This window comes from Notothenia rossii, assembly GCF_949606895.1.
Source record: "Notothenia rossii genome assembly, chromosome: 6".
Taxonomy (NCBI): domain Eukaryota; kingdom Metazoa; phylum Chordata; class Actinopteri; order Perciformes; family Nototheniidae; genus Notothenia; species Notothenia rossii.
Window position 1 is genome coordinate 76,034,124 of NC_136909.1, and position 144,179 is coordinate 76,178,302.

Sequence of the window (144,179 nt, forward strand, 5' to 3'; positions counted from 1 at the left end):
TAGATCTGCAAACGGAACACTCTGGGGGGCCAAACGGCTCAGTGTGTACGCCCTATACGATCATTTCCTTCTAACGATGAAGCCATAGCCCCACCTCTGCTGCTCACTGCCGTAGCATGGTCATCTACTGTCAGTACTGCTAGTACTACTGCTACTGACCATGCTACAGATGTTAGTCTAAATCTACAGCTCCTCTACCACAACCATCAGCAACAAGTGGACATGGAGAATTACATGAACTACATTTTGCTAAATCCACCGTGGGGCATAAACAGAAGGGCAACCATGGCAACCATGCTCGTTGTCTTCTTCGCTGCTTTTGGTGTATTTTGTGGCAGAAGTACAGCGCCACACACGGCGGCGTGCGTTGTCGCTTGCCGTCAGGGGGGGCTGAAACTCGACCAACAACCAATCACATGAATCTCCCGCCCCAGACACACAAGCACGCGGTTTGATTGGCTAGAGCTTGAACTGGCATATGATTCGATTGGCTGACGCCTCCATCGAGGCGTCAAAAGTAGAACATTGCTCTACTTTTGCAGCGAGCGCGGCGAGAGAAGCTACGCTTTGCTCCCACAATGCAGTTCAGCGAATCGTGACGTCACCCCATTCAAAGTGAATGGGCAGAAGCGTTGAAGCGGCAACGCACGCCGCCGTGTAGGGGCCGTTACAGGCCCGGCATATGTACTACAGCGTCTCCAGCACTTACGAGCGGTCTCATGCGGAAGTACAGCGCCACTTACAGGCCCGGCATATGTACTACAGCGTTTCCAGTGGTCTAGTGTGAACGGACACGTTAAATCAGCCGAATTTGTGCGAACGGAAGACTTTTTTTGATAACGAATTTGGTCCGTTTGCGTTTACGCTCCCGAGTAAATGGGGTCTGAGAGACTTGTATTTTCTGCCCCTTATAAAAAGTAGTCTGGCATCATGAAGAGCACAGGATTAGGCATACCCAGCCATGCCTACTGATGGCATGCACTCATACTGGGCTTTGCCAACCATTGATTAAACTGTCTCTTCAGTACTATAAGGTATTTTTCAAAGTATAAGGTTTCTGCGGTCACTTCTATTCAATCAGCTGTGCTAATTGACTGTGACTCCATAAGCCTGCGATCTTTCAGTGTTATATAACTGCAAATAACTTTTATTTTCAACTGAATAGTGACTCAGTCCATGTTAGTTTTCCAGCAACTCTCTCACTTTGCAATATATGTTTTTTTACTTCTTCGAAAACTACGTGAATAATGAGTAAATTATATGTGTGAAGCAGCTTTGCGCAATGTGGTTGTGGCTGAGGGAGACTTAACATAGCAGCCAGGAGCTGAGCCAGCGTTTGCCCTGGCCCTTGTCCTAGCCCTAGGCCGCCAACAGCAAGCTTCTGGACCAACCATAATGAAGAGTATGCATTTTTATCCCCATCTGTAGCTCTGTCCCCTTCCTTGTACATCTGTGCGCTCCCTGCTCTACTGGTAAAGCGGGCCGACATTGCATATTAATTTATTATGTGTACAAACAATGGGCAGATTTGTTGTTTGCACAGAATTGGTTGCAGCTGTGTAAGAACTGGGGTATGTTGCACTGAGGTGAGTAAAGGAATCCGCCTGAAGAACACAGGTGGTGGAGGAGGAACAGAAGTGCCCTGCCACCGCTAGCTTTGCTGAGAAGGCCAGGAGCAAGGGAAAAATAAACAGCCCATTGGGCAACAGAGCATAGCAAAACACTGGGTATTGTGGTCAGGTATTTATTTACTTGGGCTTGCATGCAGTGTTACTGTAACAGGCAGTTTAGGCAACATAACACGACCACTTGTTTCTTTTTTAGCCCAACACACTTACTAACCATGGGATTTACAGCTGAAGTCAGAGTAGCTGAGACCACAGAGGAGGTGTCAGCTGCAGATGGAGGGAACACCAGGATGGATCAAACCAGTCATTCAGGAGCCTCCCCTGGTGACCGAACCCAGTGTCACGGCTCTCTGTCCCTGGGATAGCAGTCAGAGACGGGCTGGGCCTCGTGGTGGCCACATGGGAAGCCACACACAGAGATCTCAGATTAAGTGGAAACGTATCACAAGCATCAGGATGATGTTAAATGAATAGTTCCACATTCTGGAAATATGATTCTCACTCTTTGAATGAAGAATTCTACCTAAATTATACTTATGTTTGCGTTAGATCTTGCTACAAATAGCAGCTGGTTAGCCTATGTTATCATACAGACTGGGAGCCGGAGGATATAGCCAGCTTGGCTCTATCTGAAGGTAAAAAATCAACTTCCATCTGTAAAGTTGCAGGGGGAGTAACGGTAAATGTATCCAACCAAACAGTTTGCATCAGGACAGTTTGGTAACATATTTTTTCTTCACCTCCGATCAAAACGGGTCTTCATGACAACACTTGTACAGGTGGATCAGAAATTATTTAACGTGTGTTAATAACCGTAGCTAGCGCATGCACTCGTCACCAGCTGTTGCATGCTAGTCAGTTTAAGTCTAGTAGCCTGGTTCACACGCCCAAATGAAAACAATTCTTGTTAAACTGTATACATACTATGATTGCATCACATGATTAGAAGAGCAAAACAAAAACAGTCCTTCTCCACACAGCGTCATCATCTCACTCTGGGAAACATAGCTCATGCCTAAAACAGGGCTAAAATCAGGGCAAAGAGAAGTGAAATACAATATGCAAATACTTAGGAGGCGAGTGAGAACAATTGTCACTTTTGGCATTGTGGGTTTCCTGGCATGTAACATGATTCCCAATCAAAGCACAATACGTCATCACCTCGCTCTGTGAAAACCCTTGTTTCCCCTATTCTGTTGACATCACCCAGAAGTTAAATCAGTGGAGAAAACCTGTTATCCACCTGCAGTCACACACTAAGCGCATTGTGCTGAATGAGTTGTCCTTTGTTTAATTATTATTTCCCAAGGAAAGGGTTGCTCAATCAGGAAGATTGTCATCCCACAGAGATGAATAGTAAGCATTGTGCCTCTTTTCTATGTACTGATCACTGCCAGCACCAGAAGTTTGACACCTCCCTGTGAAATGTTGTTTATATAAGAGATTAGTTTTGATCCGACTGCTCATTCCAGAAGGATGCCAACCCTTTCATCTCACAACATAACATGCATTGCCTCTGTGTACTCCGCCTCGTTTCTTTACCCTTTCATCTTTGATGGTTCACTCATGAGTTTGTTAACTCAGGGATGTCTGTCAGGAGTGTTTGGCAGCGCTGTTAGAATAACAATGGCAGATTTTCCAGGTACTCAAGCAGAGTAAAGCCTTTATTGTGCTTCTTAGATCGTGATGGGTGATAGCAGATCTTAGGCAGCGGTATAACCACATAAGTTCTTGGATTTAATGCCAATGTGTGTATGGTGTGTATGATGTAATTATGTGAAACCTGATGAATACCAAGAATACCTGGATCAGACCATGACTGGTTTTAAGTTTTCAAATAAAAAACCCGTTATCATAACACAAGTGTTGAATTTTCCCTTACTCAGAGCATGCAGTGTGTTGTGAAAATAAATGTTTGCTGTAGTTACAACTGTCAAGTTTTTGGAAGCACATCATAAAATGCATGCCGGTGGAAATGAAATAATTCTTGTGGTATGACAACACTCTAAACCTGTCACGCCCCAAGAATCGCCACTATAAAGGCATGTGTGGGTGTGAATGTGTTTGTACATGTGCTGACATGTGTAAATGTGTTTGTATATATGTAATTACTGTGAGGTGGCATGCAGTGACATGACTGTGTGTGTCTGTTGTTGTGGATGCAGTTGTTGTTGCTGTTGTTTCTGTCGAGTCCAGTACTGTGTGCGCGTGTGTGTGTGTGTGTGTGTGTGTGTGTGTGTGTGTGTGTGTGTGTGTGTGTGTGTGTGTGTGTGTGTGTGTGTGTGTGTGTGTGTGTGTGTGTGTGTGTGTGTGTGTGTGACATGTACACACCGTCGTCTTCATGGAGTTAGGGCACATGCCTGTGGCCTGTGTTAGCCTGTGGTTGGTGTAATGATGACAGGCTCACACACACACACACACACACACACACACACACACACACACACACACACACACACACACAGATTCCAGGACCCCCACAAACATGACTTGGCTGAGCCTGCATGATATATAGTACTGCTGACAATGCTCCCATTACTCTTAATTACTCTGAAGAATGGACACTAAATTGTTTAAATGGAGTGTGTCTCTGTATGTCTGCCTGCCTCCTTGTCAATATATATATATCCTTCAATGTGGTAAAAAAGTATGTGGGTGCTTTACTCAAGTAAAAGTAATATCACAATATAAAAATGTTGTATTAATCAAAGAACCTTACTGCAGGCAGAATGGCTCTATATTTAACTTAAGTCTTGTAAAAAATGTTCATTAACAACCCTCTCCCTACCATCCGTCCTCTTTACCTTAAGTGGCATAAACACATATTTCTATAGTACTTGCTATGTACATATGCTAAAGACAAACAATTACACATACAGATAGACAGGTGAACAGTCCTGCAAATGGGATGAAAGATAGTCGTAGACGGATGGGGAAATGAATGTGTATAGAGAATGAATAATTAAAATAACTAAGGAGGTGAGGAAGAGGATTCTTGCATGTAGCGGGGGAAACAATGACATTCTGTATCAGTTTTCTCTCGGTACATATTGATTTAATTAATTTCGGAAATAAAAATATGGGACTGTAAAGAAGCAATGAGGAATATATCCATCACATAATGGTAAATGCAACAGTAACTGAAGAAGAGTAAATAAACTGAATAACAATTAATCTAATGATTGTAGATGAATACAAGGTTCAAGGTGTGAGTGTATACAGTACGACGACACATGTTTTGTGTACATGTGTAGGAGGATTAGTTCACAGGTATGCAGATATGAAAGGGACACAGGTTTTTCGGTTTGGTGCTGGTGTGAATTTATTTCCATTGAAATAATCTGAGAGAAGGTCAAACCATTGTGCGATGCTTATTGTCTTGTTTTCAAGTTCAACAAGTATTGGTTTGTGGTTTTAGGTGGGTGTGTTGACGACTGAGAGATAAAGATACGAAAGAAAGATACTACCTCTCGTTATAGGGAGCCAGGTGCAGTGTAGATCATCATGTTTGTTCATTGGGCAGTGTGAGTATGTATCTGGATTTTGTTGGGAAATTGTTGTGTTCTTTGAATACATTGGTATCGTTTAGGGTTAGTTTTGTTTATTGTGGGAAGAGATCACTACAAATCCTGGTCAAGACATCTGTAGCTGTAAGTCCTTATACCATTCGTATGTGTGGAGGGACATTGTTCAATATAGCTGATAGTAGTTTGTATTGTTTCATGGGTTTCTTTTATAAGAAAATGCTTTTTTTATTATTGAATTCACTTGCAAGACAATTGTACGTTTATAAAATATATATATGGGTAACATTTGTGATTTAATTCATAGTCCAATCTGAGATTTCTGAAACTGATATAAACAGATAAGGGAATAGTGGTCTGCATACGAAAACTAAAGTGTTAAGGAAGGTTAGGGATATAATTACTATGATGTTAACATTTATACAAATTGCAGCAGCAAGTTCCTCAATAAATAGAACAAATATTGATGGACAGTTTAAAACTCTGTGGTCTTTAATCCATTTTTGAAAACCATAGCCATTGGGGGCTTGTTTAGTGTTTAGGATGTTTAGTGTTTTTCTGTCAGTACTATCATGTCGGTTTGACAGTGTTATATTTCATATTATATATCATTGTGTTGTTATTACAGATGTATTTACATGCGTATTTACAGGCTCATTATAGCTTCTTAAAAAACGACCTATTGAGTAACTGGTGCCAGCAGTTAGATGTTGTGGAGTAAAGAGTACAAAGTGTCCCTCTGATGAGTAGAGAAGTAGAATGATAAAGTACCTCAGAATTATACTTAAGTGCAGCCCTTGAGTAAATGACATAAGTTACTTTTGAACCCATTCTCAATCAGAGTCTAAGTTAACCTCACCTTGCTTCCTTTGACAACTTAAATGTAATGTCTGTGGAAGTAAACAGATGAAGAGGTTACTGGCTGGGTCAGATATCAAGAGTGGCGTGTGCTCCTTTTGATCTGACAAGAATCAAGCAGAAAGTACAGTAATTTCCTCCCCATCTTCTAATCTAAACACGTCTAATTACAGGCACCAAGGTGTATCTGGATGGATTCATAGCCTTCACATTAGAGCACATCCATTGCACAACAGCCAGGAAACGGGGTGTACTGTGCAATTGAACAGATTGAAAACCAAGATCTTCTTATTTTGTTGCATCACAAAAATGATGGTGCACCTCATTTCATGAATCCTTTGGTAGATTGAGTAAGATGAAGTAATTAGAGGTTTGTATAGCTGGCTATCTGCTCTGTTGCACATGAAGGCAGGGATGTTATAATTAGAAACTAGCCAGCAACACCAAAGGGTTAGGTGGCAAACACTCGCCAGGACACACACACTTTGTTATTACCCCTTTGCAGTTATCATTTGATATGGCAGCATCCTGTCCTGTTTTCATCATACGTCTGATGACATAGCTCTGATGGACCATCATCTGCTTCCTATAGCAGGATGTGGCCTGTTGAGGCTCCTGACTCAGGAAAGTGTGTTGTTTGTTGTAAGTATGTTTTCTGCGAGTGTGTTTGCATATATCCCAGCAATTGTGTGTAATGGGTTGGAGAAACAAATATGGGCCAAACATTGTAACCATCCACTCAACCTCAACTCGTGCTTTGTGAATACTGGGCTATGAGTTTTAAACCACCAAGTGATTGTTCAAATAACTCTTGCTTTCCAAAAGGGGAAAATTGTTATTCTAGAAGAAATGTTACCCACTGGTAACAACCCTTAAGTGAATATTTGGACTAAATGGTTTGAACCCTAACATCTGCGGTAAAATATATGTTTGAAACAATTTTAGTGAAACCTCTCTGAAACAATTTCCCATAAGACATTTATTTTTGTTACACAGTAGATCAGAGAAACTAAAAACACAAAAAGATTTCCAGAACAAAAGAGTAAGGTTATTGAATGTTGTTTAATAAAACAAATATATTCACATTTTCTATAGAACATTTTCTTATAAAACAATATATATAACAGATTTACAATGCATGCAGCACCATGTCTTTATAATACTGGTGTTGACAGAATTCAATAGCTCAATTAAGTGCCTTGATAATATTTACAATGCAGTAATTTACTGCAATAACTGAGGCTTGAAGTTCCATAAAAAGAGAAACAAAACAGCTCTGCCATTACCGACGACATGAATCGATCTCCCCAAGACTTCTGAAATATCACTTCCTAACTTCCGACTATTAATGGGGAACTGGATCAGTCTGTCTTGCACTGTTGCATCCCTCTGGGTGTATCACTTTACCAGGAATCATGTCCATCCTTCCGGGTGCTGTTTGTGTCAGCAACTTTGGCAGGAAAGAATGTCTTAGGTGTTGGGTGTCTACGTGTTTTTGTGTCAGCATCTCTGGTGGAATGAAAGCTGAAAAGTGTATGTCAGTGTATATGACTGATTTGTTGGTTTGCAGGATGTGTGTGTGTTTCTTTGTCACTGTGTGTTCAGGCTTTAGTGTCAGCGTCTCTGACAGGTGTGTAGGTTCCGGGCTGTCCTGCTGACACTGAGGTCTCGCTCTCCTTTCTCTGGTCGGCAGGATAGACCGTCTCCGCAGTCGCAGCGCTGGAACAGCTCCAAACCATGGGTGCCTTTCCTGCGGTGGCGTGTACACACCTGGCCCTCCGTCAGCACAGGCTTACAGATACGAGACCAGAAGTGTCTGGCACAGCACAGACCCTCAGAGCAGTCTGCAGATCTCAGACAATTATCCCCTTCCTGGCCTGGAAAAAGATGATCAAAAGAGAGAGGTTAAAATATGTTGCATGAAAGACACTTTACTGAAACTGCTTGTGGTATTACTAAATGAAACCTGATCAAGTTTGAATAATCTTAACTCACCTTTTGTAGAAATAGGCTGATTGTTGTGGGCAGTGGAAGGCTTTTTAGTATGATGCTCCATGGTGTTGTTGTGTTTGTGCCAGCCTGTGACGATGGATGCATCTGCACCATCTATGTCATTTGCCTGGCAAACACCTATAATTGTCAAAAGAAGGAAACGCATTTAGGGTTTGTATTTGACACTATACAGATTTGGATACAAGGATATCAGCAAAACATGCAAACACATAATTGCATATGACTACAAGAAAAGTATTCACAGTGATCAGATTATCATTAACAACTGAGTAAATCGTAAATAAAAGCATTTGTTTCAGGTAGGATGCCTCTGCTCACCATTGCTGCAGCGGTTTCCTGCGCAACACATGGAGTCCCGTGCGCAACGCTTCCGGCTCTTACGGCAGGGCAGACAGGCGCCTCGAGCGTCGTTACAGAATTCATCACCTCCACAGTCTTCATCACCCGTGCAAACAGCTGACTGCTATAGTGATAAAAACAAGTAAAGGGTGTCATTTAGGAATGATATATCACATATGAAACGTACATAACAATACTTTTGCCTTAGCGCAGAGAATGCCTTTTACGCACGGGAAATGTAATTACCTGCAAGGTGTCCACGGGTAATTTGTGTCCAAAGCTTCCGGAGGGAGAGGTGCGCGGACTCGGGCTGACAGTGTCGGAGCCTTTACCCCCCGAGGCACCGGGCAGGTTCTTGATAGCATTGGAGTTTACAAGGACTGTTCCCGTGTAGACGTCCCCAAGGTATCCAAACAGCGTGAGATACAGAGCCAATAAGCGGTGTGCCGGTATCTGCATGATTCTCGCTTTTAATCTGCTGTGTTGTAAACACACGGGGAAAAAAAACCCAATTTATTTTTAATAAATTAAAAAAGTGGCAAAGTCCAAAAGCGAACTCAAATCCTGAATCCCAAAGTTTCCAGAGAGTTTCACAGGATGCTGTCGAAGCCTACTGACTCACAGTCCTCGGTTGATCTCTTTATACATGTGGACCTGTTTGTCTTCCCGCCCCTCGCTGTGCACAACAAAGGCGGAGGGGTGGAATTTCAAAGAGAGACCCACTGTACGGAAATGGCCATCCATTCTCCCCCCACACTGAATGCCCATCACCAAGTAACGAGTCCTGGAAATAAAGTATTTCCAGAGAGATGGACTTTCTTAATCTACATTGAAATCACATTTTTAATTAATGAAAAAACAAGAGTGAATAAATGATATATGTTCCTTTTTATTGTTTAGTATACTTTTTTAAGGTGTACCATTTTTTCTCCGTATTCTGCTTTTTCAACATATTTAAAGCATTTGTGGAGAATAAACGTGGTCTCACAGATTATATTACATATTTAAATAGGATAAGTAGGCTATAAATAATCTATTTCACTCGCTTTCAAATGAAACTCATCATAAGACGAAAGTAGTCATGTTTTATATCAGTAGGCTATTCATTTTTTTTTAAATGTTGATTGTAACATTTCCCCATTAAATCATAATCGACTTGTAATGTTTTTCAGGCAGTTATTGGCATAATTAATCCAAAATAATACATGTATCTGCTACAGTGTTCTTCAAAATGTGGGATTTTGTGTTATTTTTCTTCATAAACTCTGTCACCGTTCTTTATAAATGCTGTTTGGTTTTTCCCGTTTCTTTGACATTCAAGTAGCCTAACTGCCCTTTGGCTGTGTGAAGACAGTGATTGAAGTCACTTGCGTCGATTAACTACTTCATTTGATCCTTCTGATTGCAAAGGGGGCAATTATCCTCCAAAGTGTGCTTGATTACACCAGTCGCGGACATCAATGTGTGGGATTTGCAGACCATTAAGGGGTGTGAAAAGTTTACCGAATTAATGGACTTCCGTGGCGAGGCCTTTCAGGGTTGACTGGCACTTTGAGATTAAAGGCAACTCTGATCTGTCCTGTTCGGTGACCCTTTGGGCTCCTCCACTGTAAGAAATAACCCATTTAAGGTTAGAAAAAAACGTGTTTGATTGACTTCTGTCTACAAAACAAGCCCCATATAATATCACCGTTTTACCAGTTAGTTGACTTAGTCTATTTGAAATATTGTTTTGTGAATTAAGTCCCATGTTGTGAAATAGTGTTTTTCTTAAGTATCTTAGGGGGCTCAATTTGTCTGGTTTAGGATGTGCTGAAAAAACACAGGTGCTGAAGTGCGTATTGGAAACGACCCCTTTGGTTTATGAAGCTATCTTGGCACTTGGACGTCATCTGCTGGTCACGTAGCTTATGTTTGAGTGTGAGGATGTGTGTGTGCCGTGTGCGTGCATATGCGTGTGTGTCTGCGAGGAAGAGATGCGCCATACACACCTGACAAACACACTGTAGCACTTTGCGCGTTTGAATTGCTGTATGTCTTTTGAAGTAGTGCTTTTATCTCCACTTTACTAAATGTCAGTGCTGGTAAGGTGAGCTCCTTTGATGCACTTTGATCCCCTTTGATCTCTTCGAAGTGTCACCCTGTTGTTATGACTGAAGCCATTTCCCTGTCCCCCAAACAGATTTGTTGTGCGAATAACACTGAGACCAGAGAAGCTGAATCATCTGCACTTACCAGTAGGCTATGTGGATGACATTGACTGTAGGACCGATTATTAGATCTCAGGCAACCTTAACTATTTCACATCAGACTCAAGCTTACATCTGCCTTACCTATAGCCCCCCCTTGTGGCAATTACATCAAACTCAAATCTCCCCAGCACACGTTTTTAATAACTTATTCAGAGTTGGATACAAAATAACTACGAGACAAACACCGCTCAAAAGTATTGTTTTTACTCTATAATTTTAAAAATCTTACAGGTGGCACTCTGCAAAACTCATTTACAGCAGATAAACAACATAACACAAGGCAAATATCAGGTAACATTGCAGAAGGCGGTCAATATAAGACTCAAAACCAGTGGTTTGTGAAGTGATGGCATACATAAGGCTTTGTGATAAACATGACCCGCCCTTAATACAGCAACAGAAAATACTCATGGTATGCCCACAGATCTAAGATGTCTTCATTCAATGATTTATGAAAGTTAAATGTGTGGGTCTGTTTGGCTTCATGAAATATGAGAGAAACAGTGATCATTTTAACAATGTTGATACATTATGATCAATGCTATCATACCGTCAAAGATTGTCAACAGTGGTAAAGAGTAATACTGTTTACCAAGCTGTGAAATGTTCAAAACTGCAAATCATTCACGCCATTGCTGCATGCTCACATTTCATGACTGAAACAGGTGATGGATGTCTCTCTGATCCAGGATTTATACTTCACTTTATCTCAGGCCAGCTGTGGTTTACTTAAGACCATTTTAGACATGTAGAGAAAAGCATTTCATTGCAGACATATCAGGTATGATAGATTATTATCATCTCACTTTTAATGAATGTTCCTGTGAGGTATACCACAAGGGGTAAGCAGGAAATTAATTTCATGTCAGCCATCAAATGACTAAAAATTCTCTTTTCATGGTGATTAATGTATTTATTAGATATGAAAAAGGATGAGAAGCAGCCATCTAAGAGGAAACAGACGTTTTTGAGGTGTAAATGTTTTCATGCAGCATCGAAAAGGACTTGTGATGTTAAATTTGTATGCCATTGATTTAAGGCACTTACATTTTTTCTGATCTTTGGACATGAGGGATGATGAGCAGGGTGAGAGATCATGGCGCCAATGGTCGAAGTTGTGAGTTTCACAGAATATAATCTCCTTTTAATTTGTTCGCTTTTAAAATATCTATTAGATGATGTTAAGTCAAGATAGTCTTAAGATAATGTGAATGTGGTTAATGCCTCCAAAGACAAGGATGATTAATTTAAGCTTTAACTTAACCTGTTTGTAAAAAAGCACTCGGGAATACCACTTAGCACAATGTAACATGGTGTCAAGTGAGGTCAAATAAAGCCTCAATCGAGTTTACAATTGCACACAAATCTCCAATTTGTCTAAAGAACAAAGTCAAGTATACGTTACAAAGAAAACAGGCACAAAAGAATCACTTTACAAAAACAATAACCAGTACTGTCACCTCACCATCTCTTATTATAATGTATCAATAACAGCACCAAAGACATTGAAACCATGTTCACAGTTGTGTCAGAACTATACAGAGGCGAAAAGATGACGAGGCATTTGGGTGATTTCAGAACAAACTTAAGAAGTATGTAGGCAGAGACGCATTTATACGTGTAAATTAAAAGCGTATTAAAGAAAATAGGTGTGGCACCATCTACCGAAGCTTAAAATGAGCTGTAACTTCTAATTTTCCCAGTTAATGGTCTTAAGTGCATAATGACACATTGCTTCATGGAAATACTAGCTGACATTTCGTGTTTGTCGGTGTGTGATTCATTACATTTTAAGGAGGGCACTTTTAAGATTCACGTCTCTTTCCACTCAAGGCACATTGTTTGTGCTTTTCAAGGTATCTTATATAAAGTGTACTAAGTATTTGATTTTGTTGTGGCGAAGTGTATTTTTTTTATTCAAATACTATGTACCGTGCATGCCTTATGGATTTCAAATAAGAGGGAAATGTGACATTCAGGTTAGTCTTGGGCACTTGATACAGTTTTACTTGCAAACTGTAGTGTGTAGATCTCTGGAAATTATCGGAGTCTGCAGAAAGCAGCTGCATGTCCAGAAGTAACATCCTAAACACATCCAATGTCCTTCAAACATTTCACCAAATATTGCGAAGATACCAACACAAAAAAATCATCATCAGCGTTTTCAGTTTTTTTGCGCAGTCCACATTTTTCACTGTTATTGACCCTAGAACCAAAACTTAGACAAACTATGGAACAATCATCCACCCATTGAACATAATTCCCTGTTACATGAGAAAACCTGGCTCCATTATCAGCCTCTGTTGTGTCGTGTGTGTATGTGTATCCCTGCACTTTCTTTTCCTTTGCCTTCAGAGCAGAGTGTAAGACAACACTGAAGAAGTGCTACAGCAGTCCCAATATAAATGCTTGATCCAGAGCCACAGTGAAATAAAGGCATATTGGTGACCCAGAGGGTTTTCCATCCATCTGTCTATCTTCTTCTCCAAATCCTCTCTTTTTATAGCAGTTTTTTTTACAACACATCCGTATCCTCAAGATGGCCTCCAAGCCAACAAAAGAAGAGTTTCTTTTGGTTTTAAGTTGAGAAGCGGATTTCAAAAATCAACATCCCAGCCAGAGTTGTCATCAGGAGGCGGGTCCTCGTTGTCCTCTGGGAAGTTGTCGAAGTTACTTGTGTCAACTGCTGATGTGAGCTGGTGTAAAGACAGAAAAAAAGGTTAACCGAAAGGCTTAACAAGCCGATGAAAAACGTATTTAGAGTTTGAAAGTGACTACAAAAGAGCAACTAGAAAATATTAACAAGCATCGCAAGTGTGCACTTACGTTGGGGATAATAGGAGGCGTCAATGTCCCCTTCTTCAAGCCCTCCCAGTTAAAGCCTTCAAACCATCTGAAGAAAGAACAGCATGTCTTCTTTATTATTTCATAATTATGTTTAACTATCAAATTAATCTGCTCAGAGAAATGTACAACTAAAAGGATTTGATTTTCTTGTATACACATGCTTACTTGTGCTTCTGGATGTCTTTGACACCATTTTTCAAGTTTCCCAGTCGTTCAGAGGGATTATCCCTGTAGAAAAAAAAAGATGACTCATAATGAAAATAAGCCACTTAAATCAATTACTCAGTCTAAACTATCGCCAGAAGCACAAACACTCACCTGCATAGCTTTTTAATTAAGTTGCCAGCGTTTTTGGTAATTTTTTTTGGAAATTCGATCATGTCGATGCCTCTCAGGATGATGTTGTACGTTTTCATAGGGTCAGGGCCAGAGAATGGAGGGCTAGATAAACACAGGTCAAGATATTAGTCTCGAGTGAGAAATGCAATACAAAATAGTATTTATTGTTTTTTTTGTGAATGATACCATATGCCATCTCAAAGCACACCTAAGGTTTATAGACTTGAGTGTACCTGCCAGTTAGGAGCTCAAACATGAGGATGCCTAGCGACCAGTAGTCGGCTGAGATGTCGTGGCCTTTGTTGAGAATGATCTCTGGTGCTACATACTCTGGTGTCCCACAGAAGGTCCAGGTCTTCTTCCCAAACCCGATCTTCTTGGCAAAGCCAAAGTCGACCTGTGACAAAGAAAACGTTTTTTTTGTCAGTAAGATGAAGTTGAAAAGGTATTTCATTTCAAAACAAAACAATTTGATCCTTATTTGAATGAGATCATGTGCATATTAATGTATTGGCATGGTGGATAAAGGTCATGGAGAAGCTGGTTGCTGCTCTGCCAAAGCAACAAGCTGGTTTCTCCAGCCGGGGAAAGGTAATGGCAGTGCCCCAAACAAATGCCAGCTTAAACTCAATTATACTTTAATTATACTATTATTTACTCGGAACAAAAGTCAACTGTTGAAGTGTAATGGAAGACTCGAGTTCGAGATTAATTTGATACTCCTGTGTAGTGTCATAAAGGTTAGATTTCTCCCTTCAACAAAAGACAGAAAAAATTATTCGCAGTTCTTCGGTAATCCCTTATTGATCTCTTACCAGTTTGGCATATCCCCTGTGGTCCAAAATAAGGTTCTCTGGTTTGAGGTCTCTGTAGATTATTCCTTTGGAATGTAGGTAAGCGAAGGCCTCCACCACACACCCTGTGTAAAACCTGGTGGTTGAGTCCTCAAATGAACCCCTGGAAACACAGCACAGCAACAGATACTTTAGGTTTTAGGACTATTACTGCACCTTTCGTTATCCTAGCAGTAACAGAAATATAACTTGGCTAAAACAAATGAGCTTACCGGTCTCTAAGTATTGTCCACAGCTCTCCCCCTAAACAAGCCTCCATCAACATGTAGAGGTACTTGCTGTCCTTGAACGTCCTATAGAGTCTGAAAATTAGAAAATAAAAAGGTAGAGTCTCACTATAACAGCTTTTAAATGCAATGTGGTAAATATCTAGTTGTGTAATTAATTAATATTTCACAGTTGAAGAAGAGCTGATACATACTCTTACAAAATGTTTGTCAACGATATCAATATATCCAAAGCACATTTCAATAAAAACATTTATCTGTATGCACGCTGTTAATATTGAAATAACGCATATACCACCACTAGTTGTGTAAGAAGCAATGTTACATCAAAATGCCTCTATTCACCATCTTTTAAACAGAGTATGTGGTCAGAAAGAGCAACTGTATTTCCACCAATAGTCCATGATTATGTTATGCTTATTAGGCTACGGACTACTTAGTTAAAATATAGACGGAGCATGGACACCCTACTAAATGTGCTTAACATTTAGTTGCATATGAAACTGGGCCTACCATAATGTATAAAGCTACATAGAATCTTGTGAAAAAGCATACCTTGTTATGGTGCATTTGGTACTAAGCTATTAATATAATAGTACCTAATATAGCTAACTAGTCCACCGTTATGGAGAGTAGCCCCACAGGGATTGAGCATAGGTTAGCTAACTAGCTGACCTGTTAGCCTGTGAAACAATCTGATGTATCTTTGATAATAATATGTTATATTTGTGTTAGTGCAATGTCTATTTACAGACCCTTAACCTTATGAAAACTAAAACTGAATCTATAAAATTGTGCAACAGTTATTCAGCACCCCTGAGGTAACTGGGGCCCCCTGGAGTTCAAGGACTCCCTGTGAATACCGTTATTTAAAGATATACTTTATAGTGTAGCATAAACATAGCACTGATGTGCCTTCTTTTTTTCTTTCAGGGTCACAAGAGATGGCGCGTCTTCCAGCATACACAGACAAAACAGCAGGAAGAACTCCTTTTATAGATCAACAGAGTTTCAGGAACATCACAGGTAGACACACAAACACACACACATACATACATTCATTCTGCATTTATGTTGAAATGCACAATGTGTGACGAAACCTTTATAAGCTTGACAAAGAATCCACAGTCCTTTTGGTTCTAAATGAATAAAGTAACAATCCTTGAGAAATGTATGGAACATTGTAGATTATTTATACCGCCTTTTGAATGAAGCAGTTCACAGGTGTACCTAACAATGAAGTCAGAGTGCGCCTCCTGCATGATGAGTTTCTCTGAGCGAATGTGCTCCTGCTGTCTTGTGTCGACAATGTGTCGCTTCTTCAGGATCTTCATGGCAAAGGTTTTGTTCTCATCACTCTTGAGCTGAACCTGCAGTGAGAAAAAGAAAGAAAGAAATTCAAATACAAAAAGTCAGCTTCCACATGAGCCCACATAGAGTATTGTAAAGTTGGAACTGTCACAGTGCAGGGCCCCCATACCAGCTCAACACGACCAAAGCCACCAACTCCCAGAGTGTCGATGATGTTAAAGTCAGCTAAGTTGAGGTTGAAGAAGAACGCATTCTCTGCTTCATACCTGTGGTGCCAGGAAAAAAGGGTGGAAAAAAGACAGAATCGGAACAGGATTAGTGATGAGGTGCAGGATGAAAGGAGAGATTATCCACTTCCAACAACCTGAGACAAAATATCCGTCACTACTTTAGATCATTTGTTTGCAAATCTTAGAGGATTAAATGCTTATTAATCTTTCGAGGATGTTATTGAGGATGTGGAGTGTATAAATGTGAACAGGATGTGTTGGAGTTCAGTCCTCTAGTAAAGTACTAACAAGGTTTCGGAATCTACAAAAGACTGTTCTTCAAAATAAAGATGTTAAGCATGGTTTTCCCACCCTGATATATTCTAAATGAATGTTAATGTTTTGTGAATAAGGCATGATGTAGTGGAGTATACAATCTGTCAGCTGGTCAAGCCAAAAAAGACCTAGTAAAGAAATAATCATAGTGTCGAAATGTGTTAAGGGTCCAGTAAACGTTAGGGAAAAAGGCACCATAAATGTTAGGACTAAAGATCTGTCACCCAAGCTCTCTACTGCTGCCTGACTCTGCCACCAAACATCCCCAGCATGCCACTGCAGACTTGCACATGCTGGCAGTAAAGATAGCTTCCCCGTGTCTATTTCTTTGCCCCAGATGTACGGTATGTTCTCCTGTTTATTGTTTGATCCAGACAGAGTTTCATCAACTCGGTGTCTGGAACAGTGGGTTTAGGACAGATCGGAGCCTGGACAGCCTTTTTCTGGGTCACTCAGAACAACAGACCATTGCCTTCAACGTCACAGAAGTATGCCAGTGAAAGACATTTATCAAAACATTCCCCTAGAAGGAAGACTTGTTTAGATAACTCAGCAGTCTTCCTTCATGGCGCAGCAGGGATTACATTTATTTATCTAAGAGTTAAACAATGACTCATTTTATGAATACAGTTCTGGGTTCCAATTTGATAAATAAAAGTGGCAAATGAGACATCCATCTCAGCCTTTGAGGCATTTGAGATGTGGAAAGAGGATTGTACTCCTGCAAATCCACCAGATACATCAGCCAGAACAATAAAACCTTTCTCCCTAAGCTACATACCAGTGGGCACAGTAGGGGCATGTGTTGGCAGGTTACTAAGGCACCATGTTTCACAGAAACACATTAGGTTACTAGGGCAGTGCCCGTTTATTTGTGTACAAACAGGCACTACCATTTGAATGTAAGATTTACAGGTGATCCTTTTATCTTTTCTCCCATCCTCTCGTCTGGATGCCATCCCAGAATACACTCCAAATCCCAAAATGCACTCTGCTTAACTAAAGGATGGAGAGAGGTAAGCGAGAGTACATTGAGTTCTGTGTGTGGGACAGGATTATTAATGAGTGCCAACACATATGCATGCATGGTTTTATGGGTACACATAAGAAGGGAAGTCTCGTAAATTCAGATATAAATGGATATTAAGGTCTTTAAAAAGGTTTAAAGGTAATAGTGTCATTCAGCCAGCAGATGGCATCCTTTATCCATTTCAAGTATAAAGGTAAGGAGCAAATACTTGAAGCTGGTGAACAATAACTCCTTTGAAGCATAAAAGAGCTAGATTTTAAAGTAGACAATGGGGGAACAATACAGTCTATTCTGTGCAAGATTCCTTTTTTGAAGTTAATACAATAAGGTAATCTTGAAACCAGCTGGTGAAGATAGCAGTGCAATTAATTGAAATGAAAAGTCTTTACAGGATAAACACGTTCTGCTGCTCTATTTCCAAGGACACTTCTCGGAGAGTCAATGAATAGGGAAGATATTTACAAAAGCAGCAACAGAAATACTCATACATTTCTTTTAAATAGGCAGAGAGCAACATGTTTGTATGCCCGTGGCTGAAATGTTTGATGGAATATGACATTCAGGCACAGACCAAACATCCACTTTAAATGTATTTCTTAATGTTGAACTTGAATAAAAAAAACACACTGCTCAACTGCATCAAACACTGTGAAGTTGGTTAGGTACATAGGTTTAGTGAAGTTAAAATGACATGTCACTAGACAATGTTACATGAGTGATACTAGCACTGCAATACAAAATGTTCCTATGCCGGTCAAGTAGCACCCCAGTGGGTGATAATCTGTATCAGTGAACCGATGAGATCATACAAAATGATGCAATCTGTGTGTGTGTGTGTGTGTGTGTGTGTGTGTGTGTGTGTGTGTGTGTGTGTGTGTGTGTGTGTGTGTGTGTGTGTGTGTGTGTGTGTGTGTGTGTGTGTGTGTGTGTGTGTGTGTGTGTGTGTGTGTGTGTGTGTGTGTGTGTGTGTGTGTGTGTTTTCAGTTGTGTGTATATGAGGGTGTGTGCTCATTTCCTCTGGTCTAGCCTGACTCAAGGGAGAGGAGATGGAAGAAACATCTCTGACCTTAAAGCTGACTCATTAAATGTCACTTTTATTTACCAGTGATTCTCACATATTGAACTCCTACACCTGCTCAACAGACATGGGACATGCTGAGTCATACTTGGCTCATATTGTCCCATTAATCTCCATCATGCTGGATGGGTTGTAATAAGCAGTACGTTGAGAGAATGTTATACTCAAAACAGGACATCTGCTGGTTTCATGAGACTTTTATGCACAATTTGAAAGGAAAACAGTTCATCACGAAAATGAAAGCCTAGAGGGTAGTTCTGCTTGTATTGTTTGTTTTATTTGAGCACCAAAAAACAGAAGTTTTTATGTGATGTTATGCCTTTTTAGGACAGATAACAGGGCATTAAGGGAGAGGGAAAACATTAACGATGTGCAACAAGGTCCCTGATTGGTTTAATAATAGCTTTAAAAAAAACAACCTCTGCAAGATATGGGTTGAAAACATAATATTCTTGTTTTAATCTCTCACATCGCTTTCCTCTAAACAAAAAACTCAAATCTATATGTTATGCATACAGAAATAAAAGGATCATTACCACAAAAGGGATTAATTGGCTCTACTTTGTGTAGCGTGAAGCTTCTCATGCAGAGAGAAGCAGCAGCTTGATCAGAAACAATGTGGGGAGCTAGTGTTTGAAGAAAGGACCTGTGAACCTCACAGAGAGCAGCTGTAGTTTGCTGTGTAGTTATAGTACTACTGCCTGGTGCTTATCCGCTGTGACCAATTAGAGATAGTTTCCGTCACCGTGAGATCCTGACTCAGGCTTTCCTCGCCAAGAAACAAATGTGCTCAGCTGGGGAGCGTCAGCGAGAGACGACACACACTCAGCACGCGGCAGGGAGAGCTACCTTAATCACGGTGGAAAACACTTTGATGTGACAGATCTCCGGGACCAGAGGGAGGCAGTGGCTTAATCTTTAGAGAAAAGGGTTGATTATTGGGTTACAAATGAGGGCTAGGATTGGTTGCTCATTTGCAATAAAATCAATCTTTAAACTATCTTCCCTACGGAGACACAGGGATAGGAACAATGGGATAGAGAATACACACCAAGTTTTATTTCTATCAAACACATTTGCTGGCAATAATCAGTGATCGTGAGCCATGAGGGGGAGCTATCCAGAGCCGAACGCCAGAGGCAAGCCATGCATCCCCCTCCTCTCATTGTCATCTCTGTTTCCTCAGTGCCTCTGTCCAACAGTAACTGGTGTTGTATTCTGCACTTTGCTGACTAAATTCTTCGGACTTGCAAAAGACGACCAACACTCAGCAGTCAGCTAGAAATCAAAGCGTTGGTCAGAAGCCTCGTCTGCTTTGTCCCCCGATAAGCTCTTTCTGCTCTCTCTCTCTCTCTGCCATCTTTATTACTGCGTTCTTGTTTCAACTCACCTTGAATCGAAACATAGCACCAAGCGAGCGAGGTATCCGATTATGCCGATGTGTAGCTACAAAGATAACCACCTCATTGCCAAGGTGCCTTCTATAGAACTATCCTCTTGTTTCCATAGCGACGATACATAGAGTACATATTAATTTCTCCACAAATAGAGGCGGAGGTCATAGCCTCTGCTTTCTGGCCTGCCTCAGGGGTATTGTCTTGTTATATAACAAACCTAAAGGCATACTGCATTAACACTTGGCCGAGAGCAAACTCCTTTTTAAAATGTTGCAGCTGGGGGTTCATCACAATATGGTCTATTTAAAACAAAACAAGCTCAAAGTAAAATGATATATTTGCATAATGGTTATTGTGATTATGTATGCATACCACTGAATTATAATCGTCTTACTTTGCTTTGGCATCGGCATCCTCGTGGCCTTGTTTGGACACGTCCTCAAAACCTCCAATCAGGTGCTTGAACGAACTGCAAAACAGAAAGCAAATGTTAAAATATCCAACATATCCTCATAAGAAGATGGTGCAATTTATGGTCAGACAGCCATAAAAACACTGCCAGTAACTATTAAATATTCATTAGTCTGCTTTTAGAGACGAGCCTCTGAAAATCACTGTAGAGATTCTCCAAAGAGGTGTAAAACAGTGTGATAGCAGGCTGGGGATGAGGGCGAATGTTAGAGCCTAAAGGAGAGGCTGTGCATGTTTTATTGAATGAATTATAGAACAGTTTGCTAAGTGTTTTAAAAAAAGTCACTGGCTATTATAATAGTTCAAATGAATACAAATAATTCAAGTTATTAAACTGAAAGAAACAACAGTGTTCTTTTCAGGCCATAAACATGAAATGATATTAAAATGTTCTCACTCCAACTACGCTACGGCTCATCTCTCGCTCAAGTATAGCTTCCCATGCAGAAGTCTCTAAACATCCTGGAAGACAATAAGACAGTTTTCATGCAAGGCTCATTGAGCTGTCAGCCAGACGATGTAATACATCTGCTGCTTTGTCCTGTTGAGACTATAATGCCTGCAAGCTGCGGCTGTTTTGGGGCTGAGCTTTTCTTTAAATGTTTGGCTGATCACAGGGCTATTGCATGTTGTGAGATGGCGACTTCCTGTCGATTGTTTTTATCCCCATCTTTCTCCAACTGTTTCCATCTCCTTCTTAGTGTCTTGCATTTATCCTCATCTTACCTCCTAAGATGCTCTGTTTAGGTTTGGTGCATTGCACAAACGCAGACATAAAGAATCATTGACATGCACACAGATGGTTTAGATACTAACAACCTGGAATCTGCACAAATACTGGCTTTGCTGGGACACACACACACAATGAGCAGGTTTTGTGGGCTGTGACAGCATTAGCTGTTGTATGCTAGGCAGAGTGAAAGGCAGTGATAATCACCTGGGCTTGGTGACTCACTCACTATCCCCTCTGCTAGTTGAGAGGATGCCTGCCGTGTTCCCTGAGGCTGAGGCTGAGGGAGGCCCTTGGTAAGCTGATACTATCTCCTCCCTATGCCCAATCCATCTGTCTCTCCACTCTCTCCACACGGCTAAATGCTTGAGACAGAGATGCTCATAGACTGTTTCCTTACACACACATATACATACACATGAACGCGGTAATAAAGTGCCAGACCATCAAAGCAATGTGAAGCTGAACATTTGGTAGTGGAAAAAAATAGACCTTGTTAGTCATCCCGCCACAAATCTGGCATAAATCAACATTTCTTCACTAAAGTTGATGAGGGACTTAAGACACATGCCATCTTGGCGTCACTTGCGGTTGTTTGTTGTTTGTGTTGGAAGTCTGTGTCTGGCAAACATTTTCATGAATATTAGGTGAGTCCTAAACATAGAAGCTGAATCCATCAGCAGACTTTAGGTAGTCACTCCCAAACTTTGTGAGTAGACATTCAAACAATGTACTGTATGGAAGAGGAGAGGGAAGCCTGATCCTGCAGATGCATCATATCCAAACTATTAAGAGAAATATGAATTACTGGTGTAGAAATGTAATATGTAATTGAATATAAATGTGACATATTCATGACGACTTTGATGTTTTTTTGTTTGAAAATGAATGTAATCTAACTAAATGTGTGCCATGTGAACCAATGCTTAAGAAACAATAGGATTACAATGTAGAACATTGTGTTCTATGCTTAATAACTTTATTAATACAGTTTTAATAAAGTTATTAACCATAGAACACAATATATAATACTCACTCTCTATCGATGACTAGACAGGTGACTGCCTCTGCTGCGATGACGTTGGCCGTCCTGACATCCTCCCTGGACACAAAGAGAATAAACACAATCAAGGCAAGTCATTTATATAGCACCTTTCAACACAAGGCAATTCAAAGTGCTTTACAAAAATAAAAGACATTAAGAAAATGGCATTTAAAAACAGTCATTAAAAAGCAAAGATGTCAGAAACAATCAGACACAATACCAAAATGTAAACATTTGTTCCACACTGTGTTGCTGTTCTTGAATCACATAATTACAATTTTAAAAGCTTCATCAGCGTTGTAAAAATGGAAACAGTCGAACTTTGTTTATGTCTTTCTCAACTCCATTCACTTCATGGCTCAGGCACACAATGAACACATCACTATTGAAACGCAACACACATCGCTGCCTACTCTTTATTATATTTGACATCAAGTTCATCTTCCTCCGATGATGCTTCTTCAGAGGAGCCGCCCCAACCACACGAGTCCTCTGAGTCTGTATCCCAAGAATCCATCTTTTAGTGTACAGATTTCCTTCACACACTCCCTCAGGGCAGGGAAGTCTTTCGTTGTTATATATAAATCTCAAAACCAAGTGTAGACTAAAATATTTTAAAAAGACAGTAAATCCTCAGGGAATGTCCCATAGGCAGATGATTTGCTCCTTCATCTTATTGAAAAAAAAAAAAAGTTCATAGGATAGGAGGATGGATTCATTTAGTATTCCGGTGGGGAGTTAATAGAAGGTTGAAACAAACCCTGCTCTAAATACCAATAGTTGATTCGATTTAATTTAAGTGCTAACACTAGCTGACCAACACTCTAAATGTGTCAGATCGGACATACAGCAACTCTATCACAATGAGTATAACTCCTCATGCTATGTCTACTCCCTCTGCCTTCCCTCTAGCAGGCAGACCCCTCCTCATGCACAGACTCACACACATGCACTCTTTATCTTTTTGCTGACCCCTTTAAATAAAGGGCACAGCTGGTGGGGGGAACAACACATTTTCAAAGGTGAGGACTATATTGGAGAGGAGAGGAGAGGCAGGGCTTGTCAGGGGCAAAGGATACTTTAACAGATTACTATTCGGGCCCTCACATACAGTATTTCATTCACCTCTGATAATCTCCTGTGGCCTGCTTCCATGCTCTTAAAACTTAACTCTGGCAAACCCTGCTCCACCTGTTCCTTTGTTTACCCACAACAGCACACTCAATACCATTTTTATAAGCACACTTAAAGTATTTATATCCAGGTTAATGGGGGGGGGAAGAACAACCAATGTTATTTTGATGTATAGCCACTGGGTTACACCGTGGTTGTAGTCTTGAAAAGCCAGAACTATCTCAACAGCACTGTGTTTACGAGAAGAAGGTCTGGCTCCACATAATATCATCCTTGTATAGTGTTAAAAGAACCATTTTCTGGCTTTTTTTTCTTTCTTTAAACCCATCAAAATGGTCATGGGGAGCACTAGGCACCGGATGCAAGAACGCCGTCTTTGCAAAATCGATGCAGAGGAGAATGCCGACTGAAATGGGCGAATATTGACAGGCTTAAACCCGCAGTCTACACTCGATTAGTCAGACTACTGTGGTTGTTGCCACTGATTATGTGATAATTCATTTGAGGAACAAGAGTCACGATGAGTGACAGTCAGTGGGAATGAGTTGTCAATAGCTAACATCGCGCGAGAATGAGGTAGGAAGAGAAAATAAGCTTTTGGATATGTGTAGTTCATAAAGGGAAGCATGAGACACCCTCATAACATAGGTTTACTTCTTGGATTATTTAAATATTCAGAAGCTGTATAGGGAGCCAACTTGCTCTGTAGAGGGCTGTTGAGGCGCACGCTTGTAGTGTCCCAGCTGTGAATTTGCCAGTGACAATCTGCCAGCTGTAGAGTCACTTTTCAAAAGCTTACTGTCCTACTTTCTACAAAGGTAGTACCTGCCAGTCGAGTAACTTCAACATTTTATTTTTAAATATGTCATTTATTGTATGTATCCATAGACAAAAATGTTTCTTCTCAGTCCAATCCAAATGCTGAGTAGTGCATTTCAGGATCTCCACCATAGTAGTCACAAGTCAATACTTCGAGGTCCAAGAATGTTAGCATCTTTAAACATCTTTTATTCTAACCTTAGTACATTTATGAAGATTATTCATCACATTTATAAATTATTACCCATCAGTTTTCTGAACTGTGATATAGCGACACCTACAATCTGTTAGAGAGTTAATTTGTCTCATAAAAGGAAGAGTAGAGTGGTTGTTTCATTTGCTAACCATGGTGATACAACACAACACAACACTCGAGCTATATTCGAATAGTGGTTACGTTATTATAAATTATCCTTCGGAGACCTCAAGGGTTTCATATTAGAGAGCAGCATGTTACACCTGTCGCCAGCTGCTCCTCTGTGGCTGAGGGAAATAACTTGGTGTGCCACTGCGTTGATAATAGCGATGTTCATGAAACACAATCGCTAGACAATATCTGTCAGAATCATTCATTTACACACTGCTCAGCCTTGCTTATCCTCTGCACTTGTTAATTGCAGCGCAACAAGAAACACATTGGAAAACAGACACACACATTGACAAGCAGAGACTCAGCAAAAGCAGCTGCAAGCTGTTCCTGGAACGTCCTTTGGACTTACACAGGAGGGAGCCTGGGGTGTTGATTTCCAGTTGATAGTTGAAATAAACCTTGTAATTGGACAGTGATCTGGTATCCCGTCAAGGGGGTTAAGAAAATAAGGTCTCGAGGCTGAGAGTGCTACAGTAGCTATGGGGTAAAATAAGGTAAGTGAGGTGGAGACGTCATGCACATACTGTACTGGAAGGTCTGTGTTTGGATCCCCAGCAGTCAATCCATTAAAGTGGACTTCTGCAAGGTACCTTGCCCAGAATTGCTCCCTATGGCATGGCCAACGGTGTCTGAGTGTGTTTCAGTCGGCAGCCTCTGCCTCTGTATGAATGGGGTGAATTCTCACACTTATATGTAAAAGCGCTTTGAGGGTTTCGCAAAGACTGGAAAAGTGCTATATAAATGCAGAAAATGTACCATAGAAATGCAGTCCATTTACAGCCAATGATTGTAGCTTCAACTGAGAGGTATTCAGGTAGGCCTGGGTAGCTGTGTCACAAGTTGGTATTAGAGCACTTAAGTGCATGATTGTGCCTGTGTTTTTTGCAGCTCTTTCCCATTAACTAAAACATTGTGCATTTAACACATAACTGACTACTTTCCAAAGCATACCAGACATGTATGAATATATTTGTCCTACTCTTACCGGCAGCCACTTGCTTTAATAACATTTCCTGATTGGTGCATTTGTGTTTTGTTTTTCCAAGCTCCAACATCCTCATATAAGCTGCTCAACATACCTCAGTCCCTAGCTGAGCTGTTAGAGTAACCAAACACAGTGTCAAACAGATAATGCTGAAAGGTTACCCTTGAGTCTCAGATGTCTGAGCTTTGCCTCAAGAACACTCACTTCGAACAAGAGTTTCTCATATTGATTCTATTTTAGTGGCATTTTGTGGCAGTGTTCTTATTATTGCAGTTGACAAATGAGCCCATTAATGATGCATAGTCTTTGTGAAATTGTTTCTTATTTTGTAAATTCAGGGGTTTGGCTGCTTCTGACTCTGGTTGCTCTGAGTGCTGTTTTCCGCTCTCCCATCCACCCATCCCTATGCCCCCTTGGGTTTCAACACCTAAAATACATTTTTTTCTCCTGTGGGAAAGTCTCATAACTGCACCACAAAACAAAAATCGTGCATGTTTCCAAACTAAAAATGGGCAACATGGGATTCACTTTGTACTAAGTACTTCTCAAGCAGTCTCAAAAAAGCTTCACATCTCTGCTAGTTGTTTTTCTTGCTTTGATGGTAGAGCAGTAGCTGTAAACAATAAATGTATTGAGTCTAAAAATGTATTGTAAGCTTTAAGGTAAAGTAAAAAATACAGAGGATACAGACAGGAACAAACTGTACTATAGATATGTAGCTAAAATATACAGATGGCAGAAGTTTAGGACTTTACTTGTTGAGGATGAGAGATGTGTTTCTACAAAGCCTCATTCAGACTGCTAAAAGGTATAATTCATTTCATTGAGACGATTGTGGTGAACTGTCCAAAATAATGTGTTCAAGCTTACATGTAAGAAGACTCTAGAGTCATGCTATCATCTCTGTTAAACTGAAACAAAAGTTAGGATAAGCATGCTTAAATTAGAATATGACTAGTCTGATGTTTAAAAGATAAAATATTTGCCATGTTCATCATCTTAAGTGTGTCTATTGTTGCTCATTAGCTCAAAACACAAAGTACAGATGAATCTGATGGGCGATGTCATTTTAGGTGTATAGTAACACCCAAAGTTTTTGAAAAATGTAAAAGATGATGTGCCAGATGAAAAGTTACAGGATCCCCAAAGTGAATGTGAAGTGAATTGAGGAGTTACATGAATTGTTGCAACAGATTTCATGGCTATCCATCCAATAATTCCAAAGCCAGGGTATCACTCAAGTCCTTAGGACACATTATCTTAGAACCATGAATGTCTGTGCAAAATGTTTGGGGAATTCATTGTTAGGTTATTTGAGTCTGGACAAAATTGGTGGACTGAAATGAGGCCATGTTGCTGGTAATCTTGGAGGCAGCCTGTAAATTAAACTGTTTAAATAACAAGCCCTAGAAACTGGACATAAGCTGACTAAACTTAAGGTGCTGTGATCACTTTTTCGGATTTGTGAAACACAACCACAAATCAGTGAAAGATGCTGTGCAGTGTTGATATCTTCTAAACCTTCTCGGTTGGCTAGTTTGTTCATCTTCTCACTCGTACCTGTGGCAACATGCCCACAGCAACATTGTCTCTAAGGGTGACATTTCAGAGGGCTATTGTTGGTCTGAAAGTGATCTAACACGGACACAAATGACATTGCATTCAGTGACGTCACAGTTGTATTTAATACCGATCTATCATGACTTCCTGGAACATGCCCCCGGGAGAGGAGGTCACACATTGTCTGTGCTATAGATGGATCTAGTGTACACCTCGACTGGAAGTTCACACTTCACCATGACAAGTAGAATGTGTCATGAGAGATGTTGTAGGTTTATATTTTCCTGGAACACCCACCAACTGCACTGAAGCATGCATTAAGCGCTAACCCTTTAGTAAAAACCATGTAATCTGATATTTCATCAGCTGCTTTTATGTACACACATCACACAACAGCACTCACACAAGCTCGAACAAAACCATTATGGCTGGAAGGAGAACAGACTTTGATTTGTAAAAATGTTGTTCTAACAGATCAAAGGCAACGCCTGGAGATGCACAGAGCAGTGTATGAGTTGTCTTTTGAGCATCACAGTTAACTTCTGATTACAAATATAGCCCTGCAGAAGAGCCCTATGATCAAAAGCCCGGGTCCAAGATGGCCAGCCTTTCAAATCATGTAAATGTATGAGACATGCTTGACCATCAAAGGTGTAGTTGAATAGGCTTCACTTGCTCAAGACACTCCAAGACAAAAGGCGAGCAGACAAAAAACATGTTAATAATACTAAGCAGATGCTGAGGTTGGGAGAGCACTTTGTTTTAGTGATGTAGAAAAGATGTGGTTCTCTTGATTAAAAAAAGCATGAGATGCTCCTCAAGGTGCTTTGAAGAGCTATTCAAAACTGCACACTATTATTAAGGGAGACACTTCAAATGTATTAATGTAACTATATTGATACATTTAAGGATTTAATGATTTATCATGCGTGTATGTGCATATCAAAAAATTATCCTTCTTCCTTTTAAGTTGCACTAAAGTAGCACTCGTTTTAAGAAATCATTTCCGGGAACATTCTTATAGCGCGACACATAAGTAGCACAGCTGTTCCATCCATTATAAATTAGGGTGCTGTCATTCATCAAACAGCACGTTTTCTACGTCTCATTAGTGTAAAAGGATCAGATTTCTATTTGGAACCACCTGCTCCTCCCACTGCCAAGAGATCAAGCTTCCTGTGCCTCACATGTTCTGCATGCGTATTAATGCTCAGTCATCTTTTATATTCTATTGGTCATTAGCTTCAACATATGGGGAGACCCAACCATCTGTGAAAGTCCAGCTGTCGCCTGAACATCACATCTAGCATCCTGAGTCCTCCTTTTGAAAGTAAAAACAAGGATTTATGGTGTGTTTTGACAACAAAAAGGTGTCATTTATTTCCGCAGGACACTGCTTTGAATTAATTAACGTATCTTGGCATTCTAAAGTGTACACCATTTGTTTGTGTATGTGCTTTTGTCAAGGGCTTTACCCAGTTTTTACATTCAGTGACCACAAGATGGCGACATCTCCATTTCTGATGTTGACACTGTTGGCTATATGCTTGCAAGCATTCAAACGATCTCTCGTGAGAGCCTATGTTCTCTGTTTCTACCTGAGCCCTTACAGACATAACACACTTTTGTATCTCTTCCCTGCCTCTATTCAAATGACACATTGTTCAGGGAGGTGTACAGTCATGACAGCTAAGTGAGAATCCCTTTAGGACACTGGGCTTTGATGCCGTAAGCCATACAAAATATCTTTGAACACTGAAGTGTTCTTTCAGTGAAAGTATTTGAGCACTGTGAACTGAAGCCAAAGCCGTGTCATCTGATCCCTACAGTATGCCCTACAGTGTGGTTACTCCAAACAAACTCCCCTCAGTACATTGTTGAATACCCAAATGTAAAATGGTTGGATACACAGATCTTTAGGACAAAGCAGACTAATCTCGATGCATTCAAGCCAAACAAACATTCCAACACTTGAGCCTTGTGGCCTTCATCGTACATCTTCACATATTTTCCTGGCACAGCCTTTAATATTATATAATATGTTTGTAATACTGAGGACTATTCATGCTTGGCTTATATCTGCATATCACATCTTTATCTGTATTGTCATCAGCCAAATATTCATAAAAGAGTGTGCAACTCCATTAGTCAAGGACAGCATGAAGATGTCCTTGATATCACAAAGCTTGGCAACCAAGACAGGAAGTAGGAGGAAAAGAAAAAAGATTCTTAAGAGGCATATAGATACAATTGTATAAATCAAATTAATCTCCAATTGTGAGGCCACTGTACGACTGTCAAGCTCCAAATCCACTCAAATTAATAACTGATTCCCTGTAGTTTCTGTGTGATATGGCTGTGTGCAAAGACAGGCTGTGAATTGGTGGGATAAGAGGGATCTCCATTGTCAGTTGAAAATAAACATTTTACAATGAAATGAAATTATTTTGATTCGGACTTAAATATAGCTTAATATAGAGGAGTATGCCTAAGTTGTCCGTGCCCTCATTTGTGTTTTCTGCAAAGGTGGTTTGAGGTCAAATAACTGCATTTTTAGATATTCTCAATGTCTACATGTGACATAGAAATATGATTCCATAACCAATCAGTTAAAAATGTGTGTTGCTTAAAATTGATCTCAACATATTTCCGTTCCTGAAAAAATCGAATCTGATAAAAAAAACATCTGGATGCATATGACTTTCTGATGACATCAGATTTTCTATGATTCAGTAAAAGATTGAGTCAAATCTCAAAAATGTGTCTGCAACAGCTACAATTAATCAGGCCAGAAGTTGTGTTATGTGTGTCTGGCATTAAGCATTTCCAAACACTTAACATGTCATCTCGCCTTTCATAGTGAGTTGCTGAAAAGAAAAAGGGACAGACAAGATCTGGAGGCTGATTGATAGAAAATTACAAAGGAAAGATGCACGTTTAGTACAAGGGAGAGGATATTAGAGAAAGGTTTGCGAAAGAAAATTAGAAGGGAAGCAGGTGACAGCGAATGAGACGGAAACAGTGGAAGAACAGAGGATTTAAATTGGAAGAGACAGTGTTATTAGGAACAATCTTACCCTTGCAATGCTTTCTCTCCAAACCAGTCTCCTTTTCCCAGGCTGCGCAGGTAGACAGGCTCTCCATTGGGCACGTCTTCCCTGGTCACATTAACCTGGTGAAAGGAGGGAAATGCAAGTGGAGGAGAGTTAAACAGAAGAATAGAGTGACAAGGTGGAAGATGGGAAAATAGAAAAGAAAGACGTTGTTATGTGTAACAGTGTAGAGACGTATGGGAGAGGACATTTAATTTACACATCATTCCAAAAGAAAGTGACATGAATGCAATCTATCAAGATGGTCGGGTATTTACACAATTAAAGTCAGTGAAGAGTAGCTGGTGTGACAGAAGTCTTTGTGCCTCAGTAGTGTGTTACAAGTAGGTGACGGCCATCTCTGCAAGGAACTGGGACGAGTGCTGACCACTTCATTAGCCAGACGACATGTGAGTGATGGCACTGTGCTATGGCGGTAGACTTTACAAATCAAAGGGATGACATTTGCGTCGATTTTTGGAGGAAGTGAATGGAGACGGTCATCCATTTGTCAGTTCTGCACAGGTGAAGCAGCGTGACCACTTTGTCCATAATGTAATGCTGCCAACACTTAAGTGACAGCATAATTATTCATCTAATCTAATGTGATCATGTATTATCCAGGGGGAAACGCAGAAGAAAGAGAAGCAGGGGGACTTATAGGATAAAGGGCAGAGTGTGTGTTGTTAGATGCCAACATTTGTTGGAATGTCCTCTAGTAGAGCATTCCATCCGTTGTCTAGATGGAGACAAAGTGAGAGATGTTGACAAATCTAAGTTTAAAGCATTGATAAGGTCAGAAGAGTGTGTGTGTGTCTGTCTGTCTGTCTGTCTGTCTGTCTGTCTGTCTGTCTGTCTGTCTGTCTGTCTGTCTGTCTGTCTGTCTGTCTGTGTGTTTCTGATGTAGTTTGAGCCGACCTTGTGGGTGGGTTGGATCTATCAATGGATGATAAAAAAGACTGGAAACATGTTGTATCTTCATCCTTTCTAAAATGATATCCTGGGTAATTTGTTAGAAAATACTGTGAAATTTCAATTTGTCTCATTCACTGGGAACTAGGGGGGAATTTGATGTATGTATCTATTCAATCAATCTTCAAGCAACACTGTGTCCTACAACATTATTTTCTAACTAAACTTCATTACCGAGTATGTTTCCAAGGATACATGGTATTGAAGTGGCAATACAATTACTAAATCTTCTTAACGACCAGTCTTCTGGGTGAAAGTCTTCTGTTTTCTTTGACCCATCCAGGCACACCATCATCTTTCATACGCAGACTTTGATTATAAATGTATTTGAGATGACCTCTAACACTGATAATTATGTTGTCTACACATAAACATAACGATGTAGAGGAAGAAGGGGTAGTGGAGGGTGTGCGAGAAAAACACTAAGAATGGAAGGAGAAACAGAAAAAGGCTTTAGAAAACGCTGAGGGAGACATATGAAAAGGAAGAGAAGCAGCACCAAAAAACATGATAAGCACATGAAAGCACATCACATTTTTTAATGCTGTACTGGACTTCTTGTCATCTGTTCTCGGCGTGAAAGCCAGTGTGGAGACGGAGGTGAAATTAAAGCGGCTCCATTGTCCTTTCTAGATACTCCCAGAGCATCTGCAAGAGATGCTGACAGAGACAGCTTCTCCTCTATCTCAAGATGATTGATGGCAGCCAACTTCTACCCAAAATACTACCACTTTGAAATATAGGTAGATTTTGTCAGTTTTGCCCTCCATTGTGTAGTGTGAGGATTTTGCACTGCTCACCTTTCCCTTACTGATGATGAAGAAGGTGTCTCCTCTGGCCCCCTGTCTGATGATGTACTCTCCATCTCCATAATGCGTCTGTCAAAAGAGGAGACCAGATAAAAGAAAAGTTATTCAGGCAGAATATGACATTTTGTCTTCTTTCTCACATTGGGAGTAGGCCTCTCTCATCAGACCCTAAAAGTACTTTTCAAAGGAAGCAAGACTGAATTGGGTGCTGTTAGATGAAATACATTAGGAGACTTTTGATTAGTTATACTGTAGCACACTGTTTGCAAGCTGTGCAGGTTGTTTTTCTGCCTTCTACGCTTGGATTGGCTCTGTGACCTTCAACATGAATCAGCAAGCGAATAAAATAGGTGAAATATGAAAGCTACCACATTCAATCTGAAGGAAAATAAAACCTCCTTTCCAAGATTTAAGTTATAATATCCAACCATCCATCTTTAATACAAAGTAAGGCAGTTCAGGGTCGGTGCTGCCAATCCATAGGCATACGCCTAACCTCTGTACTGGTCTGCAGTCGAACACAAGGCCAGCAAATATAGATAAAACAACCTTTTTTTCAATGCAAAATACACAATATGATGTGTTTCCTGTTTGATCCTAAGTAGCCTCTTACGTTGCCAGTTTTCTATTCTCACAATATTTCACATGTGTGTGATTCATGTGTGTCAACTCAAAAGCTTGTTGTTAATAGTAGGTTGCAGTTGTGAACAGGTTTACTATTTAAATAATGAAGCCCTTTTCTTAGACATGTCCTCAAAGAGAGGAACAAATGTGCCGTTCTAATCAAAAATCAATCGAAGACCAAAATGATCTATTATGGTAGAGGACAAGACAAAGGACAGCATGATGGATTAAGTCATCATGACCCAGCACCAAGCACCTTTAGGACCTCTATGAGTACATGGAACCAATATTTTTTTTTTTTTAAATAGAAGAAACTTTGGATGGACCATCTTCAGTACATCCCATTGATTGGTTGATTGTGGAATAATGGCAATCATCAGTCAATGAATTTAATAAATACAAATACAATCCACTAATATGTCCCTCGGCTAACAGTGCAAACACATTAATCAAGAGAGCATGTATTGGCAAGCTTGAATGCCAAGCAAAACATTTAATTTTCACAGGATGGACATTCTCTCAGCTCACTGAAAGGCCATCCCTGTACCAAGCTTAAAAGATAATTGCATTAATTTGTTTAATTGCTGGAAAATAGATTGCACTCTGATTAAAGACCATTTCATCGCAGTGATGTGAGCTTTTTATGATAACACTCACTAGAAGTGTACCATATATCGCCCCACAGAATTATTTTGACATGCTGTCAAATATATTTTCAGATTAGTTATTATACAAGACAGATATTCCAAAATCTATGAGAACGCTTTTTAGCGCTTACATTACTCACAATTTCCTTTAGCCATGTTTCCCCCTGTGTTACACTTTCCCGCTCACACTGTTTGGCTGTGGGTGGCTTAAAGCCTCCCTCCAATGTACTTTCCCACAACCTCTTTCTTTTTCTTGATGGCGTTATCCTTCTCTGTAGAGGTTGTTATTTCTCAGCTCATTTTCCTTTTCTTGAATGTCCTGCCCTGCAACACCACATCAGCCTCGTCCTGCTGAGTTGAACTGCTTATCTTGAGTGATGGGTCAACCTGCTGAGCTTTTTAGCGGTGTAGTTATTTGCCTTATCCTCAGTTTTATCTTAACCAACTTATAGGAAAACCTCCATGCTGCGACAGCAATTGTAACACAGCACGCTTAGTAGCTACTACAATTAATTTAATTGACCATGGTATAAATACAACATTATGGTTCAAGTCACAAACACTGTGCTATGGTATTGACAATTATAAACCGTCATGGAGAATGACACGGCAGTATAACGGTCAAACCATATAACTATGTTCATGCAGTATATTGTGCTATAGTGCAATATTGTGTATACATATCAGTGTACAAATGAATCAAAGGGTTTATTTTTATGTAGGATAACCTTGGTTCTGTATTTCTTTGGATTAAGCATGACATAAGCCTAAATAAAACCTCAGTTGCTCCTGTAAATTATCATTATTATACACTTCAGTGTCATTGGCTGGATATAACAGTTTTATAATGGTGTTTTAATTGTGCTGCACTCAAGAGACAATTATGAGTGGATAGCTGCAATGTCAGGTCAAGTGCCCTGGCTCATGGCCCAAATCACAAATGTAATGCCAAGTGAGGCTGATTACCTGAGACCTACTACCTGCGATCTGATTGGCTATTTGCCAAGAGTGGATTTCGTAATTGGCTGGCGTTTGTCAGTTGATTACATTTTTTTTTTTAAAAGGCAGTTACTACAGTCACCATGAATGAACGATGTGGATTATCTTTTACAGAAGTCAAAGCACACATTTAAAAGTTTGAAGAAAGATTTAAGATTAAATACCTCAGTGTGTGTCCACTATTCGCCAGCTATAGTTATAAACCAACCCGTGGTAAAATACTTTGATTTAACGAGGAGTTCTCAAACGGAAAAAACGGCTCACAGCTAGCTTGTCAGAGTGCACGGTTTTAGCTTCCGGTTTTGTAATTGTTCAGAGGTGATTGAACCTGGTGAAGAATAGTTTTCGGGATCCCAAGCATCTTTGTAAGAGGATAACTTGAAAGCCACATGACAGCGTGGTGATGTTGGTTTTGTTCGGCAGAGTAAACATGGTTACCCAAACTGAAAAGCAACGCAGGAAAGTGGGCGATAGAGCTGCAGAACCTAACATGAGACAGGTAACATCATGAGCTCAGTCTGATTAACATTAGTTTTATATTAAACACAGGTTGAATTATGTGGGGAATGGCGCATTATAACAAGTTGTATATACTTTTTGGTTTTGCGTCTCAGCAAAGTGTATTATCCACTTAAAACACGTCAGTCGCGTTGAAGTTAGTTGTATGTTGGATATTAGACAGACATCCACTCTAAAACCGAGTAGCATGTAGCTGCAGCCCAGGAGACTGCAGTTTGAGGACCGCAGTCCTGGGACCGCACTCCTAGGAACCTAGATATATGTTGGATATTAGGCACGCACGCACCCTATCTTTACTAATTTCACAGTCAGAGGACATAGCGCATATCCAAGCCCTCGCACTTAACCACAGGGTTTCACTCGGGAATCATCAAATAGATACCGTTTGAATGACTCTTAAATGTTTTTAATACCCCGTGCTAACTTGCCAAGTGACAATGATGCTTAAAAAAAAGACAGTACATGTGACATATCAACATCTAGTGACCCAGTGTCATGTTGCTTCACTGGACAAGTAAGAGAGATATTTCTATTGAAGTTTACTGCTGTTTCTATTTCAAATGCGTATGAAATTATTTTGTGGAAAAGCCTCTTACCTCTTCTCTTAGCTTTCATGGTATGTGACATAATGATTCAATGCAACATTGTATTACAACAGTGGATGTGTAGGATGCTTCTCTTTGTATTGGACCTTCGTGTTTCAATAAATAAAATGCTGTTTTTAATAAGATACATGTATATTAAGGCGGACTAAAATACAATAAAAAGAGGCGTCTGCTACATGTAGTTAAACTATTCTGCATTGATGTGGAATCCAAGAGTCGCTGGCTTGCCCAATGCAATTCACCGCAGCGCAGTTAGAAAATTGGACTTTGTGGTCATTTTTCATGCTTTCCTGTCAGTCAAGGACTTATTCCTTACATCAGGTATGACAACTCAACTAATGAGACTCTGAATTTACTGCCTTCTCTTTTTTCTGTTTCATTGTTTCTGAAGTAACTAATTACAGCTTTGAAAATTGTCTTTGTGCTGGTTCTTAAAGTAATTATAGTCAGTAAATTGAGGGGGTGGCTACAATTGTTTTTGTTCTCATTAAAGAACTAAGGGATGTTTTAAACTAAAACAAATCATTTGCTTTTTTTACAGGATACACTACTTGAAAATATAGTTAAAAACCATGGTAAAAATGTAATGGTCCTCATTTGATAATAACATTTGTTTAATTAAATGTACTTTATCTTTTCATAAAATCTAAAAGATCTGGAACTAATTCATCTTAGCTACATAAATGAATGCAAATGTACGCTCGGTGTCATTGAATAACAAAAGCAGCCAGAAGCCTTATTTGAAGTCTGGATGTTAGCAGCACACAAGTGAAAACGTGTTTGCATAACTAAATTATGCTGGAAAAAACATCAAACAGAGTGGTGTGCAGATGGGTAGAGATGTGTTATTGAGACACAAAATGTCCACTGGCATCTACACTTAATACCTTCCTGTTTACACTGAGATCATTCATTGCAATTAATGGAAGTAATGATCCATGTTATATTTTAATACATTATTTAAACTTGCACTCATTTAACATTAATACCTTCCTGTTTACACTGAGATCATTTATTGCAATTAATGGAAGTAATGATCCATGTTATATTTTAATACATTATTTAAACTTGTACTCATTTAAGTTTAAACTCTTATTTTGTTTTTACTTGCATTTAATTTTCCTTTTTTATATGTATGTATAGTTAGTTTGTTCAATGTTTTTTATTCCCAACAACTTCCTCTCTGTAAATGTTATGAAGTTGATAAATAAGGAATGGAACGGGAACAGTGTCACCAGCGTGAAAAAAACAGTTAGAGAGACGTACAAATGATTTTGCATGCCTCCATTTCGTCCATTTATGTCAAATGCATATCAAAGCAACACAAGCTGTAGTGTAGAGTTTCAGGAGTATATTATCTGCCTTGCAGTCAGCCATTTGTTTACATTAAAATAATGGTACTGTGAAATTAGTTTGTTCACTTTGAAACAATTAACTGCTGAAAGTAGGTTGCCGTGCTGACATTTAACAGATGTCACCCTGCATCATTAACTGAAATCAATTACGCTGTGCCTCACTTTGCTTACATTGTTTGGCGCCCTTCGAAAGCTGAAATGGTTACATCAATTCAGACTCTCCTGAACTGTTCATGAAATTAACTGTCAGTTACTAGTTGGTGCATTAATTCAACATCACCACACTGAGCTAAAACCAAAATAAAAACGAAGTAACAACAACTCTTAAATCCCACAACGCACACTTTCACGTTCCATCCTCTCTTCATTCTCCCTTCTGGCTCCCCTCCTGACTACATCAAAAGGACGTTAATGTATAGAAACCTCTTAAGATGTGTGGAGTAGGCCTGTGACATCTGATTTTTCAGGTTTAACAACAAGGCACTTACCTCCTCTAGGATATCAGCAAGCTTGCTCAGAATGTCTTCCTGCAGGTCGTGGAATGTAGGAACGCTGTAGAAAAAAGAAAGAAAAAGCAGTGTTGATATCAGCGAAGTATCTGACGAGGCTTTAAAAGAGTTTACCAGAAAGAAGCAGACCTTTATGTCACGATCCCAATATCATGTCACGTTTTTAGTTTAGTCTGTCTTGTTTTGGGTGTTATTTTGTAATTCTGTTCTCCCTGTCTCTTGTCTTCCTTCCTGTGTTTTTCCTCCTGTGTCTGATTGTCTAATTGTGTTCACCTGTTGCCCTTGTGTTTCTACCTCCCCTGCCCAGCTGTTTCTTGTCCCGCGATTACCCCTCTCTGTATTTAGTCTTGTCTTTTCCTGTGTTCCCCTGTCGGTTCATTGTTTGTCTCTCCTGTCTCCCTCCTTGTTGGTCATGGTCAGTTTTGTGTGTCTATGCTACCTTGTGCTATCTATGTTTTCGATTCATGCCATGTTTTTGTTTATCAGCTTTTAAATAAAGCTCGCTTTTGTTTCTAGACCTTTTACCTTTTTTGTAGTCTGCATTTGGGTCCTACCTTTTCCGCGATCTTAACAGTGATCTTAACACTTTAATGTGCGGTGAACATATGCACATAAATACAGGCAACAGGAACACATAAAAATCAATATTATGCTATGGGAGCTGGGCTGTATATTGCATTACAGTATATACATATTAATATTTCAGCATGGAGTGTGCTACGTGTCTAGTTACACGGCAGGAAAGCTGGTCCTTTGGTTGAATATGCCAGTATGAGGCCCTAATGTTTGTTTTCCGTTGGCTTCCCGGCATCCTCAATGAATGCTATCTGCCTGTTATCAAGCTTACTAAAATAAAACTGGCCCAATGTTTATGAAGGACGAGAGAAAATAACCCTTGTTGGCGAACAAAGGACTTATCTCACCATATCATCTTTCTCTCTCAGTGTTTCTCCATCTCCCTCTTTCCCCTCATTTCCCATGCTTTATTACAGTAATCTGAACCATTTCGTCTTGCCCCCCAACCCGGGCCCTAGCTGCTGTGTTGATCCTCGTGTTGTTGCTTCTAGTTAATCAGCTAGGCAGTGAACAGATGACCCCACTCTACATGAAACATATGGAGTTACAATCCCTTGAGCTGTGAAGCTGTTGACACAAACAATAAGCGTCTGTTGCAGTTAATTTACATTTAACATATTAACTGTGTTACAGGAAATTAATTCATTATAATAGGCCAATGGGAAAGTGTGGTTTCACTAATGCAGGGTTGTTGATCATTTGAAACGTTCTAACATCAAATAAACCTCCTTACTGTTTGAACGTGAGTAAAGCACGAGACAACCTTTAATAAATTCTGTCGCGATTTTCCAATCACCTGAAAAAAGCCGTGAGAAATTGGCACTTCTTTGGTGAAGTGTTTTGTCTTGATTAATGCATTTCTATGATCGTTCTTCTGAGCTCTTCACAAATCATCGGGCAGATGGCTTTGTTATTTCATGCTGTATAGCGAGACTTTTATCTAAAGTGGAAGGAGGCAGATGGTTGAGTAAAAAGCCCACCAACCCTTAAACAAATAAATTGCAGCAATATGTGTTTTGCAAACCTAGGCGATGTTTGTCAGTTCATTACACACCATCGTGTAGTATCTCCTCCTGGAGCAATGTGAGTAATATGAAATACATGCTTGGAAGAGGCAATAAAACAAGCTATTCACAAGCACACTTACTTCCTGTATGTTATTCCATGTGGGATTTGTCTGTCAGTATTTCATTTGTGTTCCTACACAACTTGTGAGAGCAAATATGTTCATTCACAGCAGTTTGGGAGGAAGACTCTGAAGGACCTGAATGTGTTTGCTCTTAAACTCAAATTAATCACATCTTTCTCTGTATTAGATATGCTTCTTGGCAACAAAACATTATTATGTGCTTATTGTGGATTAAAAGATTATGCTTTAAATATATAATCTCCCCCCCCCCCCCCAGATACTCCTCCAAACAGAGCCCAAGCCAAGCAATTTGTATGTAGATCTATAACATATTTACATATCGGTTGGATAGTTTTAAAATAACCACTGAGAGGCAAGAGCTGCCAAACATGCTTTTATAGAGTTGGGTCCTTTTTTTAGTCAAAGCCATCACCTAAATAGCTTCAGTCTTAGGGTTTGAGAGTAAGTGTTATTTGTATCTGGTTGGAAGTGTTTTTTCATGTTATGTATTAAAAGTTTCCTTCCTAGTGAAAAGGCATTGTAGATACAACAAAGGTTGACCTGCTAATGTCAAAGGAGGAATATTTGTATTTATATTTGTATGTCTGTATTCCTATGGCTGCGTGCTATGTGAAAAATGTGCGTTTAAGTTATTTCGAAACATCAAAAGGACTTATTTCAGGAACAGTCAATGAGTTTGCAAGGAGTTATTATACGACCTATTTAGTAGTTTGGGTATGAAGATTTCTTGGAAGTTCTAGAGAAGAGCTGGTTTCCCGCCTGTCAAAAAGTGTCAGTCTGATCCTGATCCCCGTGATTCATGAGGTTCCCCTCAGTAGAAACGATCCAAGGCAGAGCGTGTGCTTTTATTATGTGAGAACTTACATCACGGAAATAGTGGAGTGCATAAGTGAAACGAAGTGAGAAGACAAAATGACAATCAGCCCTGAAACCAAGTCATGAGAAAATGAGAGTGGCATATGAAATAGAGGGAAGTTGTGATGTAATGTTCACGATTGGCTCGATGAAGAACAAAGTGGCGGGAAAACAGAAGCGTCGTACAGAGATGAGGGTGAGAAGAGATGTATTCTGTAATTGCATCTCATGCATCTTGATAACTGAACACATGCTCTCCCTCTGTCGTTTGATCAATCTTTCTTTTATCCTATACTCCATGCAAGCCTTTTAAGTCATAATGGGTACCTGGTGGTTTGGGGGTGAGGCTCTCTGATAGAATATGAAAGAAACTTGATATCCGCATAAAGCATTCTTCCAGTATGTCACCATATGTGATGCATCGGCAGTGCACTTTGAGCTATATAACTTAATGGGAAATATGAGGAGTATAATCTTCGGAGCAACATGCACATTCCCACTGGATTAATTATTAATTTAGTTAACTACATTTTTTAGAATTTTAGATCAAAGCCCTATTCACTGGCAATGTCATTGTGGGACAAATGTATGCAAGCTTCCTCACCTTTTCAGAAACTGCATGTACTCTGTGTGCTTGATGAGACCCGTCCTCATCATGATCGTCTGAAAACATTGTCGGTCGATGGCCCACAGCTTCACGTTTGTTAGTGCTGGAAAGAAGAATACACATTAGCAATGTCAAGTGAAAGACACTTTTTACCCTTGGACAAAATTGGATTAATAATGCAGCCGATCTTCTTAAGCGTCATACATGACCTGCAACAGCTTGATGCTTTGGGCATGCACAATATGGATATGGTGAATATCACATGCCTTTTTAAAGCATTGAATATGGAACTGGAGATGTGTCAAGAATGATAGTTATTATAGTATATTTAAACCAAAGTCATACTGGTATCTTTAAAGAGGAGAAATCAGTGGACCTTTTTTAATGTTATGGTATTGTATTGTTGGCTAGAACTGGCATCCAAAACTTTTCTCTAGCTGATGGTTAGGCTTGGAAAGCAAACGGGAGGCATTCTTGACAATTAGTCTTGTTCAGAAGTTGGAGCTAATTGGTGTTTTTCTAATACCTTGCATGGATGGCTTGCTTCAAGTTACGCCACAGTGTTTTAATTGGTTTAAGGTCAGGAGTCTGGAATGAGTATGCTTAAGTCTTTTTATATATATATAGTTTTTTTAGTTGAACGTCTTGATTTTCTGATTGCTCTGGACAATTATCAAACTTTGTGACAAATATACGTTTTAAATTACAACCAGCTACCCTTGCTATTCTTCTGTACAATATCCCCAAAGAATATGGAAATGATTGTCCCGCTAATGATCGCAATCTGTGCTGGCCCAGGGGCTCCAACTCCAAATCATAATGCTCTCTTTACTCGGATCAAAAAGAGGTGAAATCGTTTTCTCCCCGTTTTTTAAATCTAGCATTTTCTCTCTTTGGCCACAGAGCATTGCTCCATTGAACGTCAATGTAAAATGTCCGAGTTTAGTGATTTTCTAGCTGTGGTTCGAACATAGCCAGTGCGAGAGATGCCCAGAATGCATTGCTTCTTTTTTGACCCCACCTTGATTAATGTAAAGTTCTTTTGAAGCAATCCTTACAGAATAACCAGTCTTTCAAAGATCAGAAACAATGCTAAATCTCATCCATTTTCTTCCAGTTGTACACCGGACTGGTGATTGATTCGAGGCCTGGGTCTTTCGAAATTCCTTTCTCTTGTCTTTTTCATATATTTCACCTTGACATATATCTCTGATGTGAAGAGCTGACTTTTTTCCAGGCTTTGCTGGTTTTCATCAGAGCAGTGAACCTATAACCTGCACCTAGACGTTATTGCATTTCTACATTCAGCCCAATGTTTTAGAAGAAACTGGGTCGTAGGGGCAACTATAAAACAAATATTCAGTGCTTCTTTTATGTCAAGCGCAGTTTATTGCAATACTTTTTAGAATAGCTTTGGGGTTTTCCCAGTTCATTATCTTTTGCAAGAAATGCTTTCATTTCGACTTCATACAATACACTGTATGTCAGAGTAATGAAAAGAAAGACTCCAGTCTGACCCCAAAACAAATCTGGAGATCTCCCTGGAGCTTTGTGGCAACAGGGACAAGTAGTAATATTAGAAGAACATTTGTCAGAGAAGACTCAGTCTACTTGGTATTTTGTCTGTTAGATTTTTTGTCTTTCCCATCATCCCAGTGTGACACTTTTTCAGAGTTAAAAGCTAACAATGTGGTATTTATTTATCATCATACAATTATTGCTTTCTTCGATCTGGGCCTGCAGTGTATATCCGATTCTATACACTTAATAAATCCGATGCCCATTGACTTACACACAAACCAACTAAACCAACTAGCAATTGAGACCAAAGGCATGTCTGCACAATTGTAATGAAATAAAAAGTCAAATAAGAAGTAAGGTCGTTTTCTAGACTTCTATAAAAAAATTGACCGATTTTTGCAACCAGTTGAGTCGCCCTCTGCTGGATGTTAAAGAGAATTAAAGTTTAAGGCATATCCGCGTTGACCTTTCAGATCGGGGGGTCAATTCCTGTTTTCCTGCATGCCTTTTGGCTCTATGAACACACATACACAAAATGTATACCAGTGTTAACACAACAACTCATAAACTCCAGGATTTCCTGTACATATAAACACACATTATGACTGTTCAGTCGCACACACAACACAATTGTTCCTCTACAGTACAGTCCAAGAGTTTTGCAGCACTTTAAAATAGGGCCAAACCACAGAGGAAATGCCCTCATTTCAAAGCCTGACACTTATTTTAGTTAGAGACACTTTCTTGGAGCAGGAACCCCAAAACACACAGCATGTCATAAAAATGTATACACAAACTGATGTATGTATAACCATTTATGCAGGCATCCGGTACAAGCGCGCACAGATATCAGATACACACAGATATACACATAAACAGATGGTAAATGAAAAGACTTACTTGTTTGATATAAATATAGATATAGCCTGTAGATATAGTTTCTAACAACACCTTGAAAATATCTTCTCCAGGTAGTGCACTGACTTATTTTCATAGGCACATTGTTACAGTTGAAATCATGTCTAATCATCTCTTAAATTGTCACCGTCACTGTTGACAATCTCTTTCTCTACAGCCGCTACTGGATGTGTGGTACAGATCTGTGCACTCACACATTACATACACACAAATATAACAGTAAGCAATCGTAACACACTAACAAAAACTGTAAAAATAGTCGGCCCGGTAGATTGAAACAATAATACCAGAGTCCATACAGCTTCCATAATATTTTAGGGCGTTAAGGCATTATTGTTTGTTTGTTTTTACGTTGGACTATATCTGGATCTTGTTATATCTTATCCAATGAACAATTCATATATTTAGGTGTGATTACCCCCGATGTAAACTGAAGGCACAAATAAATGGAGATAGGTCTTGAGAGAAATTATTAGAGTAAGCTTCTAATTTGACCCCAAAGCAACAAGAGTGGGAGGCTAGACGTATTCTACCGCTATGCATAGTGCAATGGAGTGTTTTGGCGTGTGGGAGTGTGGTGCACTGGGAAATAAGATATGGAGGGAGCCTGCAGCTCACCGCAGTAGGTAAACGTATTATTTGGAGGCTTGACTAAATTGCGTTGAGACTCAGGGAGCTAGTTATCCTGTAGTGAGGGCGCAGATGAATGTCTTAATGCTCGTGGGTTGCCAACCATTAGCTCCACAACCTTTTGGACGCAAATAATACCCAAGGCAGTACTAGAAAGATTGAAGGATGTCTGTGAACGTTTTCAAATGATTGGGCAGTGTTGATGGTTTTTTTCCAGTGAGGCGATCAACAGCCATGCAGACTCTACATTTATGCAACAAGTGTTTACTGCTTATACTGAACAAACGGTAAACACAGGATAAACATCACATTGATGCAAACCAACAGAGACCTGATAATAAGTAGGAATATGGCCTCCACTTTTTAAGCAGAGTGGAGGCCAATTTGTCTAGATTCCATTGTATTGTTGTTGCATCGAATTGTAACTTATCTAATGTTATCCTGTGATAACTGTGTTCGTTATTCTCGCGTTCAGGAGAGAAGCTTTAAAAAAGGAGACTAATGGAGTCTCTGAGAAGGTTCAAATGGGTACTTTAATTAAAAAAGGCGCTGGTAATGTTACAAGCAGAAGATGTTCAGTGAGAAAAACAGCTGTGTTCTCGGGGGTCAAAGGTGAAAAAGAGAGCCAGAGAAACACACTTCCAGCTGTTAAATATCCCCTGGTGGCTCTCGATCATCTGCCGGTTGGCGTTGTGGGGGGTATTCCCTCCTCCGATCTTCCATGTTGCTCATAACCATAGACTATATATAAATATATAATGTATCTCTCATAGCTCATAACGGAGGATTCAGACATCGTACATTCAATATATACTTAAACACGCCTCTTCTCCTCATATTCTCTCTCATCACTTTTCATTTATTGCAATTTTACGGCTGTAATTCATACTTTAAAAATACTGGAAATACTTCACGGCATTTTGGTTTCCGGGAGTTGTCACATGCTACCCACGTCTGTAAACAATAACGTATTCAAATAAACTGTACCTTCATTTAATATTCAGCAATAATAATATCTCGACGTCTATAGTTGTAGTGTTAAATCAGTAGGTTTCGGTGTGCATCACTCCATGTCATTTCGCTACTAAATTCACCTCTATAGGAATTGAAATGGTATATTAGCCACATGCTAAATGCTAACCGGAGATGAAGGATTTTCAGAATAAAAGCTTAACAACTGGTTGTGCACGAGAATTTCTGTTTTTTTCAGTATAAAACAACATTTAAACTGACGGTATGTTTAAGCTACATTATACCATCAAAACATTGATTTTAAATGTTAAACACCTGTCATCTTCTTGTAATGCAACATGATCATAAGTATTTTCCGATTTCAGCCGCTTTGGTTTCAATTTCGCATTAGATGTAATGTGGTGAAACGATTAAGACATATGCATCTTATCTATTTGCAAAAATCGTTTCAGTGCAACACACATAGGCAGTGACGACATATTTGATGTGCGTCAAACTTGTAGCACACATGTCTTTATGCAGACAGAGGATGCATTTTTTTATCCAGGATGATTCAGTGAGCAAATGTGATACAAAATTGCTCCTTTAGTAGAAAATATACTCCCATTGATGCTGCCAAGTGGCCTCTTGACTTGCATCATCTCGTGGTGCACCGGTGTGTGGGCGTACAGAGAGAGAGTAATCAAGGTGTTTTGATGGTGTATTATGAAGCAGGTGTGTCCACTTTATTGACATTACATCTTAAATATGACATTTTGATAGTCCTTTCAAACAATGACTGGTGTCTGTATGTGCATATAGAGTGTAATTGGTATACATGTATAAAACGAATGTTGCTACTTAAATTAAAATCGCTTTTATCTCAATGCACACCCTGCTGACTATTGTTTAACACCTGTTTTCTCTCAGCCCCTGAAAGCTCCTCTCAATTGAATGTAATCCCACCTCAGAGTAAAGGATGGCTATGAATAGCGTCGCTGCCCACAGCCAAGCAAGTTATCATTATCATGTATCCGTGCTCTCCTTTCCTCCCCTCTCCTTGTAGTGAATGTAATCCCTCACCCTTCAAATGTTCCCAATTATTTGCAACAAAAGATCAATGTTGTTCCCTGTATATACTTCCATGGCTGGGCAACTAGCACATGTAGCACGCCAAAAGAGTGTTTAAGCATGAGGAAACAATACTTTAATGTTGTCACGATCATACCAATAAAGCTATTTGAATTTGGAAGATAATATAAATATGGATGTCACCCCAGGATAAAATAGTACAAGCCATCACTCATTTGTATGGCTCAGTCATCATTTATTGTTACTGAATTTCCGCCTATGAGAATTATGCAAATGCTGTGTGTTTGTGTGTTCTTATAATCATATTTTGGCTCATTACATGATATAAATATAGGATGATCTAGACATTTCCTCTCTGTATTCTTGTCATGACAGTGTACATGTGGAGAGCGTGTTTTTTTTTTGAAACATCCAAACGTTGTGCTTTTCTGTGACAGTAATCTTGATTTTTGTTGTGAGTGCCATACATTTTAATGGGGTTTGAAATGACTCAAAACAGTCTACGTCTGGCCCACGATGATTCAGCCGAAGTATGAAGCTTCTGCCATTTGCTCAGCAGATCCACCATTCCTTCCAAAAGCACCGGGGGGCTACATGAAAGTGGTACTTAAATAAAGATTAGACTTAGGTTTCCAGCAATGAAGTGTGCAGGGAAAGTAGTACACTGTCATGATAAGAAATACATTTAGCTAGTGACCTATAATACTATTAACACGGTTTAATGCTCAACGTACATCACTTTGTACTGATCATTTGACAGAAAATATGTTTTAAAATAAGCTCCCCTTCTCACCATGTTCATCCATCTAAAGAAGCATTTATTTATAGCATGTATTTACTTCCTACTGACATGCCTTTAGTTACATTATAATACATTATCTCAGAACAATATTTTTGACACAATACTGTATATCACTCACAGCAAAGTTGGGATTCCTGTTCATCCTCCTCTCCCACTTTCACAACACAAACCTAGGAAATATTAATCAACATATGTCATTGGTGCCATGCTGGTTATTAGAATGTGCTCAACTGTGAATTATCATTCAATTTAACACTTGTAGATGATTAACCTCGGGTTACACAGCGCCGAGAAAAGGTGTGGTGTCTCTGAACAAATTAGTGGCAGCACCAAGCATAAGAATTCTCAGCCTGGAATAATATTTTATGTTAAGTTGAGGGCATTTGAATTGGTTTCCTCGTCACTTTAAACATTTCTCTTAGTCAAATCTTTTGAGTTGCCTCGACCTAAAATGTCTTAATTTCTGTCATTAACACTTTTTTTCCTAAACTCCCCATTCTTTTGAACCATATTATTATCTCTGACCCACACACACACACACACACACACACACACACACACACACACACACACACACACACACACACACACACACACACACACACACACACACACACACACACACACACACACACACACACACACAAAAACACATATTCACGTGTATTCTACTCCTTTGAGGCCTCCCGCAAGGCTCGTTTTGGAAAGCGCTAAAAGAGCGATGTTGTCAGTGCTGCAGGAGTGGAAGAGTGTAATCTTCTTCCCCCCCCTAAGTCATCATTAAAATCAGCCAAGTCTGATTACATCTGGATTAGCTCTTTAGAGCGTGAGAAATCAGGACAGGTCATTTACGCCAGTGTCACAGACCCTAGAGGCAAAAGGAAAAGGAACTATCTTCATAATTATGGATCTAATTATTACTAATATATTTGAGGCTTAAAGCTACACTTGGTTACTTTTATTGAAGAATAATGTTGTGTCATATTTCCAGAGACTCGCACTATATCCTGGGAGTAGTGCATGAGACAGATAATCTGTGCTCCTAATGTTAATTGCAATTTTCCGGCACCCCCGAAGGAAAACAACCACTCAAAGCGAAGAAGTGTTTTAAGCATTGCTCGTGAACTCTGATCAAGCTATCAACTTAGGCGATGCCAATCAAATATGCATGAAGATTCTGTTACTGCATCAGCCCAAACACATTATACATGTAGTGAATTGCTTAGCTGTAAAAAAAACAAAATTGGTGTACAGTGCTTTGATTTGGCTTGACTGTTTTCAACATGGCGCAAAGTTCACAGTCTGTCTTATTTTAAGCTAAACAGAACTCTATTCATATTCAAACAAAGCTGCCTTGTGTTGACAGTTTGGAGTTCAAGAGCAGTAATTGCGCTAGCTAGAGGCTCCCGTTTGTGATTTGTTTTCATTCAGCGTGGGGTTGTCTTGCAAATGCCATAAGATGCACTTGGGAATTTATTCAAAGATAGCTGAAGCTTTAAAGAACATAAGACTGTGTAGTAAATACAGATACACTGATCCAAGTATTTCAAATTCCCACGCCTAAGAACTTTTGATTATGATGATTTGTTGTTATCCCAATCAATGCATTTATTTTGTCATGATGGGAGCTTTTGCTCTCTATGACAGGCTCCACATCTCAGTGACTCCTAACATAGAAAACCGTCTGGCTTAATCAGATGTATTCTTTTGCTGCCAGTTCTACCAATGTTCACCCCATCGTGTGGGAGTCAGTGGAGTCTGCGGACTTGCAGCAGCAGCTGCTTGAGAAATATTGAGCTGACCGTCATGCCACGACCAGCCCTCCACCCACGTTACAGAGCTCAGAGGGAAGCCCATCTTTTTTTGAGAATAAAAGGTCTCTGCTGGTATATTGGGTTTTATTCTATTTCGTCTGTGGTAATTGTTGGGAAAATACTGAATGTTCCTTCTATATCAGAGTAGCACATGATAATAGAGGCCCTACGTAGCTGTGTACGTAGCCGGATGTATGACTACATGGATGACGCTCATGAGACACTGTGTTGAAGTTATGATAGTTATGTTCCTAAAATTGGCCAGATGACACAGCCCCTAGAGCAGGGGTGTCAAACTCAAATACACAGTGGGCCAAAATAAAAAAAATCGGTACTCGTCGAGGGCCGGACTAGTTCAATGTTTATTGCAAAACTTATTGAAATTAATTTATTGCACATATTAAACCTGGAACTAACAAAGCTTAAATTATTGCAAAATCACATTAAACATTAAATAATCAGTTGCATTCATTTCTTATGGCTCTATCTGAAGCTTTTCCGGAGTCATTTCTTATGATTATATTTTTCCACTGGCCGACAACAGCTTCAAAAAAACTATTTCCCGCAACAGCGGTAATTAAAGTTTCAAAGTCTCAAAGATGCTACAACTACTGTCACAAACTGGATGAATGTGAAGTATTTTGTTAAAGGAGGATGAAAGCGTAATTAAGGAGCACTATAGAGTGACTGATGGTTATTGGACTCAGGATTCCTTCATTTGGATTCCCGCTGTATGAAGAAATTAAAGGACGACGCAAGCGGAAACAATTCACAAAGGGATTAAACTGTTTAAAACACATGCTCAAAGTAAACCGGATTTTGCCGATGTGTTTATGTGGATTCAAAAGTCGTAAATAATCTACAAAATGGAGGAGACCGATCTGATCGGAGCAACTGTGACATCCAACTGAAACCGGCATGGACAATGACTATGTTTTAAAAATGCGCTTATCCAGACAAGCCTGGTTTGGATACTTTACGGGCAGAAGAAACATTTCTATTAAAGAAAGAATTATACATTGCTGTCTTTTTATGCCTTTAATACTAACTTGAATTTGTATTCAAATTAATTAATCAATTATTTGTTATATGTTATTGTAATGTAGAGACAAGGCTTTTAGTGACAATCATGTATTGCGTTACAATTACATAAAAAAAAAATAAAAAAAGTCTAAATATGATATTTGGCCTCAAATCATCTGAGGCCTGGCGCCCCCCCCTGCGATCTTTGGCGTCACTGTCATGTTATATTGCTTACACAGGCCTTAGCTAATCTTAACTAATGTCAGAATACTGCTTTGAACCAATATTCAAACAGTAACCAACTCCCTCTCTTGTATAAGCATCTGAAGGGCACTGTTCTGGGAACTATTTGTCCCATGCAGCCCTGTGTGTGATGACTACTTCCATTCTTGCAAGGATATAAATAAATGTATCCTGATATTGAAGACCAAGCCGGTGACGAGTTATATTTTTCTAACAGTAATATAAAAACAGTTTAATTTAAAATCCATCCATGTCCAACAATGTCATCGTTGAAATGGAAAAGACACTGGGGGTGTGGAAGTCATAATATTTAAATGCATGAATCTGACACTGAGCACTGACGGGATCCTCTCCATTTTGTGTCGGAAGCCACCTGTCAGAGGCTGATTGAATAGAAGTGTTCCTAAAAGCGTGCTTTTAGCTCTTATCTGTCCTAGAGAGGACAAAAGAATGTTCCACTCATCTCTGTAACATTAACAAACCTCCCTTCCAACACTTATTCATCAATTATTGCCAATATTGTTTGGAGGTTTCTCATAAACATGCACACGTTAAGTAGATTGTAGTTTTAGTGTCCGTTTAAATAAGCTTCTAATTTATCTCTTAAGTTAGCACTGTGATAGCAGATATGCTAATGTTCTTTATCTAAAAACCAATCATGTAAAATTGTCCAGTAATCTTATGGATACCAAAACAATATTATTAAAAAAACGAATTCAGTTGACCCCCTTTTACTTTGGAATAGCATCTACTTAAGTCATAATGAGTGGCGAGATGGGTTGAGCTGTCTATATTGATAATCAGTCACGATGGGTACCATTGTCACTACAAAAGGATAATTTGCCATTAAGCTATTTAAAATAAAAACTGTTGTTACTTGAAAATCACCGTGACACTGGTGTCACATGCACTTTAAATGTTCTGGAAAGTTCCTCATACAGCTTTAGCCTTTATTTTGATCTCAAAGTCCCTAAGTGACACACACTGAACGTCATGGTCCAGGTCATTTGATTTTGTGTTCCCATAACGACATGTCCAAGATGTCCATGTGCCAGACTAACACATTTGACAGAACTAGCTACATTTTGTTGCTAAATGTATAATTCAAGCCATTTAAGAATTAAAATGCTTACATAATATGTCCTTTATTACATTTAACCTGTTGTGGAAACATTTCTTGATCAAATGTATATGAAACAAATGAGACAACATCGCTGTGATACTGATGTCACATCGGGACCAGATCGGGACTTTAACCCTAAACTTTCACAGTAAACCCAAAGTGACATATATGCACAATTAGAAATATGATTATGATCTGTTCAGTTAATTTAGCTGATTCAATTATATTTAGTTAATATATTCTATATTCTTCAATTAAAAGAATGTTCAAAAAAAAATGTTCCAAATTTGTTATAGTTAAGTTATAAAGAAGAGTTATTTTACCATTAAAGCCCAATGTGACATATATGTCACATTTCAGATATTTGACACTAAGGGGGGTTTTTTGTCAGAAATGTGTTCTAGGTGGTCTATTTAGTTAAATTATGTTCCCCTTAATTTTCCCAAAAGTAAAAATTGGTCGGGTTCTTATGGGTTAAGTTGTAGACAGAGTAGAGGAAATATGTAAACAGGAAATATTTGCTCAATACCACAGCCAACACATACTTTTTAATAATGATGTAGTTGGGACATTTTTCAGTGGATATATATTTTACAAGGATAAGTGCGATCCAATTTCATGAGTCATGATTAATGGACTTGAGTAGTACTGACACGCATCACTGACAGAGGGTCTTACGGTGCAGAGTAAAAAGATCTTAAACCTCTAATGGATGGGAGAAGCTGGCGAACACTTTACCTTTGCAGGCAAGTGTTATAATTATGGGGGTAAAGGAGTGAGATGGCAGAACAATACAATGCCAAGGGTTAGGGTAACGGTGATATCTCAATGGTGTAATACCATGTTCTTTCACATTTTCATTTCTCTCACAAGTCTAGCAACAGAAAAAGTGAAAGGAGGAGGGGGTCAAGGGAAAAAGTAAAATGTCTCACTGTGGAGCGACAAGAAAAGAGAAATGAAATGAGCAAAAAAACAGTGTGTTATATCAAAGAAAAACAGAACCTCTGTTAACATGTTGTTCTTTTTAAAAGTCACTAATGATCCTAGTTTAAAACAGCTTCTGGACCGAACAGTTATCTCTTCTTTTTAACAGCAATTCAATTGTAGTGTCATGGTTGACGTACTGCTACTTGAGCTAATGATGTCGATGATAAGGGAAACTGCTCCTATTTAAGGGAACATGACCACTGCAGCATGTAAATTGAATATTATAAATAGCTAGAGATACATCCTAATAGTGTGTTGTCCTCATCAATGTATACAATCAACCAGAAAGTATTTGCCTCAGAGGAAATCAGTTAAAATAACCTGATAACTTTCGGTCTGCCCGGCTGTAGAAAATCAAATGGAGGAAATGAAGAGTGTTTGCTTTTCATCAGAAAGTAGGTTATTTTTAGTCCCTGGCCCAGGTTGTATGAGATGACACATTTCCCTATATAGCCGTTTCTGTGGACGACTCAAACTGCATACTGAAATCTGTCAAATTATTGATACCTGATTTGCTGAGAACACCAAATATCAGCCAGATTTAGTCATGTTATATCTTTACTCAATGCCTTAATGTATAAAAGGAGTATGTACACTAAAATGAGATAAAACCTAGTATTTTCTAGAAGAAGAAATCATTTGTTGCATCATTTTTGCTTTCTGTCAGTCGAAGTGTGTGTGTGTGTGTGTGTGTGTGTGTGTGTGTGTGTGTGTGTGTGTGTGTGTGTGTGTGTGTGTGTGTGTGTGTGTGTGTGTGTGTGTGTGTGTGTGTGTGTGTGTGTGTGTGTGTGTGTGTGTGTGTGTGTGTGTGTGTGTGTGTGTGTGTGTGTGTGTGTGTGTGTGTGTGTGTGTGTGTGTGTGTGTGGGGGTGTGTGTGGGGGTGTGTGTGTGTGGGGGTGTGTGTGTGTGTCTGCATGCCAGCGTGAGTTTGCATATTATTTGTATATGTGCCACTCTTGTTCATTTGTGTTTTTTGAGACGGTAATTATTCCGTCAAGAGGCCTCTTTACTCCGCAGGTGTCCTACAGTCAGCTCCGTTTTTATGGAATATGAATCATTCTAGAGGAAAAATATGTATAATCATGCGAACATTAATCAAACCCATGAGTGACTGAGAGATAACAAATGTCTTTCTCTGTTCAGGCAACTTGAGTGGAAGAAACAATTCTGAAATGTTTTGAATATTATAACATCTTTATATGTGTATTAACAACTTGAAGAGCACCCAAGAGCCTTTTAACATTTGTCCTAATGATGTGCACACCGGCTCCAACGTATTGGTCAACAAAGTGTGAGTACTTTTCCTCCAGCAGTTACTTTCAGTTTAACAGTCTGTTGCTAGTAGCAACCAAACCAAGAGCAAGAAAATATGGACAAGTTTCTTTTTACCCTCTGAATGCACTTTTTTGACCAGTATTTGTACTTTCTTAATACCATTTGGTGGTTTTTTACTTTGTAACAGTATCACATTTTTATATTGTGATTTTTCATGTGCAACTTTGTTTCGAAAGACATGTTATGCCACCAGAATTAGGTTTTCATTAGGGCTGTGCAATTAATCGTATTTTAATCACAATTACAATTTTGGCTTGCCACAATTACGAAAACAACATAATCGAAAAAAACGATTATTTTGCTTTGCTAGGTTGTGACACTGCAACATATTTGATCTAATTTATTTTAGTCTAATTTGTTTGTATTTATCATATTTATATATGTTTAGTAGCTTGTTGAAGTGAGCACCAACATATTTGTTGATCTTGTTTATTGGAATTCATTATCTTTGATATTATTTATTTAAATGTAAATAGAAATGTATCATTTATTTTATTTATTTTTGTATTAGTTTTTCAGTTTAATTATACGTTCAGGGTAATCAACAGTTAAAAAGATATTGTTCAAATTATTATTTGTTTTAAAGTTCAATAAATGGATGTTTTCAAAGTCAATGAATAGTCGTATTTAATAATTGTGATATCAATTATTGGCCAAAATAGAGTTTTCATCATCAAAAATAGCGAACATTTTTGTTGAACGTCTCTGTAAAAGGTGTAATCTTAAGAGCCAATCTGAGTGACAACATATTTAAATATTTTCCCTGTAAAATCTGCTCTTATAATACATCATCCTCTAGCAACTAGAGCATATCAAATGTATTTTATAATTATTATGTCACGTGTGACTTCTGCATTACGCTAGCTTTCTGTGTGTTTGTGCCTCTTACTGGGGGCCGGACAGTCCTTGTACATTTTGACAGTTTGTCTAATGGCTTATGTCCTGTCTAGAAGGGGTGAAGAAACCACTCGCGTTTTCAATTCGTCCTCCCGCCGACAGGAGACTCTGCAAAACATAAAGTCAAAACTGAAAAAAAGTCAAATGGCCCCTTCGTTCAAATTAAATTGAACAAATGATGGTAATATAAATTAAAACCAATATCACAAAGCTTATTCACTATCATCCACTTCCCTTGGGGCATGAAATTAAGCTTGGTTCTGGGAGGATGGAGGTCAGCAAATATGAATTTCATTGCCTCTCAGAAAGCAACTCTAATTGTATTTGCAGGTTATCAAACATCAGGTCCTCTTCACTGCCTCTGACCGATACTGCAGACAACACTTGCTAGATGAAACTGACTAAATCAAGTGGGACAGAAAATATAATAATGTATTGCAAGAAGAAGTGTCTAGAACTATTCGAATAATATTAGCATTCAACAAATTCAAAATAATATATACAACCAGCACTGTACTTACCTCCTTTAACCCTGCCTTTGCACTCACTGCCAGACACACAACCTGTTCTGCTGATTTTGTTTAGTATTTTCCTCCCCATCCAAGTAAGAAACAACATTCATCTTGCAAGAAAGGTCAATCGCACCTTCTCTCTCAGATTTGCTCAATATTAGTGAGTATTGCATTTTAGGGAACAACAACATGGCAACACCTATCTGATCCCTGCACTGGGAAAAGTCTTACTAAATTCCACTTTGGCAACAAGCATTCTGTTTCACACTAATTTACTTTGGCTCTCAGGGCTTCTGTTACGGATCCTGCCTTCTACCTGATCATTAATCTGTCTGAGTGTTTGCAGCTGTGTGTGTTCTATGTAAATGAGCTGTGCGGTTGCCCTCATGTCATTGGCTACCATCTCCTGGTCCGCCCCTGAGGATTGTGATTGGAGCACGCCGTGCCCGACGCACTCCAATCGCAGCGCCCAGCCGGCTCACACCTGCTGGAGAGTACTACAAAGCTTGGGGACAATGATCACTCTGGAGGCTCTGTTGTGGGAACAGACGCCGCTCGCTTCGTTTGGGTACTAAATCTGTAAACGGTGCTTAACTTGTACGAGATTAGCTTTGCTTTGGTTAGAGTAGCATCAATTGGATTGTTCTTTGGTAACGCTGTGTTTGTTCAGTTCCGTTATTAGTTTGTACCACTTTTAAAGTGAGGTTTTGTTTCATTTCTTATTTGGTGTAATAGTGTATGCAACTAGACTCCTTTTTAGAGCCCTCCTTTTGTTGGGTATTTATCTACCTGTGCCATTTCGGCCTTCTTTGTTTGTTACAGGCGGCTTGCCTGCCATTTTGTTTACTTTGCAGTAAAAAATAAACCACTTATAATTATACCAATATGGTTGTGTTGCTTCCCTCTGAATCCCCTAGCTCAGAAGGGAACGTAATACATGGGGGCTCGTCCGGGATATTAACATAATTCCTGGGGTTATAGGGTTTTTTTTTTCATAGCTAGAAACAATTTGGTGGACTTTGTAAGCAGTTCACCTGAGTAAGGCAACTTTTGATTTGGAGTCGTTTTTGGTCTGTCCTTCTCATGAGCAGTTAGTTCAGTGCCGTAGAGACGACTTGTATGAGATAGCGCAACATTTCGGTCTCCCAGTGGCAAAACAATTATTAAAAAAAGAGTTAAAGGCTGGTGGTGGATGAGTTGGTGGAAAGGGGTTTTCTGGTGCTGCCTGCACAAGCTGAGCTCACTGTGCTAAATGTCCGTGCTAAAGGAGAGGGTAGTGACAGCGAGGGGAGCGAGCAGTGTAAAGCGCCGCCTCGCTATAGTCCACCGTCTCCTGGTAGTCCTGATTCCCGGGAAGGGAGTAAACTGAAGGTCCGTCTCGCCCGTCTCCAGCTGGAGGCGGCGGATAAAGAGCGGAGCAGGCAGACACAGTTACAGCTAGAGGTGCGGAAACTAGAAATTGAGGCAGATGAGGAAGTCCGGATCCGGATGCGTCAGCTGGAGCTAGACTCCCAACTGCGCGCATCCGGTGCTTTTGACTCTGCCGGAAGAAACTTGCTATTTCCACCTCCTCCACCTGCCTTTGACGTGAGTAGAAACAATTAGTTAGTGCCAACCTTCTGTGAGACTGAGGTGGATGTTTATTTTGGTGCCTTCGAGCGCATTGCTACAGCGTTGCGTTGGCCGGCTGAAGTTTGGGCTCTGATGGTAACGTGCAAATTACATGGAAAAGCTCAGGAAGAAGTTGCGGCTCTCACGTTAGAGGACAGCCTGCAGTATGACTCAGTGAAGCTTGCCATCCTCAGAGTGTATGAGTTAGTCCCTGAAGCTTACCGGCAAAAGTTTAGACACCATAGGAAGGGTCCTAATCAAACTCACGCCGCGTTTGCCAGAGAAAAGGGAATGTTTTTTGCTAAATGGGTTATGTCATTATTCTGCTCTAAGGGAATTGATCATGTTGGAGAAGTTTAAAAAATGTTTGCCTGAGCACATTGTTGTTTACTTAAATGAGCAAAAAGTAAATACCCTCTCTGCTGCTGCTGTGTTAGCCGATGAGTATGTGTTAACGCATAAATCTGTGTTTTCCCCTGTCTTTACTGACAGATCCCGCCGTGTGTTAGTCGCACCACCTACTGAACCGTTGAGTGTGTATAATGTAACCAGAGAGGAGAGAGAGTGCTTTTACTGTCACAAACCTGGACATGTCATTGCCAACTGCGCAGCTCTGAAGCGTAAAGAACAGCGGCAGAATATGTCCCCGCCAAACGGTATTGGCCTGATCACCCATACACATGCACAGGTGAGTAAAAGTGTTTCTGATGTCCCATTGTCTGATCCTGTGATTGTATCGGTGCTTCCAGATAAAGCTGTGTCTGAGGAGAAGCCACAAATGGTGGCTCCCCCTCGTGAGGATGTCATGTGACGTCGTGGGACGTCTGTGTTACGGTTGCTGTTTCTGCCTGCTCGTTAACCTGTCTGGGATTGTTTGCAGCTGTGTGTGTGATTATGTAAATGAGCTGTGTGGTTGCCCCAACGTCATTGGCTGCCCATCCTCTGGTCCGCCTCTGAAGATGGTGTTTGGATTGACGTCATCCAATCGCCGCGCACACCTGCTGGGGAGGAGTACAAAGGCCGCGGACTATCACCACTCTGGAGGCTCTGTTGAGTGAACAGACGCCTCTCGCTATTTGCTCTTCGTTCTGGGGGTTAACTTGTGTGGACCGTGTTATTGTGATTAGCAGTATTGTTGTGATTAGATGTGCTTAGATTAGTTTGATTAGATATGCTTAGATTAGTTTAGTATTGTTTACTGTTGTCCTAGCTGTGTTTTCTTACAGCCTTCCTTTGCTAGTTGTACCACTTTTACAGTGAGGTTGTTTCCTTCTTTATTTAGTGTGAGTATTTAGTTACCCTGTATGCGTTTAGACTCACTTTTTAGAGTCCTCCCTTAGTTTGGTTGCCCATTTAAACTTGCACCCTTGTGGCCTCTATTGTTTGTTATTTAAACCGGTGTTTGTGGCAATTTGTTTGTTTCAGGCTGCTTGCCTGCCATTTTGTTCACCTGTTGTGCATTAAAACAACTTATAACTTTTACCAATCCCATTCTGGTTGTTTTGATTCCCCTAGCTCAGAAGGGAACGTCATTTACAGATTTCCTTTTCCATAGATGCATCATTATGTTCATATGATCGATAAAACCATATAACAGGTGTGAGTCATATGCTTACTTGTTATATTTGTGGAGGATTAGTTTGGCAGGCATCATCTTCCAGTGATCAATGTCAGTTTCTGAGACCCCATATGCACTTGTCATCTCAAGTGTCTTAAAGCCAGATCAAATCCATGTAAGATTTTTGCCCATTCCATTTGCACTTATCTGTTAGACCGTTAGAAGATCAATTGAAATACATTCTTCCCACTAATTTTAACTCCATTTTTAAAGGATGGTGGTAATACACCTGCAACTGTTTGGTAACCGCCACAAACACCAGCATACAAATAACTTCTGCACAGTTAGCGATAAGAGCTAGCTGACTAATAACTAAGCCAATTTATTCTGACAAGCATAGAAGAATAACGAGTGGGAGAAAAGTTCCACCGTCCCCTCAGGCTCACTACTCTTATACTGGGGTTACACTTAGACAGATACATTTACACCTTCTAAAAATCTGGGCTAGAATGCGTCTCTAGGTGGTTTGAGCAACCCCCCCCTATTTACGTTCTATTTAATCTGCCTCAAACACATTTGGTGTAAATGGAGTATAACACCAGAAAATAACAGTGTAAAACAGGTAAGAACTAAATAATCCTCCAGCACAGTGCGCTGTCCTCAGTTACCCCGAAATTCCCCCAGAGCAAGAAGCATGTTCATATTATGAGACGTCTTGCCACTTGAGACTAACAGCCTAAACAGGAAAAGCAGTTTAAAGCCACACCTGCAGGGCTGTTTTATGACTGACGCACTGACTGTATCGCTTCTGTTTGAGTCTCCGGCTGTCTTAACCTTTCATGCTGTGTAGAGCCCCAGCAGAGCGTCTAGCTCCGGGCTTACACCTGCGCCTCAGCTGAGAATAAGGAAAACGGCAGCAGCAGGGCCCATAGTCCAGACACACACATACCAAACACACACACACACAGGGAAAACCTTTAACACACAGACTCATGAACTCATACCTTTTTTTGAATTAAGTAAGCCACATGCAAAGCTCAAAATACAGGCAGTAACAACCCTAACTTCAAAAAGCTGGGAGGGGGCTTCCCTGCCACCATCACCATTTTACAATCTCTTTCTGCACTCTGGCAACAGTGTTACCATGGCAGCCTTGGAAACAGAAGATGTTTCCCCGCTCCGTCCCACTGGAATTCTATCTTCCAACGCCATTCTTTCTGTCTCTTTCCCTCTATCCTCGTTTCTGCATTTTTCTTCACTTATCCAATGAAAGCCTTCGTCCTACGGCACTACGGCAGTATAGTTCTCCCGGATATGCACACACCAGCACGAGGTGATGGGAAGAGAACGAGTGTGCCTCAACTTTTGCCTCAAAATATCTGGACATCATTACTGCCATGTCAGTCACAGCAAATGAGATGCCAATGTATGAGCTTTGTTTTTCTAGCAGCCATCAGTAATTGCTTTTGCTTTCTGCAGTGCAGTTTCAGATATATTTGTCATCTCTGTTGTTCTGTGTTTAATTGCTCGTTTGAATTCTGATGTGTTACGCCACTTTGCTGCTTCCCTCAGTTTTTACATTTGCATGTTTATCTTTTGATGCATTTGCATTTACATACTTTTTCCCTGTTCTCGTTGCGCCTCCAATGGTGCTACGGTTGGAACACACACAATAGCAGTAGATGGTGGCTCCATGTTTCTTAAGGGTGCACTCACTAGCTGTCCTGATTCTAAGGGCCCTTATCTCCAACCCTTCACGGGCCTGGCCACGCCTAATGATGGTGCTCGGGTGCACACGCCACCACCCTTTGTTTACACCTAGAGTAGAACATGTTGGTTCTCTTAAAAGCTGCAGTTCTTTTATACCTCCTCAGTATATATTACATACTGCTTATAATATAAATGCACATGTTTTCTATGAGGCCGCCTGTCTATTTACTCAACAGTTCAATGTGAACCCTCTTCAGCAAATGGGTCGTTTCTCTCAAGTCGAATTGGACTAGATAAAACAGTTTTAAGTTTTTTGTTTTGTTAAAGAAAGCTTAAATCTCAGGTGCCATTCAACAATGCTTATAAATATGTAAAAGTAAAAAAAGGGATAAAATATACCGCATATTTAAAAGAATATGGCCAACAGAAAGTGATAGATGAATAAACTGTAAGGGAAGGTATAAAAGTGGCACAAATGTTATATTAAGATGATCCGAGTACCATATTTCTAATTGTTCATATATTAAAAGATATCTTGATGAATGACAGCCTTGTTGTTATAGATAAGTCCTTTATGATGAGGTATTAGATTGAATAGTGTTATTGTTTTGATACTCAGCTGAATTTATAGGTCACTGACACATTTGAAGAACAAAGGTAAAGTGCTCACACCGTTCAAAAAACACATCATGCTTTTTATTTGGACTGTGCTTTTACATTCTCCTCTCATTTTATTTTGAACACACTGAAAATAAATAATTGTAAAAAACGTTGTTTAGTTATTCTCCCCTGGTTGGTTGGTATTCTGTACCCGTGCCAACATGAGAGTTGTGTCAAAGAGGGAGAGGAAGCCAAGACCATTACAGATGTTGTGGAAGAAATGCAGGATTTCATGTTACAGATATGAAATGTATTATCAAGTGCAAAAATAATCCTTTTGTCTGCTTTTCCTTGTGATGAAAGTTCAAGAGTAAGAGACTCAGAGGACACACTGACAGTCTTAAAATCTACATATTGTAGTATTCAAACACAACAGCCTCTAGCCAAAGCTGCTATTCTCCTGCAGTCATAATGTTGAACTTGGTGCCTGGTTCTCAGAGGAGTCCAACCTGTAACTCCTCTCGCTCTGCCAAAACAAGATTCATTCCTCGTGGACAGGGTGAATCCTGAGACTTACCAGACTTTGTCTAATACACACACACACACTCACACATTTACACACGCTTACATGCACATATCCCTGCCTCAGATTGATTAGAAAGACGACTGGTTGTGCACTCCCGAGCGGAAGGAAGGGGTTTTTAAACAGCTGAGCTATCACTGTCACACGGGCCTTTCTTAGAAATCTCCAGAACAATGCTTCTGCTCTGGCTTCATTTTCTCTCTGTGATACCACGGTATACAGCGCTTTTCTTTTTGTAACGTATGTGTGATTACTGATGCCCACGCATTGGCCCTGTGCTAGCTGTCAGCTGTCATGCTTTATCTATGAAGCATGCTGAGGTGAAAGTCAGTTTCACCTCTGAGACTGCACCTGAAATATAAGCTACCGCACGTTAATCATGAAGTATTTAATTATACATGTCTGTGCTGTCTGCAAGGGTTTGAGGTGCTTCCAGAAGCATTCAGTAGCTCAGCCTCAGAGGAGTGAATTCACCCTGATGTGTAGGAAAGACATAGACAATAGGAAAAACACATTGGCCTTGTACTCTTTGCAGAAAGTCTTTTAGAGCTCTACTGTATATATAGTCAATGGCACATGTTGTTAAGTCTTAACATACACGCTCATGAAGATGAAGAGCCGTAAATCTTCCGAACAGACTCGGGGCTTGGACGGCCGCCAACTATGTTCATTTTCCTTTTTATCTTAAATCCACATTAGCAGGGGGAAAGAGAGTATAAATGTCAAATAAAGGGATTTATTGAGAAATTAAATGTCGACTTGCGATAATTATGATAGCCTGTCTTTTCATGGATATGGATTGGTTGGCATTAGAAATGTAAAGATACATTGCAAGATGGTTAAACCGCAATGCAAATTAGATTTTCTTTAAACAGCAGAACTTCTTCTTCTTCGTTACTTCCTATATCAATATGTTTTCACTTGGTCAAGTTGGAATTTGTACTAATGCCCCTCAGAATGGTAAAAGCTGGAGGATTCAGTCATTTACATTTTTGTATTGACTCCTTTGTAGACTTGGTGACTAGTTTTCATATTTTCCCGAAACACTATGGTCTTACTGCAAGGTGTCCCAACTGAGGCGTTCTATCGTATTCTTTAGGAATAACTGCGGTACATATATCGTAATGTATAGGAAACACTTATTGCTGGTATAATGAAGTGAACATTCACATTTTTATTGTCTTTCAATGTTCCATTATAGGATGTTTAAATCTGGATAGCAGGACTTTGCGAGCAAGACTACTTTGACATTTAAATGGGCCCAGTTTGCCCCCAAGAGCGAACTCTTAAACTCATGCTTTGCAAACGTTTTTTCTAATCCTTCCTCTGAACACCAAGTTTATTTTTTATCTAGACCCCCTTTTAGTATTTCCCGCCATACTCTTGGTTTCTTCTTGTTCCCCATGTTCTCTCACATATGGTAATCTCACTGCCATAATGGGAGACAAAAGTTAAACACTCCATCTTCAGTTAGAAAAAAACACAACTTAAACAATTAGTAGTTCCCTCCAGGATGACGACCATAATACTATAATTCACTAATGACTCTGATCGTTCAGAATATATAGAAAACAAACTCATTTTGACTTCTTTGGTGGGCAAACCAACAAGTTTGTTCATAATGATAAATGAAATGGCTCTCAGTTTGTGATTTATACTTTCCAATTGTCAATTTAATACAACCATTTTCATTACAATGCTTGTTTCTCCACTACCTGCAGACCGTGAGAACTGCTCTGTATGTGTGTTTGTTTGAGGGATTGAGTGGCAATACTGACAGAAAGTGAGACAAATGTGCTTCTAATGGCAAATACCCATCCATACACTAGAGTGGTAAATAGGATTTCCTTTCAAATGCATGCTGCCCTCCACCTCTGGAGATCTTGACATCCCTTTATATGCTTCTTAACATGAATCCTTTCATTGTTTTTATTTGAAAACCTTATCACATGTAAAAACATTCAGGTGTGCATATGATTCCAACTAAGGCCCCGTCCACACGGAGACGAAACGGATTTCGAACCGAAATCGATTTCCAAAAAGTCTTCCGTCCACACGGAATCGGCTCAAGAAACGTGTCCGTCCACACGAAACCGCTCGAAACCACTGGAGACGCTGTAGTACATATGCCGGGCCTTTAAGTGGCGCTGTACTTCCGCCACAAAATACAAAAAAAGCAGCGAATAAGACCCCCCGGACATGTGCATAAGGCATAAACAAACGAACAAGGTAATAAAAGGTCAAATCTGTATCATGGTCAGTAGCGTCTGGAGCACGAACGCAACCCTGTGATCCGCTATTGTTGTTAGCGAAACGCATCAGCAATGACGCGGGGGGGAGCAGGAGAGGTGGGGAGAGGCGGGGCTATGAACGTATATAGGGCATATACAGAGCTGCAAGCGTTTAGTTTCCAGACTTACCCACTTTGAGAGCCATTTTCAAAGTGTATCGGTTTCGGGCTCCGAAGCCGCGGCTCCGATTCGGCTTCGTGTGGACGAACTTTCTATACGATAAAGAACTTTAGCGGACACAACTGAAATCGTGGCCTAAGAGCACAGCTGAGTTTCTGTCCTGACATTCGAGACTGATTTTTCGTATTCTGAATTAAATCTCATTAAAAAAAAATAGAAATACTTTGGATTTGGTTACAAGCTGTTGGAAAGAACTAGATCTTTCTGTGAAAGGTCTATCTATAGGGCTTAATATTTAATAAGGAACAGAAACAGAATCGGCTTGACATTCAGTAAGTTCAGAACAAGTGAGGGCTTGTTGACAAGTTTAAATGAAACCATGTAGCTGACACGGTCAAGTTGACTCCTGTTGGATGTTGATTAGGTGTTAAAATGAATTATTGAATCGATTGACATTTGCTTCGGTTATTTACTTTTTCAAACAAAAATGCAAAACAACGTTTACAGGTAGTTATGACATTGTGAGGATTTGCTGCTTTTCCTTCTTTTATATCATTTTAAATTGAAAATCTTTGTGTTTTTGACAATTGCTTTTACAAAAGAAAGCAATTAAAGAAATCACACTGAGCTGAAGAAAATTGCTGCGAAGGTTCCTGTTTCTTGATGTATCAAACAATTACTTAATTAACAATGGATGGATAATAATTCAAACAAATAATTGCAAGTTGTCTAAAAAACCTTTTTTCCCAGTGACTATTACGTTTGTAACTACATGCTAGGGTCCACAACTTGAAGTGGTCATTTTCAAGAAATAGATGGAGCCAAAGCAACAATATTGTTTTGTTGATGGTTTCCTATATTGTCATGTGGCGCAGTGATGCTTACTGCTGTCACCTGCTGTGCAGCTTTATGCCAGGCTGAATTGCTTTCTGTTATGCTGTCCAAGCCTTCTTGAAGCAGTGAGATTTGATGCAATAAAATAACTTATTTTAGCAGCCACCGTATTTCTCTCTTCTTTCTCAAATAAATACCCATTTTGTCCTTTTTCCCTCAATTTGCTGTCACTGCTGTCCTGTATGTATCACCTCTCTCTTTTATCTCTCACTCTTTCTTCCTCTCTTCTCTTTATCCAGCATCTTCTGGGTCGTTGTGATGTGAAAGGAATGTGATATGGATTTGATTGCAAGGGGAACATCTAAATCGAAGGCAACATTTTTCTCTCAGGCTGCACAGGAGTTTGTTCGTTATTTGCTGGCAGAGCCATCCCCCAAATGTGTCCATAGCTCTACACTTAAGTGTCTGTATCCTGGAACTTAACACAACATATTGACTGAGGGAGCTTGTTGGGGACACTCCGCAGGCTGGGTGTAAGTGCTGCTCGAAACTCTCCAGCCAGGGCAAACTTACTCTAAAGCATCTATTCCTCCTGGGAAAGTCCAAGCAAGTGCTCACACATGAAACCACCTGAAGGCTGAAAAGGACTGGGTTGATGGTAAACGAAATCCCTGTCAGTCTATCCAGGTATTTACATGGAAATGCAAGAATTAATACAAACTCAACCAATCCTCCAGTTATTATAGCATTACATTTTGCTCTTGTCCCTGCAATACATATGCCTCAGATTAATTTATTGGAATAATACTTACACAAGTTCCTTCAAAAGAAGGGGTTCAATACACATGTTTTAAACAGTCCAGAAATGAAACCTTTAAAATAGACTAAGTGTATTATTTATTTGTTTTGCCAAGCGTTTTTATTATGGCTTTTTTGCTCGTTAGACGTTGTACCATAAATTATAGATTCTGCTCATGCCATTAGCACCAACCTTATCCAAAAACATGTTTTTCATCCTTTTCAGGCGATCACTGTTCCATATCCCTGTGGTTTGATAAACAATTCGCAGAGAATAGAATTTAAGTCTGGAATGCTTAATCTATCACATTCTAACTGATGTTGTTGTTGTCAAAGTTATTTTATCCCTTTGTTGTAAGTGCAGATTGATTTGGAAAACCAGCAGACAGACACAGTGCTCGCAGTGATGAATTTTCAAAATCAAGCTAGTTTCTAGTCAGTGATTTTCATAATGGGCTCAAAAAAGCAGAAAGCACATCATGCCTGCAAGATGGAAAAGACAATCAAAACTCTGTGGGATGCTTTGGAAATGTTTTTCAATGGCCTCGCTCAAATATGCTGTATCACTGTTAGGGTGCTTAAGGACTAAAAGCGTCTGAAACAGAACTGTTCAAGCTAATGTTACTGTCAATGGAACAAAAGATGCACACTGCAGCACAATTGAAACAAACAAACACTGCTAATGTTATCATTATGTCAGCTGCCTAAACCCTCTGCGGTGGAAAGGCCTTCAGTGTTTCCTGCTTGGTTTGACTGTATTCAAATCATAACAGCAAACCATTTCTCTAAATGAATTATTGCTCGTAATTGTTTCAAGGAGTTTTCTTATTAGACAAATGACTAATAATCTTTCACGGATAGCAATAATGTCATTATATTTTGAGTCACATTTGTAGTTAAAGGATGGAGATGGCATTCTGTCCACATTAGCAGGTTAATCATCTTAATTCTACTGTAATTGTTCATGCTAAGACTTAGGAGACCATGAGATGGAAATTGAAATTACACACTGGTTATGGCTATCATGCTACAGGGTTCCACAGATCAATTTCAATGTGTTGATTGGAAGCTGAACCCCCATGCGTTTCAATGGGAGGCCGTCACTTCTGATATCCTGTGGCTTATCCTTAACTATTTAGAGACATGCATTAAACCATCCACCCTCTGAGACTCTGCCTGTGACCCCGTTAGACTGTAAACACACTTCAGCCAATGTAGACAGTTACATCATTTGTTCCATGCTGAGTTTTTTTTATTAGCCAGCCACCTCTCCCGCAAAGCGCTGCCGCACATTCGCCAATGGGCTGGTGGCAGGCGAAAGAATATACAAAATAAAAAAGACAAGACACTCTGTCGTCTGTAAGGAAGGGGGATATTTTATCCCAGAAGAGTTGGCTCAATTCCCTGTGTGGGAACCTGTTGCCATAGCAACGGGAGCTGGGGGTTTACGTCAGGTAGGGTCAGTGGTAGAAGATCATGGGACTAGAAAGGGGTCAGAAGGAGAGTGCAACCTCGCTGACACCGTCATCAACCTCAGCTTCCTCCACACTCCAACTCACGCCTCCTTGCCCTCAAATAAAGGCCAGAGGGACCACTCCCCCCCCCCCCCCCCCTGCCCTTCAAGCCTGCATTCATACCGGGGTCACACGCAAAAAATCAACTAGTGTGGGATTGTATACAGGTCAAGTGGCTTTATGCTCTTCGCTTGGACACATGCCGATTTTCATTTATTTCAATTTGCACGCCTTCAACCACCAGACCTTATCTTATTTCCCTTTTTTATTTATTTATTATCCCGTCTTAAGACACATTTCCAGCTTTTTCCCATTTCCTGCCTTACATAAACACACATTTTTTCTTCCTGACACACTTGCTTCCAACACACTAGGTCTCAAATGTGCGTAGTCCTCCATCTGTCCAGTACTTTCTCAGTCTCCTCTTCTAATTCTATTAGACTGACTATTCAAATTGCCAGTCTAACAAACCACACACTCTTCCAGTGTGCATCCTTTATAGCAGGAGCTTTGGCTCATGAAAGAGTAAGACCTTGAAATTCAGATCTCAGGGGGAGTTTCCAAAACACTTGGGATGCACAAAGAATATCGGCAAATATTGAGAAATGTAAATGATGAGATATTATTCCTGGAAACCAATGATACAAACGTGCTTTTCATTGACGCAACATCGACACTCTCTATTAGAGCAGGTGGTGGTATGCACCTTTTTAAGTTTACTAGCTTTCCGCCAATTAAAACGGAGTAGAAGAAGAACAAGATTGAAACAAGTTGTCGCTTGGGCGTGGACGTTAATCAAAATTCTTAGAGTTGGACCACAGAATATAGATTTGTGTAGTTAAATAAAATAAACAAATTCACATTTTAAGAGTAGGAACTGTTTTTTAGTGTTGCTGTCAAGAGCTATGGATTATTATTTCACCCATCTTTGATCACAAGGTCTCACTACTCTTTCTTTATCTCAGGTGTAAACAAACCACAGGGTATACACTTCTTTTTTTAAATATGAATCCATTATCTTAATGGTATTTGTCATGAGAAGCAGGTCATTTTGGGTTATCAATATCGGCTGAAAGAAATCCATATGGTGCATGCCTAGAAAACACAGAGAGGCTAGTGTTGGTGTTTCATCACGAGGAACAATGCTATCTGTGCTAAAGTGCGACTGTGTCATCCGTCTCTCTGAGTCAACGTACGACTGATCTTACTGGCAGAAAGACCCCTTATCGTCCATACCAGGGGAACAGTTTTCACTTGTGTGTGTGTGAGAACAGGTGGCATTATCTGTCACCTGGGCAACATGTGAACATTTAACACTGATGGGATCACTGTGGATTTTTTTCCAGACTCACTTTTGACCGTGGCCGTCCTGGTGCAGTTGTAGAGAATAGCCAGCTCTCCAAACACCTTCCCGGGTCCCATGGTGCACAGCTTCATGCTCTCCTTCGTCACCTCCACCTTCCCGTCTGAAACATGCAAAGAAATAAAGGTACACCATTAAGCATAATTGTATTCAAATGTTACCATTCATTTGCCCGCCTGATTACCCAAGTGTGTGTGTCCTCTGCTACATTCATTAAGTGTGGCAAACAAAGTTTCAGTGTTAAAATGGATTGGATGATAGGTGTCTGAGGGCTTATGCCCCTTGACTCACTGGGCTGGGAAAAAATAAGATTGTTTTGCAATGTGGAGTTTCCAAGGGTTACTAGCCTCCTTCCAACCATGTGCGGGGCCCTGTTAAAGAAAAGCAGCAATGTGACATATAAAGCTTTAAACTCCCTAACTCACAGACACCATATGGTATGCCTTAAGATAAGGGCTGGTAGCTTCAAACATTCTTAAAAAAAAAAGTGTTTTCAAATATTATTCCATTGGTAAGGATTAAAATAGTCACCATTGAGATATGTTTTCAAAGTAGACATACAGTACATGTGCCTTAAAAAACATCACCTAGCATTTCTGGCTCATAAAGACCAAACATCTTTCAATAATAATTCACTTCTTTTGATCCTATTATTCTAACATATTCCAATAACAACAGTAGGTATTAGCACAAGTGAGTACTGTGGCGAAAGCATAGCAGAGAAAAGGAAATTAAATCCTCTTCAAACCACTTATCGTTGCTCTGCTTGTCAATGTTGGATACATGCAAATTATTGTATGTGTGTTTCACGGATGAAGAAGCTTGTTAGCACTATAACCAGGATCAAATTGATTTCCATCTCCTAATATCTTCCAGATTTTTCACATTGTGGTTTGCTTAACAAGCTTCTTATTCTTTTGTTACATCACATTATGCTCCTGATCCATACGAGCATTAACGAAACACACACATAGGTGTCTGTACAACGCCTTTGTACATTACTTATGTACATCCCATAGAAGCAAAATTCCAGTTGAAACATATGAAGCTCTTGAGATTGGCTGTTTCGTTTAAGAAAGCTTTATCAAGAATGTGTACTTTCTTCAAAAATCAGCATTCCAGCACGACCATACCTATGATTCACAGAGAGCCAAAAGCCAAAGGAAACAGATGACGTCAGATCCAGGATACTGATGAAATACGGCCAGATGATAACAGCATGCAAGCGATGCTCAGAGGAAACTGTTTGACAAGTTATCTTATTAGAGAGGGGTCGTGAACTCTTTGACAAAATAGCCTCCAAAACACGTAAGAACTAATTATTTTCTACACTTGGAACTCCTGCACCTTTTCCGCCTTGTTTGACAATACATCATCCGTTAACACCGAGCTTGAAGCTTCCACGTAGAGAATATATTCAGCTCTTACAGCGTTTCCTCATCTAACTTCTACCTCAGTGCAGTTTTCCCTGCATATGTTTGACAGCCTTTTTACCCGTCTGGGCTTCCTGCAGAGCTCCCTATCTATTCCGTGGAATGGAAAAACGTTCAGGAGTTAAACAATGCATTGCTTGTGCATCTTTATTTTCAGCTTTTTTCCCCTCACACAAGCTCTCTTGATTGGTTTAAAGCAAACACAATAAATGTCTTCCATATCTCTCACCCAAATAATCAGCAGACGACTCATTTCAGGAACTTGTTGAGTCTGAATCTGCATCAGTAACTATGCTAAACTCAGTTCTCTATTGCAGTTTCACATATTTCTCATTCTATTATGACTTTCACCCTAACAAGCTTCTATTTCTCGCTCTCTTGAGCATAACATACAACTTCCTCTACATCTCAGGACTTGTCAGGAAAGAGCAAACCCCTGTTGCTTTTTAATAAGAACACCTGTAAAATGTTCTGTGAACTGAGTAAAGCTGAATTATCTGTCAATCTAGCCTTACAATTCTACGTCTACAAAGACTTTAATTATTGAACTCATTATGCTGCGAGCAGCGGTTGTGATGATGGTGTGGCTCATCATCTCTCAAAGCCAAATAGCCCTTATCAGAAACCATTAAACCTAGGTGTAATAGCTTGAAAACAACCCAGTGTGTATAGAGTTCATGTTGATCTCTGAGTAGTAAAGACTGCCTAGCACTAATTGAAAACAATATTTGAAGTGCATATTGAACAAAATGAGCATAGCAAACCTCTTTGGGAAAGAGTAGCAACATGAACTTTAAAGAAAAAGAAACAAAAAAAGTGGCCGCAGTGACAAACAGATACAAATAGATATATAATAAATATATTTCTGTATCAATATAGATAATATCTGCCCTATTCAAAAGGACACAAGGCAACCATCTTCATTTACTGCAATGAAAGGCCTTCTGAGATTTAATAACAGCGCTGTGTGGTGATGGTGAATGGGTTCATGTAAGGACAAAGAAAACCACACATCAGCTAGCAAAAACTTTACCCCCAACTATGGACGAAGCTAATTTCCTGTGGTTGTCCAGGTGATTAATCCCTGACAGAGGTGAGCAGTTGGAGCCCAGCTGCTGTTTGGGATGACTTGGGCTATGAGGGAATTGCTAGGAAATTAACTAAGCACATTTCTATTTATTGGATTCCAACCAATGGTCTTTTTTATAAAACTTTCATCCAGAAGTTCTTATGAACTGACGCCATCACATTGTCCAGCTCATTTCCTGTTTTTGTTCCCAATATGTCTTGGCTTTAATACTTATTACAGTAGCTCCACGTTCTCTGGTAATTCATCTCTGCTTACATATGCACGCAAAATTCAAATGTTATTCAAAATACTAAAGGTAAATTAGCAAACACATTAATGAGGAACTGCTAATACATTCCAAATAGATGCAATATGGCATGTATAATGTTAACTGCCATTAAGGCTTTTCCCTGTCAGTGTCTCGCAGCAGGTTTGTGCCCCTGAGGCAGTGTAGATGTGTTAATGGCTTATCATCTGAATGCACACAGCCATTCGCTCTTCATTACAGGGCACTGGGACAGACCTCGAAGCAGACTTCCCTCTGGCTCAAGATCAGATATGATTCTGGCTGCATTTCAAATCAATAGGCCGCGTACTTTTGGGTTGCCGTTATCTCACACTCGGGCTGAAGACATATAAAACAGATTAAAAAACGACGCGAATGTGCCCCTACTAACCCTTAAACAGGGGTTATTTTATATAATCCTCTGTGATGTGGAAGATATCTAACTAAATAAAAAGTTATTTATATCTCTCTCTCTAAACCTTATGGCTACAATTACCCGGTTAGATTAGCGATAGAGGAATTCTTTAATGAGTCTACTCAACTTTGGCTTTGTAAGCTGCATGTGACACAAGCTTCTCCCAAAAAAATGTGGATAAAAGGACATTTGTTGATTTCCACATGGAGTCTTGGCCATTACTGAGGCCATTATGCTGTGTCTATAAATAAAGTGGAGTTTTAGGGGTCAGGCACAGGATACTGCTTAATTCTCCCTCCTCTTCTTTCATCGATAGTTTATGTTTGTCAAGCAGCACAAAATGCATATAAAGAAACAGGATGTGTGGGAAGCTCAAGATCCCTAAAGGATAACACGTAACCACCATCCCATCTTTATAGGCCTTGTGCTTCCGGTGCTGCTCATTGGTCTGATTTCCCGATTAAGTGCCTATCTGTGAGAGCATCACACTGATAGTAAATCAAGCTGAGCATGGTTGCATCATGCTCCCACTGACAAAAGAAAAGGGTATCATTAGCACTGGAGGTTTCTGGTGGAACACAGCTAGAGTTGGCACTTTGCTAAAGTGACTTCAGGTTGGCAATGATATGTCTGTCACCTCCTGTCTGATTCTTGGAGGAAAAGGCCACGGGAGAAACGAGACTGAAGCTGAAAGCTCTTTTTGTCGAGCGTGGGATCTATGCATAGGGGACGGAAATGGATTCAGAAATGTCCAGGGTTTAAAAACGACCATCTGCCCTTTTATTGCTTTAATACAAAATATGTGGTTTGAAAGATATTATATATTGCAGCTCATTCAAGTTTGACAGCCTTCGACTTTGCATGTGCACTGAGCAGTTATTTGCGTTTTCACCTTGCTTTTCATAGAACACAATGTGACCTCTCAAAAACACTTCCAGCTAAACAAATATTCATAGCTGCCCAATCATGAAGAATGAGAGTCATGAATCAACCCTACAGGACATCAGAAAATGAAAATAAACTGAATAGATTACAGAATGAATGCAGCTTCTCTGCTTCACATACTCAGTTGAAAGCTCTTACAACAGCTGGACGTTAACATTTGAGGTTAATTAATGATTTATTTGTTTTAAATGACTTATTGGTCATTCATACTGATCACAGAACTGTGACCATGGTTCAATAATGAAGACAAGCTGTTCTGCAGCATTATTTTCCTTCCTGGTAAATACAAATAAAACCTAGAGTGTGAGAAAACAAGATGTAAGCCGAAGCCAGAAAGAAGAACAAAAACAAAGGGAGAGATTTAGACCTTTGCTATGTTATTAATCAATGAGGCTGGCTCAGAATGGGACAGGCTTGTATTAAGCCTAGAGTCTCTTGGTACTGAAATTGACAAACACTCAAGCTTGTTGCCTCAGAGAATCCCTAGGCGTATACAGTACGTACAGGAAAACAAGCATCAGAGTGATGCATGGAAAGCAGTGTGTGGTAGAGTTGGGAAATGCAAATTGTCCGTTATTGTCAGACAGTGAGTGCCTGTCTCCCAGCGATGTTCCGTATATTGCATTTCTGAATGATAGCAACCTCAGAGTGCAATGTAGCTTTGTAACGGCTAAATCTAATGCTGTTTACAACCTGTACCACACGCTGTAGGTGGCTGCTAGGAGCTGAACCGTATGTCTTAGTTTGGTTACATGTTAAGATTGTTCTTTATTGAATAAAGCTTAGAATATCTGTCGTCATATTTGTTGTTGTTGTTGGAAGGTTAAAAGCCAGCTCATATGGATTGGAGCAAGAATATTTCGTAAAATAAAAAATAATTCCTTGTAATGTTTAAATCTATAATTAATCAAAAACATTTTTACCTTCAGACAACTAATTCTACAAATATTCATATACTTACAATACAACTGTAGCTTAATCTTTATCTGGAACTGGAAATGCCAGCTTTTAAACAGAATGCATAGACTGGAAGAAAAAAGAATTCACAACTGAATGTCATAGAAATCACAAACAGCCTCCACACACTAACAAGTTTTATTATCCAGTCAAGGCCAACATACTATGATATTTGTATCTATATATATTGTGTTATACTGCGGATCATTAAGCCACAACTGGCTCTGTTTGGCTACGTGAAGATGTTGTTAGAGTGGGTGAATAGTAGCAGCCTGTAAACATAAACACAGTTTGATTTTTGCCCTGAGTCCTCCATCTCTGTTCCGCAGAGCGGCACGTCTGCATCATCTCCAAAAAAAACAACATTGTTGACTCTCAACAGCTCTCTATCAATAAACTTGCGGCGTAGTTGTGTTGCCTTCTGCGGCTTCAGGAATCTGAAGATGGAGGGGGGGGGGGCGATTGCAGTTTCTTTACTGCACGGCTATATAGCACTTATACTGAAAGAAATGATAACAAAATGTTTTAACTTCTGCACGCACACAAGCCTTCGAATAATCAGCCTTCAACTTTGGGAACCTCATTGGTCAGTTCTTTACTCACAAAGCTTTCTGAGCCAAATAGGAAATGCCGGCTTGATTCAAAATGAAAAATAAAGTACTGTCAAAACCTTTTTCACAGCCTTCTTTGATCTGTAAGGCTGCATTGGACTCCGTTCACCAACCTGACAAGTAAAGACAGTTTTGTATATTCACCGCTTTGTGGCTTCACTTTTAGAGCAAACTAGCTGACGTCACACACTAAATGTATGCTGTTTTCATTACAGGAGCAAAAAAAGCAAAAGCAAGTGAAGTGAGAGATGCAAGAATGCAGCAATGAGGGGAAACGCAGGGACAGCAGGGGAGGAAGATGAGGACCGACACCTGATGCTAAAGGTGAGCTGAGATGAGAGCACTTCAAATGTTTTCAGTTAAACTGAGGCACCCTTACGCAGGGCTCCCTGCCATCGGCACAGTGGGAAATGGCAGCTTCTTTACAAGTGGTTTGTGAGAACCTAAAGACTAAAAAACGTGCCGCCGACAGAATACTTGGGACAGTGCGTTTCATCCTTTTTATATCATTTTACCTTGGAGACGGGGATTCAGCAGAAGCACTTTAAAGTGCCACATGTCTGCTTATATCTCAGCATCACAAACATCATTTACTGAGGATAGAAGGGCGTTCGAGGTGAGACAGATAGTTACATTTCCTGTGTCTAGAACCCCTATTTTATATCTTTGTTTTCATTAAAATATTATAATGGTCCAGGTTCCCTCCCTGCTTCTCCCCATCAAACTCGGATTATGGCTTTTGTGTTGACAAGCTGATTGATAGCTTGAGCAGGGGGCGGTGAACATGATCATTTTGTATTCAAGGAGCAAATCACAGCGTCGTAATTAGCAGTTAACGTCCATGCCATGTGCACATACTGTATATTTTACGCAGACAAGTCTTAATTAGACAGCGTCAACATCAGAATACAGATTAATACGGCATCTTAAGTTCTACAATAATGGGCCTTTCATTTCTGCAGGCTGCTTTCATTTCAGTCGCCACTGTCACCACAGACATGAAGTGTTGATTCCGTGTCAAAGTTGTCAGACACAAATAGTTACACTAACATCCACATTGTGTGTTTCCTAAGCATAGAAGGAAACATACTAAACCGGAAAACCAGTCTTGTCACGCTGAGGTTGTTGGGAATGGCATCAGCGCTCTAGTTATTTTTGGCATAAACTAAAGTATTGGACACATTTAACGATTTGACCTGACTATGGTACTGGATGAAAGTTGGACGATTTCCGAATATAATACCCGTCAAACAGCTGATGATTTCAATCTGAAGCAAAGTGGTGGACAACAGGCTGAAATTGCCGTCGATAGAGCCATGTTAAGGGCTAGAAAGTATTTCTAACTTTACATTTGACCATGTTTCTTTAAGATGAAATGCCGCCGGCGTGCGTTGTCACTTGCCGGTGGGCATGTCTGAAGCTAGACCAACAACCAATCACCTGAATCTCCCGCCCCGGAGAGACAAGCAGCGGTTTAATTGGCTAGAGCTTGTACTGGCATATGATTAGATTGGCTGACGCTTCCGTCGAAGCTTCAAAAGTTGCTACGCTTCGCTCCCACAATGCAATTCGGCAAAGCGTGACGTCACCCCATTCAAAGTGAATGGGCTGAAGCGTTGAAGCTTTAACGCACGCCGCTGTGTGGACGGGCCGTAATGGTTGAAAACAGAAGCTTCAGCACCTAACTGAACATTCTCAGCGCGCGTTTTCATTTTAAAAATCATAACATTTAAGAAAAATGCTTAATTATCAAGCTTAAAACAAGTCTGGTTTTGTAGTCATAAAACAGGGATGTTCTCATATATTTGGGTATGTGTACCCCAACACTGCGTAACTCATGAATACAAACACATGGTCAGCTAACAACAGTAACATGTACTTGGCACAAAAGAAAACGTAGGGATTCCCATGCTGGGGTATTTGACGGTAGCAATCAAAGTTCAAAGAGATGAATTTGAACACAAATAAGTGTGCAGGGAGAGAAGAGAAAGAAACCCTTATCTCAAAGTCTCCTGTAAGCCTTGACTCCAGTGACATTGATTGATGAAACTGGCCTTTGCCAAGCTCTCTCTGTTCACAATAAAGTCTCAAAAACTGACATAGCTTCTAGGCATGACATCTTCACACGGTGTGTGTGTGTGTGTGTGTGTGTGTGTGTGTGTGTGTGTGTGTGTGTGTGTGTGTGTGTGCGTGTGCGTGTGCGTGTGCGTGTGCGTGTGCGTGTGCGTGTGCGCGTGCGCGTGCGCGTGCGCGCATGTGAGAGTCTGGGGGGGGGGGGGATTTATCCATCACCTTAGCAGAGCAGATTACTTGGGCCCTATCTTGTATCCTCAGCGTGAACCTCGGAAAACACACAGCTTATCCAGTCACAGCAGACATTCAGCATCACTCCAAGTCTATGGCCAATCACATCCCCATGGACACACACACACACACACACACACACACACACACACACACACACACACAGACACACAGACACACACACACACACACAAGGGTGTAACTTTGGTTTGAGAAGTGGGGGGGGGGACAAAACAGGGGGTCCTCTGCAATGAAACATTGTTCTCGATTTAATTCCATTTCCTGCCTTTCTTCAAATATATATTAGGGACTATGGTGTTAACTAATCCAAGTAAAATGTGTAGTGTATATAATGAGTGTGCAAACTTATCTATCCATGAAATTATTTGTGATGACCTCACATCCTATAGGGGGGTAAGATGTTTTTCTTCACAAATTAAGAGATTTATGGATACAGCTCTCAACACTCATATGAAACAGAACTGTATATATTTCAATACTCCAAAAGCCATTAGAATATGCTCACAACCAATAAGAAATCATTGATATACTCCTCTCTATATCTTTATCTTACCTAGTCTGCCTTCTTTCTTTTCATTTTGCGTATTTTACTAATCACTCCCCTTCCAAACTGTGTTTTTAATTTTTTACTGACATTGGAATTATTTTTTAACTTATTTTGAACAACTATATTAAATAGATGGAAATATTTGTTTAGACCAAACTGTTTGAGACCCACTGAGATAACTTAGACTAAAGTTTACAGTATAATCACTCAGCGAGTCCTTTACCTCCCTGAGTTGATGTTATCTCAGTCCGACAGGAGAGGACTCTCCCTCTCCTTATTGTTGAAACAGCTTCTAATCTCCGTTAGCTCCGAGCTAGCACCAGATGCTAACAACAAGCCCTGTAACTCTCTCTGTCTCTCTCTCTGTCTCTCTCTCTGTCTCTCTCTGTCTCTCTCTCACACACAAAATGCGCTCCTGCCACACACACACACACAGACGCTCCTCCGTGAAGATGACCACTAAAACACATTTGAAAAGTGGGGGGGACACAAACGGGATTTTGAAAAGTGGGGGGGACATGTCCCCCCTGTACCCAGTGGAAATTACGCCCATGCACACACACACACACACACACACACACACACACACACACACACACACACACACACACACACACACACACACACACACACACATGAACATAGTCTATACAGCTTAGTTCATACCTATCTAAATCAAAGCAAAGAACATCACATTTGCATAATATTCGCCTCGTATGATGCTCGTGAGCTCATTCTGTCTCTTTCTGCTTTTCCTTCCTCTTCCTGTGCTCGTCTAATTTTTCACACACACACACACATATACAGTTTCTTTCATCGTCTTTCCAGATGAGGAACTTTCAAAAGCATCATTAACCACAAAGGAGGGATGAAGGCTCAGGGATCATTCACAAATTGCTCATTAATTCCAGCTCTGGGGTTTATTCATCGGCCTCTGTGGAGTGAAAATGGGGATCAATTCTTATTCAGGGTTAAAAATAAAGGGCTATCTCACTATAATCGGAGGGAATAAGAGAAGACAAAAGAAAGGGGTGAATGGAGAAAGAAAAGGTTGGGAATACAAAGAGAAAAGCAGAATGGAAATGAGGTAAGATAGACAGGTGGGGGAGAGATACAAAGACAGTTTTGAAAAATAAGTGATGAGTGGAAAGATGAGGACAGATTGGGGTCAAAGTCAAATGGTGAGGACAAGTGACTGACAGATAACTGAAGTGCATATATCTGGTTCAGTTTTTTAACATTTTGCATTTCTAACTTGAACATGTGTGTGGGTGAAGTGGAGTGGGAGAATGACAGAGAAAGAAAGTGACAAAGGGAACAACTTGAAGGCAAAGGGGGCAGATGAGAAAAGACACTTGCCAGACAGAGAGTATTTTTTCATTTGGCGTTCAGGGCAGATGCTGCACTGCTTAGTCTGCAACACACGCATGCAGACTATTTGCACATAAATGGCACATTAGCAGACAATGTATTCTTCTTGATGGAGGTATTTCAGATCATTAGGCTTTTTTTATGTCAGCAAATGCAGGTGGATGTTTACCCACCTTCTTTAAAACCAACACGCCAACTGAATTTATTGTGTAGAAAACTGTCCACATGTTTTCCTGTCTTTTCTCTGCTTTTCATGAATACAAATCAAAATGCACTTGAGAGAGGCATTCCATCTAGTTAAAGTTCCACTTCAAATCAGGAATCAAATCGCAAAGATGCCAGAAAGTAGAAATATTTTCTGCAGGTTGTATCACGGTGATCGATTGTTCATGCCTGAACAGCTGCTGTCAATGAAGTGAATGAAAAGAGCTACTCACATGCTGTAGGTATATACAGTACATGTCTCAAGGTGTGAACGTTTTTATATATCTCTGTGACATTGGAGGTAGCCCTTTTTTTTCATTTTCATTTTACAGGAAGGGACCACATTTAAGTGGAGGGACACAGGGTAATCACCTGATCTTCACATTTGCTTTTACATGTGTGGAAGATAACAGGGGGGAGTGTTTTTAATGTCATTGCAATTATAGACCGCTCACCCTTTCCGCCCTTAATAAATCTGCAGCAACAACCTTGTTAGAGTCATTACGAGAGAAAACCGCCAGCTATATGTGACTCCATCTCGAGACCATAATAGTGTTGCATGCCATGTTAGGAAGACACACACTCACACAAAGTCGATCTTGCATTGGATTTTAGTCCCAAGTACATGAAGTCGAAATTGAGTCCCCCTAAGAATCCTTTTAAACAGACGGGGTGAGTCTGAGCCCCAGCAGCAGGTTACGGTTCATCGTTAAACTGCTATTGGCTGCTGTCGAGATACAAAAAGGAGCAGTTGTTGTATTGACTGTTGGCTACATGCTGTATTCTCCGGGGCCGATCAAACTAAGATCTGTGAGCCTCAACATTTTATTTTCCCGAGCTGCATTTGTTAAGTTGCCAGGCAACAATGCGGTGCAGTGGGTGAGTGCACTCACGTTTTCTGTAACCCAATCTTTATTCATTTCAGCTTATAAATATGTGAATGTCTAATTGTTTCACAGCAGTGTCTTGCAGTGGTTGTAGTAATAATTCCTGTATGACACTGAGTCACACTCAGGTGGTCCTGTTGATTACATCTCTATACTCTGCTCGAGAGGAGAGGAGCCCATCTCCTTTCACTCTGCCTCATTGGTCAGTGAGCACAGAGGGCATCTCTCTGAAAACTCCTATAGCGCAGCGAGAGGACGTGTCCCGCTGTCAGAGCCTCACAGACACATTCTTTAAGAAAATGGCCAGCTTGATACCAGCTGGCAGACTGGTGGGTCTTTTGGCTGGTAGCCATGAGTTAAGACGATGCTGTGGTTAAAGAACTAATACATTTCATACCAAGGCTGAACATTCCCTTGTAATTTCTAACTAAATAAATAAATTAGAGAATGTTTAGGAGCGTTAGTGATCTGTTTTCACATCAGGTTCAATAACTCTGCCTGTAAGGTACAATGTGACAGAGAGGTGATAGTGGAAGCTAAAAGGGATTATCACAGAATAAAATATGCCCTGAATTGAAATGTAAACAGATATCTCTGCCTCTCGTCCCCTAATGTTGCTCATAAATGTAATTAGAGACACTTGCAAACAGATGCATGCTTACACAATCAAACATGTCTTGAGTGTCATATCATATGGTCAAAAATGTCAAATAGTCCTCTTATAGAGAGAAGCTAGTGTCTGAGTTGGTAGACATTGCTATTCGTTGTTATTCAGAGGTATATTTCAGGAAGAGCAGCGTGAAGATGAAAATGACTGCCAGGAGCGGTTCAGCGTAAGCCTCAAAACAGCATATTGTTCATTTTTGTCACATTCAGACATGAAAGGATGCCTTTTAATTCTCACATCACTTTGAGGTTTTTCATGAATCAATCTGTCAAAGATATTATATTTGTCTTACCCAACAGCAGGTCAAATAAAAATAATTGGTACACTTTCCAATTTGTGTTGAGAAAGTGTCAAATCCTAGTCGTATTCTCAAATCCCCCTCCACGAGAATAAAATGTTCGACAGAGCATCAATGGCTGCATTGAATATGTTAACCTGTCATAGAACCTGTCAGTGTGCAGTGAGCACCTGGGGTTTGGAGACAACTCTTTCTGTAAGATAACCACTCTTGCTCCTCTCTTCTCACTCTACCCTCCCTGTACACCTAGTAAAACTCAGAAAATATACACATGAGGGCCAATCTCGTTCTCCCTAACAGATAATAAATACCTAATTTAAAGTCGATAGCACGTACGACAGCATCCTCCTGGCTTTCCCTGTTTTTTTTATTCACTTATTTCTCACACAGTGTGAAGAATAAAATGAAAACATCTTCGGCTTAAATGAAAATTCTGAATATTTACATGTAAAGTTAGCAAACAGAACACCTGCTCAGGAGAGACCCCATACTCTATTTGTTATCATGATCAATGTGTCAAACAGGAGAACATACCATTTAATTGAACCATCTAAGGACTTTTATATTTAAATATATCTATCTAGTTTTTTTGTAAATATGCCCAAAACAATCTCGTTTCAGCTTCTTATATGGAGATTTGTATTGGTTCATTTGTTTTCCTTGACTGTACATTGCATGTTTTAGGTCTTGGACCAGTGTCGGGGGGGAAACATGCAATATAAATATGCCATTATTCATTAATAAGGAACATATACATTTCAGCCATAAACATTATCATATTGAAAATGACACTTAAAACTTCACCTTTATATTTGTCAGGTTTTTTCACTTCCCATTACTCAAGCTCATTAAATGAAGTTGACTCAAAGCTGAGTGTTAGCATACACAGTTTCAGTAGATTAAGTTGAATGTTGACTATGAAGGAAATCAATGTGTTTTACTGTCAAGAAAAATAGTTGAGAGTAATCGGATGTGATTATACTTGTTATATCATCATTAGCCACCTGTACGGGTCTTCCAACGACACATCCAATCAGAAGCCTCTTTCATCTCCATGGAAACTTGAGCTTTTGTTGCAATCAGTATTTTAAAGAGGACCGTCAGTCACAGCCCAGCGGATGCGACCAAAATAAAACAAACGTTCAGTTGCCACAGCCTCATTATGGCTGCGAGCCGTTGCCAGGATCCTTTCAGTTTCTGCAGCTCCGCTTTGTCTGATCTTTAATTATCAGGTGCACGTGCAACAAATGCTAACTTCAATGAGGTTTAAACAGGGAGGCTGTGATATTCTCTGACACATCAGTCTAGTCTCTCTATTTGGGGAAAGTAAGTTATGCAAATGCTCTTGTATTTGAATTTTTGGGGTTATAGTGTAATGCACAATTATTCTGTTTTTTGTGGTGGTGAAGTTAACTTGGGCCTCATATGGTTACACGATGAAGGCTGTCAGCCCATGGCAATACGGTTAATGATTAGCCTGCCAAGTCTCAAAAAGAAATGACACTACTGCCTGAGTAGTGAGCACTTCACTTGATAGGAAAATGAAGAACAATGTGGAGCAGATGCAGCTGCGTGTTTGACATGGCATGGCACACTCAGACATCCTTTTAGCGCTTATTAAAAAGTCCCTGACTGTGATGGGCTTCCACAGACCTTGGCGCACAATCGTCGACCCTTAGCTAATGCTTTTAACATTCGTTGTTTATGCAAAACTGCAGGCAAGGGACACAATTAAGCAGAGATGCGGACAGACCCAAAATGGGAAATAATTACCCAAACATTTAATATTAGTTTAGTAGATATGACCACTTTTGAATGGAAGCCCTTTTCAATTACACACCAGGTCTTTCCTTCATCTCTGTCAGAGAGGAAATCACAAAGCCCCTGAACAATTACTTCTCTTACAGATCTGTATCTTTTGTTTCTCCATTGCACTCCAAAGGCCATTCATCATGTCAGTGAGATATTTACTAATTTGTGGCCCAGCATGATGAGCCAATACAAATACAATGGGCTTTATCAGAGACCTTATCGCAAGGAAAGATTCAAATCTACTCAGCACCTACAATCCGGGTAACAGCTTTTCACAACAGCGGTTCAGCACCTGGGGACTTGTTTCATCACTTTCTCTGGAAAAAAGTTGTTTTCATTCACAACTCTCCAAACGAAAGACATTGAGGATGTGGTTTCTGATTTCATTTCATCTGTTATTGTCAGGGAATTGAAGACAAAATCCTGTATTTTGTTACAGTGCCCAGTACTTCTCCAGTACATTTCTTCTCTGGTGACTTTTGTACAGGCCACCGTTTGGTTTTGCATCTGCTTTGCATAACGCCAGTTGAATGCGAGTCTCTTTACATATCTGACTTCTCTCTGCACTCTGGAGATAAGAGCAACAATTGACGACTTTGTTGCAACAGGGATGTGAACGGAAGTACTCACAGGCTTTTCCTGAACTAATTGTACCAATTCCCTAAAGCACAGCGGTATTAAAAGCCAAAAGTACTTGCATCTGCAGAAAAATGGCCCCTCTGACGTTTATATGATATGAGATTCTACAGCCACTCTAGCATCGTTGTGCAGCGAAAGACCCGCATCCTGCATTAGGCACTCAATAACAACGCTAACATGTTTAGTATAAGGACAACTGTACTGAATGAGAACACCACTTATACTTTTATTGCACTTTATATAATTTCCTTTATCTTTTTTTCTAAGGTGGCAGTATGCATTTCAGTCATAGCGACCAACACATTAAAAGATCTCTGTTGGTCCACTGATCATTATGAAAGTGTATTCTCCCTAATACAGTCACAGTTCTTAGAAACGCCACAAAAAGGTCTTTTGAATTCAGACTCGGTGACTCACTAAAGAGAGAAAGCAACCATAACACTTCTGCTGGCATCCCAACACAGACGCTCTCTCTGGAGCCCCTTCAACTGTGATAAACCCTACCTGTCTCTGCTTGTCGAGAGCCAGGTGAGAGGATGTTTTTATAGATGTATAGATTTGTGGTAGAATGTGTATATTGGTATAGAAAATACATTATAATTGTTGTACTTTTCCACAGATTGTTTCTTAACATTGCATGGCCTAATAGAGCATCCAGGAATGAACCTATTAAACAAAGTAGACGGCCAGCAGGAACAAAATGAGCAACAACAATCAATATCTGCATGTTTCCTAGTCAATTATTAACCCTTTAACCCTTGTATGGTGTTCGGGTCTGTGGGACCCGGGGCTAACAAAAGTGTGGAGATTGTAGGTCCTGTGTGTGTGTGTGTGTGTGTGTGTGTGTGTGTGTGTGTGTGTGTGTGTGTGTGTGTGTGTGTGTGTGTGTGTGTGTGTGTGTGTGTGTGTGTGTGTGTGTGTGTGTGTGTGTGTGTGTGTGTGTGTGTGTGTGTGTGTGTGTGTGTGTGTGTGTGTGTGTGTGTGTGTGACTTTTGTGTTTTGTGTGTGACTTTTGTGTTTCTGCCCCTGCCATTCCTGCACAAGGTTGCAACATTGTTGATCAATTCAAGCAAGGACACCTGTCTGTTGTCATATTCCTGCATTATGTCTTGCGGGAACCAATCTTAATTTTTTTCACATTCTATCCCATCTGCAAGATTGGGGCGAGACACAATAAATAAAGCTTTGCCAGTTTGGGTCCTTATCACAACTGATCAAGATGGCCAAAAGAATCTCTGCTCAGAGGGCCTTGCAAATGATTTTGGAAGAGAGACAACCATTTGATGATGATGTAGAGGAAGAGGAAGGTGTTTCAGAATGTGAGGATCACATTTCTGAGAATTCTGAGTCTGACAGTGACTTTGAATAAGAGGATGGGATTGAGCATCAGCTAGTTACAAAAAAATAAGACGAGCCACAGGACAGGCCGGTCAGCGGGCAAAAAAACAAGTAGCAATTTAATTAATTAATGTCATCTAACAAATGTAAAAGGGCAAATATTAAACATATATGCTGTTTATATTGCTTGTAATTGAGATAAAGTAAACATCTGTTGAGTAACATAAAATAGTTTGATTTTGTTTAATTGAAACCCAAAATGGCAGCGGGTCCACCAGACCCACGAACACTGGCTGAATAACAAAAATATGAACACCACACAAGGGTTAAATGCTGTGTATACCAACCAACAAGATTCAGCTTATTGCCTTCTCCCTCTCTTTAGCTGTTCTGTCTCTTAGGCTATTCAAAATAATACTTCCACAGAACATTCCCAACACACATGGGATGAACTTGAGTGTGAGAGCTAAATGCAAGTTATTAAGGTTTTACGGAGGTAGCGATCAGAATATTATATGTTTTTTATTTTAATCTGTCAGTAAATCTCCAGGCTCAGCACTTTGGTGATTAGTTTTATTGTGCAGCCAATGACAGAGGCCATATTCCTTGAGGTCAAATCTTTTGTAAGCGATGATGGCTCTCTGAACATTTTAAAGCAGCATTGGTTTTGACAAATAAAGTAGCAAAAATGCCCTTTCACAAATCCCATCAGCGCCAGCATGAACCTTTTGTTGTTCCTGCCATCAGAGCGCTCACACTGTGTATCATCGACACTCATTTTATAAAAAAGATAAAAAGAAAAACCTCATGCTGAAACAATACTGCTAAAAACGAATGAAAGGGAACGGACTCAGCAGGCACACAGCATCTCACAAAATAGAGAATCAATGGATCATGAGTGAATCATGCAGGCCCACAAAGAGTAGTTTGGATTTTTGAGTTCCTCACTCTACAAAAACCCATCAATAATGCCCTTTCATCTCTTTGCTGTCATTGTCAAGCCGGAGCTTTTAAAGCTCTCCAGAACCCTACAGATCCACCTGAAGGGGAAATATTATGCTATTTTTAGTTTAATTTTTGTATTTTGAGTTTCTACTCACACATTTTTATCTATTTTAAAATGTTTTTTTCTCAGTAGTCATACTGTGCATATTCTCTGTATTCACTCTGTCTTTTTTTTGTGCCTGTCTCTAAGGCCACCTCCCGAAAAAACCTAGTCTACTTGGATTGTCTTGCGATAAATATTGCAAAGGTTTTCTCAAGCAATTGCAGAGAAATACTCAGATTTGTTTGCAACACAAACTGGGTTGTCTTTTTTCACAGTTTAAGGGTTAGGTAGACAATTCAAATATCCAATTATCTCTGCACAAGCCCCTACAAAGGGAGTTTTTCATGATGTCCCCGCTTTGGAACTGTTTTTAAAGGTGTAGGCATCTTGTTTAAGTAGTTCTACTCTTGAATTGTGGCTTTCATTTCATTGCAGGTTGGACATTGTACTTCTGTACATGGGGGCTTTTTACCTTCCATGACGTAGACCAGCGAGCCCACATCGCCCTCCTTGATGATACAGCTGTCCTTCCCATAGTCCACAGGGTACATGCAGTCCACAATCTCTTGGATCTGCGACAGCTCCAGGTTCTTCATGAAATCATTGTCCAAGATGGCCTCCTTGATCAGATCCTTAGACCTGGTGAAAACAAATTATGAAAAAACTAATTCAGACGGCATTTCTGTTTCCATATAGTAGAAGGACTTAATGAGATTAGAGTGAGAGATTAGTGTAAATGTATAACCTTGAGATATAATTGTTCTCTCAAATCCAGTGAAGCATTTTGACCAGTTCAACAGGCAAGCATTTGTATTATTTAATCTCACTGACACTGCACAGCGGCTTTTCAAAAAAAACATACACTCATTTCAAAGACGTCAAGGTCAAACAGTTTTTTATTCCCTCCAGAGGCTTGAACAAGTCAATAAAAGCTAAATCCATGCTTGATGGAAACAGATTGTTCCCATTCAGGGAGCACTTCTGAAAGGCCTTCAGACTGTGGGGCCATTAAGGCATTCCACAGGTAAGTATGTTTTTCACAGGAACGAGAGAAAATGTGAATAACAGTAGAGCTAATGTGCAGTCTTCAATTTTCAGCACTGTACACCGAGCACTGTAAGCAGGAGACATTGTGTAAAATTATCATTTCGATTGAGGAAAACACATTAGATGCTATGTAACATCTATGGAGGAGAGACATTTGTTCATCAGCGTGTGTTGACTGCAGGTGCCTGGCGCAGCAGAGGTAGAAAACGGCGAAGAGACGGCAGAGAAATCGGAGGCGGACTTGACTCTAAAAAGTGAGTATCAGAATCAGAATCAGAATCAGAATCAGAATACCTTTATTAGTCCCACAGAGGGGACATTTGCATCATTACAGCAAGAAAGAGCCACAGACAGCTTAATGTTACCTACATTAAGAAAAAAGTATTAAGTTATGATATAATATAAAAAATATAATATAAAAAAAAAAAAAGAAAAAATACTTTCCAAAATGCAGTTCTTAGAATTTAACAGCCAGGTATATATTACACAGTTATTAATGGCTTATGTATATAATGTAATGTATGTATTGCACATATAGCACACAGCATAAAGATAATTGGTTCACTGAAGCACTTCCTCAGTGCAGTCAGAGTTGCTCAGTCCAGTTTGTGTGGCCAGTTTTGAGAACAAAAAGGTAAAAAATATGATCCAGGGTTAATCCAACAACTAGTCGCTTCCTCAGAAGCTAAACTTGTATTCCTTAAAGCACTCTCCATCCCCAGTGCTTTTGCAGTAGGATTCTAGGTCTGTTTTTTTTCGCTCTGTGCCCTTTTCAGTGACTTATTTATGGGTGCATTGTTGGCGCTGATCACCTGAGGAGCTTAAAGTTAAAAGGGCAAATAAACTGGAAGGCATTTATAAAGCTGTTCCACCACAACACACAGGCTCCTCTGCCCTCCTGCCAGCCTACACAAATGACACAGCTACACAAACACGCTCTAAACTTTATTATCTGCCATGATAAACTATCGGCAGAGCCCAGGGTTTCTTCTTTTTTAACTATGCGCTTGTTTATGTTTTTAAAACAATCCCCTCTCCCTGTTCATCTGAATCTATTTATATTCAGTATCTTCGAATTCTTCAAGGAGCTTATTTTGAACTTTTAAAGTCACACCAATGCTTCTCCATCAAATCTGGAGACCCATTTATCACTTTTGTGATTGATGTGATCTGTGATACTCTTTCTCCTTCAAAGAAAAACTGCCAAAGCTGTGAAGGATGCACAAAGGATGCTCATCTTAGCTCACATATACATTCTTAACCTTGGCAAGCATATACAGATCATCATTTTCATCAGCTGAGTGATTTGTTTCTCAAATAGCACGCAAACAAATTCCAAAAACAAGGTTCTCATAAGATGTGTTTTGCATTCAACAATTTGAATAATTTTCAATTACAGTTTCAAGGTTGGTGGATTCCCAAAAGGCATTGCTTTTACTTTGACAGCAGAGATAATTGTGAATAAGAGTGATGAGCTAAATTACTGGAGACCAACATTAGCGTGTTGTGTCAATCTATTGAGAAAACACAGCTTACAGTATGTACTCTGGATTTGTATCCGGTCAGAAATCCTAGTATATTGAGTTGTTGCCATTTACTGTATATGCCTCTAGACAAGCATTTGTGAACATGCCTTTTCTGCCTTTATTGTAGGAAACTCCTTTGTCAGGCATTTATAGATATGAAAGAGATGAAAGCGACAGCGAATCCTCCAACGTCTCAGGACTTTTTAAAATTTGAACCAGGTTGATCCAGAGGATTTTTGTTAGATATGTTTTATACCGCCTTTGAGTGTCAGAACAAGTCTCCTGGGAATTGAGTGAGGAATGAGGTGTTGCACCTATTTTAAAATTCCCATCCTGCAATCCATGTTCTTTCCAAACTGCTCTCTTTGTCAGCAGAGACATTAGGAAAGCAACGTGTTGATCCTTATGATGCTAACTGGGTTAATGATGCTTTATAAAGGGCTTTAATTCCCTAAACGAACTTGAACAAATAGGAAATCCATTATTTTCCGAAGCTGACCTCCAGTCCTCAGGAAATGTGCCTCATTGACCCTCTCTCTGTGGCTTTACTCCCGGGAGATCTCTGGACTTCTCAACCCTAAACTGGACCCCCCGACTACAGCCTCTGATAGCAACATCTTCTAACCAGACCCTTGTAAAAACATCTGCCTTCCTCTCCTTTGTGAGGATGATATATTTGCCGTCATCCGCTAGTGAAGTTTAGAGCTGAGCAAGTTCAGCCTTCCTTAAAAGGAGAAAATATGCTCTTTTTAGGAGGAAAAAAAGGAGAGGGGTGGCAAAAAAAGTGGGAGAGGCTAACAGGAATAAGAGGCATATGGAGGGAGAGGGATGGATATCGTACGTGTAAGGAATGCTCTATGGGTTTTGTAATAAAGATAAAGTGGTTGAGAATGAAAGAAAAATCTAAACATTTAGCCAAATCCAACAGGAATTATCGCTACTCTTCCTTAACCAAAACAAAATAAAAAGTTAATGGGGTTGTTTTTATCCCATGAGGAAAGTTGGGAATTTATTAAATAAGAAATAAGATAACTTTTTTCTTTTCTTAATTGAGCAATAACAAACGTTAGAACAAAATAACTTTGACTAAATGGATTGTAATAGAAGTCCAGACTAAATAAATAATAATGATAGCTAATAAGAGAACACTGCTCAAATACGCTCAAGTAATTTGCATTCAACAGCCTGCAGCTTTCCAATCATTTTTGTTATTATATGGTTATTTTCAAAAAGGAAATATGAGCTAAATGTCATTCTGTGTGAAAGGGGTGGCGGATTTACAGCAGGAAATTGAAGCTGTAGTTTAAAGTCTTTGATAGAGTTCAAACAAGCTCTTGGTAAAAAGCTGTTCATTTTTCATTTCCATAATGAAATGTTCCATTCAGCTACAATCATGCAATCGTTCAAACCCCCCATTACTCAAAACTTTCTTTTCTGTTTGATAATACTGTTGAATCTAAAACTAACCATTGTTACTGACAATGAATTGTGTTAAAACTGAGACATCAAACTCTTCATGGAGAGAAATGTCAGCATGCGGGACAAAGTCGATCATTTTGGTCGTTTTTCTTGCATACAGTAAGACTGATGTTAAGCAACTCAAGAAAGCCTCGGAAATACTTTTTAATGGAAGAAGTCCCATATAGTGAAAGTGTACTATAATACAAGTGACCAATGTCGTTTACCTAATCTGCCGTTCCAAAACCAGTGTCCAGCCAAAGTCTAATGCTTATTTACGACAGAGAGACAAACAAAACAAACACCACACATAGTGTTGCTTTCTTTGTTATTTCGCCCAGAGCTGACAGGTGTAACATAGACTAATGGTCTTTTGTCCTCGGACAAATAAACCCTGTTCCTTTTGAATCTTCTTTGATGAAATCCTTGGAGCTTTGTTTGTTTGTATGACGAGAGAATAATGAAATTCATGTCTGACACATCTGATCTCTCTGCAAACTCTTAAAACACCAACATGAGCATAGGAATACTCTCCAATCCTGATTTAATCCTGATGTTTTTAATATGTCTATTCCAATGTGCTTGGAGAATCAAGAGAAGACATTCTTCCTGTCAACCGAGTGTATTGATTAATACTAAGTCAACCTTCAGGCTTAAACCGAACAGATAGCCAGATTATTTCACAGCAGGAGATCATTTAAGTGCCAATTTCAGTTTGAGACGTCAGGTTGCAAACGGAGCTCAGTAGCAAAGAGACGCTTGGTGTAGAGTTTGAAAAGAAGAGAGCTCTAGACAAATCAAAAGATAAACATGCCCAGAGAGCCTGTTAAGACTGCCTGTCACACAACCACAGCTTGTATAAAATAGCCACTGGTACATTACACAGAGCTGCCAACACCTGCTCTCTGAAACTATAATTCCCATCACTGGATGACATTTAATTTTCCTGTTAGGCTGTGATCAGGCTTATCGACGTCCAGCCTTTTATCGCTGCCCTGCAGAGAAAATCCTATTGATAACTGTCACTAATTAAAGTTTCCTGACATGATTTTTTTTTTGTGTGTGTGTGTGTGTGTGTGTGTGTGTGTGTGTGTGTGTGTGTGTGTGTGTGTGTGTGTGTGTGTGTGTGTGTGTGTGTGTGTGTGTGTGTGTGTGTGTGTGTGTGTGTGTGTGTGTGTGTGTGTGTGTGTGTGTGTGTGTGTGTGTGTGTGTGTGTGTGTGTGTGTGTGAGCATCCCTTCATAAAGTGCTACAGGTGCCATACCTGCTGCGCCACACTTAACATTACGCACCGGCATCAGGTGTCAAAGGGTGAATAATATCAATCTGTTTAGCAACTGCCAATCCAACACTAATAATATTATCGTTATCTAAAGGAAATATTGTGCGTTTGTAGTTCGGACACCTACTGTGGGCTTTTGGGGTTGAAAGGTAGGGTGACTTGGCTAAGATCCTGGATGTCGAAGGCGGTGGGTTCGGCCGAGATTGCCTGCCTCTTGGTGCGCTGCTGCTCGTGCAGCTCGGTCTGCTTGACGACCTGCTGGGTTGCCGGTTTAATAACGGAGCGGTATTTGTCCAGCTCGGTCTGTAGTCTCTGTATAAGCTCGTCTTTCTGGTCGAGCTCCAGCTCCAGCTCGTCGATGAGCGCGTCCCTTTGGCGCAGCTCCTCGATCTTCTCCTGGAGCGCGTACTGGAGGTCGCGCAAGGTGCCCATTTCGGGTGGCGACAGAGCGACTTCCCAGTAAGTTTATCGAAAGGTATGCAGTCTAGTCTGTGTCTCCTCTCCTCTACCACGGTGCTCATAAACTTTATCCGGCATGAACAGCTTCAGATGATGCAGCCCCGGTCTCTCCTGAGGGGGGAATCCTCTCCTCAGTTCTGTCCAAAGCGGATGTTGGGAATTTACGCGAAGGTATGTTCACTGGTTGACACGGTAGCCAAGGTGAGCCCGTAACGCGTCTGAGCCACTATCACGCAAAGTTTGCCCTCTCTCTCCCCCTTTCTCTCTCGTTCTCTCGTTCTCTCGCTCGCTCTCTCCCTCCCTCCCTCGGCGGAGTGACAGCGGAGGACAGTCCTCCCCGAGTGCGTCAGGCTGCGACCCAGAGAGAGTGCATGGTGAGGATGGCGCCTACAGGAATCTGTGGCACAGTGCAGTCTGCCAAACTCGTCTCACATGAATAATGGACTCCGTGAGAGAGCCACTGCTCGGAAAAGCATGTCATCGTACCAGTTAGATCACCCCGAGGCTGCTCAATTACAAATAGATGAGCACTGGACCCCTAAAGGAAGTTGAATGTGGTGGAAACTTAATGACCCTCAGTGTTCAAATAAACAATGCGTTTTTGTATCTATTGGGGAAGAAGGCAGATTGCATTGTGTATTTTGTCCTATATGGACTAAAGTGCTGTGAAATGTTCAAGAGAAAATAATAATTTTCTCAAATACCTGCTGGCAACTATTAATTTCGTGACAGATTGAATAGAGGAGCAGCAAGTGAAGGTGCTAAAGGCGAAGAATCTTACAGATTGTCAAAGAGCAGCTGCAGACGTGAATCTGCCAAAATCACTGAGGATCAAGGCAGCAGCTCCTCAGTGACAATCCTCATTTGATCTTGTTTTGTGTGTTGACTCTGAGCAAGGCTGGTGTCACTCACTTCACATTATCCCAATGAGTCATCGGAAGCTCAGCGAACAGCTTTTGGCCTCACGTGCTCTGGACACATTCAGAGGAGGATAAACTGCCAAGGACAATCTGATTGGATGAGGAGCTACAATAGCAATTACTGTGCTGAATGAGTGGGGACTCTCGAGCTCACAGCGAGGACAAATAATATGTTGGTTTTCTTTGGCTGTAAGGATAGGTATTTTGGTGTGGCAGTAAATAGCGTATTTGTCCTGACAGAAAACATGTAAACAACGCTGTAGACAGGAAGTTGGTCTAATTGTGGATCACAGATGCCCTCTTGTGGTGGGAAAAAGCATCAACGCAGGCATGTTTGTGCTTGGCAAACATGTCCAACAGTTAATGATCCCACAATGATGAGTTACTGTTTTAAATGACTGAAAGCTATAGCTTTTAATCTGCAATTAATTATATCATTGCAAATACTGACATGCAAGTGACAACAAATGAACAACAGCATCCTGCTAATAGACCAAATAAATATTGGAAATGTCAGCTTTCTGCAAGACTTTCAATGTGATAAAGCTACTGTGAGGAACGCATAATACATCTGTGTATATTTCCTCCCTAAACAGAGTAGTTTTTCTTGGGCTCCACTCTGAAAATGTTAATGATGCCTAGGCAGCCAACTAAACACCATATTTTGTTCTCCTTTCATCCCTGTCAGGGGAAGGGCACAGGGCACCCAGCCTGAGCAGCTGCACATTTTTCCTTCATGTCAGGAAACTGCAGGTGCCCGGAGACTTCAGGTTCTGTCCTGTCCAGTGATATATCCCCACATCCTCCCATCATCAAAAGGCCCTCCCACTGCCCTTCAAAGCACCTCTGCGCTTTAAATTTCACCTCTCTAACCATCCAGCTCAGCCCTTTTCCTATGCAGATCAATAGAAACAGGATCCGATGCTTCATGCTGCGGTAATCCGATGAGCAGGGCGGGCCGCCGGCTGGTGCCACGTCCTGACTCTAATGGGGGTCACAACGTCTCTGAACCCACAGCGGCCCAACGGGCAGGTGGACCCCTCGTCCATACTCACAAAAAGCAATCACGTCATCTCACCGGTACTTTTTTTTTTACAAATACAAACAGGTTTACTTATATTTCTCTGCACATTGTATGGCCATGTGCAATTAGCCTGCCTGTCCACTGAAAGCCCATTCAAGCACTAATAGTGACTCATCAAAAGACCCTGCTGCCACGTCCTGACTCTAATGGGGGTCACACCGTCTCTGAACCCGCAGCGGCCCAACGGGCAGGTGGACCCCTCGTCCATACTCACAAAAAGCAATCACGTCATCTCACCGGTACTTTTTTTTTACAAATACAAACAGGTTTATTTCTATTTCACTGCACATTGTATGGCTATGTGCAATTAGCCTGCCTGTCCACTGAAAGCCCATTCAAGCACTAATAGTGACTCATCAAAAGACCCTACGTATGTCAGTTTTCAGAATGAACCCTCATGAGAAAGGCTGAGAATGGATTATATACTTTGTCTTGGGTTAGCTTGTTAGTCGTTTTTTCTCAATGAACCTGGGTCATGGCGTTCATGCTTCATTCACATTTTATTGCATTTTCCTTGCCCGAGGACTACTTTTGTGAACTTGTATTCTTGTTTGAAGGCTCACTGATCATTAGTTAATGAGGACCTGCCCTGTCTGCAGTTTATTAATGCAAATGAGGAGTGGAAATTGTCTAGCCATCTTAATAAAGTTAACCTCATTGTCTATTGAATTAATTGAGTCAGCAGTGTAGTTTCTGCCTCTGTGTGTGTATGATCATAGCAACTAATTTGTTCTGATGGGGTTGTTATAATGTAAATGGAGATTAAAAGAAATGTAAATCTGAGGACAAAGAGTGTCAAACTTTTTTGCTGTAAGTAATTAACGCAAATTTAAATTGAATAGACTCAGACAAAGGGAAAAGTCTGACAAACTAAGAGATTATTATTGAATGTTCAGAACTTGTGAAAAAAACTCAAAATCAGGATAACCATACAGTGAAGCTAAAACGAGCACCTACAGGTGATGAAGGAAGCATATGGTCAAACAAAGCGTTTTCTAATGGAGTATTAAATATCCTCAGACATGCACTTCGGGTCCTCAGCGTCCAGCTACTAAAAGCCAATAATGCATCGCACTTCCTCCTGTCTGAGTCCCCTGGGACTGCCATGATGGATCTGATCAATTAGGAGCTCTTTCTGAAGCTCGCCTTGGAGCTGCGTCATCGGACACAAGAATGAAAGTGCTCGTCCATTCATGGCAAACGACTCACTCTCATTTAGAAAAAAAAAGGACAAGAAAAGGGAGAAAGCATACAGAAATAAATGCTTTTTGGACATAGGACACTGAAGTGCCACAACAACAGATATGTGAAGTTACTGTCATCACATTCAGAGAGAGTTGTGTTTTAGATGTAGCCTACACCATGCATGGCAAACTATTATTGATTCTGGTAGTGACGAGAAAACACTTTTAGGGTTTGAAGATGGTACACAACGCTGGCACATGTGTGTGATAGAGCATTAAAGTGCAAAAGCTGGCTAAGTCTTACCAGTCGGACTTGGCATATTTCCGAAACGCCTGCCTTGACAGGTCCTGGTGCGTTTGAGGCTCCGCGGAGATGCCCTGCGCCCTGCGGGTCCTCGGTCCAATAAGTTCAGCACTGGGCAAAACAGACTGATATTTGTGTAATTTCCTCTTCAGTTCTTGTATATCGTCTTCCCTGTCTGCCAGACGCCTTTCCAAGTCCCGTATCCTCTCCTCCTTTAGCAGCAGGATCTTGGCAAAGTCGTCCTCCAGGTCGCTCATGTTGAACGTTAAACTTTGACGCGATTCCTCGAACACAAAAAAAAACCCGATTAAACTCCCAGTACTCGCACGGGTTGTGAAGACGGACACAAATCCCCTCTAAATACGCGCAGAGTGATGATGCTCCTAGGATCCCCTTCACTGCCCACTTGTTTATTTCAGAAGAAAGGAGCAAAGCAGTGTTTAAAGCCGGGGAGCGGACGGCAGAGAGAGCAGCGCTACGCTACTGTCCAGCAAACCTCCGGGGAGCTGCTGATGATCCTTCATTGAGAAACCAATTACAGCAGCTCTTCCTCTCCGAGGACGCAGGCAGGCCGTCAAACTGGGCACTAAAGAGCCGAGACAACTCCTGTAGTTCACCGCCTCTCACGCTGCAAACACACTAGAGAAGCCCAGCGCCGCTGCTGCCACTGCTGCTGCTGTCAGATATTTGTTTACCATCATCGGCACAATCCTGAGCACCCTAAACACCCACATCACCTCCCCCGACCTATTGGAAAAATCAATTGTCCCGCACTCCATTCACAGGACACTGCACTGGACTATATTGTTTGCATCGGTCACATGGTGCAAGCTCACATCAGTAAGTGGAACGTAATAATGGAAATAGCCAAATATAGACTGGAGATTGCACTTCTGTATTGATGTGGAGGTTAATTTATCTCTGGATCATTGCACATTGTTTTAATCAAGGTGATTGTGGGATTGATCCAACCTATTTCAATCAAATCTTATCTGAATAATCTATAGTGTGAAGAGGAGAGTTAATTATTTACCTAAAGGTTGTGAAGTTACTACACATTAGATTTGAAAACTAGAATTCAACAACAAATTGGATGATTCAAAGTTGCAGATTTAAAAAAAAAAGAGTAGCTGTTATATCCGTCCAACATTAGGAGAAGTTAATTACTCAACGGATTCAGAGTCTGTCGACTTCCTGATTAGAATAATCAGAAATAATAACTTCGGCAACACGCTCATCACTTTCATCCTCAGTGCTGTGCGGACTGAAGAGAGTTCAGTAATAGATCATCACTTCTCCCGCTCTAATATTAATCTCCAAACCCAGGCATTCATTTATATTCATCATTTTTCATTCTGCTGCCTAAATCTGTTTCAACTCAATGAATTCATTGAGGGAGGTGGGGGGGGGGGGGGGGGGGGGGCTCATGGGCGCTAGGGGTGTGTTTCATTAAGATTCAGAGTTAAAAATAGTGTGAACAGATCTTCCCTTTGCTGGTGAACCTAAACATATCTCATCCTTGTCAATTGCTTGCTTTGTTATTATTCAAGCTTTTTGGGATATGTACGGATGCTTGCTGGATAGCTGTGTCCTCTTGCCGAGTTTTACTATTTGACATTTTATTTTCCCATGTTACCTTGCAGCTCTTCCAAATGCATCTTGGATGAGAATATTACCATCATTCATTGTAAACCCTCATCGTCTCCCATATGAGACTCGCGACAACCAGTGTTAGTGTCGAGAGTTATCATGTGTAGATTGCAGTGGTTCTCATAATGAAACACATATGATCCACTTATTTCCTGCTGCTTCTCTCTTCCAGTGTGTTACATGTCTCACAGTTATGGAGAGCAGTAAGGTGAACGCAATCAGCATTCAAAGACAAGGTGAGGACTCGGGTTGTGCTGTTATCAATGTAGCAAACAGGGATCGATTAATTATGTATGCAGCAGACACTGTGCCCATGATGACAGTGATAAATTAAGTGTCACCTCCTGTGACCTTATCCATATCCACAGATAATATTGCTGCACTGAAAAAGCTCTACTCATTCAAGAAAAGGGCATTTGTTGCATTTGGACAAAAAGGTTGCAGGATATCATCATCCTCAATTGTGTTTGATCTAATGTTATTACCACAATCAATACCCCGATACCAGCGTCTGGGCCTCTGCACACTTATTACCACCTCACCGTGGCTATATCAGCATCATTGGTCTAAAAGGTGTGTCTGTGTGGCCTTCACACTCGACTATTCCCATGTTTAGGATTAGCAATGCTGCACTACCAGTTTCAGCGTGTGTTGTCTGAGCACTACACGGGTCATCTCACTTGGATGTTGTAGGTTAAGTGATGGACGACAAGTTAACCTCACGACAGCGTGAGAATGTGATCAGGATCGGCCGTTTACTGGGTGCCATTGAGTTCATGATTGCGAAGTCTGGCCGCGCCATAATAAAGGCTTGAGGCACTTGTCTCTGCAGCGTTTTCTGAAGCGTCTCTGGGCCGAGATAAAGCCGGTGCCTTCTCGTTCACCTCAGGGACAGATCAGCTTACGGAAGAGAAGAGGGCAGACATTAGTCACTGTTTTCCTGTAATACACACACACAATTGAGATACAGAGAGGTATCTTGGGTATACCCAGACATATGCTTGCACATCATTATCACCCACGCACACACTTGCATGCAAAGATTTATGTAACCATTCACAAAGCTAAAATCCCCGCACACACACACACACACACACACGATCATGGCATAATGGAAACCTTAGAGGGGATTACTGTAAGTGCAACGGTAGGAGAGGAATGCTTCTGCGTCCAGGGGGGAATCATCCCCCTGGAGCCCCTGATGTCTTTGATACTACATCTGACTGGTCTCTGAGTGTCTCTGCTGCCGTCCCAGTGAGACGCCACCAGCTGCCCTGCTGTCCCAGGAGGGTTGGTGGTACGAGCGCTGAGTGGAGAGAGACGTCCCGGGACGAGGACAGGGAAGTTGCAGATAGCCGAGGGGCAATCTATTTCAGAGCATCTTAGTGCCGTCAAACAGCAACAGCAAATCCTGCACCATCACACGCGGACTTCACATCACATCGATGCTGTCTCACAATGTAACATGATATAATATCCAGAGCTGCAGATTGATCACTCGGCTCACGCTGGAGATGGATAGAAACAGAGCTCAGGAAATTGACTTAGCAAATACAATGATGATACTTCCTTCCTGCCTTCCTGTATTAGCACTATCACAATTAGATAGGTGAGAATGAGGTGAGGTTCACAGATTTTTGTGAAGCAAATTTCAATAATTTGTTATCATAAATTAAACTATCACAGTCAAGATTCTTGGTCAAATACAATGCTATTGGCCTAGATAAAGGAGACTAAATCACTTAAAAGCTGCTATAATGTTTTAGTTTTAGTGACAAACCCACATGGGAGCATTTTAGCTTTTCTCCTGAAGTTTTTCCTTGTACGATGTGAGGGTCTAAGGACAGAGGGTGTCGTATTGTCATATTGATATTCTGTACAAACTGTGAAGTCCACTGAGACATACGTAACATTTGTGATATTGGGCTATATAAATAAACATTGATTGATTGATTTAGCCTCTTTTGACTTTTTTGTTTTGTTTTACAGACGGCAACTTAATTGTTTTGGTTCACTCTCACTGGTAGTACTCTTTCCAAAGTTATCGAATAAGAGAATAATGGTTATTGAGCAAATGTTCCCCATACACTTTATATGAGATAGTATTTCAGTACTAGGTTTGTAGCTTATTAACACGACCTAACAAAAGCAAAACATTTGCTCTTTTAAGAAGTCCAGTTGGCTTTGATGTAGCGAATCAAGTCATAATTAAAACCTCCAGTTAAGGCTTATCATAAAAAGCTATGCGATAAATACATAAAAATGGCCATCACAATTCTCCTGTCCTCAAGTTGAAATCATTAAATTGCTTATTTTTTTTCCAATCAACAGTCTAATACCCAAAATATTTTCCATACATTTTTTTTATAAAAACCTTCACTCTCAAATCCTGAACCAGCTGATGTTGGACAATTTTTGTTCAGTAAATTACTTCAACAAATAATCGATTATCAAAAGTGTCAGTTCACTTTCTGTTCGTCTACAAATCATGTAATCCTTTATTTGGTTCAGCCCTAGACAATGCTTGAACAGGAAAGTCGGAAAACACTGCTTTGATCCAAAAACAACATGACAGTGAGTGTGAGGAAGAACACAGCTTCTGGTGATACAGAGAGGAGAAATGTGTCTGTGAGGCGAGCAGGAGGTCAGGGGTCGCTGGTAGGAATGTTGAATTCCCATCATCCTCCAGGTGTGCTGGTGACTAACAGGGTTAATGTTCTGAGTCAAGTGTACGGTGGCCCTGAGAGCACAAACCAATACATTAGACACAAAAAGAGATTATACAATGGCAAATAGAGAAACAAATCACCTATTTGACAACTTGTCCGTAATAAAGAGAGGCGCTGCACATACAGGAAACTAACCAATACAAAAACAAATTCCTATTAGAAGTAGTGACAGAGTGGATTTAGTATTTTTACATGTTCTTTTCTGATTGCATCTTCTTTCAGGTAGGCAGTGTTTCTCTATTTGCATGATAATGTGGGATCTTTTTTTTCTGTCTTTCTATCTGGAGCGCATTTCTTTATGCTGTACAGTATATGTGTGTTGCCATATTGAAGAAAACATGGTCATGATTTAGTTTTTGTCATGTCTATTTGCATAATGTTTGCGCTTGCTTAGGGCCAACATACAGTACGCTGATGGGGTGATCAACCTTGTAACAGAGGGACTTTGTCTCAGAGATGCTTCTTTTGATCAACTGAAAATAACAATTTAGAGGAATGAAATATTAGTATACAGCACACAATATTTCTTTTCTTTCCTATGCCCTTAGCGTTAGTGTTATTCAATGAAGTAGCATTAGCAAGCGAAAAAAATACGTTTTGGTTTGGCTTTGTTGTCACGCTCTTAGTCCGCTGATGTGTTCTAGTCCTGATAATTGAATGGCTCTGAAAGTGTTTGCTTTGTGAACAAACAGATAGGACACATGGTAACAGGAATATCATCATCACCTCTTATCCCTCTGCCTGATTCCACAAGATCCACAGCTGATCATTCCCAAATCGGCTCATCTTTCCTGACGTCGTGCTGCTCTCTGCTTCCTTGCTCGAACAGGATTATTTTTAGCTCCTTCAGCAATTCTGAGGTGTAGAAGAGGTGTCTCTTTTCACGCATTTCCCACTCTGTCTGACACTGTGCCATCAGAGGGCAGTGACAAAACAATTGTGATGTTGTCAGCTCACATTTCACTTTCCTGCATGTGTTTATTTGAAACGCACACGTAGGTTATCAGGCTTTATTCACCAATTTAACAGGCGAAATTGCGTCAGATCTTTGGTGCAAAGGGCATCTTGATCACGAGACGTTGTTTATCTAGTTATCACTGCACTCATCACATTATGGATAAGCATCTAGAGTTAAAGACAAAGGCCTGAATGTATTGAATGAAGAGAGACAGATTACGTAAAGTGTGGAGAATCCCTCTCATCCCTCAGGCGGCGAGACAACAAATAACTGCCTCTCTCTCCAGCTTGCCTTGAAGACACTGCAATAAAGCAACAAACTAGCAGTAGAGGTGGTTATAACTGATGGTTTTGTGTGTAATAAAATGACCCAGTTGACCTCAAACATGTCAGCCTCACACACTTAAACGCTGTTTCACTCTCTCTATCTTTGCCTCTCTTCCTTGGTGTTTGTGTTGGGGAAAGGACATGTTTGAAAAGGTCATCACCTGCTACACATTTGCGATGAATAAATGCCTGAGAGGATGAGCTGCTTTGACTGCTTCTTGGCGTTCAAGAAACGAGTTGCTTCTGTCTCCAGAAAAAAATTATCTTTCTTGCGTACTAAGCAGGAAACACACCTGAGTGATGTGTCACCTCACTGGAGAGCTGCGATCTATAGCATGCCATTATCGGCTGTTAACAAGGAATGCGTTTAATGGAAGCTATTTTCAAAGAACACACGTTCCTCCCCGGTGTAAACCATACCATATGGAGGCTATACGCCTCTCTTCTGCGAGGGCCAGGAAATAAATCTGTTTGCACAAAGCTTTCACATACACAAAGTTGTTTCTACTGGAAAAAGACCGGATGTTTTCTTAGCCGTTAACAGTTTTTCACAACCATTTGGTCACAGAGTGCATTTTGAGCTGTGATATTGTGCAACCACTTGCAGCTACAATGACCCTGGTGTTGTTTTCACCCTGTGAGTCCTTATGTGTGGCATCAGAAACGCATTATTCATTCACGCCAATTTATAGATATGTAGGTGAACGTAGAATGAAGGCTGAAGATGGGTGTGGTTCGAGCATGGGCAACAGATGTCGGAATGGGCGTTGGAAGATTGGAAGGCATCCCTGGCCTGATTTGTCTTTGGGACTGGTATGAGCCCGTTGCAATATAGTTTCTTGTTGAAAATTGAGTTGTGCACAACCAGAAGTTAATTTCCAGCGCGAATTCGAAGTATATAGAGCCAAAATGGAACTGCAGTGTTGAAATACTTTTTCTCTCAAATTTAATTGGGAAGTCAGTTTGTTTATTGTTTCCAAAGAAAATGACAAATAAAATAACATTTTAAACCACGTTTGGAGTTCCTTAAAAATATATTTTTGTGAAGCTTTTACAAGTCACCTTAGCACTTTATTTAGCTTCAGGTGAATGCGTGTTATAAAAATGGAAAGGGGTTTTACGCAGGATGAAGTTGGATGTTACTTTATCAAAAGAAGCAGAAACCAAACCAATATTCTACATAAGCAAAGGTTTATGGATGATCTCACCAATTTTCCCACACAAAATAAACATTACACACGGAAAATGTTATTAATATAAAAGCATAAAATTAGAAGTAAAATAAAAACAAACTGTCAGCAGTGAAATGGAAGAAACATGCACACGCAATAAATAATACAACAGTTTGAAAAGGAACAGTTCCTAAAACAACAAATAGCGAATACTGTGGGAATACATACTTTATTTAAGTCTTTGAGTTTCAGGTTTCTTCCAGATTTTAGGCAGGGTTTAGATGAGAGCTCATTCCAGCATGTTCAACGACCCAATTAATAAAGGGTAGCTAAAATAGCTCAACAATGAGACCAAATGGTCAAAGATTTTCTACACATTTTTACACTCAATTTAAAAAATAACACAGGATCAATGTGAACAAGAATATTAAAAATGAAGCTTTGAAAAGAGCTTTTAAAAAAGGTATCATTTTCAAATGCTATAGAGAAATCACACTCCAACACGTAGGTTAAACTCCAACATCAGACTGTTTGCATTATGAATGAATGAGGAAGAGGCGTGCTGAGATTCTGACCAATGGCAGCGCCTGGAAGCGGGCATCACACCTCTTCAGTGAGAAAAAAGGTTTCCTCTATAGCTCCATGGAGCTCACTTCGAAGCTCTCTGAGCAGTACACTCTAAAAACGAATTCAGGCGACCTTTCACACCGGCTTAATTAAATGCATGGTTGCAAGATAAAAATGTGAGTTAATTGATTTAGATAAACATTTTAAGTTGCAAACATTAATTTATAAGTTGTGTTGACGTAATAATGTTACATCAACTTAATATTGTGTGTAATTTGAACTCTGATTTCTGCGTTAATTTACTTAAAACAAAATTCAAGTTGTAGTAAGTAATGCAATTGGCTTGATAACTTTATTGTTCTACACCTTGAGTTAAGGATTTCAGGTCCCGTCCCACTTAACATACCTGGACAAGTTCCGACAGTTAAGACAAATAGAAATATACAAAGGACATTTTAAGGTGAGTGTCATCTTTTGTCATTCAAATACAGTAGCCTTGTAGTTGCATTGTATCGGCAAATTGCTGTTTGACCAAAATGAGCAGCCTTTGAACTGTGAATAGTTCTGTGAGAGGATACAAAGTAGTAGAGGCTACTGTGAGAGTAAAAATACTTTGGTTACTATTGTGATATCGCTTTTTATTAAAAATGAATCTTGGTGAAGCAGATCAAGGACATGCTTCTTGAGGTAGGATCGTTATTTAGAGTTGTCATTGAAATGTAAGTTATTGTCAGTCACCCATTCAGAATATATTAATTTAGGTCATTTCTCTTTTTTTCCTTTTTCAAAAATAGCACAATACAATTGAAGTACGCAGAGGACTATAGCCATCCGCCGCCTTGTCGTGTACCTTGGAGAAAAGGAAGAGGACCTTTTCAAAGAGTTTAGCGACGTATTTCAAAATCTTGAAATAAAATAAAATCCATACACAGGACAAAAGCACTGCTCTCTGTCAGTCATATTTTGAAGCATATTGCACTTTTGGCCACAACCCAATCAACAATATCTTAGCAACGTTCAGCATGGATAGGTGCTGACAGCAATGGCATGGGAAAAGGATTGTGTAACATTTGAAAAGTGGCTTCTGCTCTTCACTTAACCAGTTCAAATATTGTATGGAACCTGCTAAAAAGATGAGAAGGTACACTAAAACTTGCACGGTTGTGATTGACAAAATCTGTCCACATGCATTTAAACACTAGGCAAAGTACTCAAACCCACCTCTGTGTGTCTTCAGGACCACATTGCCATGGTGACACACACATTCAGACTCAATAGGTGAAAACAATACCAGCGTTGCGTTAGCAGCTGGTAATAATGGCTCTGAATTTGCTAAGAGTGACAGTTTAAAAAGTATGCAATTACCTAATTCATTATCTCTTGTGCGCTAAACTATTATTAAATGTGCTTCAAAAGAACATGAATATCGCCTTCATCAGTGACCGGTCCACTCCAGGGTCTGACCATACGATGGCAACCATCGTGGTCGAGGGAAACAAATGAATGAGCAAGCATTCTGCGTTAAATGTGTTCATACTGTTTGAAATAATGACTGTCGGCAGTTTAAACATCTTTTTTACATCTTTTGTCAAATTGATGTGTGTGATCTGCAGATTGGTGGCCATTGAGAGTTTGTTTCTGTAGTTTTACAAAAGCTTTACAGATTTTACATATTTGGCACTGGTTTTAAATATGCAAAGGCCTCTAACCTCGATGTGATGGCAGCATTTATTTGCTGTGTCCCCATTTCCCATGGTAATATGGCTAATGTGTCTATTTATTATTTGTGGGGCAATTTAAATTTGTGTTATTTTTTTTTTTCAAGATTTAAATTAAGCTCAGCGCAAGTTCTTTCAGGAAGACTGGGTGTATATACATTCACTCCGCAGCTGCATATAATCAGCTCATCACAGGCGTTCTCTTTAACCTATTACATTTCACCTCATTCTCCAGCAGCCAATCAACGTGCTGCAGCCAAACTATAAAATGGTTCTCCTCTCTCCTGCAGTCAGCTGTGATTTCAGGTGTTCATGAACCTTGCTTATCATATGGTGTCAATAAATGTTCAATCTAAGGGCATTCTCTCCTGATTGAAACATCATGTGTTGAAATAAACAACTGCAGTTCAAAATAAAAAAGTGAATTGCCTAATATCTTTTTGTGGAATCAATTAATTTCTTTCTTTAAAGGCAAAAACATGAAAAAGCTAAGAAAAAAAACTATTGAATACAATATATTTGGAGCAACTTCATTTATAAATGGTTGTCAACTTAAAAACGTGTGTTCACAATGATGGTAATTAAGTACATACAGCTTAACATTCCTTTTAAATCATACGGTAAAACAAGTTGGAACAACTTAATTTTTGGAGTAATCAACTTCAAAACTTGTGTTTATGCTACCAATTATTAAGTAAGTGGTAATTAAAAACTCCTCTGATTGTAGAGGAAAAAGCCTTCTCCCCTAACTCCAATAACTTTGTTGCTTTAAGACAATTTCAATAGAAGTTGTCTTAACTCAATAAACATTGATGCAAACTGTTGCGTGGATTTTCTTTGTTGAGCCAAGGCATTTGTTTTTAGAGTGCAGTGATGGGGGATACAGATTTTTAAGTAAATGTACATTGTACAATGTGAAAACAAGTTAAGGTCCGGTTTTGAAATGTTACTTTAATAAAATTATGCATTATAAGAAAAAATAAATTGAGATGCACATGACAATGTCCCATTTATTGTAATTTAAACAAGCAGCAAATCTCTCATTGGAGATGATAACATGTTTGGCATTTTGAATGACAAATGAATCAAAGTATACAAATAATTGCTGTTTCATTTTCTGTTATTTCAACTTATCCTTTCAGCTCTAATTTGACATACAATGAGGTAGTTTAATGTATAACAATGCATTGTTTGTAAAAATCTATAAAGTTACATTGATTTGATAACTATAGCCATCAAATCAATGCAGTCAAACGTGCAATGAAATGAAAACGGTCCAGTTAACTAAAGTACTTGTGTGCATTTAAGTACAAGATGTCCTGAGTAACACGTCACCACTAGGTAGCTCGAAAGCAGTAGCCGTTGTGAAGTCAATCACAGCTATTGGACCCCTGAATTCCTGGACACATGCCTATCTCTGCAGGGTTCCCATCAAACTAAGCAAGCTTTGCATAACTTGTGCAAAGACGTAACGAAAAGTCACGACAGAGGCTGCCCCAAGCGTCTGCAGCGAGCTCCGACTGCAGCGTCACAGCACGCCTTCAATCCAACAAGCTCATAAAAGTCTGTGCAGCTAAACATAGACACATGCAATAAATCAGTAGAAGACCCCCAGGGCCGGGCGACAAAAGGGTCCTCAGATGGTGAAGCTTAGCTTGCTGCCATTCTGCTGATCCTCTGCCTTTCACTGCTCTAAGCCCCCTTTCACCATGTGGCGTAAACACATGGCTTATAGTATTCTCTGGAGCCTGTCACGGTGCTTTGTTACAAACGATAACTTTTAGATTCTGCCGTACCTTTTAATAGACTAACTGTACTAATGTAAGCTCTGTAGCTTCTCCTGCCTTCACGCTCGAGCCCAACACCTAAAGGGCCTCCACATTCCTGACTCAGCTGGACACTCAACAGGCCCCCACCTGCAGCCTGTCAACAAACTGCACAGGGTTAACAATTCCCCCCCTCCCCTCGCTGTGAAACCGTTTACCATCACCCTGACTGTAAAAATAGTGTCTGGAAGAATCTGAGAATGAATGCTGTCCAGTAATTTAAAGACAGAAACATCAAAGCAGTGATTGAAAATGAAAGATAAGATCAATAGAAACACGGATAACATAGATTATACAGAAATAAAGCAACCACTAAAGAGATGTTGAGGAATCAGCTGATGTAACAACAAATGGCTTTGATTGACATTTGCCCACCATGGCTGGCAGTGTTAGCAGTGGGGGAAGGAGAGACAGCAGACTTGTCTCAGCTGTCACTTCAGAGCCTGTGGTGGGGAAATGTAAGATGCCGACACTCTCAATCACACCACAAGCTGAGAACCGCTGCACCACCCTGGAACATCTTTTGTTCTTCTCCATCGCTTTGTATCGTTTCTTATTGTTTTCTTCTTCAGATCGTTGTGAGTCAGTGTGTGGTCGTTAAGTTTTTTGAGTGTTTCCTGAAGTCATCCTGTTGATAAGAATTGCGTTAAAAGAAGCATCATTTATTTTCTGTGGCAGCCGATCTGCTTTGATTTGTGATTTAAGAAACCATCGTTGGGCAAGAAGGAGCTGGCTCAGGGTGCATTACGTTCAAATGCAATTTCCATATTTGCATAACAAAGACAAGACTGATTGATATTAGGAGAGATTGAGATCTTATCTGAGGCTCTTCCTGGTGTTCAGTTGCCTAGTAGCCAGTGATGCCCTCTTCATTTCCAATCGACATCACATGGCGCCAGAGTAGCTCACCCAGAATAACTGGACGGGCCTCCCGAGGCAACTGCTCTCTAATGTAATATGCACGAGCTGAGTGGCCATCTCTTTCTTGGATATCACGGCAGAGAGTCAGTGTGAGAGATATTAACAGCAACATTCTCCATAGGTGCTTGGATGAATCTGTGCCTGTGTTGCATAACAGCGTACAGTATACTGACGTTTAGATAAGAGAGGCCCCCAGTACAAATCTGACCGTGTTTTCTGCATGAGCACATTTTAATGTTCATGAAAAAAAGAAGTGGTGGATGACTCAGCCCCAAGGAGCGCTCGGAGATATCTGGTTAAATGTCAAGCATGGCTGCCGGGAAAACACTCCTCGTCTTCATGTTCCAGGCGTGTTCACTCTTCATTTGCGTGTGCTGCAGTAAATCAGCCATGCAGGTCTCCATTATGGAAACCTTTGAACCTTTACATGCTCATCAAAACAAACAGTGCACACGCTCATCCTCCATTTAGGTTTCCGCTACAGTGATCCTTCCACCGTCATTGCCACTTGACGGTCGTATATACATTAAATGTATTTCTCTCTATCTGATCTCTGCTATTTGTCACACAAACAATTTTTTATTTTCAAAGCAGAGCCAACGGCAATGTTCCCACGGCCAAAAAAAAAAGCATGATTACTTTAGGAAATGGACTTGAGAGGATCAGGTACATACATCAGCTTTTAAAAAATACAATAAAGATGAGACAGTGACCGAACCGGCTTTTACTGGCTCTTCCCTGTAGGTAGTTTATAACATCCCTGAATCAAGCAGCTACAGAACACCGACTTCTTTGAGAAGGAAATATTACAGAGATAGAGTTAGACGTTCAAAGTAAAAGGGGTCGTGAGGTTTGTTTGATGTTTTAAGATCTCTTTATCTATGTGCTCTGGCACTCTACTGAATTACAGAAGAGCACCTCCAGTATTTTGCTCAAGGATGCTTGTGCTGTACAGATTTAACAACCTCATCACTCTCTATATATGGTCGTAATTTTTGATATGTTGTAACCTACTGAACTAACTTGACAGTTGCATAGAGGGTTACCCAAGTCTTCTATACAGTCTGAATTTATTATGACCGGAGCTTCTTTCCAAATGCCCTCCAAAAGGTAAAAAATCACTTCCTGGATCCCAGGGGGCTCTTGGCTTTTTGAGGCTTTTGGTATTTGACCTACTATTACATGTGGATATTTTTCAGACAGTGGGGCATGATACAAAACACCAGTCATCATCAGCGCTGCTCACTATCCCACTGAGAATAATCAGAGGAGGAGAGAGGCTCGCTTTCTGTTGCATTGCAGTTGGCTGCCATATTTCAGAATCCTTCTGTATTGATTGGTTCCCTACTGACGGGCCTTTTAGTGTCAGGGTTGAGTGAGGCAAGCAGGACCCAAATGCAGATAAACAGAAAATACCTTTATTTCAAGGCTTAAAGACAGAACTCTTCCCAGTGAACACAGTCCAACATCAACAACAAGGAACTCACAAAGACTAACAGAAAACACAGAACCTAAATGCACACAGGACTAATCAAACAAACAAGAGACAGGTGAGGAGGGAGGAGAAAACACAGGGGCACCAGGTGAACACAATCGGGTAATCAGGTAGGAGGGAAGACGGACAGAAAGCAACAGGCAAGACAGGGGGTGAACACTTTTCAAAATAAAACAGGAAACCAAAGACAGAAAAAGACAAGACAAAACACAACACAGACAGATTGTGACATTTAGGGCTCGTTCATGTCTGGATTCTGACTCTGATGGAAAAAGGATAATTTTCTGACATTAGACACATTCATTTTTCATTGTGGGCTTGTACAGGAAGTTGTGAATTTGTCTAATGACCAATCTTAGATTCCCATTATAACTTGGGAGACATGCGCTATAAAGGTGATGCTTTAGTGGGAGAGGGATCACTCATAGTGAACAATATTTTTAGTTCCCCTCAGCTGTTGTTTTGGATTTTGGTGCCCTTTCACTTGTTGAGCCATTTCCAGGCTGCTTTCTTGACAAGGTAATAATTACCAAAATACTAAGTTAATGACTAACTGGGTAATGTGATAGAGCCATAAGCACTTTAAATATTTTTGCTCTGCGGTTTAAAAAGACAATAAATAGAGCTAGAAGAGAGAGAATATTGAATACTTTTGCTGGGCGACCAGAACAGACAAATCCTGCTCATTGTGCCTTTCAGGTTACTCTTTTGTAAATGTTGGCATGTTTTAATACAATGATTGAAACAGGAGGAGTATCTTAATCCACATTCCTTCGAGCAAAAGATTCAGCAGCAGTCTCTGTCTAAGTGACACTTTGACTTCAGGATATGACAGTGATCTCTTAGTTGTCCGCTGACCCGAACGTGTCGGCCTGTTTCCAAAGTCCATCAACAAAAATAAATTCCTGAGCAGCCAGAGAGCATGATGCATACAAAATTGGCCTGGAAGGTAGATTGGTATTTGTTCTGATGTGACAGCACTGGTGGCAAGGACTTTGGACAGATGGTCGCAGAAACTGTTTCCATTAGTCACGAGAGTCCCCTCAGTCGGCGTGAGTTGACTTTTGACTTGTTACATCACACAGTATGTCGCTCTCTGAAACCACTCTAGCACCGACAGGGGACTCACTTCCATACTTGTAAAAATTATAGAATTTAGAGGAAGCAATCACAAACCGAACTCATTGGCTCATTGGTGTCTTGGGGTGACCCCCACCGCTGAAAATCCCCACCGTGCCATATTGGCTGTTACTGTGTGACTGCCAGTTACTGAGGCACCTCGCCAATGGTAGACAGGCGGAAACTGCAATGCAATTTCAAATGGGGAGAGGCTCGAGGGAGTGTTGGCCAAAGTTACAGAGCGTGGCGAGATGAGCAAGCTCTGAGGCGAGGATAAACTTCAGTGGTTAGCAGGAAAGGGGGAGGGGGGCTAGCACTTGCCGGTTCTGGTCATGTATGACCCTTGAGATGTGTGAAGGGGCATTGCCTCTCACCCACACAGAAAATGGTGTGTGCGATGAAAATAACTTTCATCATCACAACTGTCAGCGTCTTCCTCCTCCGCAGCCACATTTGTTCTGGGTCTGGAGTGCTCTGATAATATCGAGTCTCTTGAGAGGAAAGTGTATTATTTTCCGAAGATAGTGTTGTTTTACTGCTGACTTGGCTGACTTTCAAAAGTTGTTGGCAATAAAAGTTGTCAAATGTACCTGGATGTTTTTGGAAGCTGATATGTTGGACCTTTTTAAAGTCTTTCACAACCGTGCTTGCAACAAAGTAGACCAAAACTACACAAAGAATATTAAGGTGTTTTAGAGCTAAAGAAGCTCAAATCAATATTTTCTATCTATCAATGAATTATATGGCAATGTAAAATGGGTTACACATGAATTTGCATCTCCTCTTGGCTTTACGGACCTCTAAGCTCCTTATTTAACTGGTAACACTTTCCGGTAAGGGTACATGAATCATCATGAATTCATGCATGACTTAATGCATGAAAAAGCATGAATTCATTCATGTAGTTCATGAACTATCAGTAATGTACAGGTATTAATAGTATCTCATGCATGACTTAATGCAGGAACAATACCTTAATTAAGGCATCAACTAAGGTATCTCAATCATCATGACTTCTGAGTTATTAATGATGTTCATGTCTTCTTCATATAGATCTGCAATTAAAGGGTCAGGCCAAAAAACTGACCAGTCACAGCAATTCCAAGTGTTGTAATCCTGATGAACTAAGCATGACTTTTTCATTACTTCATCATGTTTGTGCCCCTTCAAATAAAGTGGCGACCTGTTCCATCGTTTACACTGATAACTAACATATGATTAATGGTCAACACACTGAACAGGGTAGGGGTCAACACTTTGAATTCAACAGAATACATGCCCGATGTGTAAATGTGTATGACCGACCGATTATATTAATATTATATTAAGAATATTAAGGTGTTTTAGAGCTAAAGAAGCTAAAATCAATATTTTTTTATCTATCAATGAATTATATGGCAATGTAAAATGGGTTACTAGTTGTGAAGAACCTACAAGGAGTTATCACGTGAATTTGCATCTCCTCTTGGCTTTACGGAACTCTAAGCTCCTTATTTAACTCAACCACAACCACTAACCAGATATTTCACTTTTAGTAGAGAGAGACCGAAAAATAGCTTAAAGGAGAGTTAATATATAATATACAATCATCAAGTAGACATGACTCCATAAAAGAAAAGGTGATTCAGACCATTTTCAAATATTTCCTTGTACCTGTAGTGTTATTTATTAATCTAGATTGTGATAGAGTTATTCAAACTCAAGTATTTGAGTAATCTGGTTGTGAGCAGTTCCATTCAAGAACTGTTTTCTTTTTGAATGAAAAGGAACCATGCATCTACTCACGGACGAAGAATCAGCATCACGCTTCTTTAGTGACGGTTGGCATTTGTAGTTTATCAGAAAGAAAATAGGACCTTTGAGCACTACAAACCATCAGAAGAGGCAGACATCTCTATCGCCAATATGTCCAACACATAGCAATACAGGTAACAAAGAGTTACGTTTTTTAACTGAACTGTTCCTTTCAGTACTTTCTGACTTTTTCATGCAATCCATTATAGATATAAATCACAGCTCTACAAAAACACTCCACAGCACTAGAGAAATGATTTAAAACGTAGAGAGATGTGTGGGGGGATTATTCAACTGATCACTTTTTAACCTTTGAAAGACACAAAACAATAAATGGAGTGTGTGTGTGCGTGTGTGCGTGTGTGCGTGTGTGCGTGTGTGTGTGTGTGTGTGTGTGTGTGTGTGTGTGTGTGTGTGTGTGTGTGTGTGTGTGTGTGTGTGTGTGTGTGTGTGTGTGTGTGTGTGTGTGTGTGTGTGTGTGTGTGTGTGTGTGTGTGTGTGTGTGTGTGTGTGTGTGTGTGTGTGTGTGCGTGTCTGTGTGTGTGTGTGTGTGTGTGTGTGTGTGTGTGTGTGTGTGTGTGTGTGTGTGTGTGACCTAGCATTATTAACCTTGTGGGGACCTAAATCTGTTTACACAGTCACGTGTGAGGACTGGCTTCCCTTATGGGGACAAAATGGAGGTCCCCTTAATGGGAATCATTAATTTTAGGGTGAAGACTTGGTTAGGGTTAGGTTAAGGGTAAGGGTTAGGTTTAGGTTTAGGTTTAGGGTTAGGGTTAGGCATATGTTGGTTATGGTTAAGGTTAGGGTAAGTCTCCAGGAAATGCATGAAAGTCAATGTAATGTCCCCTGAAGTAATGTGTGTGTGTGTGTGTGTGTGTGTGTGTGTGTGTGTGTGTGTGTGTGTGTGTGTGTGTGTGTGTGTGTGTGTGTGTGTGTGTGTGTGTGTGTGTGTGTGTGTGTGTGTGTGTGTGTGTGGGTGTGCGTGCGTGCGTGCGTGCGTGCGTGCGTGCGTGCGTGCGTGCGTGTGTGCGTGCGTGTGTGTATCTATCTTCGTACCCATTAAGTATCCTCAGTACAAGCTCAGGAGGGGAACATGATTGTCTACATCATGACGGTTTTATTAGCCGAATCCTTCTTTCTCATACCACCCACTTTCCAAGCCATCCATTAATAGACAAAACTCCATTTGCACTCCAACAGCATTATCTTCACAGACTAAGTATGGTATTACGGTGAAAGACCGCAGCACTGCTGAGAATAGAATAGAGTTTGCTTGTGAAGCCATGAATCAGACCGGTGTTTTTCTTGGCGACTCGGCCTTGAGGGAGTGTAGGTTACTCTGTAGCAGCAGACAGTGTTTTGTGATGCTGTTGTGCAACTATAACACTTTCTCCAATTAAGGCACACGCTGTAAAAATGTACTTCTTACGGAACATCATTGATGGACATTGAAGGGGAGAAAATGTCCAGATTGGAAAACTGGCGGCTGCAGTGTGGAGAACGCCAGAGCAGCATGGTATCACATTATTTAGGAATACAAATATGATTCCACCACTCTCATATGAAATGCAAGGTGGCAGTAATTAAGGACACAGCCTGCTTTCTGTCACAGTACAGACAAAACACTTGCGTATTTGAAATATTTTTAGCCCCATTAAGCTATCTTGAGAGCATCAATGTGGCCTATTTAATGTCAGCAGAATCTAGGAGATGTTGAGAGCACAGTCCCACTCCCTCATTTGTGTACAGTAGTAATGCGTGGGAGTTCGGCTTGGCTGGACAGCTCAATCTCTCTGGGGTGCCAGCAAATTCTCCCACGGGCCAACGAGCCGGCTTCAGATAAATATATGCCCCCTTTTTCATGCAGGGAATTATGAGAACACGTTGCTATTTTAGCAATTACAGAAAACTCTTCCAACCCCCTTTCAACTATTTGAAAAGAGGTCATGCTCTTATTACCTTTTGTTTTCTCTAGAGGCTGAGATTCCTCAATAACCGGCACGGATTAGTCATTTAATAATTAGCAAGATAAAAATGTTGAACATGTTTACTTTACATTTTAAAGAGTATGTTTACAACTTCATTTCCTGGATGAAAGTCAGTAGTTAACTTCACATTTTGGCTGTCTTAAAGTCAAGGAAAAAGGGTTAACAGGCTTTAACTGTGAGTGTTGGGATGCCTTATGAACATACATTTTTCTGACAGCAAAAAACTTTAGGTTGTTTTTATTAAGTGAGATATTGTATTTGTGTTTTGTCTGTACTCTTCTTACTGCTTGGGAATCAGTTGGTTGCCACAACTGATTCCCAAGCAGTAAGAAGACTTATTTTGTAATTATTTTATAATCATAAAAATGATTATTTTGTTAATCATTTCCAAACGGATTATATTTTCTAAGAACCATAACGTTTAGACCCCATTTTAGGCCATTTTAAGTTATTACAAAAAAAGTCTAACAATGGATACATGGGACTGGAAAGTGTAAATGTCAGTGTGTTTATTCGAAAACCTTATGCTCAGCAGACTATAAAACATCTGGCTGGATGAGAGGTTACAAAAAGACTCAAGTTGGAAACATTACTGAGACATGATGGAAAGGTTACCAAGAAAAGCCACAATGAATGGAGGAAGTGACTGTCAGACATACTTGCAGTAGGTGGAGTGCAAAAATACAAACAGGAAGCAAAATGACATTTGGGAGGAGAGCGCGCCCCCCCCCCCCCCCTCACTGTACGGGTCTTATTTCATTTAACTCAATGTGTCCATCTGCTGGCTGTTAGTGGGTCTGCCATGACGTCATCTCAGAAGAGATTGTGGTAAATATAGAAAGAAAGAGGCAGACAGCAAATCAAATACATTTTAGTAAAAGGTTTTATTCAAAAGCGTCCCAAGTACAATCCTTTATCATATCTTACAAACATCTGGTATATGCACAAACAAAGGACAACATGGGTGAGAAGTTTACAGAGGAACATATAGGATGACGAACGTTAAAAAAAAAAAAAAAAAAAAAAACGACTTGATTGGCAAACTAAAATTCGAAAAAACTTAAACCGTCATCCTTATCAAAGCTCTCGAAACATTATGAGAGAGCCGTGTTAGGGCAGATATTTCAAACACGATCTAAAAGCAAAACGAAGCCGAATGTGAGGAACCTGCTGTGCTCTTAAAGAGAAACCGTTCTGTTAAAGTGAAATCATTGTAAAGGAAGTAGGGTACGCCTGGACTGTCATTTGTCTTAAACATTAAGACTCTTGCTGGCATTGAAATTAATTAGACTCTTTGAAATAATGTTATACTCACGCTCTTCTTTTGAAAACTCAAAGAAAGATACATAACTTTTATTTATTTGGGATTTGTATAATCTAAAGCTTAGTGCAGTTTTTCTCCCTCAAAGCTTTTCAGTTTAATTTGAAATTCCACAATCATTCCCTCTATAGATAAACGTGTGCAATACTTACTCTTTACAGTTCAGTCATAGTTATAAAGCAAAATTCAACATAATTAGGATTATCAATAAGTACGCGTTTCACATTCATGGAAATCAATGTTTTCCTGCACACACACACACACACAGGGGCCGTTTCTCAATGTCGAGTATACCTGCTGCAGAGCCACTATTTCAAGTATACTACGTCATCGAGTGGCGCCACTCGATGACGTAGTATACTTGAAATAGTGGCTCTGCAGCAGGTATACTCGACAATGAGAAACGGCCCGGGCCAAACCAGCTCTGTGCGTCATGCTTCAGCCTCTTCCCCACACACAGGTTCCACGTTGAGTGTTAGCTACTTCTAGATTTGGCGTAGCACTAAAAAGGAAGCAGTGTAGAACATACACCGTCTTAAAACTGGAAGATAGCAGCTTGATTTAGTCGGAGATAAACCGTAGAGATTACAGACATGCTCAGAAACTTTACCTCAAGCTTCTGTTTTTCTGACATTCCCAAAACTCCGATCACAATTATCCTCTAGATCTCCTCACCACCACCACCACCACCAGAGGTTATAAGACCAGACAGTAATGGAGATCATTCAGGATCTCAAATGGGACTCGATGTGGGGAACAAGCGTGGGGTTCATTAACTGAGCAAGAGACGCTGCTATGATGCAAAAAGACATGTCGAGGAGTAGAGACACGTCTTCATTTTCCAACCAGGCAGTGATTCTTAGCAGATAACTAGTGGTGGAAAGTAAAACCAGCATACAACTGAACATCAATGATCGGGCTTTCATGGCTGGTGCTGGTTAAAGACTGATTGGTACATTTAAATGATACTGACATTTAAAAAAAAGAATACACAATTAACAGTCATTTTTTCTGCATTAACAAACTAAGCACGAATAGACATTGTCAAGCATTAATAAATAAACGGGACATATCACTCACTGCACTGAATTTTGGGAAAACCAATTGTCTGGTAAGGCTGGCGTAGTTGTTTTTACATTCATGGGAACGAGACTGTTAACCAAGTACCGCCTCGTACTCGCCGAGAGACACAAGACACATAGTACTTGAACTGTTTTACAATCAAGCTAAGAAAGGCACTGGAATAATGTTAGACCACATCGGATTCTTATGCTCTCAGTTATCCATCTTGAAAAAGGTAAAAATCTAAAAATCTTTTGTTGGACATCATTTGTTTTTGAAAAATAAAGTTTGACATACTTAAAAACATTATTTTTTGCACCTTTGACTCATTTTAGCAAGGACCATTTACAAAAAGTAATTTGCTATAAAAAGAAAACAACAGAAATGTGCTTATGGCATTTTGCTTATCAAATCAGAATTCGATTGACACCATTTGCACTAAAAAATCTTGTAAGAACATGAAGACATTAACTATGGTTTTGTGCAGAGAAAAAAACGTTTGAGTCCTTGAGGCCAAAAATATTTGAGTAGTTTGAGGAAATGCTTCGTAATCTGTGACCCACGAGGAAGAAGACACAAAACAAACATAAATTAGTGCTCTGTGTTGACGGATACTACCAGAAGAGAAAGAGAAACAAAATATATATACACTAACAGAAACAAAAATACTAAGTGGGTCACAGTGCTACCCATTTGGAAAGGGTCTGTTTCCTAGAGGTGACAGGACAGCGCTACATTGAACCGTGCCGCCCTCCCCGGGGAGAAACAGCACTTTTGGAAGTCATAGTCCTCGCCGGCTTTGAATGATTTGGGTCACTGGACCTCCAGTTTGCTGTACTTCACGCCGCGGCTCCACTGCAGCGACCGCCACGACAGCGGCAGCTGATAGTTACGAGGGACCATCCCGCTGACGTTCTCCTCGAAGAACTGGAACAGTCTGTACCACCAGACCCGCGAGAACGGGTTACTCTGCGATGTCTCCTTCAGCGACTGAAACAAACACAACAACAAATAAATGACATTAAGTGTGGACCTTAAACACCGGGCACGCATTGAGGAACCAACACTTGTATCGAGTCATTTACGTCACATTTTTCCAAGACTTCTGTCCTTTTGCATCATGTCAACTGTACTTTTTGTTTGAGTGGACATTTTTAAGATACAATGTTGATCATAGCTAAAATAATAAACCAGACAAGAATATGTTTATTCTGGCTTAAAAACTAAACTAAATACCTAAAAACTCAAGAACAGTCATCACAACTAAGTGTAAATTCCTGTAAAGTTAAATATATTTAAGTAATACATGGATATTTTCAGAAATATTTTTGCCTTCTTTGAAATGAAGGAAAACTACTCTCTTGTCTGTATGGCTGGAAGCTACAGCTTATGTAATGCTGCATCCTATCTTAATCATTCAATACCAAAGCACAAGTGTAAAACAAAATAGTTGTCTACAAGCTAAGAGGATTGGCTGCAGATTCATATTTAGGATAAAGTTATGAGTGGTATTGATCTTCTCACACTAAAAAGCCAGCAACCAAGGTAACAAGCCTTTAACTTAAAATGTTGAGGCTGTCCTTTTAAGGCCATTTACTTTACTTACTTATTTCCAACTACAAATGACAACTAAAAAAAACTCACCTGCTGGTTGGCCATGGTGTGGTACCACCAAAAGAGGCGTGTAGTGATAAAATATGCAACCACCACATCCACAGTGTAGTGGTCATGGGCCAGGAGGATGCAGAAAATCCCAACAGCGCTCAAGCTCCAGCAGAACCAGTGGTACCACCAGAACCGCTTGGGGGAATCTGCCAATTAAAAAGGTACAAAATAAATGGTTAATATGGGAGAAACACAGATCAAACCCAGCGGTGTCAACTCTAGAGGAGACCAAATGATTGTTAACAGCTCATCATCAGCCTGTGAGAGTCAGCTGTTCACTTTGGCTTTTCTACAGAAATATTAAACAAGCTGTTCTCCATTTCACCACAAGAGGGCGCTGCTGTGGTGGACAAGCATTGCAGTAGCATGTGATCTAGCAGGAGGGAGAGACATTTACCGAAAGTGTCATAAAATTACATTAACCAATGCGGTTAAAATAATCCTGAGTTCTGACACTTATGCTCTGCGGTTAATCAAGTAGCGTTTTGCAAGCTAGATTAGTCACGTAACAGAAACGCCTGCCAAGGTTATGCAACAGAGCAATGTCCCAAAGCACGACACTCGCATGATGCAGGTTTCCTGCTCATTTCCGTTATCATGTAGAGAAGTGTTACAAAAGCATAAGCACATGGTTTAACAGCCTGGTGACAATTTAAGAATAGTAAATCCTTATTTTGATATCTAAACTGATATTGCAATACATTATTACTTTGAAACAACATCCATAACATTAATCTGGCTGCTACTTAGAAATTATTTATCTAATATATCATATTCCAATAACTTTTATATAGACTCTTATAGCACTATTTCACTTTTTTTTTTACTATTTTACTTTTTGTATTTACTATTTTCTTTCTGTTTATCGGTTTTATTGTGTTGCACTGTTGGAGGAGCCTGTGACCTAAGATTGTCATCGTCATAACTACACTCTAGCTATGTTCGTAGGACCAATAAAAGCCTTGAACCTTGAGTTATAGCAGATGGGTTTGTGGCGATGATCTGCTTAAAATGTGTAAATAGAAAGATAGACTCTGAGGAAGTGAAAGGAGCTTCATTTGTGGCATTAAAGTAGAAGCCACCCAGTACATGTATGCTTCCTGAAACGATAGTATAGGCACAGTGGAACTTACACTCCTTGATGAAGAGGTATGTTAGCGTTAGCATGACTGTGTGGCCACTGTACAGATAATCTCCACACATGGTGTGGGACCCTGTGATGGAGAGACCCCCACCAGCAATCATCTTCATTATTCTCCTCATCTGCGCCTCCCAGTTCCCGAGAAGCTGAAAGACACACAGACAGACAGTCATTATCTTCTTAGGGTTCCTAATAACAGTACAATTACTAACAGTTTTCCTGGAAGCTCACAAAGAATGATGTCTAAAAGTAGGATGTAGAGTGGGCGGTAACACCTAATCAGATATTTAGTGGAAAAGAAAGAAAGAAACCCTCTTCAAATATTTCCTCTACAGGATTACTACTTGTACTCTTTTTAAATAGCAGAAGTGAAAATACTCATGTAAGAATGTCTCGATGTATTTACAGTTAAAACAGGACTTGAAGGTAGTGGAAAGGTGGAGAGCAGGTGTGTCAAACTCAAATACACAGTGGTCCAAAAATAAAAATAAAAAATCGGTACTCGTCGAGGGCCGGACTGGTTCGATGTTTATTGCAAAACGTATTGAAATGAACTTATTGCACATATTAAACCTGGAACTAACAAAGCTTAAATTATTGCCTATAAAAACAACATTAAATAATCAGTTTCATTCATTTCTTATGGCTCTATCTGCAGCTTTTCCAGAGTAGTTTCTTATGATTACATTTTTCCACAGGCCGACAACAGCTTCAAAAAAACTATTTCCTTCAAAGAAAAAAACAAACAGGCCGTGTTGTTGTGAGAGAAAAAGTGCAGAAGGAAACATCCATTAAACTCAGTGTGCTGCTCTGTGATGCTAGCTCAAGCCAGATACTTGGCATTTCATCTTGGGTTCATCAATGTTTGGAGTCAGGCTCTGAGCTAAGGAAATCTTCAGGATTGAGTGAACGTGTGTGTGCAATATACCGGAGGCCCAGATCTCATAGTAATTCAAAATGATCCTGCCGGCCGAAATCTTATTCCACCAAGGGCCTGATTTGGCCCCCGGGCCTTGAGTTTGACACATGTGGTGTAGAACATGTTTGACTTTAACACTAGAGGCCATGGATCAATACAAGTTTTCCCAATGACCTTAAGCCTTGCAGTTCTAACAATCCTGACATTTTGATAACAATGATATTTCACTAAACTCAAAGAGAGCATTTCCCATAACCGCATTTTTACTTTATGAAGGCTTTTGGGTTTATGATGTGTGCACCATATGTATATATCATTGGTGTTTTGTTTCCTGTCAGCACAAGCATAAAGACAACTCAATGACACTACAAAATTCTAAGTTGTATTTGTATTATTTTTCTCACTTTGCACTATTCTATTTATTAAAACATAATATTTTGTATTCCAATTATCCAACAGAAACACTGCACACACTGCACAGTTTGTGTTTTCTACTAGAGCCTTTGATAATAACAGGACATTGAGAAAGTGAAGCCACCACTTGAAGCCCCTCGCAGTATAACAGACACACACATATCTTACGACGGGCGGGCAGCGAAGAGCACTCAGAGGCTCTCAGCTTTAACAAGAGGAATACTTTTTTTGCTGAATCTGCCCATTCAGCATCTTATATAAGGAAGAAGTCTTTCAAGCTCAACAAAGCTGCAATGGCGAGAGAAATGAAAGTGTGTGAATAATACCTTTGGAGAGCATTTGAAGTGCATCCCGGGAACAGGCAGAGTGGTGATGTACATTGTAATACACCGGTACAGATAGAGTGTGCCAACAATGAAGAAGAATCGCCTGCCTACAATTGACCTGGAAAAAAGACAAAGAATATTAATAATACGTTTTTTTTTTAGGTGTGTGTCAAACTACTAACTCAACACTACTTAAGTATCGTGGTATTATGTTCTGTGATACAGTATTGATTCTCAAAAACACTGTATAGACATTTTTTATTAATTTACAAGCAAATATTTGTGAGAGTTAGTTTTGTACTGTGCCACCATGTCACGTAGTGATCATCTTCTCAATAAAACATCTTTGCTGAGGGTTTTTTTCAGTCTTCTGGCCAATCAGAATCCGGCAAGATTGTTGCCGGAAGTCCCCACGGAGAATAACTATTCTTTATACATCCATGGGCACAACTTCAGATAAAAAAGAACAAGTAATGAAATATGACCACCGGTTTGATGATTGACAGGTCACAGAACAATGGGAGCTATCTACCCTTATCCACAATTTAAAGTAAGTCACACAGACTATCTCCTCTTTGCTCTTCTCTCCGTGTGGAGCAGCAAGCTGTCGGAACCAGGGGGTGTCGCCTGGACCTGAAAACATTCGGGGCTTAGCCCACAGTGGCTACAGTGGAATGTTCTACTGCAACACTCCCCACACGCACACACACAGTACATCAGTGACTGTTACAATGAAGGCTCGATAATCAGTTCACGGCATATTGGCAGGGGAAAGTGCTATTTTTTATGAGTGAAGGACGGACCTCACCTCCTCTAGGGGGGTCCGAGGGGATGCTCCTCCGGGAAGATTTCTTTTTAAATATTGAAGTTAAAAGCATCAATCTGGTGCACTTTGAGAGCAACATGGAGAGATCTATGGATACATCTCTCAACACATTACATTTTAGCTGATGCTTTTATCCAAAGCGACTTACAATTACAGGGACATTCTCCCTGGAGTAACTAAGGGCTAAGTGCCTTACTCAAGGGCACACTAGTGGTGGTGTTCCAGGCGGGAACACCCATATGAAACAGAACTGTAAACAGATTTTCTTTATGGATATTTTACAAATCACTCCCCTTTTAAACTCTATTCTTGGTTTACTGCCATATAGTAGATTTCATAACTGTTTTTCCTTTATTCTCTTATTTTTTTTATAACGATATGAAGGTGTGCCGCAGAGATAATCTTTTGAATCATTTGTGACCAAACCGTTTGAGACCCACTGAGATAACTTGGACTAAAGTTAACTATCTAAACGCTCAAGAGTCCTTTGTTGAGCTCACCTGAGCCTCTCAGTCTGAGAGGACTCTTCACTCCTCCAGCTTGTTGTGGAACAAACAGCTCCTTATGTCTGTTAGTGCAGCTAGCTAACCAGATGCTAACAACAGGGTCCTTGCTGGCACCGGTCCCCCTCTCTCCCTCTATCACACTAAATGCGATGCACACACACACACACACACACACACACACACACACACACACACACACACACACACACACACACACACACACACACACACACACACACACACACACACACACACACACACACACACACACACACACACACACACACACACACACACACACACACACACACACACACACACACACACACACACACACACACACACACACACACACACACACACACACACACACACACACACACACACACACACACACACACACACACACACACACACACACACACACCTCTCTGATTGGTCTGGTGTCTTGCCTCTGTTGCATTCACTGAACACGGGAAATTAGAGTTATACCGTCCTCTCTTGTGTCATGATGAGGTTCACGTAAAGCACGGTTAATGTATTATATTATTGAGGGAGAATTGACGGGGCTACAGAAAAAACATTAGGGGCTAAAGCCCCGAATGCCCAGGCCAGGCGACGCCACTGGTCAGAACACAGTGAAAAACAAACAATGGCATATTATTAATATGTCGGGTAGTAATAGATATATTTATTTTCTTCTCACAGTGTACCAGAATGCGTCGTTTATATGTTAGTATTTCAAAAAGTCTCCCGGGGGACAATTCCCCCAGACCCCCTTTCTGGGGTTGGGTTTTCAGCATGTGTGCCTTTTTATGTTAGTTCAGCTTTGATTCCATCATCTCATTAAACCTTTTATAAAAAGCATACTTTAGTTCTGTGAAGGGATACATGCACTGTACTTCATTTTAATTAATAATATATATATATATATATATATATATATATATATATATATATATATATATATATATATATATATATATATATATATATATATATATATATATATATATATATATATATATATATATATATATATATATATATACAGCACGATTTTTGTTGAACAGATTTGATTGGTTCAAAATATCAGGTTGCGATTTATTGACAAAGGAACAAGTGGGTCCCGAGGCCTGACCAGTTGAGAACCACTGTGCTAGACTGTACCTGTGCTTGAGTAGAATCCACTGTATCAGCCAGAGTCCCACCAGCAGCATGCCGTTAATCTCACAGATGGAGAAGGCCCACTCCACCCTGTTGAACAGGTCAAAGAACTTATCGGGCAGCGGGGGGGTGTGCTCCTTTGGCGGTACTCTCTCGTGGACCACTGAAATTACGATGGTGGTGGTAACAAAGCACACCACCGCGTAGGCAAACGCTATGCCCGTCTTCCCCCACTCGGTCGGGAAGCAGGGCCGCGTGGTTTCGTTCATAGGGATGGGGATGTGGACCATCTCCATCCTGTAGTCCTTCATGCCGTTCCTCTGAGGCTTGCTAGTCCCGTTAGGTAGCCCCCCAGCGTGTCCGTTTGCGTGGCCGTTTTTGTGATCCTCGATGTGAGTCTCTATCCGCAGCGTCTCCAGTCGCTCCAACAGCTGCTGCCCGCCGTCAGACGACACGAGCGACAGGGGGGACCTGTGGAAATCTCCCTCGTTGAGCCTGAGTAGACCGGGACCGTCCGTCTGACGGAGGGCGTCGATGTACTCCAGCATCCCCTCTTTGCTCAGCCAGTCATAGACATCTTCTGCAGACCATGCTGCCACATTCTTCATCTTGGCCAGTGGGCAATTTGGGGGATCAGGAGGGTCCTCAAGACTAGAGGGGAGGGTTCACGAGAGGCTTGGCGGACTATGGGGCGCTGGTAGATCCTCTCCAGTTTTGGCACATTGTGTTTCTTGCACCCAGAGGGAGCCAAGCCTCCTCTCGAAGTGAAACGCGGGAGTGAGCAACGGTCACTCAGAATCAGGGCCGAGAGAGAGCAGGCGAACCACAGTGGCCTCCTTTGGCTTTCTTCACCTCATCAGCTCTTCCCCCTCACGCTGCACCCCTGTAAAAAAAAGGAAGGATACAATGCTGTGAATCTGAACAAAGTCATAACTGCTTACACAACTCCACTGGGTGTGTCACGGACCGGATGCCTGGTCAGACCTGGAAGCTAGTGTGTAAACTCTGGATAGTAGAGCAGCATGACACAGGTTGTTTGGCCAACTCTGAGCTGCTGAAAATCACAGATGAATTATTCAAGTCATTGTAGAGCTTTTACAACAATAACAGCAACATGAAGACTCAATCGATCAGCAAGTTTCCGGTATTTATTCTACACTAGTGGTCATAATTAAGTAGAAACATCCTGAGTGGATTATTACATGACCACTGTATCCACTGAGAGAGTGTCTACATACACAACAACTGCATGCTGTGGTACTGTGGAGTGAGGTTGGGCGTCTAGATAAATATACTAGTTGGGTCTTTGCCAGTTGTTTTGGGTGATTTGCACTTCCAACTTCCTGAAATAAGGGTTTGTTTCCAACCTACCAGAGATTGTGATTGTTGGCAGTGGCAAGAAGGATTTAGTAACTCATTTTGTTTCTGTCGAGGTAAAAGGAGTTTGTATTCAATGATCTGCCACACAGAGTACAAGCCTGTCACTCTTGTCTATCCCTTTTCTTGCATGGATTTGGGCAATGCTTTTGTGGAACCTCCCACACTATTGGGTTACTGGTTAGAAAACAATATTTTTGGACAAACAAATAAATCAAAATGTCTTCACTTAAACAAATTAAAGTAGCTTATAGCAGATAAAAACCCTATCTAATACGTTATATCATAGATCCTGTTTTTGTTTGTTTTCCATAGTGTGTATGTTTCTCATCCAGCCTTCAGGCAACAGCACAGGTTAACAAGGAGATGAACTCACATCTGTTGCATATCACACGCTTGTTTATAGAGCACGATGTCGGTGGGGGAAACAGGGTGGCCCTGCTCGTGTTCGGGGGAGTCAGAGATACAGCTGGAGAGCACAAATCTACTGCATGGATGTGAGGAAAGAGGGAGGATAGGAGGGGAAACAGACTGCGAGAAGGAACTCATAAATCAGAGTGAAGGTCAGCGCCGAGCACGGAGAGAACGCAACCCCTGTATGGCGGGCAGTGAGCCAACAGTCAGGCCCCCGCACGGCCAGGACAGCTCAGGCCTCTAGCAGCTAAACACACTGGCAGGCTGAATGGTTGGCAGGACAACAAACTGCACATCAGTATCTCACCTCAGAGGCCTGTTTATTGAGGCCAGATAAATGGGCTATACAGTGAACAGCACTGACACCTGGCGTCATATTTATTCCTGCTGAGTCCTCGAGGACCATATGGCCGAATAACCAAACAACTCTAACATATAAACACTAGAAAGCAAGTGTAAAAATAAACATATGCATAGCATGCAAACAGCACAGCAGGAGTGCCGTCATTGCAACAGCATATCTACGTGACAACCCAGCTGTGTAACTTCACATGGTGCAAAGAGTTCAAAGAAGAGCAGTATGTAGTGCAAATAAAGAGACGCATAAAGACAAAGGGCACTCGCACCGCTCTGTGAACAGAAGACGATTGAGACAGATCAAAGATTAGCTATCACTGACTCAGCTGTGAAGCAGGACCTTTGGTATGTGAAGCAGCTTATAGAAGAAATAATCTCACTCAGCTAAACTGGGGAGAGGGGGAAACTAATCCTGGAACTAATGAAGTAACCTGCATTCAAGCATGCTGAATAGTCTTCCAGAAATCACGGAAATGAGTGTTAAATTAGGATGACTTTTGCTATTTATATGCTGACATTGCATGAGCATTTGCATAACTATTTGGGTAGTGTTTCTTTGCTGGAGTGCTGGACAGGTAGAAAGTGAAAGTAATGTGGAGAACTGAATTACATTTCCTTGGCTGTAACAACACTGCAGAAAAACAAAGGTTGTGGAAAATACATTTTCTCCCCAGCAAATCTTCGTGTGCTGTCGATAACCAACACCTGATGACTACACAGCAGGCTTTGATAAAGGTTCCTGCCAGATGATAAACAGATGTGAATCTTCAGGACAATAGTGTTTGAAGGCAAAGCGCTACAGAAACAAAGGAACGTCTGGAAATGCTTAAGCCTTATTACGTTGTGAATTTTGAAGTCAAAAGAAACATTGAAGCTACTACCTGAACGATGTCACCTTGAAAGCCTTTTGTATCCCTTCAGAACATATTACAATTTGTTTAAGCGTGTGGGTGAGTGTTTGTCATGGTGTTTAGGGAAGTAGCCTTTGTTTTACCTAAAAAGCTGAGAATCGTTTAAAGGGATACACCCAAAATGTGTCTGTAAAAAGTCTGTAGTTACCGGCGGTAGCAGGCTGTGCTCAGCTCCGATGTTTATATGGATTCATAGATTATAAAAGTGACAAGTACAGACTCAAAGTCCCAATGTACATTTTAAAACACTAGGTACGATATCATCAATTGTTCACTTCAGTTAATCTTCATTCAAAATCCTACCAAGTCTCGGTTCTCTAATTGTTTGGAGGAAGTGGAGCATCAGGTGGGTTTTTTTCTGTGGAGCATCACTACAAGAACCCTTCTTCAAGATTGGCTTTGTAGAGTTTCCATATAAACAGGAAAAGGTTCATGTTCACATTTAGTATTAGTCACCAAAACATTGCAATGAATGTATTTAACAGATAATTCAAGTGCCCTTCCTGTCTCCTATATTTGCAAATATGTATAAACAGTATTTTGGATCAAAGTGAAGTGGCTTGCAGTATTCCTGTTCCCTGCCTTTGAGTGCCTATTGTTCGTATCTTGAGCTGTTATCACTACTTTTTGATCAGTGAACTCCACGGGGCACCTTAAAGGTCCAGTATGATTCTCCTGATGACTTGCCAGACCTTCTCCCCACCACACCTCGCAGACTGTGTACCAACCATTTCTGTAACCTTCTGAGAATCCGTCATTCTAGTGAGTTAGTGTGGTAGTTGAGAAATGAGCCTGAGTTTTACGTTGTCTCTCTAGCGGTTTACTTTCTTATTGAAACATCACAGGCATTTTGCACTCTTATGGAAACAATCATTTTCCATGCACTTCTGTGACTTGTGTGAGAGTTAACTAATCTTCAGTAGTTACGCTTATATTGTAGAAGGTCAGAATGACGTGTCAGGTACACCGAAAAATGGGGTTGGGCTCTGTTCAAAAATAAGCATTTCCTGTTGTTGCACATTTTCCACCCAATTACGCATAACAGGAGGTAAATGTGTTCATAAAAAAAAAATGATGGATTTGAAACTGCAATTAGAACTGTGTCATACTCAAATAGAAAATTTCAAAAGAAAAGTGACTGCAATTTCCACTCATGTGGTAAGTCTTTCCACTCAGGAAGTTTGGTGGGTCAGCGCAGAGGGGAAGAGGGGGACGGGCGGTTTCACACAAGGCGGTACATGTTACATCACTGCAAAGGATCCCTCTCAGGGTCAACAATTTGGCAAGCCGACACAAACAAACAGACACCATCCAAAGCCCATCTTTAGGCAGTCAAGAGTGGTATGGAATGACTCATTCACGATGGCTTTCAGAGAAGAGGAAAGAAGAGTCAGTTTGGGTGTGTCAACTAGTACTTAAAACACTGTTCAAAGAAACTGCTACAAGTTTCAGACGACATGCAGAAACTTAATATTTTCTGTTTAAATAGCAGCCCACATTTACTCTAAAGTTTATTATCCAAAAAAAACTATTTGGCTACCACTTTAAAGCACTCTGAATTTAAGACTTTGAGCTTCATTATAAAAAGGGCGGCCGTGCTACACACCCTCTTCACCTTTCATCGGCTCAACAGCATTAGCCTCAGGAGGGAGGAAGAGTGTTTCTCTGACCTGTCGCCACCTTCTGTCTTGTAGTTTCCACCTTTTCTTTAGCTTTCCTCCCTGCATGTTAAGAGCCAACAACTATTTAGTACTTTCACCGTGGGCGCTCTAATGCTGCACATGTCTTTCCCAGTAAACTTGTTTTTCCATTGGGAAACGCATAATCTACATAATATGTGGCCTATTACTGAACAAATGAAGGTCATGTCTTAGGTAACAGCAGTCAATATAAGGACTTTTCACAACAGCATGTCTGTACTTGAGCTTTGTGGCAGAACCAAACCTCAAACTTTCCTGCAGGGTAGTGTCGTCATCAATTGAAACTCAACCCAACCCTAGGCATAACTAGATGGAATATAATTCATCCATCCTTAAAGCACACTAACCCATTGCTGATCATAGCTTTAACCCTTAACATACATTTCAAATGAGGTTAGTGAAAACCAGAAAAGGTTCTGCAAACCCTGATGAATTAGGAATCAAAAACTCTGTGGTTACAGCAGAACAAAAGAAGAAGCTGAATGCATAAAGATTAGAATACCGGTATTCTGTTTCGCTGGGTACAATCTGTCAGACACACTCACCAGGTCACTCAATATGTATGTTTCTGGTAATGTTTGACATGACTTCAAAGTTGCAATCATCCACCTAGGTATGTCCGGGCAAATTCATTGCGTCTTTGTGTGCCACTGTATTGACTCGTTGGCCAAGTATTGTTTTATGATGATTGCATCTGTGACGTACCATTGCCAAAGCAAGGTTTCCTCATGAGGACAATAAAATAGATTTCATAAATGCACCCGCACGGCGAGGGGGACCCAAGTTCCCATCAGCAAAAACATGTCGGTTTGCTATCCTGGCTCCTAAATGGTGGAATGAGCTCCCCATTGAAATCAGGACAGCAGAAAGCTTACACTTCTTCCGGCGCAGACTGAAAACTCATCTCTTTCGACTCCACTTCGAGCGACAGAATTACTAATAAAGAATTAATAACAAAGCACTTATATACTAATAAAGGACTGGCTTATCTAAAGCCAGTTGAGTAGCACTTGAAATGTTTTGGTTCTATGAAACCTGATGTACTTATATGATTCTGTTTTCTTCAAGTTTGTATCTTCTTGGTCGAATGCACTTTGGATAAAAGCCTCAGCTTAATGTAATATTACGAGATGCCCCATCACAAACCGCCAAGTGACTCGCGTGTCGAAACTGTAAACCCAAAATTGCCATCATTCATAAAGCCCAAACGAATGGTCCTGTTCATCGTTTAACCGATACTTTTATTTGACAGCTAGTGTTGCATATAAGCTGGATGTTTGTGATACAATAAACAAAATGGCCAAATATTTGAACAGAGCAAGCCAGATAGCGCAAAGAATGTCACAAAGGCCAAGAAAAAGATTATATTCTCAGTACGAAGTTTTTAGAAAGGAATGCTTGGTTTGCCCTCTCTGTGTTGTGTCCTAAGGGTGTTGTTGCCCTGTTCTTTATACACACACTTTTTGAAAGAGTAGTATCTCTTTACAGGTTCTTATCTTGTGAGGCAAGTGGACAATGGTTGAACAACAAGCTCGCACCTGTATCCCTTTACACCTTCAATACAAATGCCCTACAGGTAGACAACACAAGGCCAATATTTACACAACTGGACCAGCATGTTTAAAGTGATGATGGTTAAATATTAACTGTGTATGATCCTGGTTACAAAGTAACTCAGCACTATTATAATGATGATTGTATACACCTACACCCAGCTTAAAAGAGCAAGGTGTTGTAATAGGTATCATTTCTAAGAAACTCAGTTCACAAGTCTGAAAACTGTGGTGAGAATCCAGAGTATATGCAGGAATCCTGAAGTCAAATGCAATACCTTTTAAGACCTTTTTAAGACTCTTTCCATACATTTTAAGACCTCATCGCCACTTCGAGTTTTAACCGGTTACATTGGCGACACTTTACTATATACAGTATTGATTGTCCTTCCTCCTTATCTTCCAACCATTTAGACGCAAACTTGCATTTCGCCATGACGATGTTGTTTAACAGCGCTATCGAGCAGCAGTCAGTGAGCTTGCGATGTCCTGTTCAGATGACGTTAAATCCAACGGGATGCCATAAATAAACTACACAGAATCACACTACACACTACGCAATGATTACATTCAGGCAAACTGTAGAATACAACCTCTTTGGACAATTTATATACTTATGGAAAACAAGCTACAAAATGTAATACCTTGGAAAATGCCGTTTAATAGCCTTAGTTTTCGCTAAATTGATTTATCAACTTTTAATACTTTTTAAGACCCCACGCCCACGGACCCCCTGAAATCACTCAAACACCTTAGGCAACTTCCATTATAAACGTATTCGATGCTCAGCGACCAGCAGTGCATACAGAGCCTTTCTTCGTTCAACTATTTAAGAAGGACAGACTAAATGAAACGGTGTTGGGCTTCAGTGACCACAAAGCAGATTAATAACATGCTTGGAATGTGCAATATTTTAGAGATTAAGGGTCAATTTACCTAAAGATCACTAGAAAACAAAACAAACATTTTACCACTTACTCCATGGTGATAGTTTGTTTTACTTCTGCCACCAACCAAATTGAAGTTGAACCGATTTACCTTAAATTGTTTGACTACTAAAAAAGGATCATAAACATGTCTTTCAACTTGTATACGCTTACAGATAACATTGATTTCATTGAGTAATTTACTTACAAAATCTATTTCTACTTACTGTTTATGCTCTTTTGTTTCTAAAACAATTTCCCAAATTGGGATCAATAAAAGACCATCTTATCTTATAACTCACACAAATGTCTTGTTTGTAGCAAACAATGTATATATGAAATAAACAATACATGACATCAATACATCACATGATGGTATTGACTGTATAATCATGCTGTTGTTTTGTATACAAGCAAACAATCACTGTTGATGCATCTGTAGATTGTAGAAATTAGCCGTGGAGCCATCAAGACCAAACTCAACATGATGGAGGAGGGGTCTCTCAGTGCAAGATGGCCTTTAAAAAGTAAACTTAACTAAGCACAGGCATCATTTTGAAATGCACCGACCCATGCTTCCATGCTTAGTTTCCTATGGTTAAGAAATGTGCACTCTACATCCTCCTTGAGCAACAGATAACATCAGGTCAAGGAACATTGACCTATACAGCAATCTATCAAATAACATATGACACGTTGACACGCATACAACCGTTCCTGGAGACATGGAAGCACGTCCCGGAGCAGGTTAGGTTGCAGGCTAAGAGATCAACTCAGTGAAAGCACTGCCTGCTGACCAATCAGAGCTCAGTGTGCGGAGTTTAAAGCGATCAAGTCATAATACAGGAGAAAGGAAATACAGAAAAGCTGCCGTTGCAGGAAAGAAGGCCGGCAAAAATCACCGACTGTGTGAACTTGAAACTTAATAGAATATCACCTCCCATCTTCAGAGCAATCTGACTATTATAACATTAGCGTTAAGAAAGCTTACTTAAATATCTGCCACAACATAAGTAACCGGATCAAAGTAACATTAAGTATAGTCCGCGGCATATCATATCACATCATAATGTATCATATATTTGCTTATCTGAGTCAGCTGAGCCGTATCTGGCCGTGCAACACTCACAGTGTCACATACTGTATGCATAAGTATTATTTTAAGCAATACATTAAGTTGACGAAACACTCGAGTCAAATGTAATTAAAGTCAGATCCACTCGTGTCTTAGACGGGGCAGTGATATCATAAACCTGTTAATGTACGCATTCAAACGCTTTATCTTTTACCAGCTGTATTCACCTTGCAGGTGCAGCTATGTGGCTTTGATCCTGGATAAAGTGTTTAAGTCATGGATGTTTAAAGTTTAACTTCTTCATATGTCTAATATTATAGTTGACTTTTCATTCAGGAAGTATGACGGTGCGCTGTCAGTACGCTTCTCCATGTTTTTGATTGGTCGAATGCTCCAAATACCACCCCTTTCATGTGAACGCGCACCTAACTAGATAGGGCACGGCTGGCTTGAGCGATCCACTCGATAACCCGCGTCGTAGTACCGTTTAGCGAGAGCGCGTATATTTTGGATTAGGCCAACCGGCTAACTAAAACATATCCAGGTTAGGTTGAACCAGCTTCGTAGTACAGGCCTCTGTTCATAGACTCCTATTAGATCAATCATTCCATTGTAATTTTGGAACATCTTGTCAGATACAAGGTCTCCACACTATCACACAAGCTATTCAAGGAAAGGAATAGTATGAACCGGAGAAATGTAACAGTGGGATGACCTTGAATGACTTCAGTTACAGTGAACGAAGACCACAGGCAGCGAGGTCTTATATTTGATGTGTCAGGGAATAATCCATCTGCTAGGCTAGCCATAACAGTTGACAACAGAATCTCCAAAACATGCATGACATAACATCCTCCCACAATACTGGCTAGAAATATGGTCAGAAATCTACACAAAAATGTTTCTATTGTGGGCACTTTAAAGTCTGCTCAACTGGGGTCAATTATCCAAGCCTGTGTTGTTAGTAAACAAACTAAACTATGTTAAAGTCTGGTATAATTTGATTTACAGTTTTAAAAAAATACACTTGAAAATTCCATTTCATAATATTTATTTTTAGCGATTTTCCTTCCTTGGCAAAGACGGTTCATTTCAAATGAGTGACTAAATACCTGGAAACTGTTTATTTGGCTACCATGTTGCAAAACCACTCAGCTGATCTGGCATATTGCTACTAGGAAAATCAGGACATATGATGATATCTACAATGCCAAATAAACCTATTCTTTATCATCACTGGCCTTAGCAACCGTGCAATCACAGAACAATATTATATCCTATCAGTCTGTTAACTAACAGAGCAAACTGTTATGTCAAGGGTAAAGATGAGACAAGGCATAAAGCATGGAAAGCACTTGCAGAAGTCTCGGGGGGGCTGAGCTGCGCGGCACAACAACCCCTGTACTCATAGGTGAGATATGCTAATGAGACCTGTGGCTTTATGAGTCACTCATTAGGACGGCAGGCCCTCTCGGCCCCAGAGAACCAACACGTTCCCCTGCATGTGGTGCAGTTGTATCTAAGATAGCACCCAAAGGACCTGCTGTCAACTGGGGGTAATCAGTGTGTTCATATACAAACTTTCCGAACTGCAAAGGTCCACAGCAGTGGCGGCTTGATATATTTGTATGGACTTTGCACATTTTGGTAGTAATTTCCTAACTTTTTTTTTAAATAGATGACACAAAAAAATTGTGATTCTTAATTATTACCTTGTTTGAGATTCCTTAAAGACAGTCGTAAAAAGTACTTTAATTTAAAGAGACTGGAGATAGCACTTCAACAAATCTTGCAGGTTACCGTCTTTTAAACAACACACAACTACGTTTAAACAGTGATAAGGTTTTAAATTGTATGCTGTGTTTATGTTGTTTTATGCTTTATTATTAGTCGGTATTTCACATTCCTCTATAATAATATGGTTGTAATCTATGTATCTTTAAGAAATATTGTGACCAGCCTGCTATTGGCCAAATTCACACCAGCTACTCTCAAAATAGCATCATGATGCATTTTGCATTTAAAATAGGTCATAAAGTGCTAAAATTAGGTCAGGAGCCGGTCTAGGGCAATTACGCTTCTTTGGTGTTTACTGACTAATTATATTGGTATGCCTTCATTAACACAAAACAACGGTAGGAGCTTCATTAACAAAAGGTGGAATGTAGGAGGTCCCCTGAGTGTAGGAAGACATCTGAAACAAGTCAGGACAGGGGGATACGGAGCTCAGGTGTAAGCAGGCCAGGTAATTGCACCAAACACACAAAGAACGATGGCCTCACAGCAGTGGCTTGCTCTACTTAACATTCCAAACCGATACTACCACTCCCCTCCTTGTCCACAAGCATTTGTCATGTACCCGCATCACTTGCTGGAACATAGAGCCTTAAATTAAAATCCTTTCTATTTGTATAACGGGGAACATTTCACTTAAAGTCATTTAAATTCTGTCCCAAAGGTGTTATAGAAATGTTATCTTATATTTGGACAATTCATTTTCAGAAAAAGACAAAACAGGGTACTTGTGGGTTATCTGTTGCCACTTTTTAAACGGCCTAACCTAACCCTCTCAAATATTCATTTGGGGTATTTAGAGTCTGAAAAAAAAAAAAAAAAAGTGCTTATTTAGAGTCTGAAAAAAGCAAAAAGTTCGTATTTAGAGTGTCTGGGAAAAAAAATGGGGCGACAGGCAACCCAGGTGTATCCAAAACAGGCTACTTCAAAGTGCTACTAGCCTATATTTCAGCAGTTGTAGGCCACAGGAAACTAGGACGTCATGTGATTGGCAGTAAAACTTCATGCATTTCTAATTATGGCAGAAACAAGATTAAAGCCATTACAAACAAATTCTCTGGAGGAAAACCTGTGAAAGATAGAAAATGATCAATGGCTATTGGTTGGCACTAACATTGTACTGCTATAGGCTATCATAACAAAAAGGCCATGGCCATCAGCTAACAGCATTAAACCCTAGCTGTGGTTTGAATGTTGAGGCTCAAGTAGCTGAGAAGAGCAGATTCAAACATTTGCAATAGTGGTATTGTTATAGTAAAGACCAATAAGAGTGTGCACTGCCAAATGTCTAATTGTAGATGCATGTCAACCCACGCAGTGATTTATTTTTATATCTGAAGTCCTTTTGTAGCATATTTAAAACCCAACTGAAAGCTAAATGTATGTTGGCCGCATATTAGGGCTACATGTTTTACTTACAGTTTCTTAATTGTCAGTGAATGAAGTTTATTTGTGTCAACTGGACAAAGAGGAATACACCTTTTATTCCTAGAAAAGGTAGCTTTAATAAGATCATAATGGTGCTTGTAATGCAGCTTTAAACTGCCGACCATATAACATCAGCCGAACATCTTCTCCATTATGTTCTGAGAGATAAAAGCAAACATCACTAAGAGGGATGCTATTACCAGTTATCTATGGAATATCTGGGTTTGACTAATTCATCCGTCATATCCAGTAAAGACAAGCTGTTTCCATTCATAAAAATTACACTGGCCTCTTGTGTCTTAAAGTAATCTGTGCCTATGAATGTAACAAACAGCCACTGTGGTGAAGCAGGAGGGTAACATCTAGAGTACAAACAACAACACTTGTTTTCCTCTTCCAAAAGCAAAAAACGTAATAAAAGCACTAACTGACAAATGTCCTGATGTCCAAAGACAACAAAGCAGTTTTTCTAGAGGATGTCAATATGTTTAGTTGTCAGAATAGGGCGTTTTTTAAGGCTGAATCACAGCTGTGGCTACAGAAAACTAATTTTTTTCACTTGATGATGGTCTGAAATACTTTGCCTTGGCAATGAGGCTTCCTCAGCAACTGGGCTGGATGCATTGACAACAATAAACCCCATTGACTCACTATACAGATTGTGCATGCTTTGGCACTGACTGCAGCCAGTCATACTGTTTGTGTCTGTGAAAAGTTGCTTTCTCACCAGTTCCGCCACAAAAGCACCTCTGTGTATTCTGACCGATGTCTCTGTCGGCTCAGCTGTCTACACAGGCGTTTTATTGCTTTACTGTATCTTGAGTTAGCCGTCATACACAGCATGTCAGCGGTGGCTTTTCTCCAAAAATGACACAACTGTTCAAACATATGGGATCACAGTTCCCCCCTTTTCCTCTTAAGGGACAGGGACGTGTCAACAATTTGAGGGGAAACAGTGAGGTCACCGGTTCCGCTGTGCTTTTAAAGAGAATACACGAAGCTAAACATCTGACCCTGCCAGGAATCACATAATTGACTACCAATAATAACTCTGAGTTAATATTTACAGAAAGAGACAGCAACTGAATACATATGATATACCGCGATTGAATGCATACGTTGGTAGGCACACCTGTGAGCGTTACCTCAACACCATGGCTGACACAGGTGGTTTAATGTGCTTAAATCATTGCTCTCATTCACACCAGGGCCTCAGCAACCATTGTATAGAGTGGTTTAAGAGCTTATAGTCTGAACACCTAAAAATAGATAGGCAAGCTGGCGTCTTCTGTGCTTTAGCTTGCTAGCTCGCTAGCCAACACACAGCCAGGGCTCTTGGATTCATAGCGCGGTTTGGGGTAATTAGCTACATGCTTGTAGAATACTAGAAATGTTTTCATATGTATTAGTAACCTTAATATCAACTAACGCGAGATCACAGCAGCTCAAACCGATATTAAGGTTAGCTTCTTTGCCAATTACATTGGGTCGGGATTAACGATAACGGGAGAGGGTTTTGTCGACAACTGATACAATGTTTCAGCACAAGGCCAGTGAGCAGCACTAGTTAACGCTAGTTTACACTACGTTAGGCGATAGATTAAACGTCAAGAAGTAGTCTGTCAAAAAGCGAAGACGTAGAGAAATTTAGCGAAGCATAAAACAACGGTGAGTTTTTTTTACTCAGTTACTGCTACAGCATTAACTAACTGTTACTTTACCACGACTTGGAGCCACAGTGTTAAGTGACCAAACACATACACAAGGAGGGCTCAGCGGATAGCTTTGTCTTCTTTCGATAAATGAGTAGTACATATGAGTGTAATGTATGTACCTTGCTGTGGAAATGTTGAAGGACTTCTCTTCAAATAGTAGTGGCTATCACCGCAATGTGGCTCACGTCCCTCTGTGGGTCTCTCCGGTGTTTTCATGGGTAGGCGGTGTGGCTGGAGAATCTGGGAGTTCCCTACATACCGTCACCCGTGCTGCCTTCACGTACTATCTGAAATGTTGTACGAGACATATTAACGATACAAAAAGACGGAATGCGTCGCATGGGTTGCAACAACACAAACAAAACAACACTACGATGGACTTCACATTTCATGGCATTTTTTTTTTTTTTTATTTAGGCAAAGGATGCGTGAGAAGACATGTTACCACCATGGGAGCTCTAAAGTTGTAGCACAGGAGGAGCATTTGAATGCAGCAACAGTGTTTAATGCACATATCATTTAGCTTTTTAGATTAAAAAACATACTAAAGTACACTCTTTGTTGTGAGAGTTTTTAACCAAAGCAGAATGCAGAATGCAGTGGGGTTTGAACCTGAACCCCTGAACACCAAGGCTCTATCCACTGCGCCAGGGCTGGGGAACACTATTGCAAGGGGGGGCAAGAAACGAGAAGAAGGGGGAAGAAGGGGGAAGAAGAAAAAGAGGGAGAAAGAAAGGAAAAAGAGAAAAAGAGGAGAAAAAAACGATTCTCTTGCTCCCTGTTTCCCTTCTGTAGCATGTAAAAATATGTATATACAGAAGTACTTTAATAAAGACCAACAACGTATGCGCTTGTTGACTAATAACACTTGTGTTATGCAGTTAACCATTAACACATTTCTATTAAATATTTCTAATAAATATTAAGTAAAACGTATCTACTTCTTTCAAGTTTATTACATACAATTATTATTATTTCCTTTATCAGGGATAGTTTTGAAGTAACCAATATGGACCTGTATTGAAGCTCATGGTTTGTGTGCTGTGGATAAATAATTAAATGTAACCATTACATTTAATATGAACTAAGAAGGTATTGGTGTTATAATGTATTTCTTTTAACAAACAAAGAGAAAACCTATAGAAATTCTAAACATAGCACTCCACTCAATTATTGGACAGTCACGTACTTGATAGAACCAAACCTTTATTTTAAAGTAATTCAACTTAATACAAGGTAAAACAACCCATACAAGTAAGTAAGGTGCAGTATAACAAAATAACACTCTAAATTAGTTTTAACTTAAAATAAACATTATCATAAACTTAATAAAATATATACATATCATATATATAAATATCAAACTATACACCGAACTATATACATCAATAAGTGTCCAGTGTCCATGCCTCTGGTGGGGGGGATATACATGTTGTTATGTCCTCCAACCATTGCTCCTTTGGCACAATGTAGTTCACTACTCCCTGTACTGGCAGTGTCCAGTGTCCGCTGTCCCAAACCTCCAACACCTTCACACGTGTTGGGCAGTACTTTGTGGGTCAGTGTTTGGCTGTATGGAGCAGGAGCAGGACTAGGAGCAGGAAAAGCAGAGAGGCTGGCATTCAGAGCCTGTGGAGCAGCGACCAGGACAGGAAACTGTGAGCTCACTGGTGTATATATCATGGAGCCCAAAGGTGGAGCAGGGAAGAGCTGCAACACCACCTGTGGACCTGAGGGTGGAGCAGGGAAGAGCTGCAACACCACCTGAGGAGCTGAGGGTGGAGGAGGGAAGAGCTGCAACACCACCTGAGGGCCAGAGGGTGGAGCAGGGAACAGCTACATCTCCACCTGAGGACCTGAGGGTGGAGCAGGGAACAGCTACATCTCCACCTGAGGGCCAGAGGGTGGAGCAGGGAACAGCTACATCTCCACCTGAGGGCCTTAGGGCTTAGGGTGGAGCAGGGAACAGCTGCTCCAATTTGCTTTGATGCTTTGTGATCTGGAATGTGACAACAGCGAAGTTGAGGCATTTATTAGAAATGATCTATAGCAGTTCATGTTTCCAGATTTGTAACCGAACACATTTATAATAAAAACTAGTTTTTAATGCTATTGTTTATAAGAGAGTTTAACAAACATGGAAATCAAATACACAGTCACGTTATATTTGACCTTTTTGGTTGACTCCATATTTAAGATGGAACCAAATGTGGAGGTGATGCTGGCCTTGATATGGTCCATGTGGGAGAGGATATCCCTGCCGTACATGGACAGCACCCAGAGACTGCTTGGGAGGAGGCTGGGCTCTGGGGGCTCCTGGCAGACCACAGGGAGGAGGCTGGGGTCTGGGGGTAACTACTGGGGGTGTGATATAAAATGTATGCATGAGGCATTTCTTAATCTGAAACTATCATCATTATGTTTTAGTCTGGAGTGAGTCACTCAGTGTAAATCCTTTGATTGATAATATTTGCACCAGTATATTGCAAATGTTCAGTAATATACTTATCATATGTGAATAATAAGTAATAGGTACACATGTTTCTATACTTTAATTTCTGACAGAGGTCACGTCACTTCCGTTTCCTTGTAGCGGGTTTATCCCTCCTGAAGGCCAAAGCCCGTCCATTTCGCATCTCCCATTTCTTTATGGCTTATAGGTTTAGTGATCATCTAAACTTGAAGTAAAATAACAATGCAAGTGTTAGAGAGAACTACACTGCAAAGCGAACAACACTGATACCATGTTAACCATTATTTATACAGGTTATCTACACATATAATCATGTATAAACACACATCATGTTCATAAACGGTGAAGTTATCCTTTTATCCATAAATGATTGATATATGTATATTGAATTACAATTAATGTAATGTTATATACAGTATATAGCTAGCTTGAATATATATTCAACAATATACTGTATCCTTCGTGGAGCATATAACACACTCTATCATATCATAGTGAGCAACAACCCCTTATCTCACTATTTATATCATATAATATATGATATACTTTAGGTGTCTATATGAACAAATAAACTGGTAAACATACACTCATAAAACGCCACCAGTAACCAATAGGCATCTTAACCAAATCTGTAAAGTAACTAAAGGTAAGCTATTAAACACATGTAGTGGAGTAAAAGTACACCATTTACCTCTGAATTGTAGTGGAGTAGAAGTACACAGTAGAAAAATATGGAAACACTCAAGTGAAGTACAAGTTTCTCAAAATTCTACTTAAGTACAGTAATTGAGTAAATGTTCTTAGTTACTTCCCACCTCTGTGTATACAGTATATGCTGTATGACTACTGTACCACTGCTCACAAAAGTGTAGTTACTAATTACAACATGCCCATTCATACAAGAGTCGTTTAACAGCTTATTTAAATTACTGTTGTCAATCGGATGTATTACTATGGAAGCTCATTTCCGCCACTTGAAAAAAATGAAATCCCCATGTAAAGTCATAATTATGAGATAAAAAAGTCGAAATTATGAGATAAAAAGTCATAATAATGAGATAAAAAGTCATAATAATGAGATAAAAAGTCATAATAATGAGATAGAAAGTCGAAATAATGAGATAAAAAGTCATAATTATGAGATAAGAAGTGCGCATGCGCTGCAGTGGCGCTGTCTTCAAAGGTCCGTTCATCACCTTGCTGCTCTCCACCATGCAAACGGCATCTAGTCCTAAATAAGGTGTAACTACTCTGGTCTTGAAAGAACATTACAGTACGCATCGAACCGATGTCCACAATCACTTTTATTCTCTTCTTTGCACAATCATGAAGCACCGTGAAAACGTGTTTGCCTAGTAGACCAGCAGTAGAATTACGTTATCACATCGTTGACACTTTTACCGCACACAAACACAATATAAACATCCGGGGCAAGAGGTCACATGACTTCCGGAAAGATAACTCTTATCATTTCTACAAAATAAAACAAAGTTCAAGCATACATTAAACACTCTTCAAAAAGGACAAACAATAATAAGGGACCTTTGAGCGTCAGCTACATAAGGTAACTATTACAGGTGACTTTTGTAAATGTTAGATGTGTGGTGACTCTAGTTAACCATAATTCACTTTTGGGTCACAGTTCCTACAAGGACCTTGTTTAGTGCAACACCGGAGATATAGGTTGCCAAGCTAGAGCTAGCAACGCACTCTAACTTGACTCTCATCCCTGAGTACATGTCTGATATCACTATTGCTTGATGGAAAATAAAGAGTGGAAATCCATCTTAAATACTCCGCCTCCGACTCCTTCTTACCGTCACTACACTGGTGACCCTGCATTTTTTGAGATAGTTCGATAGATCAAGGCTCTTCTCCTGAAGACATTTGGTTTATCGACGAGAGAAAGAGCCCGCCAAATGATGGACATTCAGGGCCTCGGAGATGGCAAGCCATCTCAGTTGATGGAGAAGATGCTAAGCCTGCTAGGAGGGGAAGATACCCAGATTTTGTTCATGGAGATTTTTCTTCAACACTTACCTCCCCGGGTCCAGACGGCGTTGGCCATCACACCTATCACGGAGCCCCGCGCGCTGGCCGGAGAAGCAGACCGTTTCTCCCTGGCTACACGACAGTCTGGTGCGGAGGCGTTGGCTGTGGCGCACAGCGGCCCTTCTGCGGGCAAGAAAGCATGGCGGTGGCCGGACACAGCGGCGCCGAGTCGGCGAAGGGATACCCGAACTGTCGCTGCCCACTTTCTCCGCGCTCACCACCAAACATGGCGTGGAGCACCACGTCACCACCGAGGGGCCTCCAGTCTATGCCAGGGCCCGAAGGTTGAACCCTTCTAAGCTAGCCGTAGCGAGGGTGGAATTTGCAACCATGGAACGCCTGGGCATCGTCCGCCGCTCCAACAGCCCTTTGGCCTCTCCTCTGCACGTCGTGTCCAAGCCGAACGGCGGTTTCCGCCCGTGCGGGGATTACCGCAGACTCAACGATGCCACTACACCTGACCGCTACCCGGTGCCGCACATACAGGACTTTTCAGCGCATCTGGCCGGCACGAAGGTTTTCTCCAAGGTAGACCTGGTGCGTGGATACCACCAGGTGACCATGCACCCCCTGGACATTTCCAAAACGGCAGTAATAATGCCTTTTGAACTCTTTGAGTTCCTGCGGATGCCTTTTGGGCTCAAGAATGCCGCCCAGACGTTCCAGCGCCTGATGGATTCGGTGCTGCGGGAAATGCCGTTCGTGTTCGTGTAACTGGACGACATCCTCGTCGCCAGCGTTTCAGTGGAGGGGCACCTGTCTCACCTCCGGGCCCTGTTCACGCGGCTCAGCGAACATGGATTGATCATCCATCCTGCAAAGTGCCAGTTCGGGGCGTCTGACATTAACTTCCTCGGGCACCGCGTCACCAAGGACGGTGCAGCACCCTTGCCGGCGAAGGTGGAGGCTGTTGCGGCTTTTCCTCGGCCGCTTACAGCCCAGTCGCTGCGTGAGTTCCTGGGGGATTGTGACTTTCTACCACCGTTTCATCCCCCGGGCCGCCCACATCATGTAGCCATTGTATGAGGCTCTGAAAGGCAAGACCCCCGTTCAGGCGATCGACTGGACAGCAGAGGCGGAAGTCGCTTTCACTGAAGTTAAAACCGCGCTGGCTCAAGCGGCTTTGCTGGCACACCCTTCATCCACGGCTCCCATCTCCATCACTACGGATGCTTCGGACTACGCAGCCGGCGCGGTGCACGAACAGTGGCTGGACGGAGCTTGGCAACCGCTCGCCTTTTTCAGCAGGCAGCTGAAGCCGAGGAAACGCAAGTACAGCGCTTTTGACCGGGAGCTCCTGGATCTTTATTTGGCTGTGCGGCACTTCCGTTTTCTGTTGGAAGGCCGTGAGTTCACAGCGTTTGTAGACCACAAATCGCTCACCTTTGCCATGTCAAAGGCAAAGGCAAAGGTGCACCGCCACACGAAGGCCCCTTTGGAGCGGTTCCTAGTGCCAGAGAGGAGATTTGATCATGTTAACATCGACCTGGTAGGTCCGTTGCCCTCTCAGGGTTTTTCCTACCTCCTCACCATGGTGGATAGGACGACCCGTTGGCCGGAGGCGGTTCCTCTTGTGTCGACTTCAGCCGCTGACGTGGCTAGGGCTTTTATCGCGACGTGGGTGTGTCGTTTTGGCACCCCGTCAGACATTTCCTCGGACAGGGGCTCACAGTTCACTTCAGGGCTCTGGGGCTCGGATGCAGACAGTTTGGGGGTCAAACTGCACAGGACTACCGCTTACCACCCCCAGGCTAACGGCCTCTGCGAGCGCTTCCATCGCTCTATGAAGGCGGCGCTCAAGGCCGGCCTTACGGACGGTAACTGGGTCGACAAGCTGCCCTGGGTGATGTTGGGCCTGAGGACCGCGCCTAAGGAGGATCTGCAGTGCTCCACGGCGGAGATGGTTTACGGTCAACACCTGAGAGTCCCAGGGGAATTCCTACCCAAGGCAGCAGTTCCTTGGTCTCCTACGGCTCAACGGGTTTTCCTGCAAGATGCGGCGGAGGCTTTCGTTCCGGTTCCGACTTCCCAGCACGGCGCGCCGGGGTCTCAGGTGCCAGCAGAGCTACACTCGGCTGGGCACGTTTTCATCCGCCACGACGCGCACAGGGGCCCCCTACAGCCCCCTTACGATGGGCCTTTCCGGGTTTTGGGGCAGGGGGACAAGCACCTGGTGGTCGACATGGGTGGCAAGGCGGAGACCGTCTCGGTGGACCGGGTGAAGGCTGCTCATTTGGACTTGGAGCAGCCGGTGGTGTTGGCCCGTCCACCATGACGGGGTCGACCCCCGTCTTCGATTCCCACTACAGGTTCGAGTCCTGTGGGCCCGGTTCCCACTTTGCCGGGAACCGCAAGTTCAGGAGTTGTTTTGCCTGCCCCCATACTCAGGAGTAGAGGGGGTCGGCGTGTTGTTCCTCCCCGCCGCACGGACTTTGTTTATCTGTGAATTCTGGGGGGGCTTGTGTGGTGATTCTAGTTACCCATAATTCACTTTTGGGTCACAGTTCCTACACGGACCTTGTTTAGTGTAACACCGGAGATATAGGTTGCCAAGCTAGAGCTAGCAACGCACTCTAACTTGACTCTAATCACTGAGTACATGTCTGATATCACTATTGCTTGATGGAAAATAAAGAGTGGAAATCCATCTTAAATACTCCACCTCCGACTCCTTCTTACCGGCACTACAGATGTTACATATAGCCTATATTGCAGCTAAACAACAATGCAGTTCATAGCTTTGACATTACCTGTTATGAACAATAATATTGCCTATAGTTTTGTGGTAACGTTCACAGGTTAGAGTTAGGCTAGCAACTCACAGCAGCAGTATGCCTACACTATTGTCATTAATGGCGTGAACGTTACCACAAAGCTATAGGCATATAATATTATAGTTCATAACAGGTAATGTCAAAGCTATGAACTGCATTGTTGTAGTTTAGCTGCAATATAGGCTATATGTAACATCTAACATTTACAAAAGTCACCTGTAATAGTTACCTTATTTAGGACTAGATGCCGTTTGCATGGTGGAGAGCAGCAAGGGGATGAAGGGACCTTTGAAGACAGCGCCACTGCAGCGCATGCGCACTTCTTATCTCATAATTATGACTTTTTATCTCATTATTTCGACTTTCTTATCTCATAATTATGACTTTTTATCTCATTATTTCGACTTTTTTATCTCATTATTATGACTTTTTATCTCATAATTATGACTTTTTATCTCATTATTATGACTTTTTATCTCATAATTTCGACTTTTCATGGGGATTTTATTTTTTTCAAGTGGCGGAAATGGGCTTCCATATTAAACACATGGCTGTGTTGACATTGATTAATATAATAACGTGTATTTAACCTAGAGACGATAGCATTAGCAATGCTGGCTTGCTAACTTTATGCAGACTGAAGTTGCCGAATATACCGTAATGTAAAAGTTGACGCCAAAACGACGGTTGTAAAAATAGGTTTTATGACTGTAAAGGGGAAAATAGAAACATATAGTGTTGTTACTGTAAAACAAAGCGTGAGGGGGGCAGGTTCGGGTTGAAGCCGTGCCGTGAGTGGCTCTGTCCATTTTGATGCCGTGACGTGATTGGCTCAGTCCATTGTGAACTCGCGTCGTGATTGGTTTAAATCCAATCTCACAATGGACAGCGAGTATCATGATTGGGTGATAGATTGTAGTTTGACAGACGATCCTGTGCCAACTAGCGCCTCCGTTTATATAAATGTAAATGCAAAACTTGCAAAGACCAAGTTAGTTTATCAAATTACAATATGCTTCACAATAATTATTTTGACAACTAGACACATATGATCATGATCAATTCCAATGTTGATATTTGTATTATACTTAATTGAGCTGGACAGAAGTGGGGGAAGTCATCATCATCTTATAAAGTCCATGAAGTTGCACGAAATAAAACATTTCTGATTTGTTTTTGTTTGAACTTTAAAAGTGTCATTTGACATCCTAATGAATATATTTGCACTAATTCTTGCTTTTCACTCACACTACTTTTGATACCACTGATCAGCCTACTGTTTGACGAGTTGGCATATCTTGAAGCAGCACTGTGTGGATTTTCTTCAGTTGAGCCTGGCAATACATTCACTGTCTCTATTGGTCGCTTTACATTCTTATCAGCCTACGTGATGTAATTATTTCATGGATCAACAGCAGATCTGTTTTTACTTAATCTTTTAAGACCTATTTGCAGTGGCGGAACTGGGGGGTGGCCACAGCCACCCCCAGCTGAATCCTTGCCACCCTATTGGCCACCCCAAACACCCTCCACGGGGGCCCAAATTATTTTAGAACATTAAGAAAAAAAAGTTTAAGTAACCTTTCATCATTCATTAAGATTTAACATTAATAGGACGTTATATTGATAATGTACTCACTAAACGTACAATTCATTTAACTTCTTTTTTTTCAAAAATGTAATTATCCAAAGCCTACGCCCCCTTCTATTTACATGTAATGGTTAGGTCCTGCCTCCAAAATGCGGGGCAGCGCCGCCAAAATTTTCCAGCAGAGAGTGAGAGCATGTTAGGAGCAGGGATACTAGTACTTATGTGTGAACCATGTCTCAACGACTCACAAAGTCAGGCTTTCAAAAGAGAAAAGAAAGGAGAGAAAGACAAGAGAGAGGGACTAAAGGGCGACAATATGTCACCCAGTTTTTCACAGAAAAGGTGGGTGTGGTCTATGAGTGGCTTAGCTATGCGTAGTCCATTGTAAATAATAATTGTTATGTTTTTTTTTTACTAAGCTGACATTAAGTACTGTTAATATCTATACAGGTTTTTGATTTCACTCCTCTTTTAGCTGACATTTAATAAATGCAGGTTCATTTTTAGCAGCTATAAATCAGTTGTCCCTCCCCATGCCCGGCGCCGTGGGAGGGCCAGGGAGGTCCAGGCCCTCCCATTTGATATTCCTGCCCTCACCCAATAAACACGTTTTTTATTATTTATAACATTTAAAAAAAAAAAAAAAATTTGTTTTAATTATAAATAAACGGTGAACTTTTATGCTACGATGTATGTGATGTCAGATAGTAACTAAAACAAAATTGCAGGCTACGTCAAATAAATTCATGTGTTTGTTGTGATTTGTGATTCGTCCACATTTAGACCAATCACAGCGTCACACTCTG

General features: G+C 40.5%; 3 protein-coding genes and 1 long non-coding RNA gene across 5 annotated transcripts; 1 reads left to right on the forward strand and 3 right to left on the reverse strand.

Annotated features, from left to right (window-relative positions):
- Nucleotides 1-7,053: 7,053 nt before the first annotated feature.
- Nucleotides 7,054-8,961, reverse strand: LOC307044478 (dickkopf-related protein 1-like). Its single transcript, XM_079689756.1, has 4 exons — nt 8,609-8,961; nt 8,342-8,486; nt 8,006-8,140; nt 7,054-7,887 (listed from the first exon to the last, which is right to left on the reverse strand). Exons 1-4 carry the CDS (start codon nt 8,819-8,821, stop codon nt 7,625-7,627), a joined length of 756 nt encoding a protein of 251 aa, XP_079545882.1. The 5' UTR covers nt 8,822-8,961; the 3' UTR covers nt 7,054-7,624.
- A 1,841-nt stretch (nt 8,962-10,802) lies between these two features.
- On the reverse strand, nt 10,803-94,224 carry LOC307044466 (cGMP-dependent protein kinase 1). Of its 2 annotated transcripts, none has more exons than XM_079689734.1 (18): nt 93,621-94,224; nt 84,830-84,996; nt 67,495-67,608; nt 40,673-40,778; nt 37,467-37,530; nt 32,221-32,298; nt 30,434-30,528; nt 22,480-22,545; nt 20,637-20,711; nt 16,362-16,458; nt 16,112-16,251; nt 14,867-14,956; nt 14,616-14,757; nt 14,034-14,197; nt 13,780-13,902; nt 13,627-13,689; nt 13,441-13,507; nt 10,803-13,310 (listed from the first exon to the last, which is right to left on the reverse strand). In XM_079689734.1, exons 1-18 carry the CDS (start codon nt 93,875-93,877, stop codon nt 13,212-13,214), a joined length of 2,007 nt encoding a protein of 668 aa, XP_079545860.1. In that variant the 5' UTR covers nt 93,878-94,224; the 3' UTR covers nt 10,803-13,211. The 2 variants fall into 2 exon arrangements, with proteins under 2 accessions (XP_079545860.1, XP_079545859.1); XM_079689733.1 differs by lacking the exon at nt 93,621-94,224 and adding an exon at nt 89,797-90,398.
- On the forward strand, nt 55,835-57,616 carry LOC307044482. The gene is made up of 2 exons (XR_013809647.1): nt 55,835-56,790; nt 56,884-57,616. It is a non-coding gene; the product is annotated as an uncharacterized lncRNA (long non-coding RNA).
- Nucleotides 94,225-112,751: 18,527 nt separating the features above from the next.
- Nucleotides 112,752-134,770, reverse strand: LOC307044475 (phosphatidylcholine:ceramide cholinephosphotransferase 1-like). Its single transcript, XM_079689744.1, has 6 exons — nt 134,603-134,770; nt 121,237-122,116; nt 118,735-118,852; nt 117,068-117,221; nt 115,914-116,080; nt 112,752-115,259 (listed from the first exon to the last, which is right to left on the reverse strand). The coding sequence occupies exons 2-6, from the start codon at nt 121,839-121,841 to the stop codon at nt 115,083-115,085; spliced, it is 1,221 nt and encodes a 406-aa protein (XP_079545870.1). The 5' UTR covers nt 121,842-122,116; nt 134,603-134,770; the 3' UTR covers nt 112,752-115,082.
- Nucleotides 134,771-144,179: the final 9,409 nt, after the last annotated feature.

Excerpts from the sequence above, each read along its gene's own strand:
- LOC307044466 (XM_079689733.1), bottom strand. The coding sequence starts at position 90,101 with ATGGGCACCTTGCGCGACCTCCAGTACGCGCTCCAGGAGAAGATCGAG. Across the intron at positions 14,957-16,111 it reads CACTCTGACTTCATTGTTAG|ACTCTATAGGACGTTCAAGG; the intron begins GTACACCTGTGA and ends TCTAATTTTCAG. Across the intron at positions 13,311-13,440 it reads CGCCTCCTATTATCCCCAAC|CTCACATCAGCAGTTGACAC; the intron begins GTAAGTGCACAC and ends TCTTTACACCAG.
- LOC307044475 (XM_079689744.1), bottom strand. The coding sequence starts at position 121,841 with ATGAAGAATGTGGCAGCATGGTCTGCAGAAGATGTCTATGACTGGCTG. Across the intron at positions 117,222-118,734 it reads ACTTCAAATGCTCTCCAAAG|CTTCTCGGGAACTGGGAGGC; the intron begins GTATTATTCACA and ends TGTGTCTTTCAG. Across the intron at positions 115,260-115,913 it reads ACACCATGGCCAACCAGCAG|TCGCTGAAGGAGACATCGCA; the intron begins GTGAGTTTTTTT and ends TGTTTGTTTCAG.
- LOC307044478 (XM_079689756.1), bottom strand. The coding sequence starts at position 8,821 with ATGCAGATACCGGCACACCGCTTATTGGCTCTGTATCTCACGCTGTTT. Across the intron at positions 8,487-8,608 it reads TACCCGTGGACACCTTGCAG|CAGTCAGCTGTTTGCACGGG; the intron begins GTAATTACATTT and ends TTATCACTATAG. Across the intron at positions 7,888-8,005 it reads TCAGCCTATTTCTACAAAAG|GCCAGGAAGGGGATAATTGT; the intron begins GTGAGTTAAGAT and ends ATCTTTTTCCAG.